Raw genomic sequence first — 115,103 nt, forward strand, 5'->3', positions numbered from 1 at the left:
CATGATGAGACGACGTGTCATGCGCAAAACCCGGACCCCTGGCTCAAAGGTCAAGGTCACAATTGGAGGTCAAAGTTCAGCAGGGCTCTTTTCCTGTCCGGTCCATAACTCTCCCATCCATGAAGGGATTTTAATATTACTTGGCACAAATGTTCCCGATGATAAGATGACGTGTCCTGTGCAAAACCTGGACCCCTAGCTCAAAGGTCAAGGTCACAATTGGAGGTCAAAGGTCAACAGGGCTTTTTTCCTGTCCGGTCCATAACTCTCCCATCCATGAAGGGATTTTAATATTACTTGGCACAAATGTTCCCCATGATAAGACGACATGTCATGTGCAAAACCTAGACCCCTAGCTTAAAAGTCAAGATTACAATTGGAGGTCAAAGGTCAACAGGGCTTTTTTCCTGTCCGGTCCATAACTCTCCCATCCATGAAGGGATTTTAATATTACTTGGCACAAATGTACCTCATAATAAGATGATTTGTTATGCACAACTCTCAGACCCCTAGCTCAAAGGTCAAGGTCACACTTAGCAGTCAAATGTTAACATAGCATGAACAGGGTCTGTTTCGTATCTGGTCCATAACTCTGACATTCATTACGGGATTTTAATACTACTTGGCACAAATGTTCCCCATGATGAGATGACGTGTCATGCGCAAAACCCGGACCCCTAGCTTAAAGGTCAAGGTCACAGTTGGAGGTTAATGGTCAACAGGACTTCTTACGTCCGGTCCGTAACTCTCCCATCCATGAAGGGATTTTAAAATTACTTGGTACAAATGTTCCCCATGATGAGACGACATGTCATTCGCAAAACCTAGATCCCTAGCTTAAAGGTCAAGGTCACAATTGGAGGTCAAAGGTCAACAGGGCTTTTTCCCTGTTCGGTCCATAACTCTGCCGTCCATGAAGTGATTTTAATATTACTTGGCACAAATGTACCTCATAATAAGACGATGTGTCATTTACAACTTTCAGACCCCTAGCTCAAAGGTCAAGGTCACACTTAGCAGTCAAATGTTAACATAGCATGAACAGGGTCTGTTTCGTGTCCGGTCCATAAGTCTGACATTCACTAAGGGATTTTAATATTACTTGGCACAAATGTTCCCCATGATGAGTTGACGTGTCATGCGCAACACCCAGTACCCAAGCTTAAAGGTCAAGGTCACACTTTGAGATCAAAGGTCAGTAGGATTTTTTTCCTGTCAAGTCTATAACTTTGTCATGCAAAACAGGATTTAGATATCATTTGGCACAAATATTCCCCTGGCTGAGACAACATGTTATGCGCAAAACCCAAGCCCAGGGTCTAATGTCAAGGTCACACTTAGAGACCAAAGGTCAGACCCAAGAATGACTTTGTCTGGAGCATTTCTTCTTCATGCATGGAGGGATTTTGATGTAACTTGGCACAAATGTTCACCAACACAAGACGGATTGTCTTGTGCAAGAACCGGGTCCCTAGGTCTAAGGTCAAGGTCATATATAGAGGTCAAAGGTCAAATTCAAGAATGACTTTGTCCGGAGCACTTCTTCTTCATGCATTGAGGGATTTTGATGTAACTTGGACCAAATGTTCACCACCATGAGGTAGCCTTGTTTTTGGAATTATGTCCCTTTATTGTTACTATAAATAGATTTTATTGTAACTTTTTTATTATTGGCCGTAGAGAAAAATCGAGACCACTTTTCTGTGGTACAACATGCATGTTACATCCAATTTTTAGGTGTATTTTGACCTATCTCTACCTGGTAAAGAGTTTCTTGTGGACTTATATTATATAGATTTTTTTTTTTAAGATTAATTTCCTTTTCTTGGTACTATAAATAACTTATATGATAACTTTTTTATAATCGGCAAAAACATTTCAATATGAAAACAACTGGGTTTTTATATATGCACATTTTAATCCAAGTGTGTTGTTATAACATATTGTATATATACCGTAGTACAATATTGTTTATACATCATTGACAAATATCAGTCAAAATCCAGGTCAGTAGGTCTAAAAATAGAAAAACATTGTGACCTCTCTAGAGGCCATGATTTTCAATGGATCTTCATGAAAATTGGTCAGAATGTTCACCTTGATGATATCTAGGTCAGTTTCGAAACTGGGTCACATGCCTTCAAAAACTAGGTCAGTAGGTCAAATAATAAAAAAACCTTGTGACCTCTCTAGAGGCCATATATATCACAAGATCTTCATGAAATTTGGTCAGAACATTCATCTTGATGATATCTAGGTCAAGATCGAAACTGGGTCACGTGCTGTCAAAAACTAGGTCAGTAGGTCAAATAATAGAAAAACCTTGTGACCTCTCTAAAGGCCATATTTTTCATGGGATCTGTATGAAAGTTGGTCTGAATATTCATCTTGATGATATCTAGGCCAAGTTCGAAACTGGGTCACGTGCGGTCAAAAACTAGGTCAGTAGGTCTAAAAATAGAAAAACCTTGTGACCTTTCTAGAGGCCATATATTTCACAAGATCTTCATGAAAATTAGTCAGAATGTTCACCTTGATGATATCTAGGTCAAGTTCGAAACTGGGTCACGTGCCATCAAAAACTAGGTCAGTAGGTCAAATAATAGAAAAACCTTGTGACCTCTCTAAAGGCCATATTTTTCAATGGATCTTCATGAAAATTGATCTGAATGTTCATCTTGATGATATCTAGGTCAGTTTCGAAACTCGGCCATGTGCGGTCAGAAACTAGGCCAGTTGGTATAAAACTAGAAAAATCCTGTGACCTCTCCTGAGGCCATATTTTTCATGAGATCTTCATGAAAATTAGTGAGAATGTTCAACTTGATGATATCTAGGTAAAGTTCAAAACAGGGTCACGTAACTTCGAAAACTAGGCCAATAGGTCAAATAATAGAAAAACTTTGTGACCTCTACAGAGACAATATTTTTCAATGGATCTTCATGAAAATTGGTCAGAATTTTTATCTTGATAATATCTAGGTCAAGTTCAAAACTGGGTCACGTGTGGTCAAAAACTAGGTCAGTAGGTCTAAAAATAGAAAAACCTTGTGACCTTTCTAGAGGCCATATATTTTACAAGATCTTCATGAAAATTAGTCAGAACGTTCACCTTGATGATATCTGGGTCAAGTTTGAAACTGGGTCATGTGCCATCAAAAACTAGGTCAGTAGGTCAAATAATAGAAAAACCTTTGACCTCTCTAAAGGCCATACTTTTCATGGGATCTGTATGAAAGTTGGTCTGAATGTTCATCTTGATGATATCTAGGTCAAGTTCGAAACTGGGTCACGTGCGGTCAAAAACTAGGTCAGTAGGTCTAAAAATAGAAAAACCTTGTGACCTCTCTAGAGGCCATATATTTCATGAAATCTTCATGAAAATTGGTCAAAATGTTCACCTTGATGATATCTAAGTCAAGTTCGATAGTGGATCACGTGCCATCAAAAACTAGGTCAGTAGGTCAAATAATAGAAAAACCTTGTGACCTCTCTAGAGGCCATACTTTTCATGGGATCTGTATGAAAGTTGGTCAGAATGTTCATCTTGATGATATCAAGGTCAAATTTGAAACTGGGTCAACTGTGGTCAAAAAATAGGTCAGTAAGTCTAAAACTAGAAAAATCTTTTGACCTCTCTAGAGGCCATATTTTTCAATGGATCTTCATGAAAATTGATCTGAATGTTCATCTTGATGATATCTAGGTCAAGTTTGAAACTGGGTCATGTGCGGTCAAAAACTAGGCCAGTTGGTATAAAACTAGAAAAATCTTGTGACCTCTCTTGAGGCCATATTTTTCATGAGATCTTCATGAAAATTATTGAGAATGTTCACCTTGATGATATCTAGGTAAAGTTCAAAACAGGGTCACGTAACTTCAAAAACTAGGCCAATAGGTCAAATAATAGAAAAACTTTGTGACCTCTATAGAGACCATATTTTTCAATGGATCTTCATGAAAATTGGTCAGAATTTTTATCTTGATAATATCTAGGTCAAGTTCAAAACTGGGTCACATGAGCTCAAAAACTAGGTCACTATGTCAAATAATAGAAAAAACGACCTCATACTCAAAACTGGGTCATGTGGGAACAGGTGAGTGATTCAGGACCATCATGGTCCTCTTGTTTGAACTGGTCAGATTCCTTTATGGGTTCCAGAGTTATGGCCCCTGATAGGGCCAGAATTAGCTATTTTGACCTTGTCTGCACAATAGCAGCTACATTTATGATTTGATTTTAATCAAACTTGCAAAAAACTTGTGTCACCATAAGATCTTGGTTTCTGACTTGAACCGGCCAGATCCCATGATGGGTTCCAGAGTTATGGCCCCTGAAAGGGCCAAACTTAGCTATTTTGACCTTGTCTGCACAATAGCAGCTTCATTTATGATTTTATTTTAACCAAACTTGCACACAACTTGTATCACCACAAGATCTCAGTTCCTTTCTTGAACTGGCCAGATTCCATCATGGGTTCCAGAGTTATGGCCCCTTAAAGGTCCAAAATTTGCTATTTTGGCTTTTGCAGCCATATATAGACTTCATTTATGGTTTGATTTGAAACAAACTTCCAAAATATCTTCAACAACAATAAATCTTGGATTCCATGATGTATCTGAACATTTTTGGTAGAGGACCACAACACTATGTTACATACAAAATATCAAGGCTCTATGCCTTGAGGTTTTGGACAAGAAGATTTGCAAAGTTTTCCCTATATAAGTCTAAGTAAACCATGTGACCCCCAGGGGGGGCCATATTTGACCCTAGGGAAATAATTTGAACAAGCTTGGTAGCAAGACCACTAGATGATGCTACATACCAAATATAAATGCCCTATCACCCCCAGGGCAGGGCCTCTTTTCATCCAAGGGGCATAAATTGAACTTTTACGGTAGAGGACCACAACACTATGTTACATAAAAAATATCAAGGCTCTATGCCTTGAGGTTTTGGACAAGAAGATTTTTTAAAAAATTTCATTTCGGTTGCCAGGGCAACCAGAGTTCTGCATGGAATTCAATTCTTTGAACAATTTTGAAAAGGGCCACCCAAAGATCATTCTTGTGAAGTTTGATGTAATTCTGCCCAGTGGTTTTCTAGGAGAAGATTTTTGTGGGCCCTCTATTTTCAGAGTTATGGGCCCTGACATAGTCAAAAATGCACATTTTCACCTTGTGACACGCCTAGCTCAAAAAGTATTTGATATAGATTCATGAAACCTTGCATGAGTCTTAATCATGATATTAACTTGCGCACCTCATATTTTACAGTGTTATGGCTCCTGAAATAGTCAAAAATGCACATTTTCACCTTGTGGCACACCTAGCTCAAAAAGTATTGTATATAAATGGTTGAAAACTTGCATAAGACTTTATCATGATACAAACTTGCACACCTCTTACTTTTTGCCTGGCTCTGCCCCCTATTTTTAGCTCACCTGTCACAAAGTGACAAGGTGAGCTTTTGTGATCGCGCGGTGTCCGTCGTCCGTCCGTCAGTGCGTCCGTAATTTTTTGCTTGTGACCACTCTAGAGGTCACATTTTTCATGGGATCTTTATGAAAGTTGCTCAGAATGTTCATCTTGATGATATCTAGGTCAAGTTCGAAACTGGGTCACGTGCCGTCAAAAACTAGGTCAGTAGGTCTAAAAATAGAAAAACCTTTTGACCTCTCTAGAAGCCATATAATTCACAAGATCTTCATGAAAATTAGTCAGAATGTTTACCTTGATGATATCTAGGTCAAGTTTGAAACTGGGTCACGTGCCTTCAAAAACTAGGTCAGTAGGTCTAAAAATAGAAAAACCTTGTGACCTCTCTAGAGGCCATATATTTCAAAAGATCTTCATGAAAATTGGTCAGAACGTTCACCTTGTTGATATCTAGGTCAAGTTTGAAACTGGGTCACGTGCCTTCAAAAACTAGGTCAGTAGGTCAAATAATAGAAAAACCTTGTGACCTCTCTAAAGGCCATATTTTTCATGGGATCTGTATGAAAGTTGGTCTGAGTATTCATCTTGATGATATCTAGATCAAGTTCGAAACTGGGTCACGTGCGGTCAAAAACTAGGTCAGTAGGTCTAACAAGAGGACCATGATGGTCCTGAATCGCTCACCTCTTCCCAAATGATCCAGTTTTGAGTATGACGTCATTTTTTCTATTATTTGACATAGTGACCTAGTTTTTGAGCTCATGTGACCCAGTTTTGAACTTGACCTAGATATTATAAAGATAAAAATTCTGACCAATTTTCATGAAGATCCATTGAAAAATATGGTCTCTAGAGAGGTCACAAGGTTTTTTTATTATTTGACCTATTGACCTAGTTTTTTAAGGCACGTGACCCAGTCTCAAACTTGACCTAGATATCATCAAGGTGAACATTCTGACCAATTTTCATGAAGATCCATTCAAGGGTATGGCCTCTAGAGAGGTCACAAGGTTTTTCTATTTCAAGACCTACTGACCTAGTTTTTGATCGCAGTTGACCCAGTTTCAAACTTGACCTAGATATCATCAAGATAAACATTCAGACCAACTTTCATACAGATCCCATGAAAATTATGGCCTTTAGAGAGGTCACAACGTTTTTTCATTATTTGACCTACTGACCTACTTTTTAAAGGCACGTGACCCACTTTCGAACTTGACTTAGATATCATCAAGGTGAACATTCTGACCAATTTTTATGAATATCCATTCACAAGTATGGCCTCTAGAGAGGTCACAAGGTTTTTCTATTTTTAGACCTACTGACCTAGTTTTTGACCGCACATGACCCTGTTTCGAATTTGACCTAGATATCATCAAGATGAACATTTAGACCAACTTTCATGAAGATCCATTGAAAAATATGGCCTTTAGAGAGGTCACAAGGTTTTTCTATTATTTGACCTACTGACCTAGTTTTTGACGGCACGTGACCCACTTTCAAATTTGACCTAGATATCATCAAGATGAACATTCAGACCAACTTTCATACAGATCCCATAGAAAATATGGCCTCTACTTAGGTCACAAGGTTTCTCTATTATTTGACCTACTGACCTAGTTTTTGAAGGCACGTGACTCACTTTCGAACTTGACTTAGATATCATCAAGGTGAACATTCTGACAAATTTTCATGAAGATTTCATGAAATATATGGCCTCAAAAGAGGTCACAAGGTTTTTCTATTTTTAGACCTACTGACCTAGTTTTTGACCGCACGTGACCCAGTTTCGAACTTGACCTAGATATCATCAAGATGACCATTCAGACCAACTTTCACACAGATCCCATGGAAAATATGGCCTTTAGAGAGGTCACAAGGTTTTTCTATTATTTGACCTACTGACCTAGTTTTTGAAGGCACGTGACCCAGTTTCGAACTTGACCTAGATATCATCAAGTTGAACGTTCTGACCAATTTTCATGAAGATCTTGTGAAATATTTGGCCTCTAGAAAGGTCACAAGGTTTTTCTATTTTTAGACCTACTGACCTAGTTTTTGATGGCACGTGACCCAGTTTCGAACTTGACCTAGAAATCATCAAGATGAACATTCAGACCAACTTTTATACAGATCCCATGAAAAATATGGCCTTTAGAGAGGTCACAAGGTTTTTCTATTATTTGACCTACTGACCTAGTTTTTGAAGGCACGTGACCCAGTTTCGAACTTGACCTAGATATCATCAAGATGAACGTTCTGACCAACTTTCATGAAGATCTTATGAAATATATGGCCTCTAGAGAGGTCACAAGGTTTTTCTATTTTTAGACCTACTGACCTAGTTTTTGACCGCACGTGACCCAGTTTCGAACTTGACCTAGATATCATCAAGATGAACATTCTGACCAATTTTCATGAAGATCCATTGAAAATTATGGCCTCTAGAGAGGTCACAAGGTTTTTCTATTTTTAGACCTTCTGACCTAGTTTTTGAAGGCACGTGACCCAGTTTCGAACTTGACCTAGATATCATCAAGGTAAACATTCTGACCAACTTTCATAAAGATCCCATGAAAAATGTGACCTCTAGAGTGGTCACAAGCAAAAGTTTACGGACGGACGGACGGACGCACGGACGGACGGACGGACGGACGACGGACACCGCGCGATCACAAAAGCTCACCTTGTCACTTTGTGACAGGTGAGCTAAAAATAGAAAAACCTTGTGACCTGTCTAGAGGCCATATATTGCATGAGATCTTCATGAAAATTGGGCAGAATTTTAATCTTGATGATATCTAGGTCAAGTTCGAAAGTGGGTCATGTGCCATCAAAAACTAGGTCAGTAGGTCAAATAATAGAAAAACCTTGTGACCTCTCTGGAGGCCATATTTTTCATGGGATCTGTATGAAAGTTGGTCTGAATGTTCATCTTGATGATATCTAGGTCAGTTACGAAAGTGGGTCACGTGCCTTAAAAAACTAGGTCAGTAGGTCAAATAATAGAAAAACCTTGTGACCTCTCTAAAGGCCATATTTTTCATGGGATCTGTATGAAAATTGGTCTGAATGTTCATCTTGATGATATTAAGGTCACGTTCGAAACTGGGTCAACTGCAGTCAAAAACTAGGTCAGTAGGTCTGAAAATAGAAAAACATTGTGACCTCTCTAGAGGCCATACTTGTGAATGGATCTTCATGAAAATTTTTCAGAATGTTCACCTTGATGATATCTAGGTCAAGTTTGAAACTGGGTCACGTGCCTTAAAAAACTAGGTCAGTAGGTCAAATAATAAAAAAAACCTTGTGACCTCTCTAGAGGCCATACTTTTCATGGCAATCTGACTAAAGTACATATCGTATTACGCTACGCATAGGATCTGAGAACGACCTATTCATTGCCTCGTTCTGACAACCCTTTCACTAGCCAATCAGTGCCTAACTTACAACATCTTGCAAATCTACCTGTAGCCTTGACTTTTGATATTTATAATTCTTATGTCGTAATTTATCAGATAGCCTGTTAGCTCAGTCGGTAGGCCACTTGCTTTGTAAGCGAGGGGTCCCGGGTTCCAGCCCTGGAATGACTGCACATTTTTCTTACTCTTTGACATTCGAACAAGTCGTCTGATTGGGTAAAATAAAAATAGCAATACTGGAAATCCAAAATATACAGAAGAGGAATGTGAATGGGTCGTTCTCAGATCTTTGTTTAGAAGATCAAGTACTTCAGTCAGATTGTTTTCATGGGATCTGTATGAAAGTTGGTCTGAATGTTCATCTTGATGATATCTAGGTCAAGTTTGAAACTGGGTCAACTGCGTTAAAAAACTAGGTCAGTAGGTCTAAAATTGTTAAAATCTTTTGACCTCTCTAGAGGCCATATTTTTCAATGGATCTTCATGAAAATTGATCTGAATGTTCACCTTGATGATATCTAGGTCTGTTTCGAAACCGGGTCACGTGCGGTCAAAAACTAGGCCAGTAGGTATAAAAATAGAAAAACCTTGTGACCTCTCTAGAGGCCATATTTTTCATGAGATCTTCATGAAAATTATTGAGAATGTTCACCTTGATGATATCTAGATAAAGTTCAAAACAGGGTCACGTACCTTCGAAAACTAGGTCAATAGGTCAAATAATAGAAAAACCTTGTTTCCTCTCTAGAGACCATATTTTTCAATGGAGCTTCATGAAAACTGGTCAAAATTTTTATCTTGATAATACCTAGGTCAAGTTCAAAACTAGGTCACTATGTCAAATAATAGAAAAAACGATGTCATACTCAAAACTGGGTCATGTGGGAAGAGGTGAGCGATTCAGGACCATCATGGTCCTCTTGTTAAAGTTATGGCCCCTGAAATAGTAAACAAGAGGGCCATGAAGGCCCTGTATCGCTCACCTGACCTATTAACCTAAAGATCATCAAGATTAACATTCTGACCAAGTTTCATTAAGATATGGTCATAAATATGGCCTCTAAAGTGTTAACTAGCTATTCCTTTGATTTGACCCCGTGACCTAGTTTTTGACATGACCCAGATTCGAACTTGACCTAAAGATCATCAAGTTTAACATTCTGACTAAGCTTCATGAAAATACAGTCATAAATGTGGCCTCTAGAGTGTTAACAAGCTTTTCCTTTGATTTGACCTAGTGACCTAGTTTTTGACCCCACCTGACCCAGATTTAATCTTGACCTAAAGATCATCAATATTAACGTTCTGACCAAGTTTCATTAAGTTATGGTCATAAATGTGGTCTCTACAGTGTAAACTAGCTTTTCCTTTGATTTGACCTGGTGACCTAGTTTTTGATCCTACATGACCCAGATTCAAACTGGACCTTAAGATTATCAGTGTTAACATTCTGACCAAGTTTCATGAAGATACAGTCATAAATGTGGCCTCTACAGTGTTAACAAGCTTTTCCTTTTATTTGACCTGGTGACCTAGTTTTTGACCCCAGATGACCCAATATCAAACTCTTCCAAGACTTTATTAAGGATAACACTCTGATCAAGTTTCATTAAGATTGGGCCAAAATTGTGACCTGTAGAGTGTTAACAAGCTTTTCCTTTGATTTGACCTGGTGACCTAGTTTTTCACCCCAGATGACCCAATATTGAACTCGTCCAAGATTTTATTAAGGGTAACATTCTGACCAAGTTTCATTAAGATTGGGCCAAAAATGTGACCTCTAGAATGTTAACAAGCTTTTCCTTTGATTTGACCTGGTGACCTAGTTTTTGACCCCAGATGACCCAATATCAAACTCCTCCAAGATTTTATTGAGGGTAACATTCTGACCAAGTTTCATTAAGATTGGGTCAAAATTGTGACCTCTAGAGTGTTAACAGTCAAATTGTTGACGACAGACGACGGACACAGGGCGATCACAAAAGCTCACCTTTGAGCACTTTGTGCTCAGGTGAGCTAAAAAAATGCACATTTTCACCTAATTATGTGCCTAGCTAAAAAGTATTTGATGTAAATTCATGAAAACTTGCTTGAGTCTTTATCATGATGTGACCTTGCACACTTGTCATTCTTCTTGAGAATCTTAGTGCTTATTACAGAGTTATGGCCCTTGAAATAGCCTAAATAGTGGATTTTTTTGTTTGTGATGCTCATAGCTCAAAAAGTATAATTATGGCCTAGAATAATGAATCCTTTTCATAAAATGTTTGTTGAGACTTTACCCCATTAGGACTGAAAACATTTGAATTATTGCCCCTTATTTGTGACAAATGTACCAGTGTATACAGACACATTCTAGTATAAGAAAATGTTGACGGACAGACAACGCACAATGGACGATGCATGATGTACATTGAGCGGTCACAAAAGCTCACCATGAGCCTTTGGCTCAGGTGAGCTAAAAATGACCTTACTGATCATAACTATTAGTAAAAATAACTACATGTTTCATTTCCCAACATTGGTCAGTTACATATTTTGTCTACATCACTGCCAAGATAAATCACTGTATATGTGTATTAGTTTTCTGACAAAACTACAACTTAAAATTTCCAAGACAAACACTTTTAACAAAACCTATAAACATTTACTCTAATCTTCTATAAGAAGTGACAAAACACCAAACTAATTGGTAATGTAGTGTTTAAAAAAAGTGACACACACCGACATTTTCACAGCTATGTCACGACAAAATGACATAATTCAAAAAGCCGAAACAACTGAAATGGTTAGTTCCTAAACCAAGATACAAGCCTAAAAAGTCGCCTTGCATACACAGTTACTTAATATTAGGGAGATTTTTAATCAAACTGTTCGCCACCTTCGCCATCATCATCTACTATATCATCATCATCTTCATCATCCATATTTTGTTCAAATTCAGCTTCAAGTTCTTTTTCCTGAAGAGCTGCACGCACTGCTGCTTCCTCTTCCGGAGTAGGGTCGTCTGCTTCTGTTATTTCTGGCCCACTTGGAAACTCAACAAGCGGTATTTCGGGTAATGCAGGCTCAAAAACATCTTCGAGGTTCTTCTGTCCCCATCCGATATACAGATTTTCAAAAAATCTGAAGATGAAAAAATATGAACTCTATACAAGTTTAAACGATATTGTATTACGCTGTTAAAGAGAATTCCTATAGTTTTTTTTCTTTTCATAGATTTTTATGAGCTCACCGGAGCAATGCTCGGGTGAGTTATTGTGATCGCTCGATGTCAGTCGTCCGTTGTCTGTCTGTGTGTCGACATTTAGCTTATGTATGCGATAGAGGCTGTATTTTTCAACTGATCTTCATGTAATTTTGTCAGAATGATCGTTTTGATGAAATCTAGGCCAAGTTCGAAAGTGGGTCATCTGGGGCAAAAACTAGGTCACTAGGTCAAATCAAAGAAAAACTTGTGTATGCAATATAGAGACTGAATTTTTCAATTATCTTCATGAATTTTAGTCAGAATGATAACCTTGATGAAATCTAGGAAAAGTTCGAAAACGGGTCATCTGGGGTCAAAAACTAGGTCACTAGGCCAAATCAAAGAAAAACCTTGTGTATGTGATAGAGGCTGTATTTTTCAATTGATCTTCATGAAATCTGGTCAGAATGATTGCCTTGGTGAAATCTAGGTCAAATTTGAATATGGGTCATCTGGGGTAAAAAACTAGGTAAAATCAAAGAAAAACCTTGTGTATGCAATAGGGGCTGCATTTTACATCGGATCTTCATGAAATTTGATCAGAATGTTTGCCTGGATGAAATCTAGGTCGAATTTATATATGGGTCATCTAGGGTTAAAACTAGGTCACCCGGTCAAATTAAAGAAAAACCTTGTGTACGCAATAGGGGCTGCATTTTACCTAGAATATTCATCAAATTTAGTAAGAATGATTGCCTTGATGAAATCTAGGTCAAGTTAGAATATGGGTCATCTGTGGTCAAAAACTAGGTCAATAGGTCAAATCAAAGAAAAACTTTGTGTATGCAATAGAGACTGTATTTTTAGCTCACCTGTCACATAGTGACAAGGTGAGCTTTTGTGATCACCCTTTGTCCGTCCGTCCGTGCATCCATGCGTCAACAATTTCTTGTCTGCACAATAGCAGCTTCATTTATGATTTTATTTTAACCAAACTTGCACACAACTTGTATCACCATAAGATCTCGGTTCCTATCTTTAACTGGCCAGATCCCATTATGGGTTCCAGAGTTATGGCCCCTAAATGGGCTAAAATTAGCTATTTTGACCTTGTCTGCACAATAGCAGCTTCATTTATGATTTGATTTTTACCAAACTTGCATACAACTTGTATCACCATAAGATCTTGGTTCCTTTTTTGTACTGGCCAGATCCTATTATGGGTTCCAGAGTTATGGCCCCTGAAAGCGCCAGAATTAGCTATTTTGACCTTGTCTGCACAATAGCAGCTTCATTTATGATTTTATTGTAACCAAACTTGCACACAACTTGTATCACCATAAGATCTTGGTTCCTTTCTTGTACTGGCCAGATTCCATTATGGGTTCCAGAGTTATGGCCCCTGAAAGGGCCAGAATTAGCTATTCTGACCTTGTCTGCACAATAGCAACTTCATTTATGATTTGAATTTAAACAAACTTGCACAATACTTGTGTCCCCATAAGATCTCGGTTACTTGTTGAACTGGCCAGATACCATTATGGGTTCCAGAGTTATGGCCCCTGAAAGGGCCAAACTTAGCTATTTTGACCTTGTCTGCACTATAACAGCTTCATTTATGATTTGATTTTAACCAAACTTGCACACAACTTGTATCACCACAAGATCTTGGTTCCTTTCTTGAACTGGCCAGATTCCATCATGGTTCCAGAGTAATGGCCCCTTAAAGGTCCAAAATTTGCTATTTTGGCTTTTGCAGCCATATAGAGATTTCATTTATGGTTTGATTTGATAAAAACTTCCAAAATATCTTCAACAACAATAAATCTTGGATTCTGTCAGATCCAATCGTAGGTTCCAGAGTTATTTTATATCTGATTACCTCCCCTGATTGTAATCAAAATGGATTTATATTAGTAAGTACTTATAGGACTTATTTGAAATTTCATTATTGTCATAAGCTGGACTGAGACAATCAGGGTAGATAACTTTGGACTGATTTTATGTCAAATAACCTCCCTTTATTTCAAATTAAAAGGGGTATATCTCCCTAACTAATGAAAATACTGATCTGAAATTTCATTTATGTCAACAGATGGACTTGGACAATCAGTGAAGATACATACTGACTGAATTTATGACAAATTACCTCCCTTTGTTTTTGATCTAAATGAATACACCTTAGCAGCTTCTAATGAGAATGGTTTGAAACGTTATTTATGTCTTCCATGGTAAGACATAGTTATATTAGATAACTCTTGATTGAACATTTATCGATATGAATACTTTACTAATACATTGTTGTATAGGCTTTTACATAAAATAAAGTGAGTTTTTTTGTCATAAATTCAGTCAAAAGTTATGTACCCTGATTGTCTGAGTCCATCTGATAGCACAAATAACATTTCAAATCAGTATCTGCATTGGTCACTAAGATACACCCATTTTAATTTGAAACAAAGGGAGGTAATTTAACATAAAATTAGTCCATACTATCTACCCTGATTGCCTCAGTCCAACTAAAGACAATAATGAAATTTCAAATGAGTTCTATAAATATTTACCGAGATAAATCCATTTTTAATAAAATCAGGGGAGGTAATCATACACTGGTATATGCATGTAGAAGATACAGAGTAAACGAATATATATCAGCAGCATCTAATGAGATTGGTTTTAAATGTTATTTAAGTCTTCCAGGGTAAGAAATAGTCATGTTAGTACAAAAATGCAGCATTTGAGCCTAGGACTCTGAAACTTGGTATGGAAATTGGCCCTGACTAGGTCAAAAGGGACTGCTACAAGAAAATGTTTATTCTGATGATATTTAATGTGTATGCCTATGTGCTCTATGTCAAAACTTGATCATATCATTTTGAGCAATCAATAGTACACATGTGAGCGATACAGGGCCATCATGGCCCTCTTGTTCAATTGATCTTCATGAAATTTGTTCAGAATAATAGCCTTGATGAAATTAAGCTCAAGTTTGAATATGGGTCGTCTGGGGTAAAAAACTAGGTCACTAGGACAAATTAAAGAAAAACATTTTGTATGCGATAGAGGCTGTATTTTTCAATTAAGGTTCATGAAATTTGATCAGAATGATTGCCTTGATCAAATCTAGGTCAGTTTCGAATGTTGGCTATCTTGGCTAAAAAATTAGGTCACTAGATCAAATCAAAGAAAAACCTTGTGTAAGCAACTGGGACTACATTTTACACCTGATTTTTAGCTCACCTGAGCACAAAGTGAGCACTTTGTGCTTGCTCACCGTCCGGCGTCCGGCCATCCGGCGTCCGTCCACACTTTCCTTTAAACAACGTCTCCTCCTAAACCAACTGGCCAATTTTGATGAAACTTCACAGGGATGTTCCTTGGATGGTCTTCTTTAAAAATTGTTCAAAGAATTGAATTCCATGCAGAACTTTGGTTGCCATGGCAACCAAAAGGAAAAACTTTAAAAATCTTCTTCTCCAAAACCAGAAGCCCTAGAGCTTAGATATTTGGTGTGAAGCATTGCCTAGTGGACCTCTACCAAGTTTGTTCAAATCATGACCCCGGGGTCAAAATTGACCCCGCCCCAGGGGTCACTTGATTTAACATAGGAAAATCTTAAAAAATCTTCTTCTCAAAAACCAGAAGACCTACAGCTTAGATATTTGACATGTAGCATTGCCTAATAAACCTCTACCAAAGTTGTTCAAATCATGACCCCGGGATCAAATTTGACCCCGCCCCAGGGGTCACTTGATTTTACATAGGAAAATCTTCAAAATTTTTCTAAAAACAAACCTGAAGGCCTAGAGCTTAGATATTTCACGTGTAGCATTGCCTAGTGGACCTCTACAAAATTTGTTCAAATCATGGCCCCTGGGATCAAAATTGACCCAGCCCCAGGGGTCACTTGATTTTACATAGGAAAATCTTCAAAAATTTTCTAAAAATAAACCAGAAGGCCTAGGTCTTAGATATTTGACATGTAGCATTGCCTAGTAGACTTCTATAAAATTTATTCAAATCATGACACCTGGGGTCAAATTGACCCCGCCCCATGGGGTTACTTGATTGTACATAGAAAAATCTTCAAAATTTTCTTAAAAAAAAAACCCAGAAGGCCCAGAGCTTAGATATTTGATATGTAGCATTGCCTAGTTGACCTCTACAAAAGTTGTTCAAATCATGACCCCCGGGGTCAAAATTGACCCTGCCCCAGGGGTCACCTGATTCTACATAGGAAAATCTTCAAAAAATTTCTAAAAATAAACCAGAAGGCCTAGAGCTTAGATATTTCACATGTAGCATTGCCTAGTGGACCTCTACAAAATTTGTTCAAATCATGACCCCGGGGTCAAAATTGACCCCACCCCATGGGTCACATGAATTTACATAGGAAAATTTTCATAAATTTTCTAAAAATAAACCAGAAGGCCTAGATCTTAGATATTTGACATGTGGCATTGCCTAGTAGACTTCTACAAAATTTGTTCAAGTCATGACCCCCAGGGTCAAATTGACCCCGCCCCATGGGGTTACTTGATTGTACATAAAAAAATCTTCAAAATTTTCTAAAAAAACCCAGAAGGCCTAGAGCTTAGGTATTTGACATGTAGCACTGCCTAGTGGACCTCTACAAAAGTTGTTCAAATCTTGACCCCCCCAGGGTCAAATTAACCTAGCCCCAGGGGTAACTTGATTGTACATAGGGAAATCTTCATAACTTTGCTAAAAATAAACCAGAAGGCCTAGATCTTAGATATTTGATATGTAACATTGCCTAGTAGACTTCTACAAACTTTGTTCAAATCATGACCCTCGGGGTAAAATTGGCCCCGCCCCAGGGGTTACTTGATTGTACATCGGAAAATCTTTCAAAAAATTTCTAAAAATCATCAGTTTGACATTTGAAACATGTAGCTCATATAACTCTGGTGAGCGATCCAGGGTCATCATGACCCTCTTGTCATGAAATTCGATCAGAATGTTTGTGTAGATGCAATCTAGGTCAAGTCTGAATATGGGTCATCTGGGTCAAAAACTAGGTCACATGGTCAAATCAAAGAAAAACCTTTTATACACAATAGGGGCTGCATTTTACACTGGATATTCATAAAATTTAGTCAGAATGGCTGCCTTCATGAAATCTAGGTCAGGTCTGAATATGGGTATTCTGTGGTAAAAAGCTAGGTCGCAAGGTCAAATCAAAGAAAAACCTTGTGTACGCAATAGGGACTGCATTTTACACTGGATCTTCATGAAATTTGATCACAATGTTTATATTGATGTTTTAAGTCTTGGATGTTTGTTTGCTTGTTTTGTGTTTCACTCCGTTTTTCAACAATATTTCAGTCATGTAACGGCGGGTAGTTAACCTAACCAGTGTTCCTGGATTTTGTACCAGTACAAACCTGATCTCGGCAAGTAACTGCCAACTTCCCCACATGAATTATCAGAGGAGAAGGATGAATGATTTCAGACACAATGTCTTATCAAATCATCACGGAGAACATACGCCCAGCCCGGGGATCAAACTCGCGATCCGCGATCTGTAGACCAATGTTCTCCCTACTGAGCTAAGCGGGTAGGCTAAAGTCTTGGATGATTTCCAGTGTGGGTCATATGGGGCCGAAAACAAGGTCACTAGGTCAAATCAAAGGTAAAGCTTGTATACACTCTAGAGCTCACTTTTTTGCTCAATTCTTCCTGAAACTTTGTCAGAATGTTTGTTTTTATGGAATCTTGGACAAGCAGGAATCTGGGTCATGTGGGGTCAAAACTAGGTCACTAGGTCAAATCAAAGAAAATACTTGTTTACCCTCAAGATTTTTGGTCCAATCTTAATGAAAATTGGTCAGAATATTTGTGTCCATGAAATACTAGGTCAAACATGTTTACACTGTTATGGTGTGTTTCTCAGGTGAGCGACCTAGGGCCATCTTGGCCCTCCTGTTTTCAAATTTACATAATTATATGATAGGGAAATTTGTGCTGAAAACAATGAACAAATAAAAACAATGGGTCACCAGGCTTGTTTTTGTGAAAAATTGTTTTTGTCCATTCTACAGATAGAGGAACAACTCCAATTTAAACATGTCGGCGCAGTTCAGCTTTTCGTACTTTTTGGTATAATCATTATTTTGCTTTCAAAATGAAGGAGGCATGTTTTATACTGTCTAAAATCGCACTGAAATGTCCTCTAGAGATAACTAATTTTCGAAATCAGACATTAAACACATGCACATGAGGTTAAAAATCTGTGTCGGCGATCTTGGGTTAAATTAAATTGCATGGTACTGAAATTTAAATATTGGGACAATTACTAAACTGTTATGGTCAAATGATTAGTTAATGATATATATCTTTAACAAAATATCACCTTTTTCAATATGTGTCAATCATGTGTATATTGATCGCATACCTTTTGTGTCGACAATTTGGACAACAGATACGTTACAGCATCTTCTCACTTCAAATACTCAAATGCGTAATGCATGTTCCGGGACGACTATTGACAGTTTGAATGTTTAATGATATGATTATCAAAATAACATTTATTTATTAACGAAATAAACATATTGCAGAAAATAAAATAAGATGATGTTCAACTGCCACCGTGTTTCAATTTGTTTTTAACAGATACGTTACGAAGTGTTTCATTCAGCATACATTTATATTGCATTTATCTAGAAATGTTACTAGACAGTGTAGTAGAACATGTGTTTAACTTTGTATCAGAGTTAAAAAATATTCATCTTTTAGTCCAGATTTCATATTTTTTCACTTGAGAAAACATATTAAAACAGATACGTTACAAACAACAGGTACGTTATACGTCTGTGCTATAAAAGTGTAAAAATGTTTGAATTGTTTGAATAATTATCACCTTAACTTAAAGTTTTAGAAAATAGTTGATTACAGTTTTATTATTGATATCTAAAGTTAATAAGATATCATAAATATTGAATAAAACAGATACGTTACAATTTCTATTTTTCATGTTAGATGTTCAAATTAAAATTTTTCTATACAAAACATAAACATTTTAAGTTATATTACTTTATTTTCAAATAGAATCATATCAAAATATATGAAATATAAAGCAAATGTAACGCCTATTAAGCAATTCAAAAATGCGACAGATACGTCTGTACGAAATGGGTAGACTATTTTCACCAAAAATACTGTATTTTCAGATATATCTATGAACCAACAATTATATTGTTCATACAGTATGTTTCCCTCATCAATTCTAGTACGTTAATCTACATGACAATATAGATCTTATTTCATAATCCAATATTAAGTGCGTTTTATGACAACTGATATTTGTGTAAATTACGTTAGTTTTTTTCAATACAAATTGATTTATTTTTTCGATCATAATATATAAATAACTTCATTTCTTTTAAAATTAAAAGAGTATTTAGTCTGAACAGGTAAATAACGGACACAAATATTGTTATGTGTTATATTAAAATATCCTTTTGAATGAAAATTCGCACTGTAACGTATCTGTCGCTGATTTACAGCTATCTTTGTAAAATCAATGAAATAACGAAAAATTGTCGATAGTTAACTAAAATATTTAATATATGTACTCCAGAGGCATGAAACAACTAAATAAAACCAAATCTTATTATATTTGGGAACATCAGATGTGGGGACATTTTTGCTGTCCAAGTTGCTCCTCTATCTGTAGAATGGATATCATAGTCATATTTGTAATACTATATCATTATAATAATGGGTACAAATGAAAAAAAAATCTTGTTTCATATTCACTTTTGTGAACTTTTTTCAATGAAAAATACTCATAGTAAAGAATATTTCTTTTAATTTTGAAAAAAACTGTTTCATAGATTTTTTTCCTGTTTTCTTTGTGTATAGATAATTGTATTGTGAACATAAAAATGTCCAAAAATGTATGGGTCACCAGGCTAAATTTTATGTTAAGACAGCTTGAATACAACACCTCTTCGGATGAAAAATGGCAATGCGCCACAAATGGCATTTTGTATGATACATGTCAGGCATGATACATGTCAATATAACATAAACCAGTATCAACATTTGATTATTGATAAAACTTATTAAAAAATGTTATTTTATTCAAGATTCTTCATATTTAAGATTGTCTGTCACATGTTACAACAAATGTTGACCACTTCAAGTGTCGGCTGCGCAGAAAGATGCGCATAAAAAACTATAGGAATTCCCTTTAAATAAACGAAAACCAAACCTACATATTTTGTAATGTAAAACACTGTTGAAAATACCATCAAACTAATGACTTAATTTTTTAGCTCGACTTTTCGAAGAAAAAATAGAGCTATTGCACTCACCCCAGCATCGGCGTCGGCATCACCGTTGGTTAAAGTTTTTGATAAAGTCAAATATCTTTGTTACTATCAAACCTATTGACTTGAAACTTAAAATACTTATTTACTATAAAAGTCTACACCGGGAGAAACAATCCCCATAACTCTGTTTGAATTTTGATGGAGTTATGCCCCTTTTTGACATAGACTTTTTTGTTAAAGTTTTTGATAAAGTCAAATATCTCTGTTACTATCAAAGCTATTGACTTGAAACTTAAAAGTTATTTACTATCAAAGTCTACACCAGGATAAACAATCCCCATAACTCTGATTTGAATTTTGTTAGAGTTACGCCCCTTTTTAACTTTTTTTTTAGCTCACCTGTCACATAGTGACAAGGTAAGCTTTTGTGATCACCCTTCGTCCGTCGTCAGTCTGTCTGTCCGTGCGTCCATGCGTCAACAATTTTTTGTCTGCATGATAGTGGTTTCATTTATGATTTTATTTTAACCAATCTTACACACAACTTGTATCACCATAAGATCTTGGTTCCTTTCTTGAACTGGCCAGATACCATTATGGGTTCCAGAGTTATGGCCCCTTCAAGGTCCAAAATTGGCTATTATGGCTTTTGCAGCCATACAGAGACTTCATTTAAGAAATAATTTATAGCAAAACAGTGCTTCATCACTATTTATGCATGATGGGCAGTTATACGTCGGGCGCAAAAATTTCACAAGGGCACAGCCCAAGTGAAATTATTTTGGACGACGTATAACCGCCAGAGTGTATAAATGGTTATAAAGCACCATTTTGCTATAAATTATTTCGATTCTAATATGTTGTATTGTAAAATTTATATCAAATATGATGGAACTGTTTCTTCGCGCAAGCATGGCGCCAATAGTAGGTATTTGTTAAAACACGCCAAGACCGGAAACAGTAATACGTCTTGCGGCAGAATTCAATTCGGGCAAAAATTATTGCGAATTATTCAGCAAAGCGAATAACTAATTCAGTATGTGCATAATTTAATCAAAACATTTGTGCAATGTGACATTTTGTTTAAAACATGTTATTAAGTAAAATATTTCATGAAATTTGAAAGCGCTATTTCTTGATGCGTACATGGCGCTAAATATCATGTTGACATGACGTCAACATAACATTGTTGTGATGATTAAAGCATTGTTAGCCATATTAGAATTATGGTTTGATTTGATACAAACTTGCAAAATATCTTCAACAACAATAAATCTTGGATTCCATGATGAATCTGTCAGATCGAATCATAGGTTCTGGAGTTATTTTATATCTGATTACCTCCCCTGATTTTAATGATAATGGATTTATATCAGTAAGTACTTATAGGACTCATTTGAAATTTAATTATTGTCCTAAGTTGCACTCAGACAATCAGGGTAAATAACTATGGGCTGATTTTATATCAAATTACCTCCCTTTATTTCAAATTAAAATGGGTATATCTCCATAATTAATGAAGATACTGATCTGAAATTTCATTTATGTCATCAGATGGACTTTGACAATCAGTGAAGATACATATTGAATGAATTTATGACAAATTACCTCCCTTTATTTTTTATGTAAATGAATATACCTAGCAGCTTCTAATGAGATTGGTTTTAAAAGTTATTTATGTCTTCCATGTTAAGAAATTTCTACTTTTACTTACTTTTCTAATATATTGTTGTAAAGGTTGTACTCCGTATCTTCTACATGCATATACCAATGCATGATTACCTGCCCTGATTTTAATAAAAATGGATTAATCTCAGTAAGTATTTATAGGACTCATTTGAAATTTCATTATTGTCATTAGTTGGACTGAGAAAATCTGGGTAGATAACTATGGGCTGATTTTATGTCAAATTACCTCCCTTTGTTTCAAATTAAAATTGGTGTATCTCGGTAACCAATGAAGATACTGATTTGAAATGTCATTTATGCCATTAGATGGAGTCGGATAATCAGGGTAGGTAACTTTTGACTGAATTTATGACAAATTACCTCCCTTTATTTTATGTAATTGAATATACCTTTCTTCATCTAATGAGATTGGTTTTAAATGTTATTTAAGACTTCCAGGGTAAGGAACAGTCATACTTGTACAAAATGCAGCATTGAGTCTAGGACCCTCAGACTTGATATGGAGATTGGCCCTGACTAGTATGTGACCCATAGGTCAAAAGTTACTGTTACAAGAAATACTTATCCTGTTGATATTCAATGTGTATGCCTATGTGATCTATGTCAAAACTTGATCTTATCATTTAGATTACTCAGGTGAGTGATATAGGGCCATCATGGCCCTCTTGTTGTTAAAGTTATTGATAACATCAAATATCTCTGTTACTATCAAAGCTATTGACTTAAAACTTAAAATAGTTATTTACTATCAAAGTTTACACCAGGAGAAACAATAATATTCCCATAATTCTGATTTGAATTTTGATGGAGTTATGCCCCTTTTTGAATTAGAATTTTTGGTTAAAGTTTTTGATAAAGTCAAATATCTCTGTTACAATCAAAGCTTTTGACTTGAAACTCAAAATAGTTATTTACGATCAAAGTCTACACCAGGAGAAACAATCCCCATAACTCTGATTGAATTTTGACAGAGTTATGCCCCTTTTTAACTTAGAATTTTTTGGTTAAAGTTTTATAAAGTTTTTACTTGCAAAGCTTTAATTCAGAGTCAAGCACTGAGAAAAGTCAAGCACACTGTCTTATGGACAGCTCTTGGTTTTTTTTTAATGTGAAAATTTTCTTGTTTTTACCTCACCTGAGCATGAAGTGCTCAAGATGAGGTATTGTGACTGGTCATTGTCCAGCGTCAGGCATCGTGCAGTATGCCTCATGCATCAACATTTGCCTTGTTTACACTCTAGAGGCCACAGTTGTTACCCAGTCTTTATGAAAATTGGTCAGAGTGTTTGTCTTGATGATCGTAGTTTGAAACTGGTTCATCTGGGGTCAAAAACTAGGTCAGTAGGCCAGATCAAGGAAAATCTTGTTAACACTCTAGAGTCCACAGTTTAAGTTTTAAATTCATGGGAATTAGTCAAAATGTTTGTCTTGATGACCTCTAGGTGAAGTTTGAATCTGGGTCATGTGGGGTCAAAAACTAGGTCACCTGGTTGAATCAAGGAAAAGCTTGTTAACACTCTAGAGGCCACATTTATGACCCTATCTTCATGAGACTTAAGGTTTAGCAGTATATCACAAAACAACAGATTTTTTAGCTCACCTGAGCACAAAGTGCTCAAAATGGAGTTTTTGTGATTACCCTGTGTCCGTCGTCTGTCCGTCTGTCGTCGTCAACAGTTTGACTGTTAACACTCTAGAGGTCACAATTTTGGCCCAATCTTAATGAAACTTGGTCAGAATGTTACTCTCAATTAAATCTTGGATGAGTTCGATATTGGGTCATCTGGGGTCAAAAACTAGGTCACCAGGTCAAATCAAAGGAAAAGCTTGTTAACACTCTAGAGGTCACAATTTTGGCCCAATCTTAATGAAACTTGGTCAGAATGTTACTCACAATAAAATCTTGGACGAATTTGATATTGGGTCATCCAGGGTCAAAAACTAGGTCACCAGGTCAAATCAAAGGAAAAGCTTGTTAACATTCAACAGGTCACAATTTTGACCCAATCTTAATGAAACTTATTCAGAATGTTACCCTCAATAAAATCTTGGACGAGTTCGATATTGGGTCATCTGGGGTCAAAAACTAGGTCACCAGGTCAAATCAAAGGAAAAGCTTGTTAACATTCTAGAGGTCACAATTTTGGCCCAATCTTAATGAAACTTGGTCAGAATGTTACCCTCAATAAAATCTTGGGCAAGTTTGATATTGGGTCATCTGGGGTCAAAAACTAGGTCACCAGGTCAAATCAAAGGAAAAGCTTGTTAACACTGTAGAGGCCACATTTATGACTGTACCTTCATGAAACCTGGTCAGAATGTTAATCTTGATGATAAAAGTACTATTACTTTGAGTTTATAACTAATGCCAGTATACATGCAGTATTAAAATGCAGTTAAAAGAGGTCAATTACACCCAGGAAAAAACTGACATCGAAAACAAATAGACATCAGAGAAAAGCAACATGATATTAAATTTACAAAAATTACTATTCAACTGCCTATTTGTCAATCATTTTGAACCCAAAACATGTGAACCCTTACCTCGGTCCTTCATACTCCTACGATTAATACGCGGAACAAAATACATAAGTACATATGTACTGAATAACTTACTTGCCCTTGTCAGCTGCGAACGCCATCGCACCGACCCACACATTGGACTGAAGCAGGGCAATGGCGTACTCTGGTATGAATTTCGAGCTTGTACATGCAATCCAAGCAGGGCTATTTCCAACACCTGTTAAAAGAAATATACGTAGAACATTTTTGTTCATATAAGAATCATTCAAAACATTTGATACTAAGTTTTACACGAAATATTAAATTATTTTTGACGTATGTATTTATTAGTAAATTACCAATCTTAAAACCTTGGCCAAGTGGTTAAAGTTGCCGACTTCAAATCGCCTGTCCCTCACTGATATGGGTTCAAGCCTCATTTGGGACATTGAATTCTTCATGTGAGGAAGCCATCCAGCTGGCTGACGATAGGCTGGTGGTTCTACCCAGGTGCCTGCCCGTGATGAAATAATGCACAGAGGGGCACCTGGGGTCTTCCTCCACCATCAAAGCCAGAATGTCGCCACAACCTAAACTGTGTCGGTGTGACGTTAAACACAACTAAACAAACAATATCTTGAAACAGTTGTATATTTCAAACATATGACTTTGTAAAAAATCAATCACGGCATTTTAATTTTCATGAAAGCTGCACTAAAATTACTAATACACATGAATGCAAAGACACTTGAACATTATGCCTCTTACTGTCATCTTCAGCTAGAGGAGTCAGTAAGGGTGGTCCTACTTCTGGTTCTGGTTCATCTGGTTCATTTCGCTCTTCATCCTCATCTTCTTGGTCCTCTTCGTCCTCGTTGAATTCTTCTTTTGGCTGTACAGGATTCCACCACATCGCTCTTCCCTGTGTTCAGTAAGATTTACAAAGAAAATGTAAATTTGTATATATACCTGTGTGGATATAATCCATGGCGCTACTGATGATTTCTTAAAAAATGTACTATGGATGCAAAACCCCAGAGACATAGATAGGGATCAGATAGTTCTGATTACTTATAACATGTATTACAGTTTAAATATAATGGACTGCTTATCGTCTGATAAAGTATCATTTTTTTATTATTCTTAATCTTTTACATAATCATTGGTATTAAATGTGCTTTAGTTTTTAGCTCATCTGATTTTTTGAAAAAAAAAGATGAGTTATTGTCATCACTTAATCGGCGTTAGTGTTGGCACTGCCTGGTTAAGTTTTATGTTTAGGTCAGCTTTTCTCCTAAACTATCAAAGCTGTTGCTTTAAAACTTGCAACACTTATTCACCATCAATAGTTGACTCTGTACAGCAAGAAACATAAATCCATCCTGCTTTTTGAAAGAATTATGGCCCCTTTTGGACTTAGAAAATCATGGGTAGGACAGTATTTCTATTATACAGAGACAAAAAAAATCAGATGAGCATCTGCACCCGCAAGGCAATGCTCTTGTTCTAAATTTGTACCAAGTATTGTTGCAAAAGTATTGTAACTGTTAGCAATGAGCAATGAAAAAGAATATTTGTAATGTTTTACAATGCAAAATCATGTGATAGCTGAATTACAATTTCATCATAGACGATGCAAGGGACTATAAGAAAGAATGAAATCATGGGTCAAAATGAACCTTAATTACAGGGGTGTAAATACATTATATTACAGTAAACAGGATTCCTAAACATGCTTCGTCCTTAAAGGCACTGACCTCCAGATCGTTCGACAAAAAATGAATTTTTTTTTTTTGATATCTGAAAATTAATATTATATTTCTTAAGAATGCTTTGAAACTTAACTACTGACAGACTATATGTTACAGAAACGCATGAGAAATAGTTGGTTTTACTACTTTTTACGATGAAAATTGAAAAGCATTTGTAACACTTTACTTAAGGTTGTCCCTATTATATTAATATCTATATTTATCGCGCGTTAATAAAAATTATTTTGCCTAAAAATAATTACATTTATTTTCTCCCGAAATTAACGGCTATCTCGTTGCTAGGTGTGTAAACTAGAAACTATCGTTGTTGTCAAGTGATCCGGTTTTATAGTTACCTGTCTAACAGATTAATGATGAACGCCTTTGCATCTGGGAACCACTCGTGCATTATATAAACTTGAGATCACATGCAACATTCTCAACTGAATTTAAGGTGTCCTGGCTAGCATTTCAGATCAATGTTAAACTGAATAGCTATACCACGTGGACAATGCAGAGCGCACCAGGAACGTAGAGGCGAGCCAGCCTGTCTAGAGGATGACCAGGGGAAGGAAACGAAAGGCGGACAAGACGGCGGATTTGCCAGTAAATCCCAGGCATCAGACAAATGCCGGTAGGTCTGTTATTGATTTCGAACTTGCAAATAATTCTGCAGTCTGATAATTACAGTACTTCTGTTGAGAATCTAAAACAAGAGGGCCATGATAGCCCTATATCGTTCACCTGTTATCATTGCACTTGAGGACAAGAAGGCCCTCAGAAAAAATATCTAAGTCCAAAAGACAGGAACAACAATGGGAAGAAATTTCACCAAAAAGAAAAAAAAAAATCTTACAAGGTATAGATATGTTAAAATACACTAAACATTGGAGGTACCATCCATGTTGTACCACAGAAAACTGTCTCTTGTTTTCCCTACGGCCAATAATAAAAAAGTTACTAAAAATAAGCTATTTATAGTAACGTAAAAAGGAAGTAATTAAAAAAAAATATTGTAAGTGGACAAAGAAGGATCTGCCAACTAAATCTGTTGACATAAATGAAATTTCAGATCAGTATCTTCAGTAGTTATGGAGATATAACAATTTTAATTTGAAATAAAGGGAGGTAATCTGACATAAAATCAGCCCATAGTTATCTACCCTGATTGTCTCAGTCCAACTAATAACAATAATGAAATTTCAAATAAGTCCTGTAAGTACTTACTGATATAAATCCATTTTGATTCCAATCAGGGGAGGTAATCAGATATAAAATAACTCTGGAACCTATTATTGGATCTGATTTGTCATGGAATCCAAGATTTATTGTTGTTGAAGATATTTTGGAAGTTTGTATCAAATAAAACCATAAATGAAGTCTCTGTATGGCTGCCAAAGCCAAAATAGCCAATTTTGGACCTTTAAGGGGCCATAACTCTGGAACCCATAATGGTATCTGGCCAGCTGAAGACAGGAAGCAAGATCTTGTGGTGATACAAGTTGTGTGCAAGTTTGGTTAAAATCAAATCATAAATGAAGCTGCTATTGTGCAGACAAGGTCAAAATAGCTAATTTTGGCCCTTTCAGGGGCCATAACTCTGGAACCCATTAAGGGATCTGGCGGGTTCAAGAAAGGAACCAAGATCTTATGGTGACACAAGTTTTATGCAAGTTTGATTAAATTCAAATCATAAATGAAGCTGCTATTGTGCAGACAAGGTCAAAATAGCTAATTCCGGCCCTTTCAGGGGCCATCACTCTGGAACCCATAATGGAATCTCGCCAGTTCAAGAAAAGAACCGAGATCTTATGGTGATACAAGTTGTGTGCAAGTTTGGTTAAAATAAAATCATAAATGAAGCTGCTATTGTGCAGACAAGGTCAAAATAGCTAATACTGGCCCTTTCAGGGGCAATCACTCTGGAACCCATAAAGGAATCTGGCCAGTTTAAGAAAGGAACCAAGATCTCATGGTGATACAAGTTGTGTGCAAGTTTGGTAAAAATCAAATCATAAATAAAGCTGCTATTGTACAGACAAGGTCAAAATAGCTAATTTTGGCCCTTTCAGGGGGCATAAATTTGGGACCCATAGTGGGATCTGGCCAGTTCAAGAAAGGAACCGTGATCTTATGGTGATACAAGTTGTTTGCAAGTTTGGTTAAAATAAAATCATAAATGAAATCACTATCGTGCAGACAAGAAATTGTTGACAGACAGACGGACGGACGGACAGACGGACGTACGGACGGAAGCACTGACTGACGACGGACGAAGGGTGATCACAAAAGCTCACCTTGTCGCTATGTGGCAGGTGAGCTAAAAAGGGGGTGTGGCGACCCTAATTCTAATAATTTTGCAAAATTCGAACCAAAGCAATAGTGTTTATAGTTCATTTATTTAACAACTGTCAAAATTTGTTTTCTTGATACCGGCAGGCAATTGTACTTCTAATACAGGCAACTGTACGTCCAATACACACTTGGCGATATATGACCATTTTGTGTCAATTCGCCGTAAAACCCAACTCACTCACTCAGTCCAATATATGAGATTCACAAATGGCATTTCTGCTTATTATACGCAAGGTGCTCGCAAAGCAAGTAGTAAAGTTGGTGATGTCACATTGCCTATGACGATGACCTTGCTGCACATTTACTTCTTGCAATTAAATAGCAAATTTGCAGAGAGTCGTACGATAATATCGCCTTGATCCTAAAAGGGGCCATTGCATTGTTTAAATATTGCAATGGCACAGTATGTGGGTTACGTTCGGATTAGTTTATCGAAACTAGACAGAATGATTATAAGGAAAAATTAGCGACATTGAAAAGTTGACAAATTTCTTTTATTATTTATATAAGGACGCAGTTGTAAGATGTAAGTAGGTTTTCTCATACATGCACTAACAATCACGGCCCTTACTCTGCGATAAGTTGCACAAGACAGGGAGAATCTGCCAGCATGCAAACGCAGGCACCTGCATAAATAGGTATTTTTCAATTAACAAATTCACTAGTTAAAATTTCAGATTTAGAAGTACTTACAAGTTTTCTCCTGAATGATTTCATTAATGAACACGGGTCCACATGCATCCAGAGATTCAAAAATATAAGATCCACTGTTTTAAATCCAGATTTGATAAAATCCAAAATAAACAAGCAAATTCGATGAATTGGTATTCCCCGCCGAATGGGTTTGTGGTGAGGAATGGCAAAAAAATTTATCCGGCAAAAAGTTAAGGATGTTACTAAGAAGCAAATAATTTTATTTAATTTAGTCAAAATCAATTTAACAGAAAATGAATGTGTTAAGTGTACATAATAAATGTATGTATGTTGATCCTCAGACTAATGAAATTATTTTGAATGGAATATGTTTACTGTAATAAGCTTAGCTTTTAGAATTAAATGGAGTTATTTGAAATGTGAGCTTGAAGTGTAACTAGAAAGAAATATTGTCTTCGAGTAGTTTGGCAAAATCAAATAAGATATCTTGAACATGGCTTGCAGCGGGGTGGGTGCGGATGTTGAAGGTTTGAACATTTTTTGGAAAAAAAAATAATTTATTTTTGTGGGGGTGGGTGGGACCGAGTGAGGGTACTGGTGGGCATGACTGGATGAAAAGCAAGGTAGGGGAACAGTACAACTTTGCATGTTGATAAATATTCATGGAAGTTTTGAAAAAAATTTAAAATAAGGAATGAATTTTTTTGGGGGTCGGGGTGGGGGGTGGGGGTGGGGGGCGGTGTTTGGGAGGGGGATGGTGTGTGACCAAGGCAAGGGAGTGACCAGGTGTTGGTACACAACTTTACGTATTTATAATAAATGTTCATGGAAAAGAATGAAAGAAGTTTTATGAAATTCTACCAATTGGTTGGTTTGTTATGTACAAATATGTGGATTTTTTAACAATTAAAGGGCAATAACTCTGAAGTTAGTAAAGAGATCTGAACGAAAATGTGTTTGCTCAACCACATTATGGTGATCTAAATTCAGTTGAAGTTTCATAGTTCTAGGTCAAATATATCAAAAGTTATGAAGCAGAAATTGCCATATTTATAGTACCCTATTTAGTTAACACACGAAACTTCTAAGGGCCATAACTCTGGTGTTACTTGGGCAATCTGACTGAAACTTGACTGGGCGCATAACCTCATAGTGGTGAACATGTATATGAAGTTTTATTTTAAATATTCCCGACCACTTCCAAGATATGGCTCCGGACGGACGGAGGAGATCAGATATAACTGTTATACAGTTGTTTCCCATTTATATGCTACTATTTGTTTGGTAATAAAAGATTAAGTCATCACAGTTGTAAATTTATAAGATAAACTGGCAATTTTTTTTGGCCAATTTCAATATCACATATCATAATTATTGTTCTTAACATTTTGTTTTGAAAATCATTAAACTCTATTACAACACACTTAGCTGTTAAGGATGACTTTTGGTCTGGTCTGAGTAAGTGAATTGTCAGAACCAAATCCTCTTCGAATAGATCATATAATACATGTCAACGACATAAATTTTTATCACGATAATCAGTATTCAATGTTTGTAAGTCGCAACAAACATCAAAAGAGCAAACCAGTTTTAAGTTTCATTAATAAATGCCAATTATTATTATTATTATTATTATACCAGATTTATATAGCGCCCTTTTCATGATCAATTTCACATTTAAAGGCGCTTTACATAGTTCAAATGCAGCCACACAGGGCGCATAATTCATCCTCTACTAGTACAGACACAGAGCGATCTGACCAGAGGGACAGAGTGAGACAAAGCCCCGGTGACAGAGAGATCAGAAATCAGATACAGGCTTGTCCGGCTAACTTAGCCTAGCTCGTTGCGAATAGACAGCCTGGTTCTTTAATGTGCCCAGTGTATAGCACTGATACATGCAAGGATTGCCTGGGTTCCTGACCAGTACACCTCTAGTTGGATGGGAAACACTGAAAAGGGTTTCTGAAAATTCCGGAGTAGCTGCCGGGGATCGAACCCCCGACCTCAGGATTGGAAGGCCAGTGTGCAAACCACTGAGCTATCCGTCCACCCAATATATCCGCAGTTAGCAAACTTCTGGATTTTTGAGAACTGCGACCTATGTTGAGAACAAGTCTTCTTTGTCACAACATTGTGTAATTTTTTTGACATGGTCACAATAGTCTTAATCCGGAACTGGGTTTTCCTAAATCAGTGTTGGTATACACATTAGTCAAAATAATTCGACGTTCAGACTGTTTTATACTTGTGACAGAGCAATCTAAGCGAGTGGGGATATAGCCCATATGAAAAAATTATCTGAGTCAATATTTCCTAGGATCGCATCAAATTCGTTGGACTTAGGTACACATATACTGGATTTGCTATATAAACTATTAAAGCTTAACCTTTTATACATTAAATATTTCTTTGAATTGACAAACTAAACTGATACTTTTACTGAAGACAGATGTGTTAACGTCATTATGCATTGGACTGAATCTGTGTTTGTGTGCGTGTTGATTATCTTGACATAATTTCAATGCTACATAGTGCAATCTAGAATGGTTTGTTTGTGCTACTTGACCGAGTAAATCTATTACATGTACTATTAAATTTTGTATCATAGTGTACTGTATTGATACCACTAATTTCCGAACTCATTGAAAGGAAAAAATAGGCTGTAAAAACATATTGTCTCCTGGTAACAGGGACAGGGTCTCTCCAGATATTGATGTGAAAACATCTTTTTATCGCCTTGATGGGGTACATGTGCATCTCAACAAGGTTGGGTTCAATTTTTAAATTGATTAATTAGGACATAATTCTTAACGTGTATTCAAAGCAAATAAATTTTACTTTAGCTATTAGTTTTTTTTGTTCAAAGGTTGAACCAAAGAAGTACAGTGTAACTTCCGAAAACCGAACGCCCTCCGGACAAGCCTAAAAGTTCGGTATTTGAAAGTTTCCGGAATTCAGAAGTTTGGAAGTTTAAAGGCAAATTGAACGTGGTGCACTTTAGTTATGTTTTCTTACACGTAGGATGAAGGGGATTATTATCCTTTATAATTGTACAACTTTGTATAGGTAATTTATTAATTGATTAATGAAATGATTAATGAATGAATTAATTACAAACACTAAAGATAATCAAGTAAAATTTCCATTTTTGTATATAAAAAGATAATTATAGCATTTTCTCAAACATTTTCCACTAGCATTTTTTCATCTTTGAAGTCCCGAGTTTGTCAATATGTAATTGATGTTGATAATGCGTAGTTTAGTCGATGTAACTAAATCAATTAAAACACCGATCTTTCTTTCACTCAAACATTTAAAATGTTTTTCACACGTTATTTAATTTATCACGTTTTCATAAATTGAAAACAAATTAAAGTATTCGCCGATTATTTCTTTACTTTTGCATCAAATGATCATTGTGATTAAAAAGTGTGTCAAAATAAACACGCGCCACTAATAGATAAACAAAACTACATGTTGACAACTTTCCACGGGTGTTTTTGGATAAAAAATATGTAAAAGACAGGTGACACTAAAGATCCGGCAAATATTTTGGTGTTCGGTTTTCAGAAGTCAACTTTAGTGTTAAAATATAAATGGTCCTTCAAAAATCGTCCGGTTTTCAGAATTCAGAAGTTCCGTTTTCAGAAGTTAAAAATATATAGAAATAAGAACGAAAAAAGACGGGACTTTGAGTTTCGTGCGATTTTCAAAGGTTTCCGGTTTTTAGAAGGTCCGGTTTTCAGAAGTTCAACTGTACAAATACACCATTATCATGATAAACAAACAATCTGATTAAAAGTTTTTCACAACACAAATGTTTCATACACTGGTTAAACATGATTTCATTCAATACTCATGTGATGTTGGCGAGATTTGCTCTATATGCATGTCTTTCAAGTTGCCGATCTATTCATTTTTATAGTTCTATGGTTGAACTAGGTTCAGTTTATAGAACAAATATAACTGTGGTAAAGGTAATACATTCTATATTTGATTTAAGAAATCTTTGCTCAGAATATTTTGGGGATAAATTTTGGCAAATTTATTGTGGCTAAGAAAAATTCTGTCGACTGCTCATTATAGTATTTGCCTTGCTTAGAATTACAGTATGTTGCCTTGCTCCATTGGTCCGCTAAATATTCCTCATTACTTCGGCAGTCACCGTCAAGTTATGGGGAATGTTTAATTTACTGTTGTGTACTGTAGCCTTGCTCATTATAGTATTTGCCTTGCTTAGAATTACAGTATGTTGCCTTGCTCCATTGGTCCGCTAAATATTCCTCATTACTTCGGCAGTCACCGTCGAGTTATGTGGAATGTTTAATTTACTGTTGTGTACTGTGGTATCCCTTGTGTTCGTGTGGCACTGCTTGTTGCTTCTACAGCCACCGTAGAGTAATGATGTGGTGCTTTATGGGCGCATCTGGTTTCTTCCCGGTCGACTGATTTCCATCATAGGTTTCTTCGGCAGTCACCGTCGAGTTACCACAAACAATGGAGTGGGTAATACTTTGCCAAAATATTGATAATAACTTTTATATATAAGTGAGAATTAAATATGAGGACTTGTTGTTTGCAGTATCATATGCACCTGTAATCAATATATGTGATTGTAATCATATTTGAAATGTACAAATGAACATGTAATAAACTGTGAATATTGCAGATGTTTCTTGTATATAATTTCGGGTAGTAAAATAAATACTAAATCCTCCATTATGCTACTGGTAGCGACAGCTGAAAACTATTCTGTTGTTGCGGTGGTCCGGGTTTGATTCTCGATGCGGTCATCTTATTTTTCTTGATATGGCATTTTAAAAATAGTTTAGAAAAAAAACAACTCATATTCTAATGTTCATAATATGACTTAACTTCAGTTTGAATGAAAGATATTTTTTTAGCCAAAATCTGGAGGTCAGTCCCTTTCATATTTACAGAAAGTGCTTTAATTGTTAAATGAGTTATTGAATTTGGCCCTTAAGATTTTTTTTATACTTGCTGTGTTATAACGTCAAAGTAAAGATATCTGAATTAGATAATAGAGGAGGAGTGAATAAGGTTTATCAGCTTCAAGTTGCTGTCTTTGACTTTTTCCCATATATACCTATACAGTCATGCTTACAACACATAGATGTAATGAGAAATATACCTGTGGTAATATGGCCGGTGAATGATGAACCCAGGCCTGTAGACTTCCATCTGCCAGATCTTTTATGGACATACCTTCAAACTCTGTGTCTATTATTATATCACCTCGAGCTTCACCTTAAGTCAAGAGCAATGATACAGTGTATAAATATAGAAAGCCCGGCAACTAAACAGTATTAATGTATGAATAGGAAGCCTGGCAACTAAACAGAATTAATGCATGGATATAGAAAGCCCAGCAACTAAACAGTATTAATGTAAATAGGAAGCCTGGCAACTAAACAGAATTAATGCATGGATATAGAAAGCCCGGCAACTAAACAGTATTAATGTACGGATATAGAAAACCTGGCAACTAAACAGTGTTAATGTATGAATAAGAAGCCTGGCAACTAAACAGAATTAATGCATGGATATAGAAAGCCCGGCAACTAAACAGTATTAATGTACGGATATAGAAAGCCTGGCAACTAAACAGTATTAATGTATGAATAGGAAGCAACTAAACAGAATTAATGCATGGATATAGAAAGCCCGACAACTAAACAGTATTAATGTACGGATATAGAAAACCTGGCAACTAAACAGTGTTAATGTATGAATAAGAAGCCTGGCAACTAAACAGAATTAATGCATGGATATAGAAAGCCCGGAAACTAAACAGTATTAATGTATGGATATAGAAAGCCCGGCAACTAAACAGTATTAATGTATGAATAGGAATCCTGGCAACTAAACAGTATTAATGTATGCATATAGAAAGCCTGGCAACTAAACTGTATTAATGTATGGATATAGAAAGCCCGGCAACTAAACAGTATTAATGTATGAATAGGAAGCCTGGCAACTAAACAGTATTAATGTATGGATATAGAAATCCCAGCAGCTAAAAAGTATTAATGCATGGATATAGAAAGCCCAGCAACTAAACAGTATTAATGTATGAATAGGAATCCTGGCCAGTAAACAGAATTAATGTAGGGATATAGAAAGCCCGGCCACTAAACAGTATTAATGTATGGATATAGAAAGCCTGGCAACTAAACTGTATTAATGTATGGATATAGAAAGCCCAGTAACTAAACAGTATTAATGTATGGATATAGAAAGCCTGGCAACTAAACAGTATTAATGTATGAATAGGAAGCCTGGCAACTAAACAGTATTAATGTATGGATATAGAAATCTCAGCAACTAAACAGTATTAATGCATTGATATAGGAAGCCTGGCAACTAAACAGTATTAATGTATGGATATAGGAAGCCTGGCAATTAAACAGTATTAATGCATGGATAAAGAAATCCCAGCATCTAAACAGTATTAATGCATGGATATAGAAATCCCAGCAACTAAACAGTATTAATGCATGGATATAGAAAGCCTGGCAACAAAACAGTATTAACGTATGGATATAGAAAGTCTGGTAACTAAACAGTATTAATATATATATATATATATATATATATATATATATATATATATATATATATATATATATATATAGAGAGAGAGAGAGAGAGAGAGAGAGAGAGAGAGAGAGAGAGAGAGAGAGAGAGAGAGAGAGAGAGAGAGAGAGAGAAAGCCTGGCAACTAAACAGTATTAATGTATGGATATAGAAAGCCTGGCAACTAAACAGAAATAATGTATGGATATAGGAAGCCTGGTAACTAAACAGTATTAATGCATGGATATAGAAATCTCAGCAACTAAACAGTATTAATGCATGGATATAGAAAGCCTGGCAACAAAACAGTATTAACATATGGATATAGAAAGTCTGGCAACTAAACAGTATTAATATATATATATATATAGAAAGCCTGGCAACTAAACAGTATTAATGTATGGATATAGAAAGCCCGGCAACTAAACAGTATTAATGTATGAATAGGAATCCTGGCAACTAAACAGTATTAATGTATGCATATAGAAAGCCTGGCAACTAAACTGTATTAATGTACGGATATAGAAAGCCCGGCAACTAAACAGTATTAATGTATGAATAGGAAGCCTGGCAACTAAACAGTATTAATGTATGGATATAGAAATCCCAGCAACTAAAAAGTATTAATGCATGGATATAGAAAGCCCAGCAACTAAACAGTATTAATGTATGAATAGGAATCCTGGCCAGTAAACAGAATTAATGTAGGGATATAGAAAGCCCGGCCACTAAACAGTATTAATGTATGGATATAGAAAGCCTGGCAACTAAACTCTATTAATGTATGGATATAGAAAGCCCAGTAACTAAACAGTATTAATGTATGGATATAGAAAGCCTGGCAACTAAACAGTATTAATGTATGAATAGGAAGCCTGGCAACTAAACAGTATTAATGTATGGATATAGAAATCTCAGCAACTAAACAGTATTAATGCATTGATATAGGAAGCCTGGCAACTAAACAGTATTAATGTATGGATATAGAAAGCCTGGCAATTAAACAGTATTAATGCATGGATAAAGAAATCCCAGCATCTAAACAGTATTAATGCATGGATATAGAAATCCCAGCAACTAAACAGTATTAATGCATGGATATAGAAAGCCTGGCAACAAAACAGTATTAACGTATGGATATAGAAAGTCTGGTAACTAAACAGTATTAATATATATATATATATATATAGAAAGCCTGGCAACTAAACAGTATTAATGTATGGATATAGAAAGCCTGGCAACTAAACAGAAATAATGTATGGATATAGGAAGCCTGGTAACTAAACAGTATTAATGCATGGATATAGAAATCTCAGCAACTAAACAGTATTAATGCATGGATATAGAAAGCCTGGCAACAAAACAGTATTAACATATGGATATAGAAAGTCTGGCAACTAAACAGTATTAATATATATATATATAGAAAGCCTGGCAACTAAACAGTATTAATGTATGGATATAGAAAGCCTGGCAACTAAACAGAAATAATGTATGGATATAGAAAGCCCGGCAACAGAAATAACGTATGGATATAGAAAGCCTGGCAACTAAACAGTATTAATGTATGGATATAGAAAGCCTGGCAACTAAACAGTATTAATGTATCAATATAGGAAGCCCAGCAACTAAACAGTATTAATGTATGAATTGGAAGCCTGGCAACTAAACAGAATTAATGTATGGATATAGAAAGCCCGGCCACTAAACAGTATTAATGTATGGATATAGAAAGCCTGGCAACTAAACAGAAATAATGTATGGATATAGGAAGCCTGGTAACTAAACAGTATTAATGCATGGATATAAAAATCTCAGCAACTAAACAGTATTAATGTATGGATATAGAAAGCCTGGCAACTAAACAGAAATAATGTATGGATAATTATTATAGAAATCCCAGCAACTAAACACTATTAATGTATGGATATAGGAAGCCTGGCAACTAAACAGTATTAATGTATGGATATAGAAAGCCTGGCCACTAAACAGTATTAATGTATGGATATAGAAAGCCCGGCCCCTAAACAGTATTAATGTATGGATATAGGAAGCCCGGACATAGAAAGCGAGCCCACTAAACAGTATTAATGTATGGATATAGGAAGCCTGGCAATTAAACAGTATTAATGTATGGATAGATTGAAGCCAAGCAAATAAACAGTATTAATGTATGGATATAGGAAGCCCGGACATAGAAAGCGTGGCCACTAAACAGTATTAATGTATGGATATAGGAAGCCTGGCAATTAAACAGTATTAATGTACGGATAGATTGAAGCCAAGCAAATAAACAGTATTAATGTATGGATATAGAAAGCCCAGCAACTAAACAGTATTAATGTATGGATATAGAAGCCCGGCAACTAAACAGTATTAATTTATGGATATAGGAAGCCCGGCCACTAAACAGTATTAATGTATGGATAAAGGAAGCCTGGCCACTAAACAGTATTAATGTATGGATATAGAAAGCCTGTCAACTAAACAGTATTTATAAAGTTTTCAAGTTTTATTGATATCACTGTAATAGGTGAACCCTCTATACTGTATGCCATACTCCCAAAATCGTCTCATACTGGAAAAAATGTGTCGCCAACCTTTCAGTGATATTTCTCAAAAACGTTAGAGCACAAAACTGTGCACTTTAGCTTAAGCTGATACCAAAAATGTATGGACAATAACTTAAAACATGTTTTGTTATCTTGTTGCAGACTTAGCATCCACGAGTAGACGTTAAAAACATTGCAAAAACGCCATGTCGCCAAGCTAATTTGCGAACTAAAAAGGACTAATTCGTCATTTTACAGCATCGTTTCTTATTCGTGTTTTGATTTTTTAACAGTACCTGTATTTAACATGATACAATGACACTTGTTTCCCATCAGAAACTGGTATTTTGATAGTAATTTTTCTTTGAATCAATGTCTCCAATACACACCTATGGTACCGTAATGAATTTTAAACATAGCCTAGCATAATATGATTACAATTAAAGAATCATTATGTAAGTGTTTTGAATGTGTAAAAAGTTAAATTCATCAGTAAAATTCCAAGAATAGGCTTGCCAAAACAAATAAACTCTTAGAAGCAGTTCAAAGTCATAAATGAAAATGTCGCATTTCAAGTACTATGCATCCGTAATGATACTATTATAAAAACTGAGCACCCAATTGTGGGATTGGAGTCAGAACGATAAACACTGTACAGAAAATGCTTGGAAACATAATCTATCACAAATTTAAGTTCATCTATCTTTATTATATAAGAAAATAAAGAGTTTCTTATATGCTTCCATTACACCTATTTTCCGTAGCGTTATGTTCCGTAACGAACTAAGAAAGCCGTGTTTAGGCGAATTACAGTCAAAGAAATGTTCTATAAAAATGCTGTTTTATTCGAGATGTTGTATAAAATTGCTGTTTTATTTTTTATTCAAAAACTGACATTTTGGAAAAGAGTTTGATGGTAGAAAAGTATATTTGCAGATGATGTTGATACAAACTGAGATAACGATTCCTAAGGTGGAAAATTATGCGGACTAAGTACATTCTGTTATTACACAAAATCTGCTTATTGCAAAGTTCTGTACGTTATAGTTCTAAAAATATTTAGTATTTCTGACTTTTTTGTATGGCTTTAAAAAGGTTACTTTTATATGTTCCGTAACAAATTTCCGGAAGAGTTGCTCTGCATTTATCGAGTTGTATGAGATAGTTGATGTTCTTAAAACATACTGTTTACTGCCAATTTCAGAAAAGCTCGCCGAATGGGCGTTTACATCAAACATATGTAGTAAATGACGTAGCTATCACTCTAGTGATCGGTGAGAGGGTAATTTGATGACGCTTGTAGTTTGCTCCACCCAAACATATACTTCTATCGGTCGCAGTGGAAAGGGGCATGGGCAGTGTTGCATTTTCCATTACTGCTCATGAACAGACTCAATCAAACCGAGTCTGCAATTTTCACTGTTTGCCTTGTTCTCGGTGCTTCAGAGGGATCTACATTCAGATTTTAATTAGTTACAAAAGTGAAATAATACAGGAGTTTATTTCAGGATAATCCTGCATAATCATTACAATATATGCATACAGGTGCATGTACACATACGCAGCATATACACTTAAAACTATTTACATTATAGATCTGAACTGTCTGAAGATCGACACTGATGTGTATAATTTGTATTTATAGCAACTCTCGACGAAATACAACGCAGCTGGTTTCATGTATTTATTTTGAATTGATGTATCTAGGCTTCATATTATATCCACGGATGTTGGTCATGGATTTTTTTTTCAAACGCGGAAAATACCGCTTATTATCGATGTTGTCTTCCACATTGAACTATAAGATTTGTTTACCCATTTTGCTTTCAATTGTGAGAAAACAAACTCGACAATATTTATATAAAACTGCATGCAGTATCTTGTTTAAATACAACTGGAAGTTTTGTCCCTAGAATCGTGAACGTCTTGTAATACCTAGTACATGTATGTATAATGCCTTTCTTCCATTTTAACCTTTAGCCTGATTGTGGCAAGTGCTTCTGCCTTTTTGACCAGTGCAGACCAAGATCAGCCTGCACGTCCGTCATACAGTCAGTATGGTCAGACAGTTAATGGTACTGTCCAAATTGAAAGATGAACAAGTTCATTATAGAAATTTAGCAGGGTAAGGGTTAAGAGCGCAGTTTGTTGCATTTTGTTCTTGTTACAGAGAATAGAAACCTAAAATCATGCACTAGATTTTGTAATAAAAAACTTTATTGTCCAGTTTACATGTCATGTTGCTATTTTAGCGCGCCAATTATGACCGATGTCACTCTATTGAACATGCTTTCAGGTCACTGTTATATTATAGCACTAAGTCTTGTTCACAACTTCCTTTCTTCTACACATGTGTGTCGGACAATTCTGTAAAGAGCGCAACGCGCGCTGAATGCGACTGAGTAAATCGTGTGCAGTCTTGGCATTTTTTTTTTTATTTTCATTTTTGCTTCAAAAATTACTAAATGGTGCAGATAAACACGCAGCCATTTTTTAAAAAACTAATACGCATTTCCTTTCCTACGATGCGATGTAATCCGATTGTCGGTAAAAAATACAAAGTGATGTGGTCACTATAATTATAACGCCGAGAATTGTCTAAGTCAGACAAGCTTACGATAGGAATATTATAGTTATGATTTTAAACTAACAAAAGCACAATGTGATTCTGATTAAATGCATATCATGGTCAGATAGTAAGATCGTTAAAAACTAGTATTTGTGACAGACAAAGTATAAGCAAGATCGCCTTTTACAAACACTGTTAACATAGAGGTGCAATTTTACTATCACAGTTTTAAATCAAAAAATCTTTTGAGACACTAAGTTCTATAGAATTTATTTTGTTTTTACGACATAATTATCTGTAAAATACTGAAGCAGAGGATCGACATTGATTAGAATTTCATTAGAAAAGTTTTCAATATGAACGTTGTCTTGAAATCACTGTAACCCCTCACTGAATGGGGTGGGGGCACAGGTTCGGGCCTTCCTACCGACCATATTTCTTTATGTGAGAAAGTTGACAGTTTCTTACGGAGACGAGAGTCTAGTACTGGTTCTTCCCAGGAGCAATGTTCAATTAAGTGAACTAACCACCCGACATCAAAGGAGAACTGTTGAAATCTGGCGTTAAACCAAAGAAAATAAATTTCCGTCGTGAGCAAGTTTCTTGGAAAGGAGACTTACTTAGTCATGAATCCCGAATCAAGTTTCAATTTGCTATTAAAGCCAAATGAAGGAGCCCAGCACTTAAGGTTTTTAACTTCATCTACAATGGCTACATGACCGGAAGTTGAATCGTTGATAAGTAGGACCTAAATACATGTTCAATGTACGAAACAAAAAAGATTCCAGTTAATTTAAGCCTGTCTTCAGAATCGCATGTTTGCTGGATTACCAAACACACAGAAATGCTTAGAGTTATTACCTTTATAACTTGAGTAATGTAATGATCGAGAGAATCAAGTTCAGTTTTACAGACATAATGTAATCAGTCCGAGTGCACATAAAACAAATGTTTGTTTTGAAACCGAGTCTGAGATACGGCTAAAAAAAGTAATATCATCCATTTTAAAAACCATAAATACATTTATGAAGACTTTTCAGTTTAACTTGACTCGCGCCTTGGGCGGAGTTTATGTAAATGACGGTTACAAAATTAGCCACTTACGATAAGAAAATCGATATCAGTCAGTGACTAAATGTGTATGATGCAAACACTGAATCGGCACGCTATTCTGAAATTGGCAGTAACTTCAGACTGTTCTTTTATGCATTTTATTTCTGCAAGTTGCATTTCTTTTCTTTTGGAGAATCTGTCAAGGTTGCTGACATTTTGACTTTTTCATGATTTTGTTGATTTTCGCATTTCTTGTCAGTTAAATAAAAGTTTACAAAGTTGTGTCAATTTCACAGTCGGTTTTTATCCTTTAATATATTCATTGGTATGTGAAATGACTTTTTATCAAAATAATTTGAAGGAAGTAGCACATTTTTGCATTTCTATATAATATAACTCAAAGAACCTATTTTCTGTAACAAAATAAGGCACTATCTTCAGGAAGGCATCGTGGTATCTCTACTTCTGCTAGATCGATGAAAAGAAAAACTAACTTCTTTAACCCTCTTTGAAACCTAAAATCAGTAATGTTTCATTTTCTTGTGAGTGTAGCCTTTGCATAAATATTAATGATATATCACATCCGCGTATGAAACTGTTTGGCCAAAATGCTGCTTTGTTTCTTGTACATGTCACAAGAAAAATAATCTGTCTGAAGTAATGTTTGCATCTTATCGCAGTCTGCATCTGTTCCTTTGAACAAATTTACTGCAAAAGCATGTTTGACTGCTAATATAAATCATGTTACTGCAATATAATAAAGCTATGCCCTCACCTATGCTCCATAACGTTGATTTATAGGGCACATAATAAATTGTGGTATCTCTTAGACAAGAGACTTTTTGTGAAAAATTTTTTCTGATAAACCGCAGAGGGTTTGAAGCTTAAAAAATCATATAAACCATTATGTTACTATGAACTTCATATTTCGACTATTAGCATGCTGCAAATGAGTCGTTTAGGGAGAATGGCTGATTAATGTATGGATATAGGAAGCCCGGCCACTAAACAGTATTAATGCATGGATATAGAAAGCCCGGCAACTACACAGTATTAATGTATGGATATAGGAAGCCCAGCCACTAAACAGTATTAATGCATGGATATAGAAAGCCCGGCAACTAAACAGTATTAATGGATGGATATAGAAACCCCGGCAACTAAACAGTATTAATGCATGGATATAGAAAGCCCGGCAACTAAACAGTATTAATGCATGGATATAGAAAGCCCGGCAACTAAACAGTATTAATGGATGGATATAGAAAGCCCGGCAACTAAACATTATTAATGAATGGATGTAGGAAGCCCGGCCACTAAACATTATTAATGAATGGATGTAGGAAGCCCGGCCACTAAACAGTATTAATGCATGGATAAAGGAAGCCCGGCAACTAAACATTATTAATGAATGGATATAGGAAGCCCGGCCACTAAACATTATTAATGAATGGATGTAGGAAGCCCGGCCACTAAACAGTATTAATGCATGGATATAGGAAGCCCGGCAACTAAACATTATTAATGAATGGATGTAGGAAGCCCGGCCACTAAACAGTATTAATGCATGGATATAGAAAGCCCGGCAACTAAACATTATTAATGAATGGATGTAGGAAGCCCGGCCACTAAACAGTATTAATGCATGGATATAGGAAGCCCGGCCACTAAACAGTATTAATGCATGGATATAGGAAGCCCGGCCACTAAACAGTATTAATGCATGGATATAGGAAGCCCGGCCACTAAACAGTATTAATGCATGGATATAGGAAGCCCGGCCACTAAACAGTATTAATGCATGGATATAGGAAGCCCGGCCACTAAACAGTATTAATGCATGGATATAGGAAGCCCGGCCACTAAACAGTATTAATGCATGGATATAGAAAGCCCGGCCACTAAACAGTATTAATGCATGGATATAGAAAGCCCGGCCACTAAACAGTATTAATGCATGGATATAAAAGCCCGGCAACTAAACTATATTAATGCATGGATATAGAAAGCCCGGCAACTACACAGTAGTAATGTATGGATATAAGAAGCCCGGCCACTAAACAGTATTAATGTATGGATATAGAAAGCCCGGCAACTACAAAGTATTAATGTATGGATATAGGAAGCCAGGCCACTAAACAGTATTAATGTATGGATATAGAAAGCCCAGCAACTAAACAGTATTAATGAATGGATATAGAAAGCCCGGCAACTAAACTGTATTAATGTTTGGATATAGAAAGCCCGGCAACTACGCAGTATTAATGTATGGATATAGGAAACCCGGCCACTAAACAGTATTAATGTATGGATATAGAAAGCCCGACAACTACACAGTATTAATGTATGGATATAGGAAGCCAGGCCACTAAACAGTATTAATGTATGGATATAGAAAGCCCGGCAACTACACAGTATTAATGTATGGATATAGGAAGCCCAGCCACTAAACAGTATTAATGTATGGATATAAAAAGCCTGGCCACTAAACAGTATTAATGTATGGATATAGAAAGCCCGGCAACTACACAGTATTAATGTATGGATATAAGAAGCCAGGCCACTAAACAGTATTAATGTACGGATATAGAAAGCCCAGCCACTAAACAGTTTTAATGTATGGATATAGTAAGCCTGGCAACTAAACAGTATTACTGTATGGATATAGGAAGCCCGGCAACTAAACAGTATTAATGTATGGATATAGGAAGCCAGGCCACTAAACAGAATTAATGTATGGATATAGAAAGCCCGGCGACTAAACAGTCTTAATGTATGGATATAGAAAGCCCGGCCACTAAACAGTATTAATGTATGGATATAGAAAGCCTGGCAACTACACAGTATTAATGTATGGATATAGAAAGCCCGGCCCCTAAACAGTATTAATGTATGGCAACTAAACAGTGAGTGACTTAGTTGGGTTTTACGGTGAATAGGCAACTAAACAGTATTAATATATAGATATAGGAAGCCCGGCAACTAAACAGTATTAATATATGGATATAGAAAGCCTGGCAACTACACAGTATTAATGTATGGATATAGAAAGCCCGGCCCCTTAACAGTATTATTGTATGGCAACTAAACAGTGAGTGACTAAGCTGGGTTTTACGGTGAATAGGCAACTAAACAGTATCAATGTATAGATATAGGAAGCCCAGCAACTAAACAGTATTAATGTATGGATATAGAAAGCCTGGCAACTACACAGTATTAATGTTTTGATATAGAAAGCCCGGCCCCTAAACAGTATTAATGTATGGCAACTAAACAGTGAGTGACTAAGTTGGGCTTTACAGTGAATAGGCAACTAAACAGTATTAATATATAGATATAGACAGCCCGGCCACTAAACAGTATTAATGTATAGATATAGGAAGCCCAGCAACTAAACAGTATTAATATATGGGTATAGAGAGCCCGGCCACTAAACAGTATTAATGTATAGATATAGGAAGCCCGGCAACTAAACAGTATTAATGTATGGATATAGAAAACCTGGCAACTAAACAGTATTTATGTTTGGAAATAGAAAGCCTGGCCACTAAACAGTATTAATGTATGGCAACTAAACAGTATTAATATATGGATATAGAAAGCCCGGCCACCAAACAGTATTAATGTATGGATATAGAAAGCCTGGCAACTAAATAGTATTAATGGATATAGAAATCCTGGCAACTAAACAGTATTAATGAATGGATATAGAAAGCCCGGCCACTAAACAGTATTAATGTATGTATACAGAAAGCCTGGCAACTAGACAGTATTAATGTATGCATAAAGAAAGCCGGCAACTAAACAGTATTAATGTATGGATATAGAAAGCCCAGCAAATAAACAGTATTAATGTATGGATATAGAAGGCCGGCCACTAAACAGTATTAATGTATGGATATAGAAAGCCTGGCAACTGAACAGTATTAATGTATGGATATAGAAAGCCTGGCAGCTAAACAGTATTAATGTATGGATATAGAAAGCTGCCAACTAAACAGTATTAATGTATGGATATAGAAAGCCCAGCCACTAAACAGTATTAATGTATGGATATAGAAAGCTGGCAACTAAACAGTATTAATGTATGGATATAGAAAGCCCGGCCACTAAACAGTATTAATGTATGGATATAGAAAGCCTGGCAACAAAACAGTATTAATGTATGCATATAGAAAGCCGGCAACTAAACAGTATTAATGTATGGATACAGAATGCCCGGCAACTAAACAGTATTAATGTATAGATATAAAAAGCCGGCAACTAAACAGTATTAATGTATGGATATAGGAAGCCCAGCAACTAAACAGTATTAATGTATGGATATAGGAAGCCAGGCCACTAAACAGTATTACTATATGGATATAGAGAGCCCGGCCACTAAACAGTATTAATGTATAGGTATAGGAAGCCCAGCAACTAAACAGTATTAATGTATGGATATAGAAAGCCTGGCAACTACACAGTATTAATGTATGGATATAAAAAGCCTGGCCCCTAAACAGTATTAATGTATGGCAACTAAACAGTGTGTGACTAAGTTGGGTTTTACGGTGAATAGGCAACTAAACAGTATTAATATATAGATAAAGACAGCCCGGCCACTAAACAGTATTAATGTATAGATATAGGAAGCCCAGCAACTAAACAGTATTACTATATGGATATAGAGAGCCCGGCCACTAAACAGTAATAATGTATAGGTATAGGAAGCCCAGCAACTAAACAGTATTAATGTATGGATATAGAAAACCTGGCAACTAAACAGTATTAATGTTTGGATATAGAAAGCCTGGCCACTAAACAGTATTAATGTATGGCAACTAAACAGTATTAATATATGGATATAGAAAGCCCGGCCACTAAACAGTATTAATGTATGGATATAGAAAGCCTGGCAACTAAATAGTATTAATGGATATAGAAATCCTGGCAACTAAACAGTATTAATGAATGGATATAGAAAGCCCAGCCACTAAACAGTATTAATGTATGTATACAGAAAGCCTGGCAACTAGACAGTATTAATGTATGCATAAAGAAAGCCGGCAACTAAACAGTATTAATGTATGGATATAGAAAGCCCAGCAACTAAACAGTATTAATTGATGGATATAGAAGGCCGGCTACTAAACAGTATTAATGTATGGATATAGAAAGCCTGGCAGCTGAACAGTATTAATGTATGGATATAGAAAGCCTGGCAGCTAAACAGTATTAATGTATGGATATAGAAAGCTGCCAACTAAACAGTATTAATGTATGGATATAGAAAGCCCGGCCACTAAACAGTATTAATGTATGGATATAGAAAGCTGGCAACTAAACAGTATTAATGTATGGATATAGAAAGCCGAGCCACTAAACAGTATTAATGTATGGATATAGAAAGCCTGGCAACTAAACAGTATTAATGTATGGATATAGAATGCCCTGCAACTAAACAGTATTAATGTATAGATATAGAAAGCCGGCAACTAAACAGTATAAATGTATGGATATAGAAAGCCTGGCTACTAAACAGTATTTATGTATGGATATAGAAAGCCTGGCAACTAAACAGTATTAATGTATGCATATAGAAAGCCGGCAACTAAACAGTATTAATGTATGCATATAGAAAGCCGGCAACTAAACAGTATTAATGTATGGATATAGGAAGCCAGGCCACTAAACAGTATTAATGTATGGATATAGAAAGCCCAGCAACTAAACAGTATTAATGTATGGATATAGAAAGCCCGGCCACTAAACAGTATTAATGTATGGATATAGAAAGCCTGGCAACTACACAGTATTAATGTATGGATATAAAAAGCCTGGCCCCTAAACAGTATTAATGTATGGCAACTAAACAGTGAGTGACTAAGTTGGGTTTTACGGTGAATAGGCAACTAAACAGTACTAATATATAGATACAGGAAGCCCGGCAACTAAACAGTATTAATATATGGATATAGAGAGCCCGGCCACTAAACAGTATTACTATATGGATATAGAGAGCCCGGCCACTAAACAGTATTAATGTATAGGTATAGGAAGCCCAGCAACTAAACAGTATTAATGTATGGATATAGAAAGCCTGGCAACTACACAGTATTAATGTATGGATATAGAAAGATGGCCCCTAAACAGTATTAATGTATGGCAACTAAACAGTGAGTGACTAAGTTGGGTTTTACGGTGAATAGGCAACTAAACAGTATTAATATATAGATATAGACAGCCCGGCCACTAAACAGTATTAATGTATAGATATAGGAAGCCCAGCAACTAAACAGTGTTGATATATGGGTATAGAGAGCCCAGCCACTAAACAGTATTAATGTATAGATATAGGAAGCCCGGCAACTAAACAGTATTAATGTATGGATATAGAAAACCTGGCAACTAAACAGTATTAATGTTTGGATATAGAAAGCCTGGCCACTAAACAGTATTAATGTATGGCAACTAAACAGTATTAATATATGGATATAGAAAGCCCAGCCACTAAACAGTATTAATGTATGGATATAGAAAGCCTGGCAACTAAATAGTATTAATGGATATAGAAATCCTGGCAACTAAACAGTATTAATGAATGGATATAGAAAGCCCAGCCACTAAACAGTATTAATGTATGTATACAGAAAGCCTGGCAACTAGACAGTATTAATGTATGCATAAAGAAAGCCGGCAACTAAACAGTATTAATGTATGGATATAGAAAGCCCAGCAACTAAACAGTATTAATTTATGGATATAGGAGGCCGGCTACTAAACAGTATTAATGTATGGATATAGAAAGCCTGGCAACTGAACAGTATTAATGAATGGATATAGAAAGCCTGGCAGCTAAACAGTATCAATGTATGGATATAGAAAGCTGCCAACTAAACAGTATTAATGTATGGATATAGAAAGCCCGGCCACTAAACAGTATTAATGTATGGATATAGAAAGCTGGCAACTAAACAGTATTAATGTATGGATATAGAAAGCTGGCAACTAAACAGTATTAATGTATGGATATAGAAAGCCTGGCCACTAAACAGTTTTAATGTATGGATATAAACAGTATTAATGTATGGATATAGAAAGCCTGGCCACTAAACAGTATTAATGTATTGATATAGAAAGTCTGGCCACTAAACAGTATTAATGTATGGATATAGGAAGCCCGGATATAGAAAGCGCGGCCACTAAACAGTATTAATGTATGGATATAGGAAGCCTGGCAATTAAACAGTATTAATGTATGGATAGATTGAAGCCTAGCAAATAAACAGTATTAATGTATGGATACAGAAAGCCCGGCAACTAAACAGTATTAATTTATGGATATAGGAAGCCCGGCCACTAAACAGTATTAATGTATGGATATAGGAAGCCTGGCCGCTAAACAGTATTAATGTATGGATATAGGAAGCCCGGATATAGAAAGCGCGGCCACTAAACAGTATTAATGTATGGATATAGGAAGCCTGGCAATTAAACAGTATTAATGTATGGATAGATTGAAGCCCAGCAACTAAACAGTATTAATGTATGGATATAGAAAGCCCGGCAACTAAACAGTATTAATTTATGGATATAGGAAGCCCGGCCACTAAACAGTATTAATGTATGGATATAGGAAGCCTGGCCACTAAACAGTATTAATGTACGGATATAGAAAGCCTGTCAACTAAACAATATTTATAAAGTTTTCAAGTTTTATTGATATCACTGTAATAGGTGAACCCTTTATACTGTATGCAACATGAACTATTTACTGTACAACTCATACCAGACTTGTGTATACATTGCTCCCGTTTATTGATAAAATTATCTCCCTTGTTAACAACTTTCATACTGTGACTCGCTTGCAAAACAAGCATTGGATCATATAGGGAAATTGTTTTTAAACGTTTAAAACACCAACAATTATTCATTTGTCATAATTTTATAACCACTATTCCCAATATTACATTGCTTTATCTTTCAATTTCATGTAAAAAAAAATATGAAAATATTTAAAGAGGATATTGCTGAAATTCCTTTTAACTTTCAGTTTCCTCACTATTCCTCATATAGAATATATAAGGATAGAAAATAGAACTGCGACTTTGTCCAAGTTTAATTAAGGGTTATTTCTACATTAAGTAATAGAATGTCAAATTTTTTCAGTTTTTCAGACTTAGAAAATCTGTGGCCATTTTGGTGAATTGAAACCATAGTGATTATAGCTTGAAGAATGTATTGTACTTATTTATCTGAAATACTTATAGAGCTGTAGGTTTTAACAATATAATAATCATATATGTATTATCAATCTGGCACAAAAATACAGCTCTTCAGGCATGACAACGTATAAACTTCCCCAAAAACCTTTAAGTACAAAATGCAGCTGAGTACGAGATTTAATCCATTGAGAAGTAGATTTTATATTTTGAAGCCTGCCATCATATTGTGTTCCAATTTCAAGTGTTCTCAGTTCAATCAGTTTGGGCCAATAAACATATAGACTGGGGCCAATAAACATACAGACTGGGGCCATTAAACATATAGACTGGGGCCAATAAACATATAGACTGGGGCCAATAAACATATAGACTGGGGCCAATAAACATATAGACTGGAGCCAATAAACATATAGACTGGGGTCAATAAACATATAGACTGGGGCCATTATGCATTGAAAAGTTTAAATGTTACTGATATCAGATATATTTGCTCACTAAATTATTACTATCATAATTAATATTTATTAAGAATTTACTATTTATCGAATCTAGTTCAGATGTTTAATACATTAGTAAGCAGTACTGTACAGTTTTTGCAAACACGTTGATACATGAAGGGCTTACCTTGGAGCTATATAACACATATGGATCTATAACAATTGAGGCCAAAAGAAGTTTATACTTTTTTGGAAACAATATTTCATATCCTCCATGAAAACCCATTTCTTAAGTGTCAAAGTGCTTATCTATAATTTATTCACTTATGTTTGTGATAGGTGAGGTAAAACTCTCTTGTAAGAGTTAGGGTAAAGTTTACATCTACCAGTTTTTTTCACTCTTTGATTACAGTAACTATTTGATTGTCAGTAAATGTATATATATGTCATGTATTGTCAGCAATAAGAAATTTGTCAAACAGGAATGAAGGTCAAACTTGATATTCTAGGTCAAAGGTCAAATTTATGTAAAAATCACAAACATTGGCATATTAGAAATTTATTTTTATTCTTCAGAAATAGTTTGTTATCATAAGACATTCGTCTTTATTGATGTAATGTGTATATATCAGCCAAAGTCAGAAATGCAAATCTTATCACAAAAAGTCAAGGTCAACCCTGATAATTGAAGGTCAAAGTTCATTTTCATGCAAAAATGTGAAAAATATTATGTTTACTTCTAATCTGTTTAGTATGTCTTAAAATTATAAAATATTAGTCACTCAAGTAAATTCGTTTTAATGTTTGTATGTCAGTCAAAGTCAGCAGTGCAGATGTAACCCCAAAACTGTCAAGGGTAAAGCTAATATCAAAGGTCAAATTTGTGTGACATAAATAGCTTCATTTTTACAATATAAATTTATTGTTTCAAGATGTTTTTCATCATTATTAGTAACTGCTCATGGTTTGTTTTAATGTAAACATGTCCCACAAAATGATAAAGAGATCTTCAAGGTCGAATGTGATATTTAGGATCAAAGGTCATTTTCACGTAAAGTTATGAAAAAATAGCTCTTTAACTTTGTGTCTTTGCTAATAATATATTGTCGATACTACTTAAATGCAATATTTGTATTTTTGACTGAATTATGCCCCTTTTATATTTAGATTTTTTACAAACTTCGTTTTCTGGACATAAGTTTGGTACTATATAAGATAATGACTTGAAACTTAAAATATATCTTTATCATCATCATCATCATCTGCATGTGTTGTAACAATCCTAATAACTCAAATTTGTGTATTTGATGGAATTATGCCCCTTGGTGTATCTTCCTTTTAAAATAGAGGTCTCTTATTCAGACATATATTCATTTTACTGTCAAATCCCCTAATAGTGGAGTGCGCTGTCTTACGGACAGCTCTTGTTATTTTGCCGGTTGAACACATGTTTATGTAACGACATCGCATGCATTTATCTAGAACATCACAGTTTACTTTTAAAATAAGGTCTGACTTTGACAAATTTTTTATGATTATTTTTGAACCGTTAAACACTCATAATTTTGACAGTTTTTATCCGATTTAGCCGGTAAAACGTTCATTTTATTATACAGACATTCTGTTTTATCATTGTATCTATTTTTGAATGAACTTTAATAAATAGAAATGATTATTCTGTGCAACCGGCCACAAAACCTATTCTGATGTCGGAAAATTTTGCCTTGTTCATCAGATAGAATAGCAAACAAGAGGACCATGATGGTCCTGAATTGCTCACCTGTCCCCACATGACCCAGTTTTGAACTGAGTATGACATCTTTTTTCTATTATTTGACATAATGACCTAGTTTTTGAACTCATGTTACCCAGTTTTGAACTTGACCTAGATATCATCAAGATAAAAATTCTGACCAATTTTCATGAAGATCCATTGAAAAATATGGCCTCTAGAGAGGTCAGAAGGTTTTTCTATTATTTGACCTAGATTTTGAAGGCACGTGACCCAGTTTTGAACCTAACCTAGATATCATCAAGATGAACATTCTCACCAATTTTCATGAAGATCTCATGAAAAATATGGCCACTAGAGAGGTCACAAGGTTTTTCTATTTTTAGACATACTGACCTAGTTTTTGAACATAGTTGACCCAGTTTCAAACCTGATCTAGATATCATCAAGATGAACATTCAGACCAACTTTCATACAGATCTCATGAAAAATATGGCCTCTAGAGAGGTCACAAGGTTTTTATATTATATGACCTACTGACCTAGTTACTGATTGCACGTGACCCAGTTTCAAACTTGACCTAGATATCATCAAGGTAAACATTCTGATTAATTTTTATGAAGATCCATTGAAAAGTATGGCCTCTAGAGAGGTCACAAGGTTTTTCTATTTTTAGACCTACTGACCTAGTTTTGGACCGCACATGACCCAGTTTCAAACTTGACCTAGATATCATCAAGATGAACATTCTGACCAACTTTAATAAAGATCCCATGAAAAATGTGACCTCTAGAGTGGTCACAAGCAAAAGTTTACGGACGGACGGACGCACACACGGAAGTTCTAACGGAACGGTATTTATGTGACACCCCCATTGTTCTCTCTATTGTTCTAACAGTCACATAAAAAGAAAAAGGTCACATAAACAGAACGGAATGAATGACATCAAAGAGAAAGTACCGTTATGCAGTCACTTAACCATCATTTCGCGGGCACGGACGGACCGACGGACGGACGCTGCGCGATCACAAAAGCTCACCTTGTCACTTTGTGACATGTGAGCTAAAAACGCAAGATTTTAAACAGTGAATTTTTTTCATATTTCCTCATTTTGTGCAACGTGCATAATCAAAATGATAAACCCCCCAAAAAATTGGGGGTCAGTGCATAAGATTTTTCGCTATTACATTTCCCAACAAAACTTACCATCGTAATTTTACAACAATTTAACGTCAAAACTGAGACAGATGAGTCTAATTTACGTTCTTTGTTTAATCATTTATAAATATCATTTTATTATTAATGTAAACAAGTGGCTTTAGTAAAACAAAAATAATAAGAGTTGAATAGTTTTTATTCATAACTAATAATTTTGTAACTTTCAAACCATATTTTGTAACATTGAGGTTATATCCCATAGGGTGCCCCAAACCTTGTTCCATTCCATTCCGTTCCACAAAACAATTTAACGTCAAAACTGAGGCAGATGAGTCTAATTTACGTTCTTTATGTTTAGTCATTGACAGTCAACAAATGCTGTTGAAAATATAGGCCAAATAATAGCAAGAAAAGCTCCAAAATCAATGCATTTTCACAGGTTGTGAATGTTTCTGCATCAGCCTTGCAAAAGAATGAAGGAAATATGTATATATGCAAGGTACGTTATATAACCTCAGAATCGCATATAATAAATCTGTTGAGATGAGTCTAGAGAAAAAGGCTTTCCTTAGAAATTATCAGTGTCATTATGAAGAAAGAAATAAACTTTATTACAGATAACTTGATCTCAACAGACTTTGTCAGTCTAGGTATAGGTCAACCACGTTTTTTTGAGCTGCGACTAATTTATGCAGGACAGTTGATTCACCAAAAAAGAGTAGGAACATAATTATATGTAATACACAGTAAAGCTGTATAAGTTATCGATGAATATGAATGAAAATGCATGGCCCAAAGGATATGGCGTTAGCTTAACAAACTTACTTTTCAAGGTTCGAGCCTTGGTAAGTTCACATTTTTATTTTTTTTGGTGATTTAATGAGCCATTCGCAGTTTTGCCGTGTAAAGGCGTGTACTTAGACATGCATGGCTTAATCTTGAGACAAGCATATGACTTCTGGCAGGATCAACCAGGTAGCTACTTCGAGACGCCACTCGTGCTCTCGCCAGCTGCCGCTTGTTCAGGTCGCTCCTGTTGCAAAAGCCACCGAGATGGCCCGCTGCTGGGTTTCGTCCCTACTACGGCTGTGGCAAAGCAAGCGAGCATGGCTGCTTCTCTTTCTGCATTTGTTTTATGTTTTTTCACAATATAGGTGAAAGAGGAACACAAATTAACGTAAGGAAAAGTAGCTGCTGTCCGATTCAGTAATCTTGATCAAAAATTTGAGCGGCTAAGGCTTAAAATTTTCGCCAGGCATCTCATGATTTCAAATAGTGCAGACTGGACTGGGAGAAAAAATACAGCAGGTGCTCCATGAAAACTTAGAAGGCATTTCGTACAAAACTGGAAATCAGACAGAAGCAATCTTAAGCGCCCAGAAAAAATGTCAGCTTCTTAGAAATTCAACAATCCTTTCAATATAGAGACAACTTGATTCGTATCAACAGATAATGTAAATTCACAAATCAACACAGTCTTATCAAAATGTAACATTATTGCTGCGTTAATAAGCTTCTCCAGATATGTATCATAGTATTTCAATTACTACCTCACAGTTTTCTCAAACACTTGTACTGCTAGTTCATACAGATACATGGGGTTTTTGTATAATCTTTAAACTATTGAACTCTTCCATTTAAATGTCTCATATTTATATATATCCTTATTTATCCTAAAAAGTATAGCGACAGAATAAAAATAATTAAAAATAATATTTTATTATTACCTCCCTTTATTAAATTCAAATCTGGGAGTTATGTTTGATAAATTCGGGCATATAATTATCATCTTTATCATGGCATTATGATCAAGTAATAAGCCTTTATTTATTTATTTCTTTTTTTAGAAGAATCTGTGATATTATTAAAAACTTTATATTTGAATTATCAATAATACAGATTTTATGATTTATGTGCATTTAAAATATTATAATACCAATAAAATGTAGGAATTTATACATTTATATTTTCCTACTTTTTAAAGCTGACGTATTCATTTATAGTAAACAAAAATTTATGTTTTGATTGCTTGAGCAGTCAAGAGGTAAGAATGTTTTTCTATGTTCCCGATTCATTCTTATTTATTTAAAATGACAACTGTAAGTTCTTTGGTTTTAGAAAGTGAACATAGGTCATTATATTTTCTTCTAAAATTAGTCAGGAACCATATAACTACTTTTTTTTTCATGTGTGAACAATTATACAAAAATTAGATAAAATTTTAATTCATAATATTGTTTTCAGAAGTTGATGCAAATATCATTCACATAGCTGCTATGGATACCAGATCTGGGAAGACTTTTGATACTTACATCTACCCGCTAAATGGTGTGATTCTACAAGCAATAACAAAAAAAAAACAATATTGAAATCCATGGAAAATATATTCCATAACTACGAATGTGTGTTATCAACGGATACCCGATCAGCTTTAATTAACATTTTAACTTTTTTTTTAGAACCATTCGGAAAATTAATTATAGTTGCACATGACGTAAAATTCAGTTCAAAATACCTATGAATTCTTGTAAAAACTAACTGTGGAAGGATTTGGGGACAAACTTACTTTATTTCAACAAGAGCATCCCGACACAAAAAAAATTAAGGCTGGATACAAATGGGTGAATCTTGTAAAAGATATCTTAGGGCCTGTGTACAATGCGCACAGCACAGACAGCACTTTTGTAAACTTCTGAAAATTTTGAAGAAAAATAATGAAAATATATTCCATTAAAGAAATCAAAACAAGATTGTAAATGAGAAGAAGTATGCGAAATCTTGCGAAAAATTTATTGCTAATAAAATCTGTAAAAAAGATTCTTTCGAAGCATAGAATGCAAATCGGGATGTGAAGCCCTACATGTTTTATTTTGGAAGTTATTGTCTGCTTAAAAGAACAGCAAAAAATGATGTTAAGTATATTGAAGAGGTTCAGGGCAGACACTAGGATACAGTATTACAGGAAAATCAATCTATGTGAAAAAAATGGTAATAAAATACATTTAGCTAGTTAGGGCTATTGGTATTTTGTGGAACGGAATGGAATGGAACAAGGTTTGGGGCACCCTATGGGATATAACCTCAATGTTACAAAATATGGTTTGAAAGTTACAAAATTATTAGTTATGAATAAAAACTATTAAACTCTTATTATTTTTGTTTTACTAAAGCCACTTGTTTACATTAATAATAAAATGATATTTATAAATGATTAAACAAAGAACGTAAATTAGACTCATCTGTCTCAGTTTTGACGTTAAATTGTTGTAAAATTACGATAGTAAGTTTTGTTGGGAAATGTAATAGCGAAAAATCTTATGCACTGACCCCCAATTTTTTTTTCCTTTATCATTATATTTTTGTCTATAAAGGTTGCACAAAATGCGGAAATATAAAAAAAATTCAAAGTTTAAAAACTTGCGTTTTTTGCCATTCTATCTGACGAACGAGGCAAAAATTTCCAACATCAAAAGAGGTTTTGCGGCCGGTTGCACCTAATAATCATTTCAATTTATTAAAGTTCATTCAAAAATAGATACAATGATATAATAGAATGTCTGTAGAATAAAATAAATGTTTTACCGGCAAAATCGGAAAAAAAATTGTCAAAATTATGAGCGTTTAACGCTAAAAAGATGTAAATCTATTGTTGCTGCTAGGGGGCACTTCGACGTCAAAACTATATAATATATTTATTTAAATAATGCACCATTTGAAAGGGGATGCATTTCCGTTCATATATACTGAAAATCATCACAATCTGAGATTGTGCCGAAATTCGTGAGGAAAGTAGCAAGCCACGTTAATAAGATAATTTTTAACGATGAAAAACGTAAATATACTGTATCTCTACAAGAAAATGACCTTTGACCTATAATGTCTGGTTTGACCTTGATTCATTTTTCATTATTATTTCATCAGTGATATATACTTTAAAATGAATTATGATCAGTTACTAGCTTTGACAAAAATACCCTAAAACAGTAAAGAAAATTATTGCAAAAATGCTGTTTTTGCGAATTTTCACACAAATCTAACCTTTGATAATAGGTTTGCTGATTTGGATAAAACCTATAGATTGCTGACATTGCTTGACATGTACACATTAAAATGTATTACTAACAGTGCATAGATACGACAAGATATTTTTGGACAAAGAAATAAGTAAGTATGCTACATTTTGATTTTTTTTTACACAAAAATGATCTTCAGTATCAGGTTTGACCTTAACCTTAATTGATAATCTCTTCAATGACATCGTCTGACATATATACAGTAAAATGAACAACAATATGTTACTACAATGACAAAAAATACTTTTAAACAATAAAAATTATTACAAAAAGGTGATATTATTGCAACATTTCACGCACTTTTGTTTTACCTATGGTCGACTGTTTTGCATACCAGACATAATCAAATAAATTATAGATAGGCATGGCTTTGACACTTAAGAAATAGGTTTTCATGGAGGATATGAAATACTATTTCCAAACAAGAGGGGCATGATGATCCTTTATCGCTCACCTGTTAAACTTGGCCTTGGAATCATTAAGATAAACATTCTGACCAAGTTTCATGAAGATAGGGTCATAAATATGGCCTCTACAGTGTTAAGCTTTTCCTTTGATTTGAGCAGGTGACCTAGTTTTTGCTCCCACATGACCCAGTTTCAAAGGTGGCCTAGGAATCGTCAAGATAAACATTCTGACCAAGTTTCACAAAGATAGGGTCATATATATGGCCTCAAGAGTGTTAAGAAGCTTTTCCTTTGATTTCAGTGGTGACTTAGTTTTACCCCACACGACCCAGTTTCAAACTGGGCCTAGAAATCATCAAGATAAACATTCTTACCAAGTTTCATGAAGATAGGACCATAAATGTGGCCTCTAGGGTGATAACAAGCTTTTCCTTTGATTAGATCTTGTGACCTAGTTTTTGACCCCACATAACCCAGTTTCGAACTTGGCCTAGAGATCATCAAGATAAACATTCTGTGTTAGTTTGTATCAAATCAAAGCATAAATGAAACCTCATTATGACTGAAAGGGCCAAACTAGAAACTTTTGCACCTTTCAGGGGCAGTAACTCTAGAACCCATGATGGAATCTAGCCGGTTTTCGAAAGGAACTGAGATCTTATCATGACTCAGGTTGTATGTAAGTGTGCTTAAATCCAAATGTAAAATGTCACTTCTATCGTGTTAACAAAATGAAAAAAATTTCAGTTCAGAAGCTAAATACAACATGGCTTGAAAAGTACAAAAATTCTCAAATTCAGCATAATATTGTTTAATGTTTACCTGTCTCCTCTGCAGCTTCCTCTTCTTCGGTCTCGTCATCAAACCGGAAATAACCAAGAGGTGATATTTGTGTGCTTGCACTTATCCGAGCAATTTGCGCACGCAGGTAATTTCTTTCAATGCCTGGAAATGGCGGATATGAAACAACCTGAAATTGAATTCTTTCAGCTTTTAGCCTTTCAATATGCTAAGTGTCACTGCAATTACATACAGAGTAAGATAATGGTATTCTATTAAATAAAACAGTATGCTTAAATGTGTTTTATTTCGGTTTATATGGAATATTACTTACACTTTTGTTTTTAATTCCACTAATATATTGGGAAAAAAACCAACAACAAAAACAAAGCAATAATTAGATATCTGCGAAGAAGCAAAGAGATTTTTCAACCTGAGCGTCAAGATTTCCTGTGAAGAACTTTCTGATTTTTCTGGCAACCTGGATCTGGGCTGGTGTTACATGCGGAAGTCGAACCCACGGCAGTCCCGCTTAAATCAAAACAGTGTAATGAAATCAAAAATAAATAATTACATAAGCAAAACTTCAAGTTATGAAAATATCAGGTACATGTTTTGTGCATGTTTATGATGCATCTGTATGCTATGAGTTAGCCAACTTTATCATTTTCATCATACATAGTAACAGCTGTTTCCGAATGGTACAATTGTGAAGCTGCTGCTTTGATTTACATAGATTGTTTGTTACAAAAGAAATGAAAAAATGTTTCTCACGCTCTGATGTTACAAAATAGACTTTCTTGTTTAATCCGCTTCCAGCTGGCTCACAGGGAATTTTTGGTGGGGGCTTGTACATGGGCTTGAGATCATCTGGTAACATCATATCTAAAATATAGAAAATAATAACTAGCCATGCTAGGTCTTTTGAAACCATATGTTAAGACTATGCTAATAAATAAATAGTATTCCTTTTAAATAAATACAGTTGCAGCCAATTTCGAACTACCGAAATCTGCCTATCTCTGACCACAAACACTTTATGCGTTTTCTTACTATACAGTTCATTCTGCACCATATACTATGTAAGACATAGAAAAGGTAATGAGCTGTCTTGTTAACTTACGCTATGTAGACTCAGCATGGTCTGTTCTGTTGACCTATATATGATGTGCAGACTCGTATATGAGCTGTGCTCAGTTTGGAGACTGGTGCACATGCTGTCTTGTTACCTTACTTTGTGTAGATCCGTATATGGGCTGTCTAAGTAACTTACGTTGTGCACACTTGAGCTGTATTGTAAACTTATATTATGTAGACACGTACATGTGTTGTCTTGTTAACTAACATTTTGTATCCATGAACTGTTTTATTAACTTATGTTGTGTAGACTCGTACATGGATAGTCTGGTTGTACTTACCATCGAATAGGCTGCTTTCTTCCTCCTGAAACAAAAAAACATCCATGTAAGAGTCGTTCAGAAAAAAAGCTTTTTTCATCTTAAACAAAAACACCACAAGCTATCTAAAGGCACGCCGAACTACTGTGAGTTATTTTCGGGGTTTTTATGATAGAAATTGATCACATGCAAACTTGGGGGCATGAGGGGTGTTGCACATTATATTACCTCTCATGAACAGACTCGGTCAAACCGAGTCTGCTGTTATGTTGCTTGGATGCATTCCGAAGGATCTATTCACAGATTTTAATATAAATTCATGTATTTTCTTATATTTGATTAAAAGTGTATGACGGCAACGCTCACTCGAAGTTCACTTGGCAGTTCATCATTGTCATGTTCGGCTTCCTTCGTTACACTCGTGTCATCTTCGTACTCCTCTTCTCCAAATTCTGTCTCTGCTATGTAGTAATTCCGTGAGATGCCGAGAATTTTACCCCAAAAACGTATGCTCTGTAACAAAAGCTATAATGTTATAATGTAAAACAGGTGAAATATTATTATACCGTATCAGTGTTTGAAATAAAAAACGAACAAACAAAAGGATTATTGAAAACATATTGATATTCAAATACAAGTTTATTTGTGGAGTTTATACATTGTACTTTGAGAGCAAGAGATGAATTTTTTTTTGCTAAAACTTTACAGAAATGCAATTACATGTATGCTATTATTTATTTAATATCCTCCACAATGTTAAGATTGCATATAGAATAAGAATACGAACAAGACAAAGAAACAGTACAAACTTCAAATCATATCAACACATATAAACAAATGCATTATTATACGATCATTCTGAAAACAAATGTAGATATAATTATACATAATATAAAAACAGTCCGTATAAGAGAATAAAAGATGACTTATACTGACATAAACCTAAACATACATTAACATATATGCGAATTAAAATGCGAGTATGACAATAAAAGTAGGCTAGAAGCCAGCAGAATACATTCAAATATGACACTTTACCATTCTTATGTCTAAACTCCATTGTTAAAGGTAATAAGACATACAATCATATACACCCAAAAATATATGAAGAGAACTATTGTTCCTTTATAACCTTACGACACATTCATATGTAACTTAATTGAGAAGCATACTTTTACTTAATTGAAAACATTCATAGTATTATCTTTTCATTTAAAGTTTAATTATTGAAGTATCTAAGTAAAAATGATCCTGAGTTACTTTCAATTCGACAGTTCTCTTTATTTAAAGTATCTAAGTAAAAATGATCCAGAGTTACTTTCAATTCGACAGTTCTCTTCATTTAAAGTATTTAAGTAACAAGAGCACCGCCTTGCGGGTGCTGACGCTCATCTGAGTAATAGAAATATTGTCCTACCCATGATTTTCTAAGTCTAAAAAGGGGCATCATTCTTGCAAAAAGCAGGATAGAGTTATGTTTCTTGATGTTCAGTGTCCACATATGATGGTGAAAAACTGTTGCAAGTTTTAAAGCAATAGCTTTGATAGTTTATGAGAAAAGTGGACTTAAACATAATACTCAAGCAAGAAAATGATTTTCTAAGTCCAAAAGGGGCAATTATTATTGCAAAAAGCAGGATGGAGTTATGTTGCTTGCTGTACAGGGTCAGCTTATGATGGTGAACAAGTGTTGCAAGTTTCAAAGCAATAGCTTTGATAGTTTAAGAGAAAAAGTTGACCTAAACATAAAACTTAACCAAGAAATCTGATATTTTCTAAGTCCAAAAGGGGCCATAAATCTTGCAAAAAGCAGGATGGAGTTATGTTTCTTGCTGTACAGGGTCAACTTATGATGGTGAACAAGTGTTGCAAGTTTTAAAGCAATAGCTTTGACAGTTTAGGAGAAAAGCTGACCTAAACATAAAACTTAACCAAGAAATCTGATTTTCTAAGTCCAAAAGGGGCAATAATTCTTGCAAAAAGCAAGATGGAATTATGTTTCTTGATGTACAGGGTCTGCTTATGATGGTGAACAAGTGTTGCAAGTTTCAAAGCAATAGCTTTGATAGTTTAAGAGAAAAAGTTGACCTAAACATAAAACTTAACCAAGAAATCTGATATTTTCTAAGTACAAAAGGGGCCATAAATCTTGCAAAAATCAAGATGGAGTTATGTTTCTTGCTATACAGGGTCAGCTTATGATGGTGAACAAGTATTCCAAGTTTCAAAGCAATAGCTTTGATAGTTTAGGAGAAAAGCTGACCTAAACATAAAACTTAACCAGGCAACGCCGACGCAGACACAGACGCCGACGCCGACGCCGACGCCGACAACCGCTCAAGTGATGACAATAACTCATCATTTTTTTTCAAAAAATCAGATGAGCTAAAAATGATCCCGAGTTACTTTCAATTCGACAGTTCTCTTCATTTAAAGTATCTAAGTAAAAATGATCCTGAGTTACTTTCAATTCGACAGCTGTCGTGTGTAGACACAATTTATAACACGTCCTAAAAACAATATCCATTGGAACACTTTAACTTCTCGATCATGTGTGCGAAATAAGACAAAAATATTTACAGTGCTGATGAAAGAGTAAACCGTCACCAGCTTTTCCAATGTTTACGAATAAAAAAAAACAAAAATAAAAACAAAACTTTTCCACGGAAAGGACCAAATCCAACAAAATTTAATACATCTTAAATACAGATAGTTACTCTTTAACTTTAAGGGTAATCTTTGTAATATACCTTTATGAAAGGATAATCCATCATTAACTCTGTCAATGCTAATGACATTCTTATGATCTCTTCTCGGGGAAGACCAATTCCCGCCATTTCAAAGAACGCTGCGTGGCGGACAATATCTGGAACACCTATAAATCCATCGCTTTCTTCGAAATGGTTATCAATGTCATTCTGACCAACTTGTGGCATTTTCTTAAATACAGAAAAATTACCCTTTCATTCATAAATGTGTATTTGCTTGTTTTTTATACAGGAAGATGATAGATGCATTTTATAAACTGTAACATTTTCTTAAAATTGTCTTCATATCTATAACTATATAGTTACACTCTTTGTAGGGGCTCTAAAGTGTTATTATACTAAGCAGAAAATGATATTCAAAATTCGTCATTTTTGCAGTTTTAGAAATCATGGACGCCATTGTTTTTATTATGTTTGGAACTGGTTCCTTCAAAATATTTAAAATGCATATAAAATTATAATGATTTATATAGCACTTTTTCTCAACAAAATAAAAAGTAATTTTGCATTATCTGCAAATTTCGGTTAATTGGACAAGAGTGTCCTTTGTAAGGTTTAGCAGTATACCACAAAACCACAGAAATTTTTAGTAAACAAACAACATCTTTATATAAACTACCCATCTGTCCAATACATCTTACCGTTCCGTCCTGTAGAATTGGATACTTAAAATATTCTAAAAGAGTTGTCCCCCTTTAAAAAAGAATGCCATTTGTAAAGAAATAAAAGTAAACAATTGTCAAAAACGATGTTCAACCTTAGTTATGTAAAGTTTTAAAGCACTCGTACATTGTTGCAAATGCATCAAAACGAAGACATAACAGCTTTTTAAAAATGGTGAGTTTTTAAAGGCGTTGAACTGTCCAGAAGTGTGGCCCCTTCATGCAGTCCCTTTTCGAAATTCAATATATATATGAGTAAATTGACAATTGTTTTGTAGAATAATATAAATGTTTTATATGCTGTTTTATTTTCATGTAAAACAATTCTTTCTTTCTATGATTTGGTGATGTTCGAACTTCCTTCTCCAAAACATGGACCTAACTCTTAACAAATACATTTTCATTGTTAAACTACCTTGAACAAATTCCACTGGGCTTTTGCAAGGTTCTCTGTGTGTGACTTTCCCGGGTCATCTCTCAGAGGGGCAGAAGGGACCTCAATACGTTCCCTCTTTATTGTCTCACTGATTTCCTCAAGCTGGCTCAAACCAAGGTTAGTCTCGCCATCCAGGAGGGTTGCAATTAGACTGGAAAGGTGGTCATACCTGAAAGGACAGGATTTTGTTTGTAACTAAATAAGGATTTTGTTCCCAAGAAATGCCCTCAAATGCTTTTCCCAAACTATTGACTAATATGTGTGGCGATACACACACTTTAAATAAGTTACATTTTGTACAGGTTGCAATCACAAAAACCAAAATCATACTGCCAACATTTTCATTCAGCTGTATCTTTTATTCTTTTACATTTTTGAACAAGAAAACATAAAATATGTACATTCTTAAACAGAATATATTACGTCTTTTAAGAACATTCAAATATATGACATTTGATAAACAAGAGGGCCATGATGGCCCTATTTCGCTCACCTGAGTAGAGTTGCTTGCTTGAACAAATTTCTTAGCTAAAGCTTTAAAAACAAGAAAATTAGGAGAGTGGGTCAAGGTAAAGATTATGCAAGATTACTTTTGAAATCTGTAAAGAAAAAAAATTACAGGTGGTCCGAATCCTTTTGCTGTAGCTTAGAAAACAAGAAAGTAGGTCAGTAGGTCACATTGATGGTCACTGAAAGTCTGTTTAAAGATCGGCATGCAAAACTATACATGACATCAAAATTTCAAAGCTGTATCTTAAAAAAATAAGAAAGTAGGTCAATAGGTCACATTCAAGGTCACTGAAGATCAGTTTTAAGATCAGTGTGCAAAACTGTACATGTCGTCCAAATTTCAAGGCTGTATCTTAAAAAACAAGAAAGTAGGTCAGTAAGTCAAGGTTACAGTCAAATGACCCCTAATTACTTGGGGTAATACGGTAATTATAATTTAACAGTGTAGAAAATATGATCAGATAACTTTTTAAGTGTTTTTTCCTATATAACTCATATAAAAACTATATGACCCTCGGGGCGGGCCTCTTTTCACCACAGGGGCATAATTTAAACAATCTGGTAAGAGAGCCACTAGGCAATGTTACATACTGAATATAGGTGGGGGGCCAGTAAGGTCTATCATGCATCCCCCACTAGACTTTTTTTCATAGGTACCAAATTATTTGGCAGGACCAACTCTTTCAAAATAGAAAATGTTCCCATGAAAAAACTCTTTTGAACTATATATGATTTCACTGTTTCCATGGCAACCATTCATTTTTGGAAAGGACAACCATATAGATGGTAATCAGTCATATCTTGGTCAGTTTTGGTGATAAAACAATAAAAATGGTACCAAAATGGAGCTAAGGCATTGGCCTTAACATTGCAGTATTTTTATGTTAATTAACTAATTTGCATATTCATGAATATTAATGAGAATGTTACAAAATGACAAAATTTTATTAGAAAATAATATTTTCTAATTTTTAAATCGATTTAAATGTACCAAACAGTTTTGATCTGTTCTGAAAGTCTATCTGTGTTTTCTTGAATAGTATTTTGTAACACTGACGGTAATTGTTTTACTCCAAAATAGGTATGTTTAGCTAATCTGCAAAAAAATAAACCACTACCACAACCAACATCTCAGGAAACAACATACCAGAAAAATCTCATAAAATGATATAATTAATTGTTATCAATAAAATAAAAATTGTGTGGTCTATATTGTTTGGAAATGTAGTTTAAACACCCTTTTGAAGGAGGAATCAGTAAGTAACATACTTAATACATGTTATGTTACCATTTCAATAACCTTGCTTTATTACATCAATTATTTAGAAAATATAGATCAGACAGTTTTGATCTGGTCTTAATGTCTCTCAGTGTTTTCTAGAATAGTATTTTATTACTCTGAAGGTAAATAATGTTTTCTACATTAGGTATTTTAGCTAATTTGCATAAATTAATCTATGCTAAAACAGACATCACTGGAAGCAAGATATAATTAAAACTGAACAACATGATAAAATAAACTGTAATCAATATCTTTGTGTTATTTGAGCTATATCATATGAAAATATAGTGTAAATACTTATTTGAAGGAGGAATCTGTTTGTTACATACTTTACACATGTTACGTTACCATTCCAGTAATCTTGTTTTATTGTATCATTATTTTCTCAGAAAATAGTGGAGGAATATTTAGTTATCAAGTTATTAAATACTCTTACAAAATAGTATAGTTCCATACTTCTCAAGCAATTAGATTTTTTCCATGACTGCGCTTTAAAATATGTTACCACTGTATTTTGCTGTATTTACATATATGTAGGAAGAAATTTGAATCATTGTTATGGATATTATGATATCATTGATTTGTTAAAACTTTAAAGTATTAATTCTAACATTCTTTCTTTACTTTTGTCAACCAAGACATCATCTGAAACATTCATTACACATTCAATGTTCCATTTTCATTTTGAATTAATGCATCTATCAGTTTAATTATACTAACATCAGTTTCTTAATTATGATGTTCTTTTATTTGATGGTTTCAATATTGTTGTCAATAATTATTACATTTTACATTGATTATGTATTTTTATGTATATATTCTGTATATATTAATTATGTATAAATCCCTGCTAACATCCATACACTGATAATAGGGTTACAATTTGGGGCTGCCTTTCATGGAAGATGTTTTTATAATGGAATATTAATCTTGTTTTGTGTGATTGTGAAGTGTATCTATGCAGTTATTTACGTTAGAAATAAAGCATTTTGTTTCTGAGTTTGAGAAAAACATGCATTGTATTGAGATATTTATGTGCTTATCAATAAATTATTCACTGCTGAAAAGCAGCACTGAACCAAAACTAAAAACCAAAATGAAATATTCAGGTACTTTAAGCAAAGAAGTATTTATTTTTATAGCTCTTTGCTTTAAGGTAGAACGCGACACTTTGAGCACTTTTGAGTATCGTCTTGAAATTTTGCATGTGTAAAGTTGACCATATTTCAAACAAGGTGCAGTTTATTTTATACTAATAGAGCCAACCAGTTTTTGTACACGAGACATCAAAGTTGACCACCAAAGCCCGTTTTTGAAACTGACGTCGCCGCGTATCCTTGACAACTGTTACGGGAACTGCAACGGCACCAACCAACAAATTTTCTTTAATTATACATTATTCGACGAGAATTTTTTTGTCCTTTATGGCAATATAAAAATCATTGTTTTACACCAACAAATATTTGAAAAATGGAAAGAAAATCGCCGTTTTTGACTGTAAATTGACGTTCAGTTTAGCAGCATTTTTCGGCTTTAAATCAGCATATTACAAAATCCCTGAATTAAATTTTTGATTTTTTTCAATAAACGGTGTTTAAAATGTATACCGAGTCCAAATGACAAATAAAACTTGGGGGTCACTGACTTAGATTTTTCGGTACATGTGATTTTATTTCCCCCACCCCAATGCGTAAATTTTGTACCGTAATTCGACGTCTGCAGATATGTTTGAGACATCATAATTCGGCCATAGTGTTTAGCTTATCAGCTGCACCATTTACTGTTTTACTGGTCCTCAAAGACCTTTATACAAAACAAGAACAAACATTTCATCAACTGCATTCCCTTAATGGGGCCCCATAGAGTATAGGTGCAGCAAGTGATCTAGGCTTATCAGAATGAAGCTGTGGCTTGGGTGAATCAGTCAAGAATAGAGAGAAAGATGATATTATAAGATTTATACAGTTAAATTGGTGCATAAAAAAGGAATACATAATTTTAAATAAGGATATTTCATACAATACTGAATTGGCAGACTTGTGAGGTAAGTTTTGAGATTTACATAATAAAAAACTATATTTCCAGCAAAGGAATTTTATTGATTGTTTTATTTCATAGATAGTATGGCTCTGATTTGCTCATAATTATGCCACTGTCAAACATATCAAGGACAGGCAAATTTTAAGTGCAGTTACAGTTAATTTCGATTGCAAAACACACCCATGACGGCTAACTTTCAGCCGAGGTGTTCGTTATTTCATGAAATGATCCCAGTTAACTGACAGCTGAGGATCAAGATATCAAAAAATGATCGCAGCTAACTTTCAGCTGAGGTAATACTTATGTAATTCCTACATGATTTCAGCTAATTTTAGCTGTAATTTTCAACTGCAAAACACCCATGACAGCTAATTTTCAGTTGAGGTATTATTTAATTCATTAATGCTCCCAGCTAACTTTCAGCTGAGGAGTTATCATAAATGATCCCAGCTTACTTTCAGCTGAGAAGTTATTATAAATGATACCTGCTAGCTTTCAACTGTTATTTTTGACTGCAAAACACTCCATGACAGCTAATTTTCAGCCGAGGTGTTATTTAATTCATAAATGATCCCAGCTAACCTTCAGCTTAGGAGTTATCATAAATGATCCCAGCTGATTTTCAGCTGGGGCAGTATGTAATTTGTAAATTATGCCAAGCTTACTTTCAGCTGAGGTGTTTTAACTGAAAATTGAAAATTTTTGTTTGAAACAGTCAAGATTATTTTGGAATTTGTTTCATTTTTCTTAAGCAGTGAAGAAAATGCTAGTGTTTCCCACGATACACTAACCAAGCAATTTCAGCATGAAATGTATACATATTAAATCCTGGACAGTCCTGGAGAGTGTTTATTTATCTGACATAAACATTAAACATGATAAGCACTTGGGTAAACATTTCATTTGCCCTGTTTATCTTGAGCCAATTAGGCACTGTATGTGGTAAACATCTCCACTTGTATATCCCATTCAATTTTACAGATAAATAATATCAAGTGCTATGGACACTGCAAGCTCCCAGGACCAAAATGGACCAGATGTCCAGATGCAAAAAGGCACCAGTGGAAGCATATAGATAAGATAATGGAAACTATGAAACGGCAAATGGAAGCATTTGAACAATCGAACAAAATATTAAAACTTTGGCTGAGGCAGTGTCAGTTATGAGAAAGGACATTTGTGAGTTGAAGAAAAGAAAAACCGAAGATGAACAGCCCTCACAATCGAAAAAGTCACGAACAGAGGAGAAAGACAATATGTCAGAAAATGAGTTATGTAGTCAGGGTGACAATTCTGATGATGAAGTCGATTTTGAAAGCTATTTGACAGAGCAGACGCAGCAGGAGGGGGATGACACCTCATTTATACCAGAACTTGAGGAGTTTTTTGCAGAACAAACCAACACTGGGGAAGGAGTGGATGAGCAGCTAGCCGACTAAGTGAATAAGGGCCTTAGAGGAAAAGAAAAGAAGGATGCTGAAAAACTGAAAGAATTTAGAGATAAGCATAAGCCGCCACAAAATGTTGAAAATCTTCAAATCCCTGCCATTGAGGAGGCGATTTGGAGGCAGTTAAAACCGCACATAAAGACAACAGACTTTCTCCTACAGAAAGTTCAAAGCAATTACGCGCTAGCTCTGACCCCACTAATGAGAGCTCTAGAAGTAATAAAGAAGAAACAAACATATGAAGATGTTTCAAAACAGGTACTGGATGCGTTCAAGATTGTGTGTCTGTTGTTCCGCACTACCAGCAATGCCAGGACTGAACGCATCAGAAAAGAGTTGAACCCCCAGTATAGAGGAATTTGCGATAATGAGGCCTCCACCACAAAGCTGTTTGGAGATAACATACAGGATGTTACTAAAAAAGCTGACAGCCAGAAAGTAACCTTTGTGCAATCAAAACCAATGCCTTCTTTTTATCGAAAAGGGGGGGCACACAACAACAGCGACCACGTCACATTGTTGGGAGCTCATACAGAACAAACAATGTTCAGCAGAAGTCTGCCCCCCAGAACAATTTTCGGTTCTTCAAACAACAACAACAAGGGCAAGGGAAACCCAAGAAAAGCACAAAGATGTACAGGAAGTAGCAACAGTAAGTGAATTAATAAACATAGAAAGACAACTGAGTCTTATTAACACACCAAATAACTTTATTGCTGGAAAGACAACGCAATTTAGGGACAACTGGCTTGATATCACTAATGACAAATGGATAATTGAGACAATTAGTGGATATAAGGTTGAACTTATTTGTGAACCTAAAACAGCAGTTTATACCTAAGCCAATTTTATTTTCAAGTTCAGAGCAAGAAAAGATTCATTTAGAGATACAGAGATTTCTATCGTGTAAGATTATAGAACCTGTTGAAGGGTTAAATGAGGCCGATGAGTATGTTTCAAACATCTTTATGAGGCCTAAAAAAGATGACAGAGTTAGAATTATTCTTAACCTGAAATCCTTCAATGATAAGTACATGCCATTTATTCATTTTAAGATGGAAACTTTACAAAATGCTATCAATAACATGAGACAAAACTGTTTCTTTGGCTCCGTTGACATATCTGAGGCATTTTACTCTATTCCTATAGATAAAGCAGACAGGAAATACTTCCGCTTCTGGCACAATGGCACAAAATATCAGTTTAAGTCCTTGGTTATGGGTTTAACTACAGCGGGTATTTACTAAAGTCTTGAAACCAGTCTTTGCGAAACTAAGATCCCTTGGGCATGTAAGCACTGCCTATATAGATGACTCTTGCCTTCAAGGTCAAACGTTTGAGTCATGTTTACGCAATATAACAGACACAGTTCATCTTATGGATTCACTAGGTCTCACTGTTAATACCAAAAAATATGTTCTGATCCCATGTCAGAAAATAGTTTTTCTAGGGTTTGTATTGTGCTCAATAACTATGATAGTTAGGCTAACTCCGGAAAGAGCCCATGAGATCATTGGATTATGTACAACTATTTTAAGTAAAAAAAGAACAGAAATTTGAAAATTTGCTAGGCTAATAGGTAAACTTGTAGCTGCAGAGCCTGGAGTAGAATATGCTCCACTTTATTACAAGCCTCTGGAAAAGGTCAAAGAGTGTGAGCTTAGGAAGCACAAGGGCAATTACAATAGCTTTATGTATATCCCTTTTGCAATACGTCCAGTGTTGCAGTGGTGGATTCAAAATCTAGAGGGGGCCTACAAATCAATATCCCATGGACCTCCAGCTGTAAGCATATATTCAGATGCATCTAACTCAGGCTTGGGGTCATACAATAAAACAAACAGGGCACGAACAGGAGGAGTCTGGTCCACAAAAGAGCAAAGTCTTCATATAAATGTAGTAGAATTGAAAGCCTGCCAGTTGGCCCTAATGTCCTTTTGCAAGGATGCAAGAAACTTACATGTCAGAATCTATATGGACAACACAACTAGTTGTGCGTATATTAATAAGCTTGGGGGCAAAAAACCAGATCTAGATGAGCTGGCTCGGGAAATTTGGTTCTGGAGTATAAATAGAAACTTACATCTGTCTGCGGCACATATTCCTGGCTTAGATAACAAGGAAGCCGATGAGGAATCACGGTCATTCAATGAAGATACTGAGTGGTCATTATGCCCTAAGTTATTTGAAACTATCAGACAGTTGTATGAGGGCATGTCAACAGATCTGTTCGCTTCAAGGCTTAATAACAAATTAAAACAATTTGTCTCTCGCAGACCTGAACCTGAGGCTTTTGCTGTAGATGCCTTTTCATAAACTTGGTCAAATGAATTTTACTATATTTTTCCACCTTTCAGCCTTCTAGCAAGAGTACTACAGAAAGTCGAGGAGGATCACACAGAGGCTGTGTTAATTGCGCCACTTTGGCCAACACAAAGCTGGTGGCCAAGCCTACTTCAGCTGATTTGCGGAAATTGTTATCTCATCCCGGACCCCCAGAAAATTCTATATCTTCCTCATCGTCCAGAAAGAAGGCATCCACTAAAAAAGATGTCTCTAGGGCTTTTTCGTATATCCGGACAGCCCTTGAGCAAAAAGGTGTCCCTGAGGGAGCTCAAGACCTTATACTCCACTCATGGCGAGACGGAACTAAAAAGCAATACAATGTTTACATTGAAAAGTGGCTCAGATTCTGTGGGAGTAAATTTAACCCCATTAACCCTTCTTTGAATCTAGTTCTTGCATTTCTGTGGAAATTATTCAATGATGGCCTCCAGTATAGATCTCTGGGTGTTGCCAGATCAGGTCTGAATTCCTTTTTATCAATCTGTGGAGGCACAGAAATTTCACAGTCAGCTGAAGTTATTCGCCTAATGAAAGGGGCATTTAATAAACGGCCACCTTTCCCAAGATACACACATGTGTGGGATGTTGAAACTGTATTAAAATATTTAAAGACGCTGTCAAACTCAAATACAACGCTGTTACTTTTGTCAGCCAAATTATGCATGCTATTTTTGCTATTATCTGCACAGAGGTGCCAAACAATACATTTATTAGATATTGATGACATTCAATTCTGTAATGGAAGTGTAAAAATTTCACCAAGAAAACTGTTGAAACAATCACGTCCTGGATTTCAACCACAATTAATAACATTAAAAGAATACTCTCAGGATTGCAATGTTTGTATTGTCAAAACACTGCAGACATATTTAGATAGAACTAAACCTCTTCGGACAAGTCAGAGGCTCCTGATAAGTACTATCAGTCCCCATAATCCTGTTTCAAAAAGCACTGTCTCCAGATGGGTCAAACTTGTGCTTGTTAAAGCTGGGATAGGAGGCAATTTTGGTGCTCACAGTACTAGAGCAGCCTCAACTTCAAAAGCTAAGATGACTGGTATTCCATTAGATGTCATTATAAAAACTGCTGGTTGGTCAAATGCTAAAACATTTGCTCAGTTTTACAATAAGCCAATCAAAACAGACACTCCAGGCATACAGGATGCAGTCCTTGGAGAATTATGCTGAAAATACAGGAAATAATGTACTAGATTGTCATTGCATTTAGCATAGATTTTAGTTTTATATGTACTGTAAATAATTAGCTTACTTATGAGACATAAAAATTATTCTGGAATAAATGTTGTTTTTTCATTTAGTTTAGAACAAATGAATTCCCATTATAAAGATATCAGAAAATCTCTAAAATCTCTATGGGGCCCCATTAAGGGAATGCTGTTGATGAAATGAATAAATTGAACGAGACTTACCTTAGTAAGGTGAAGTTTAGTTGTTATTTCATCAACTGCATTCTCCTTAAGGGGTCACATACCCTCCCTCCCATCCCAAAATTTCTGATTCTTCATAACAAGGTCACCATGCACATCCTCTATAATTTGGATGACAGCATGGTGACCTCATCTCTAAAGACTGATAAGCCTAGACCACTTGCTGCACCTATACTCTATGTGACCCCTTAAGGAGAATGCAGTTGATGAAATAACAACTAAACTTCACCTTACTAAGGTAAGTCTCGTTCAATTTATTCATTTTGTTCCATGGCAAGAATGATGAAATGCATATTAATAAGTGAAATCTTAGAACATTTTAATATTTTATATAACGTGCCACTGGCACAAAAAGTCCGAAGCGTTTGGTATCTTTAAATGTGTCTTGAGCAGACAAAATCTGCAATAATTAAGGTGGAATGCGCCTAAATTCAGAAGTTATTGGGTTCCGTTTCGACATTTTCTTTAATACAAAATCCAGCATATTCCTCATATAATGCGTATTTTACATTTTTTGATATTTCTGTAACTTTTTCTCCACAAACCTTAGACGTCCATTTTTGATGAACCATGATTTCACATCCGTCGGACTGTTTTCGTAAATCGTTCTGTTCAGTCAACAAGTATCTGCATTTAAAATGGTATATAATTTGTGGTGATCACTTAACCTTGGAGTCTATATCTACGTTAAAAAGTCAGAGCGACAAATATGACGTTGTGTTTTGAATTAAAAAAAATGCCTTAATATGCTGTCTAATGTAAAATCCAAACAATATAATTTGACTAAAAGCTAGTAAAAAGTAATATGATGATGTAAATTTTATTTTAGCGCAAATGAGTAATTTTTCCTGTAAATCGTCTTTTTATGATAAACTCTACTTTTTCATTTTTCTTGGTATATTTAGATCGTGGGTGAAATTATTACACTGAATTACATTACTGTAACCCTACCCCAGATAAAAAAATATACGTAATTTAACGGGTTCTCGTATGTCTTGTGATCAATTTTTAACCTATTTTAAGAAGAATTTAGTCAAAAAAGACCTTTACAACTTTGCAAGGATTTCTTGAATTAAAGTAAAAAAGAAAGCAAATTGTTTGTTTGTTTTAGGTTTAGCGCTGTTTTCTGTTACGATAGGGGGTTAACCTAACCAGTGTTCCTCAACAAGTAACTTCCAACTTCACCAAAATCAGAGGTGTAGGGCGAATGATTTCGGACAGATACCTTCTACTAAATTGTCACTCCCTACCCAGGGATCAAAAAGGCGATTCATAGAACTGAGCTAAGCGGGTGGGGTAAAAGAAAGAAAGACAGAAAACAGTGGTTGGTTACTAAAACTTGCTGTAACTCAACAGCGGTTGAATGTGGTTAAACATGTATAATTCTATGTTGCAATTATCTATATGAGCAACTCAAGATTAGTAACTTTGTACGTAGAACCGACAGCTCAAACTTGCTAATCCTGGTTTGGTATTTACGAGATACCAGGATTTGTACGAGTACATGTATATGCGTATGATGTCATTTTTTTTATTTTAATAAGCGTCTGAGATGTCGACATTCAGAAACTAACAATTTTCAAACAATTTAGCAGTTCACTCATCAGAATTTTATAAAGCTACGCTTAAGCGTTTATTAACTTTGGGATAGTATTCAAAGCGAAACCTCTTATATCATGATTGCCATGGAACTCATATCTCAAATAGTGCCTTTTGCTATAGAATTTTAAAATGAGCCACGCCATGGGAAAACCAACATAGTGGCTTTGCGACCAGCATGGATCCAGACCAGCCTGCGCATCCGTGCAGTCAGGTCAGGATCCATGCTGTTCGCTTTCATAGTCTATTGTAATTAGAGAAACCGTTAGCAAACAGCATGGATCCTGACAAGACTGCGCGGATGCGCAGGCTGATCTGGATCCATGCTGGTCACAAAGCCACTATGTTGGTTTTCTCATGTCGCGGCTCAAAAAATGAAAAAACTAACTCTGACTTGTAAAACCAAATCCCGCCGTCAAAATATGTGAGCGGATAATTAACCGGACAAGCCCATGGAAACTAATCTTATTGTCATATTATGTTACTAGGCTGGAGAAGTAAGAAACGAAATAGTAAAAATGTATGACATTGATTGTGCGTGCATACGCGTGCTTACGAAAGACTAGGGATTATATCAAGAAAAACAAGAAACAATCGTGCTTTACTCTCGTGGAGGGCAAACTTGAAAATAAACGAAACTGTTGTATAATACTGATCTATGATATTTTACAATAATGATGCCTTATTTTTTTGTTTCAGATGTGAAATCTCCGAACTATGTACACAATTGCATATGTATGAATTCTTCATTTTAGCATTGTATAAACGGAAAACTTGTTAATTGGTACTTTGAATAAGAAAAAGATGAACAAATAATCATTATCAAATATAAAATATATTTAAAGCGATTTTCAAAATGGCCGAATTATGATGTCTCGAACGTATCTGCAGACATCGAATTATGGTACAAAATTTACGCATGGGGGTGGGGGAAATAAAATCACATGTAACGAAAAAACTAAGTCGGTGACCCCCAAGTTTTATTTGTCATTTGGATTCGGTAAACATTTTAAACACCGTTTATTTAAAAAGATCAAAAATTTAATTCAGGGATTTTTTAATATGCTGATTTAAGGTTTAGGAGTATATCACCAAAACACAGAAATATTTTATGAACGAATAACATCGTTACCAATATTTTACTTAACCATTACATGTTCTGCCGTACTGTCCCGTACTGAAAATATTCTGAAAAAGTTGTCCCCCTTTGAAAGTGAATGTCATTTGTAAAGAAATAAAAATAAACAATTGCTGAAAACTGTGTTCCACTTAATTATGTAAACTTTCAACACTCGCATGCGATTGCAAATGAATCAAAACTAACATGTGTAACAGTTCTTTGAAAATGGTGAGTTTTTGAAGGCGTTTGACTGCCCGGAAGTGGGTCCAATTTAGGAAGTCTTTTTTTCGGAATTCAATGTTTATTTTAGTATACTGACACTTGTTGTGTTGTTTTTGTAATGATAGCGTATATATTACTTATATTACTCTACAAAACAAGTGTCAGTATACTGATATAAGCATTGAATTCCGAAAAAAGAACTGTTTAAACAGGCCCCACTTCCAGACAGTCAAGCGCTTTTAAAAACTCACCATTTTCAAGGAACTGTTACACATGTTTGTTTTGATGCATTTGTAATAGCGTGCGAGTGTTGAAATTTCACATAACTAGGTGGAACACAGTTTTCAGCGATTGTTTATTTTTATTTCTTTACAAATGGCATTCATTTTCAAAGGGGGACAACTTTTTCAGAATATTTTCAGTACGGGACAGTACGGCAGAACATGTAATGGTCAGGTAAAATATTGGTAACGATGTTGTTCGTTTATAAAATATTTCTGTGTTTTGGTGGTATACTCCTAAACCTTAAAGCCGAAAAATGCTGCAAAACTGAACATCAATTTTTAGTCAAAAACGGCGATTTTCTTTCCATTTTTCAAATATTTGTCGGTGTAAAACAATGATTTTTATATTACCTTAAAGGAAAAAATAATTCGCGTCGAACAGTGTATAATTAAAGAAAATTTGCTGGTTGGTGCCATTGCAGTACCCGTAACAGTTGCCAAGGATACGCAGCGACGTCAGTTTCAAAAACGGGCTTTGGTGGTCAACTTTGACGTCTCGTGTACAAAAACTGGTTGGCTCTATTAGTATAAAATAAACTTCACCTTGTTTGAAATATGGTCAACTTTACATATGCAAAATTTCAAGACGCTACTCGAAAGTTTGCAAAGTGTCGCGTTCTACCTTAAGTAATCTTTAGATTTAAACATATGAAATTGCAAAAAGCTGTCAAGAATGTGAACAATATTAAGTGTTTGAAAACCAAAATTGTTAAGAAAACAATTTCATAATGCTATTCAAAACTTCTAGGAAGATACTGAGTGCCTTCTGAACGACACTTCAGAGTTGCTGAAAACATGTTGCAATTGCCTTTAAGAAGATCCTTTAGAAGCAAAGAACGTAACCAAGCAAATACTAGTAAATAGCAAACTCAGTTGGATAAAGTCTGTTTATGAGAGGTAATGTTGTGTGAAATACACATTACCCCCCCCCCCCCCCCCCCCCCCCCCCCCCAGTACTGTTTTAGTAAACATGGACCAAAGGGCCAGAAAATCTAACAACACTGAAAACGAGTACGAGGAGACTTTTTATAAACATCACATGGCACTTAAAGACTTTTTTGTGATAGCAGATATTTCTTAAGATGATCCTTTGGAAGCATAACAACCCCCCCTCCCCAAGCATTGGCTTAAGAGGAATTCTGTTTTAGTAAACATGGACCAAAAGGGCCAGAAAATCTAACAACACTGAAAACGAGTACAAGGATACTTTTTATAAACATCACATGGCACTTAAAGACTTTTTTGTGATAGCAGATATTTCTTAAGATGATCCTTTGGAAGCATAACCAAGCAAAAAAACAGCTGATTTGATTGTGTCTGTTTGTTACATGTAGTGAATTGTGAAATGTGAACAGAGTTCTGTAATAGTAAAATTGTATGGATTAGTTAAAATTTGAATCTAAAATTAGATGAAATGTCTGAAAAATATGAACTGCACACAATTTGAGGCAGCAGTGTTACAAGAAAATCACATTCTGCACGTCTTGATTAAAATGTGACTTAGATACTTTCACTTTAATGTTACCTAATATAGCATATTTGCTTTCTTGTTGGTTAGCTGTTATGAATAATTTGTTGCTTTATAACATATTATTTATAAAATAGAAAGTAACTGACAAAAGAAGATCACAGGCTCTCAAAAATAACTTTATTTTGATGAATGACATTTGATTACACTTTGATTCAGAAGCAATTTGTATCATGCTCTGGAGTTTCTTGCTACAATTTGAACTTTTGACAAAGACAGGTCATGCCTTTGTCATAACCTTTGGTAGGTAACTTAATTGATAATCAAACTTTATTTGTTACGATTAATGCATAGCTTCTCTTAGTAGGGTTTCTCTTAATGTTCGGGTATATCCAGGAATATTCCATCACATAATACAATTTAGTCCTTGTCTGTACAATTTAAAATATTAAAAAAATATTTTGTACATTCTGTCATTCTTGTGAATGTTTCAAAATGACAACAATAGTTTTCTTTATTTTGTATCAATAAAGTTTTATATATTTCTTATATCTTGATTTAGTATCACTAAAACAGTTTTGTCAACCTGGTAAAAGTTTTAAATCTGAAGTGTTTACTTAAATACCTGCATATTTTCTTTTGTTTGCTAGTTTTGGTTTGCAACAGAATGTCATGTAATGTTGAGCAGTTAACCTAACAAGTGTCCCTAGATTCTGTACCGGAACTACTTAGTTCTCTACAAGTGTCCCTGGATTCTGTACTGGAACTACTCAGTTCTCTACAAGTGTCCCTGGATTCTGTACCGGAACTACTCAGTTCTCTACAAGTGTCCCTAGATTCTGTACTGGAACTACTCAGTTCTCTACACGCAAGTCCCTGGATTCTGTACCGGAACTACTCAGTTCTCTACAAGTGTCCCTGGATTCTGTACCGGAACTATTCAGTTCTCTACAAGTGTCCCTGGATTCTGTACCAGAACTACTCAGTTCTCTACAAGTGTCCCTGGATTCTGTACCGGAACTACTCAGTTCTCTACACGCAAGTGCATGGATTCTGTACCGGAACTACTCAGTTCTCTACAAGTGTCCCTGGATTCTGTACCGGAACTACTCAGTTCTCTACAAGTGTCCCTGGATTCTGTACCAGAACTACTCAGTTCTCTACAAGTGTTCCTGGATTCTGTACCGGAACTACTCAGTTCTCTACAAGTGTCCCTGGATTCTGTACCAGAACTACTCAGTTCTCTACAAGTGTCCCTGGATTCTGTACCGGAACTACTCAGTTCTCTACATGCAAGTCCCTGGATTCTGTACCGGAACTACTCAGTTCTCTACAAGTGTCCCTGGATTCTGTACCAGAACTACTCAGTTCTCTACAAGTGTCCCTGGATTTTGTACCGGAACTACTCAGTTCTCTACAAGTGTCCCTGGATTCTGTACCAGAACAACTCAGTTCTCTACACGCAAGTGCTAAATTCTCCGTATTATACAGATGTAAGTCTATTGACTTCAGACACAATATATTTATTGAATCGTCATGGAGAGCAAATGCCTCATCCAGATATCTGACTCAAGACTGTATGATTCATCCTATCGAGCTAGTGTTCGTTTTGTATATGTTCTTGTAATGCTTCTATTTCTAAAATTCAAAAAAAAAAAAAAATATATATATACTTTTTATAAAACTTGCTTTTTACTCACAGGACGACTGCACATATCAGCTGTATGATCATAATATAATGAACGCACAGATGGATGTTATTTTATATTTTATTGAAATTCCATCTAAAATTATAGTTACATGGATGTTGCAATATATATTTTAGGCAATTTCTGAAATAACATAAGAATACCTTCTTAAAACTTACCACTAACAGTTTAAATAAATCAGTATGTGACAATTCGGACTTCAATTTCTTCTTAAATATCTTTTTAAAAAGCAAAGGTAGTGGTAACGTATTTTAAAGTGTGTTATGGAAAAAAAATCACACTGTCTGACAAATAAAGAAGCATATTGTATTATTATAGTACAAAATAAGTAATATTAATTATGTTTCTGGAGTATTTTCTAAATAATTGATGCAATACAAGATTGTTGAAATGGTAACCTAACATGTGTAACGTATGTTACATTTTTATTCTCCATTTAATAAAGTTTTAACGCGATGCCTGCGAACATTATAGACCACATAAAAATTGTAATTTCATTGATAACAACTGATTATATCATTTTATTCAGTTTTAGTGGTCTCAGAATTTTATTTGTTGTTTGTGACACTGGTTCATTTTATGCAAATTAGCTGAGCACATCCAGTTTTGAGTAAAACAAAATACCATAAGAGTAACAAAATGATATATTAAAACACACTGAGAGACTTTAAGACCAGACCAAAGCTGTTTGGTACATTTAAATTGATTTGAAACTTAGAAACTGTTATTTTTTAATAAAATTTTCTCATTTTGTAACATTCTCATTAATATTAATGAATATGCAAATTAGTTAATTAACATAAAAATGCTGCTATTTAAAGGCCAATGTCTTAGCTCCATTTTGACACCATTTTTATTGTTTTATCACCTAAACTGACCAAGATATGACTGTTTATCATCTATATGGTTGTCCTTTTTTAAAATGAACGGTTGCCATAGAAACAGTGAAATCATATATAGTTCAAAAGAGTTTTTTCATGGGAACATTTTTATTTTGAAAGAGTTGGCCCTGCCGAACAATTTGGTACCTATGAAAAAAAGTCTACAGGGGGATGCATGGTAGACCTTATTGGCCCCCGTACTAATATCAAAAGCGTAGGCCTTGAACTTTCAGTCAAGAAGATTTTTAAAAACTTTCTATGTAAGTCTATGTAAAACTTGGGACCCCCAGGGCAGGGCCTCTTTTTACCCCAGAGGCATAATTTGAACAATCTTGGTAAAGAACCACTAGGCAATGCAACATACCAAAAATCAAAAGCCTAGGCCTTGCAGTTTCAGACAAGAAGATTTTTAAATTTTTTCCTATATAAGTCTATGTAAAACTTGGGACCCCCGGGGCGGGGCCTCTTTTTACCCCAGGGGCATAATTTGAACAATCTTGGTAGAGAACCACAAGGCAATGCTACATACCAAACATCAAAGGCCTAGGTCTTGTGGTTTCAGACAAGAAGATTTTTACATTTTTTTCCTATTTAAGTCTGTGTAAAACTTGAGACCCCTGGGGCGGGGCCTCTTTTCACCCCAGGGGCATAATTTGAAAAATTTTGGTAGGGAACCAAAAGGCAATGCTACATACCAAATATCAAAGGCCTAGGTCTTTTGGTTTCAGACAAGAAGATTTTTTAAAGTTTTTTCCTATATAAGTCTATGTAAAACTTGGGACCCCCGGGACGGGGCCTCTTTTCATCCCAGGGGCATAATTTGAACAATCTTTATAGAGGACCATTAGATTATGTGGACGGTGATCGATCACAATAGCTCACCCTGAGCCAAAGGCTCAGGTGAGCTAAAAACACTTTTTTAAAGAGAGATGACAGCTGTTCTAGAATTTAAAAATGTACTCACAGGCTTGGCATATCATGTTGTCTTTGCTTCATAAGGAACATTTTTGCATGCAGACATTCCCTGTCTTCTGGGGTCATACTTGGGAGCGATCCATCATCCGAACCCGACGAACTCCCCGCACCCCTCGTCGGTAAGTCCCGACGGCCACGAATGCACTGTTTTTCTCCAATCATTATATATTTTTTCAGACACTTTAAAAAAATTATTTCTCAAAGAAAAATGATACCCTTTTTACACAGAACTTTATGGACTCCTGGGACTAAAGGCAGAATTTTAAATCTGTTTTTCAAAAACAATATTACATCCGAATTCGTACAGAAACAAACAAAAAAGAATGAAATCACTCACTCTGGCAACGCAATCAATTAACAATGTATTTAAGATATCAAATAATGCCATGTTCAATTCTAAAATGATTTATCTCCTGTTTACCAGTTCTGAAGTTATATTGATTTTGCTGTATCTAACATTTCCAGCATGTATAATGTGAGCTGATAAATTAAACATTAATGAAAGTAATCATTAAACAAACTGTACAGCTTTACTACTGTGTTTGAAAGAATTTATCAGCCCATATTTCTACATTCTATAGATACATTTGGGATATCTTAAGTATGTCTGATATGTGTTCTAGTCTTCAGACTCTCTAATAATATTAGTGTATATAGGTGGTGGTTGTTGTTGTTAGATACCTAGCACACAATACTGTTTATGCAAATAAACATGTTAATATTTTATGTTTACATAGATACTATGAAGTTCTTTTTCTTCATGTTTTTAAATTTGAATTTGGGTCTAATATATCTTTATAAAAAAAGTTTGTATTGTCAACAAATTTAATCTTTGCAACCAGTTATTCACAACTATTTTAATGCTACAAATAGCATTTGACTACAACTTGAAAGCTACTCATTCAAAGTGAGGGGGAGTTTTTTTTTAATAAGAGGGTCATGATGACCCTATACCGCTCACCTGTTGAACTTGGCCTTGGAATCATTAAGATAAACATTTTGACCAAGTTTAATGTAAATGAGGCCTCTATACAGTGTTAACAAGCTTTTCCTTTGACATGAGTGGTGTTCTAGTTTTTGACCCCACATGACTCAGTTTTGAACTTGGCCTAGGAATCATCAAGATAAACATTCTTGCAAAGTTTCTTGAAGATAGGGTCATAAGTATGGCCTCTAGAATGTTAACAAGCTCTTTCTTTGATTTGAGCCGATGACCTAGATTTTGACCCACATTACCCTGTTTCGAACTTGGCCTAGGAATCATCAAGATAAACATTCTGACCAAGTTTCATAAAGATAGGCTCATAAATGTGGCCTCAAGAATGTTAACAAGCTTTTCCTGTGATTTGACCAGTTGACTTAGTTTTTGACTCCATATGACCCAGTTTTGAACTAGATAAACATTCTGGCCAAGTTTCAAAAAGATAGGGTCATAAATGTGGCCTGTAGGGTTTTAACAAGCTTTTCCTTTGATTTGACCTGGTGACCTAGTTTTTGACCCCATATGACCCAGTTTCGAACTTTGCCTAGAAATCATCAAGGTAAACATTCTGTGCAAGTTCCTGTTTACCAGTTCTGATGTTATATTGATTTTGCTGTATCTAACATTTCCAGCATGTATAATGTGAGCTGATAAATTAAACATTAATGAAAGTAATCATTAAACAAACTGTACAGTTTTACTACTGTGTTTGAAAGAATTTATCAGCCCATATTTCTACATTCTATAGATACATTTGGGATATCTTAAGTATGTCTGATATGTGTTCTAGTCTTCAGACTCTCTAATAATATTAGTGTATATAGGTGGTGGTTGTTGTTGTTAGATACCTAGCATACAATACTGTTTATGCAAATAAACATGTTAATATTTTATGTTTACATAGATACTATGAAGTTCTTTTTCTTCATGTTTTTAAATTTGAATTTGGGTCTAATATATCTTTATAAAAAAAAGTTTGTATTGTCAACAAATTTAATCTTTGCAACCAGTTATTCACAACTATTTTAATGCTACAAATAGCATTTGACTACAACTTGAAAGCTACTCATTCAAAGTGAGGGGGAGTTTTTTTTTAATAAGAGGGTCATGATGACCCTATACCGCTCACCTGTTGAACTTGGCCTTGGAATCATTAAGATAAACATTTTGACCAAGTTTAATGTAAATGAGGCCTCTATACAGTGTTAACAAGCTTTTTCTTTGATATGAGTGGTGTTCTAGTTTTTGACCCCACATGACTCAGTTTTGAACTTGGCCTAGGAATCATCAAGATAAACATTCTTGCAAAGTTTCTTGAAGATAGGGTCATAAGTATGGCCTCTAGAATGTTAACAAGCTCTTTCTTTGATTTGAGCCGATGACCTAGATTTTGACCCACATGACCCTGTTTCGAACTTGGCCTAGGAATCATCAAGATAAACATTCTGACCAAGTTTCATAAAGATAGGCTCATAAATGTGGCCTCAAGAATGTTAACAAGCTTTTCCTGTGATTTGACTAGTTGACTTAGTTTTTGACTCCATATGACCCAGTTTTGAACTAGATAAACATTCTGGCCAAGTTTCAAAAAGATAGGGTCATAAATGTGGCCTGTAGGGTTTTAACAAGCTTTTCCTTTGATTTGACCTGGTGACCTAGTTTTTGACCCAATATGACCCAGTTTCGAACTTTGCCTAGAAATCATCAAGGTAAACATTCTGTGCAAGTTTGTATCAAATCAAAGCATTAATGAAACCTCTATATGTGGCTGAAAGGGCCAGAATAGACAAGATGGCCAAGATGGCCCAAGGGTGCTCACCTGAGTAACATACCATAACAGTGTAAAAATGTTTAACCTAGTGACCCAGTTTTTGATGCCACATGAACTGGGTTTTCAAGGAGACAAACATTCTGACCAAGTTTCATGAAGATTGGAGCAACAATGTAGCATCTAGAGTGTAAACAAGATTTTTTCTTCGATTTGGACTTGTGATCTAGTTTTGACCAAATTTCCCAATTATAACCTGTATGAGATTTCATAGAAACAACTGACCAATTTTCATTGAAACTGGACCAAAAGTGTGGCCTCTTGATTGTAATCAAGCAATTTCTTTGATTTGACCTAGTGACCTAGTTTTTGAACCAACATGACCCCAATATGAAATCATACATTTGTGATACAAAAACATTCTGACCAAGATTTATGAAGACTGAATAAAAAATGTGGCCCCGAGAGTGTAAACAAGCTTTTTTTTATATTTGACCTGGTGACCTAGTTTTTGACCCCATGTGACCCAAATAAAAACTCATCTGAGATTTCATGGAGAATAACATTCTGAAAAAGATTCATGCACATTAAATGAAAAATGCAGCCTCTATTGGACACACCAAGGTTTTCTTTGATTGACCTGGTGACCTAGTTTTTGATCCCAGATGACCTATATTCAAACTTGACTTAGATTTGATCAGACAATCTGTTCAAATTCCACGAATATCCAGTGAAAAATGCAGCCACTATTGCATACACACAGTTTTTCTTTGATTTGATTTGGTGACCTAGTTTTTGACCCCAGATTACCCATATTAGAACTTGACTTAGATTTTATCAAGACAAACATTCTGATCAAATTCCACGAATATTCAGTGAAAACTGCAGGTCCTACTGCATACATAAGATTTGATTTGACCAGGTGACTTAGTTTTTTTGAGCCTAGATAAGTCTTAGAGCTTATCAAGATGAACAATCTGATCTCATTTCATGAAGATTCAGTGTAAAATGCAGCCCCTATTGCATACACAAGGTTTTTCTTTGATTTTTTGATCAGGTGACCTAGTTTTTAACCCCACATGACCCAGATTCTAACAAGACCTAGAGGTCATCAAGACAAACATTTTGACTAAATCTAATGAGTTTCAAACTTAAACTGTGGTCTCTATATTATTAGTAAGATTTTCTTTTGATCTACCCTAGTGACAAAGTTTTAGATCTGGCCTAAATATTATCAAGATAAACATTCTGACCAAGTTTAATGAAGATAGGGTCATGAATGTGGCCTCTAGGGTGTTAACAAGTTTTTCTTTTGATTTGACCTAGTGACCTAGTTTTTGATCCCACATGACCCAGATTCCAATCTGACCTAGTGGTCATCAAGGCAAACATTCTGACCAATTCTCATGAGTTTCAAACTTAAACTTTGGACTTTGAGTGTAAACAAGATTTTCTTTTGATCTAGCCTAGTGACCTGGTTATTGACTCCACATGACCCAGTTTCAAACCTGGCCTAAATTTATCAAGATAAACAATCTGACCAAGTTTAATGAAGATAGGGTTATAAATGTGGCCTCTAGGGTGTTAACAAGCTTTTCTTTTGATTTGATCTAGTGACCTAGTTTTTGAAACCACATGACCCAGTTTCGAACCTGACCTAGAGATCATCAAGACAAACATTCTGACCAAGTTTCATAAAGATTGGGTCAAAACTGTGGCCACTTCGTGCTCAGGTGAGCTAAAAAATTTGCCCATTTCAAGGGCTGTAACTCGAAAGAAACCAAGATCTTACTGTGACTTAAGTTGTGTGTAAGTGTGGTTAAAACTGAATGTAACGTGTTCACAAGGTAAAAATTAACAAATTTTGGCTCTTTCAGGGGTCAATCAGGGGCCGTAACTCAGGAACCCTGTGATTGGATCTGACGAATTCATCGTGGAATCCAAGATCTATTGTTGCTAAAGATATTTTGCAAGTTTATATCAAATCAAACCATAAATGAAGTCTGTATATGGCTGCAAATGCCAAAACAAGAGCACCGCCTTGCGGGTGCTGACGCTCATCTGATTTTTTTTGTGTAATAGAAATATTGTCCTACCCATGATTTTCTAAGTCTAAAAAGGGCTATCATTCTTGCAAAAAGCAGGATAGAGTTATGTTTCTTGATGTACAGTGTCCACTTATGATGGTGAAAAACTGTTGCAAGTTTTAAAGCAATAGCTTTGATAGTTTATGAGAAAAGTTGACTTAAACATAATACTCAACCAAGAAAATGATTTTCTAAGTCCAAAAGGGGCAATAATTATTGCAAAAATCAGGATGGAGTTACGCTGCTTGCTGTACAGGGTCAGCTTATGATGGTGAACAAGTGTTGCAAGTTTCAAAGCAATAGCTTTGATAGTTTAAGAGAAAAAGTTGACCTAAACATAAAACTTAACCAAGAAATCTGATATTTTCTAAGTCCAAAAGGGGCCATAAATCTTGCAAAAAGCAGGATGGAGTTATGTTTCTTGCTGTACAGGGTCAACTTATGATGGTGAACAAGTGTTGCAAGTTTTAAAGCAATAGCTTTGATAGTTTAGGATAAAAGCTGACCTTAACATAAAACTTAACCAAGAAAACTGATTTTCTAAGTCCAAAAGGGGCAATAAATCTTGCAAAAAGCAAGATGGAGTTATTTTTCTTGCTGTACAGGGTCAGCTTATGATGGTGAACAAGTATTCCAAGTTTCAAAGCAATAGCTTTGACAGTTTGGGAGAAAAGTTGACCTAAACATAAAACTTAACCAAGAAATCTGACATTTTCTAAGTACAAAAGGGGCCATAAATCTTGCAAAAAGCAAGATGGAGTTATGTTTCTTGCTATACAGGGTCAGCTTATGATGGTGAACAAGTATTCCAAGTTTCAAAGCAATAGCTTTGATAGTTTAGGAGAAAAGCTGACCTAAACATAAAACTTAACCAGGCAACGCCGACGCAGACGCCGACGCCGACGCCGACAACCGCTCAAGTGATGACAATAACTCATCATTTTTTTTCAAAAAATCAGATGAGCTAATAACAAATTTTGGACCGATAAGGGGCCATAACTCTGGAAACCATGATGGGATCTGGCCAGTTTTTGAAAGGAAATGAGATATCATGCCAAGTTGTGTGCAAGTTTGATTGAAATCAACTGCAAAATGTGGTCTCTATCGTGTTCACAAGAAATTGTGGATGGACGATGTAGACAGACGACAGACACTATGTGACAGGTGAGCTAAAAATAAAACAAGAGTATTTCTGTATTTCCTGTATTTCTCACCTGATAGCAATAGTCAAGGTATCAGTAATGGCTCAAACATGCATTCAAAACTGTATACACAAATTTCATTGCTTTAGTTTAACAAGAGGGCCATGAAGGCCATAAATGGCTTACCTGAGGACAGGAAATAAGATTCTAAAATTGATTCAGAAATGTAATTTGTAACACAGTTCCAACAAAAAAATCTATAAAGTCAGCCATCTTAATCAGTAAGTAAAACTGTAAATGTGATCCAAAATATCACTGCTGTATCTTTCGAAACAAGAAAGTAGGTCAGTAGGTCAAGGTAAATGTCATCGAGGTCACCCATCTCAATCAGTATGCAAAACTGTATATATAGTCCAAAAATCACTCAGTATCTTCAAAAAACAAGAAAGTAGGTCAGTAGGTCAAGCTGAAATCTACTGACCCAAAAATAAATAGAGGTCAAGTACTAATCAAGACAAATGAGCCTATGAAGTTTGAAGATACCATATTTAATGTATCTTAAGCTTTGGAGTAAATGTTTTCATATTTAAGTCACCTGTGACCTTGACCTTTGACCCCAAAATGTATAGGGTCATCTACTCATTATGACCAATAAGAGAATAGTCTTTGAAAACCCTTGGATAAATGGTACTTAAGTTACTGAGCAACAGCTGTTTCTAAGTTTCAGGTCCCTGTGACCTTGACCTTTGATCCAGTGACCTCAAAATCAAAAGTGGTCATCTACACATCAAGATCAATAAACTATAAAGTTTCAATGTCCTAGATGAAACCCTTCTCTAGTTATTGAGAGAAAAGCATTTTCAGTGTTTAGGTCCATGTGACCTTGACCTTTGATCTAGTGACCCCAAAATCAATAGAGGTCATCTACACATCAAGACCAATAAACCTGTGAAGTTTCAAGGTCCAAGGTAAAACCCTTCTTCAGTTATTGAGAGAAAACCATTTTAAATGTTCAGGTCCCTGTGACCTTGACCTTTGACCTAAGGACTCCAAAACCAATACAAATCACTTACACATCAAGACAATAAACCTGTGAAGTTTCAAGGTTCTAGGTAAAACCCTTCCCAAGTTATTGAGCAAAACCATTTTCAATGTTCAGGTCCCTATGAGCTTGACCTTTGACAAGTAACCCCAAAATCAAAAGAGGTCATCTACACATCAAGGCCAATAAACCTGTGAAGTTTCAAGGTCCTAGGTGAAACCCTTTGCCAGTTATTGAGCTAAAACCATTTTCAATGTACAGGTCCCTGTGAGCTTGACCTTTGACCCAGTAATGCAAACATCTACACAGGGGGTCGAACGTGTTTTGGTTTGTTAAAATCTTAAGCGAGAGCAAAAGGATTGCGAAACATAAAATGACTGACATCTATATGTAAACAAGATAGGTCAGTATTTTTTAAAGAAATGTTATTTCAACATTATTGTGGTTATTTAAACTGTGCATCGAGTGGACACGTTTTGGCTGTGTAATGCCATTTATACAAGGAATAACTGTGTCGTATATAAAAAGTTATTGAGTGTAAACTGATAACTTTCGCTTTCTCGTCAACGAAATGTTCATGGTCAGGCAAACTTTGCTTTTTATATTTTACATCATGTTATACTTTACTGGAGGCATGTGACCTTATTTTGATATTCATAAATGCATTAAGAAGCTGCATTGCCAAAAAAATGTGTGTACGAATGCACATAAGTTTGATAAACTTAATTTACGCTCAAAATGGTTGGTTTTAGATTAATTGTGTACATACATTTTGCACCATCAGGGTTATTTTTATATAATTATCCAGAATATATATTTGCTTTCAAAAAATATATTGGAAGTTGAATGATAGCACAGTCAATTTATTTTGTGTCAGCTTCAATCATATACCTTTGTGACAGGCCTTCCATTCTGTTTAATAAGTTTTGCCTTTTGCTTTATTTGTCAAGTTGTTTTTTTTCAGTTGGAATATGCCACGTTACAAGAAAAAGTCTAGACTAATGCTATACCTGAAATAATAAACATATCATTAGGCAGTTAAATTTGAAATATTATAAAGACCACAATAAAATATGGGAAACGTGATAAATAGATAGTGTGGCAAACTTCACATGAACATTCATGACAATGCTGTGAAATGCATCTTATGAATATCCCTATGCACATTCAGAAAAATCCTGTACCTCACTTTTGCATGAAGCATAAGTTAATAAGTAAAATTTCAATAATTAAATCACATGTAATAACAGTATAGAATCAATGGATGAATACTAGAAACTGCAAAAAGAAAAATTTACTAGATCTACTCACTAGTCATATATGAAAATGGTGATATTAAGTAAAGGTGATATAAGTAAAGGTGACATAAGTTAAGGTGACATAAGTTAAGGTGACATAAGTAAAGGTGAAGGTGATATAAGTAAAGGTGACATAAGTAAAGGTGAAGGTGATATAAGTAAAGGTGACATAAGTAAAGGTGAAGGTGATATAAGTAAAGGTGATATAAGTAAAGGTGAAGGTGATATAAGTAAAGGTGACATAAGTAAAGGTGAAGGTGATATAAGTAAAGGTGACATAAGTAAAGGTGAAGGTGATATAAGTAAAGGTGATATAAGTAAAGGTGATATAAGTTAAGGTGACATAAGTAAAGGTGATATAAGTTAAGGTGACATAAGTAAAGGTGACATAAGTAAAGGTGACGGTGATATAAGTAAAGGTGACATAAGTAAAGGTGAAGGTGATATAAGTAAAGGTGACATAAGTAAAGGTGAAGGTGATATAAGTAAAGGTGATATAAGTAAAGGTGACATAAGTAAAGGTGATATAAGTAAAGGTGATATAAGTAAAAGTGATATAAGTAAAGGTGGTATCAGTAAAGGTGACATAAGTAAAGGTGAAGGTGATGTAAGTAAAGGTGACATAAGTAAAGGTGAAGGTGATATAAGTAAAGGTGACATAAGTAAAGGTGAAGGTGATATAAGTAAAGGTGACATAAGTAAAGGTGAAGGTGATATAAGTAAAGGTGACATAAGTAAAGGTGAAGGTGATATAAGTAAAGGTGACGGTGATATAAGTAAAGGTGACATAAGTAAAGGTGAAGGTGATATAAGTAAAGGTGACGTAAGTAAAGGTGACATAAGTAAAGGTGATATAAGTAAAATTCATAAATTTCACCAAAAGTTCAACAATATCAATGGTCGCCTTCTATTTCCACATTATACGCTGGGCATAATAATTTCATGAGGGCACAGCCCAATTGAAAGTATTTCGAACTACGTATAACCGCACCAGTGTACATTTTTCGATGCATGCAATATGACACTAAGTATCACATCGACGTGACATCAACATAAAATTGCTGTGATTATTTAAGCATTACTAATCATATTAGAATTATAGGTCTATTGTTTAAAAAGCTGTAACTTTTTATTGAGAGTGTACACTTAACTTGTGTTTTGCTATATAGGTTTAATAGTGTCCACTTTTTTAAACCTAATTCATAACACCATTAATACATTTGTACATATAAACTACATAGATATTATGTAGTAATTTCCATATTTTCAAATATGTAATTAACTTGTGTTTTGCTGAATAGGTTTAATAGTGTCCGCTTTTTTAAACTTAATTCATAACACCGTTAATACATTTGTACATATAAACTACATAAATATTAATATGTAATAATTTTCCATATTTTCAAATATGTAATTTCAGTCTTGCATACCTTTGAATGTAGATAATAAAATTTCCAAAGTCAACTGTACTTTTAGGAAAAATTTGAACCCAAATACGAATGACAAAAAGATTAAAGGTCTTAATATTACATACAAATTGATAACATTAAATTAAGCAAAAATGTATTATCAATTAGTAATTATATACACTGAAATTCTAAAATGCCACAAAAAAACCCAAAACAAAACAACATTTTAGTTTTAAAAGCCCGCCAAGTGTGCAGACATAATAAATGATTGTAGTCTGATTAGTATATATATGCAACAGTTTGGCGGCTTGATAATCTAACCAGTCTTCCTGGATTCTGTACTACCTGTTTTCCGCATGTAACTGTCAACATTTCCACATGAATTAGAGGTGGAAGATGAATGAGTTGAGACACAATGTCTTTTTTATCAAATAGTGGTGGTGATTTAGTTCGTATTAATTAATTCTCTCTACTATATAATAATTTATAATGCGAACTTGTATCCTAGCGGATCTCACGTATGGGAAAGTCAACTGTTCTGAATATAATTATATCCCTTAACGCAAATTATCTATATATATTCAATGTATCCTCGAGATCCAGTTAACTTTCAGAGAGAGAAAATATAGCTTCTCTGGTCCCAATCAGTTATAAAGACTAAAAAAGTCAGTACTGATTTGTGAGACATGGAAACAGAGATTTGAGTATATATATGCAAATGTTGAACCAGTACGAATGTGTAGTACAATTCGGGCTCGTATATAAAGCAGTATCGAAACTAATCTTATATGGGTTAGTGGACTTGCTGTGGCATGTGCGTGTTCGTTTGTACTGCTAGGCGCTTTGCCGTAATTGGTCTGGTATATTGTGGTGGTGATTTAGTTCGTATTAATTAATTCTCTCTACTATATATATATATTTATACACATGTGTGTGTATATATATCAAACTAAGCTTTTTCTCAGAAGTCAAGCTCTACAGAAGTACGGGATCTAAATATAAAATTTAGTCTTTATAAATTCTACATTAGAAACTGTATAACCAGATATGTGTTGAAATATAAATTAATTGCTAATGTTATTCGTACAGCTTTGTTCACAATTTATCTGCCTAAACAAACCATATTTTAGGGGTAAAGTTATCTGTTACTGAACCAATAAACATACATGTACTTACATTTTGTGAATGCGTTTTCTGAATATAATGCACAAGCGAGTGTCATCTTTTTGTAATTCATTTTTTCATATAGCTTGTTTGCAGCATTTCTTCAATAAATCAGAATCCCTGAGTGTCATTTAAATGTAATATTTCATTATTTCAGATGGCGTGTCTGCGTGTTGTTTACAAATACAACAACTTATGCATTCAATAACTTTTTTAATACATCTCATCGCACGTTGTTAAAACTTGTAATATACTCACTAATGTAGTCATCATACGATGTACGGACAACTTTATTTAATGTGTATTTACCTACTTTCACTTTCACTGATATCTGCCATTTTAGTTTAACTAACGTTTTGCTCTCGCTTAAAATTTTAACTAGCTCAAATATGTTCGACCCCCTGCTACACATCAGTAGAGTTTCTGTCTGAGTCCAGTTGATCAGTCATGTAAGTAGTTATCAAACTAAATTCATTTAAATCTAAGAGAAAGAGAGGTAATTTGACAAAATCAAAGGCCTGAAGGGCCTGAGTTGGCTAATGATTGATGTACTGACAGTATAGTCTACCAGTTTCAGTTTGTTTTTAGTTTTTTTCTTAAAATTTCATAACACAGCTCGATATTTACCCAAAATATTATATCCGGATACGATTACACTTTTCTCCAGTTTCAACAATATATTTTACAAATTGTGATGATACGAAGACATTTAGCAGCAATTGGCAGTATCTGACATTGAAGTTTACGGTTAAATTACATCTTATTTAAATCTTTTCATAAAAAAGTTGTTTCGTTTCGTGAAAGCAGCCAATTATAGACAATCTACTTTTGATTTCAAAAACTACAAAAAAAAACAATTTAATGTTTCGCCGATTTGTTTATTTCTCGAAAAATAAGAATTAAAATCATTTTTAATATCAGTAGTAACTAAACAAACCAGTAAGAGCTTCTTCTTCCGATAATTTATCCGTTTACTGACTGCAAAATTCAACCCACGCAAAGTTTATAGAAATCATACGATGCGTGTTTACGTTCAATGTGGGAGAATTAAGGCTGATCGGCTGTGTTACCTAACGCATCCAGACGATTCAGATTTTGTTTTTAAAAAAGCATTGTGTGCGTTTCTGTAATTTTATATACGTTTTTATACGCTTAGAAATTATTAGACATGCGTATTTGCATTATTTCTATACGTAATTTACGCTAATACGCATGCATCTTATCTGGAGCCCTGTGGAACTATTTTTTGTTTTTCGCTGGATGTTACCCAAGCTTTGTAATCCTGCGCAATTCTTAAAATGCACATTTATGCTTAATGAGTTACATTCGAGTATTGCACAATTACAAGTCATAAATATGACAGATTACATCGTATATTGGTCATAGCAAAGGGAATTGACACAACTTAACTTCATTCATGCAGTGAACTGTTTGAAGTTTGAGAAATCTAATGGAACTACATCTCTTCACGTGTTATTCGGTCCATTTAGAGAATCGCTGAACAGCAAGGACTCGTCAAAAGGCTTTCAGCCTTTAGCCGACTCAAAAATCAATCCAGAGTAATCTACTCTGACCATATGAGACCATCTGAAAGACAGAATGAATTTAATCCCATAAATATTATGAGGACTGGTGAAGAAATGGAGATGAGTGTAAACAATTTAGAATAAAGCAAATTTTGAAATTCAAGGGCCCATAACTCTGGTGATACTTGTCCAATCCAGCCCATAACCAAACTTGACCGAGATCTTCGTTATACACATTCTGTATAAATATTATTAGAACTTATGAAAAAAATGAAGATGATAAGAGGGTAGACAATGTGAAATAAAGCAAGTTTTGTTAATCAAGGGCACATAACTCTGGTCCTACTAGTCTGATTCATTTCATAACCAAACTTATCCAAGATCTTATAGACATTGTGTGTAAATATGATCTGAACTGGAGAAGAAATGAAAGGGCTAGAGTGTAAACATGGCAAAATACAGTAATTTTTGTAAAATCAAGAGTGCTTAACTCTGGTCCTACGACTCCGATTTGCTAGAGTGTAAACAAAGTGAAATATAGCAATTTTTCTAATTCAAGGGCTCATAGCTCTAGACATGCTGATTCAGCCATGCCCATAATTGAACTCACCTGAGATCATGTGGCCACATACACTGTGACAAAGTTTGATTAAGATTGCTTTGGATTTATGGAGTGTAAACAAGGCAAAATGCAGCAATTTTTGTAAAATCAAGGGCACTTAACTCTGGTCCTACTATTCCGATTTTGCTCAAAATTGACCTCATACGACATATTTAAGTCATAAATATTCTGTATAAATATGATTAGGATTGGTAAGAAATGAAGGTGCTAGAGTGTAAAGTAAAATATAGCAAATTTTGTCAATCAAGGGCACATAACTCTGGACATACTGATCTGATCTAACTCAAAATCAAACTCATCTTTTGTTTGATTAAGATTGCTTCAAAATTGTGGATGCTAGAGTGTAAACAAACTAAATGTGGACGGATGACGGATGGACGGACTTACGGACATTCGTTGATCTTAATAGCTCACCATGACCACTTTGTGGTCAGGTGAGCTTATTAATCATATAGCCATTATTGAAAAAAAAAAGAGTCATTGACACTAAAGCGCTCACCTGTGTAAAACACTTCAAGTGTGTTTGTATAACGTAATGGTACAAGTACTGAGTTAGATTTATATAAATATCAAAGCTCTAGCTATTATGGATTCAGAGAAGAAGATATTCAAAGTTTCTTTTATATCAGCCTATATAATGTACATGTCACACACATGGGCATGGCCATTTTTGAACCTAGGACAATAATTTATGTTATGGAAGACAGTCAAACCCTGATATCATACACAAAATATCAAAGCTCTAGCTAGTATTAATAATAGCTTAACAGAAGATTTTCAAAGTTTCTTATATATAAGCATATTCAGTCAGTAATTTTGTGGTAAGCATCCCTTTTAACAGTTAATGGTACAGTCCAAATTGAAAGATGGAAAAGTTCATTATAGAAAATTATCAGTGTAAGGGTTAAACAATTGTTATAGAGAGTCAAACCCTGATATCACAAACGAAATATCAAGTCTCCAGCTGTTGTCGCTTCAGAAAAGATTTTTAAAGACCTATTTTGAACCAAAGTGACCACAGTAACCAATATGTTCAATGAACCGGAACCATTTGAACAACTTTGAAAGAAGGCCACCCAGAGATCATTTGTGTAAAGTTTCATCAAAATCCATTTTGTAATTTTGGAGATGTCATTTAAAGGTGGTCAATCACACTTAAACAACATTTAATGACATTTTTTACTTTTTGTATATTCTGGTATAGAATTATTTAAGGAACAAAAAGACCGATTACATAGAGTTAGATTCCTATTTGAAATGTATATTTTATTATTTTTATAAAATTTTTTAATTACTCCCCTTTAATATGAAAGTATATAAAAAGCTGGGTATTTCTTTTTATTTCGATACAATGTCTAGTTTTACATTTGCATTTGATAGACATATCAACTATAGAACAATCTGAACCAAAATGCAAGTTTAAAAGCTGTGTGTAGCTTTTGAATTTATTTATTTCCAATCTATCTTGGTTGCGCAACCAAGATAGGCAAAGGGAGGTAATAATAATTTTTCAAACTTGCGTTTCTAATGAATTCCATCTAAATACATAATTTTTAATGCAAATATTTAACAAATATATTACAATATGTCTAATATTTATACATTTCCTTAGCCAAAGTATGTTTATCAAATTTATACTTATGATAAAATAACTCTATCTTGGTTGGGCAACCAGGATAGGAAAATGAAATTTTAAAAATACCTCCAGTGAAAATCTAATTTGTATTAAGTGTTAAGTGAACATAAATGAGTGTAAGTGATCAGATGCTAAAGTTTCGAACAAATCCGTTACATGGCCAAAATCTGATTATCCACCTTTAAAGAAATTGTTTAGGACGGACATACACAAGCACGCACGATGGATGGCAGACACAGCAGGATCACAAAAGCTCATGATGCGCACTTCTTGCTCAGGTGAGCTAAAAATCGGGCCAGCACTTTCATACAAGAATTTTTTAAGTTCCTACTTTTTACATGTTTTTGACGAATCAGAATAATTTGAACAATCTTTGTAGGTCACACAAGGACAATTTGTGTGAAATTATTTTAAGATTGAGCCAGAAGTTTTTTTTTTAATTTCTACCATATACTTAAAGGGAAAAGTGACCGTGCCCTCTGGAGTCCATGTTTTTAGATGAATAAAAATGATTTGAAAAATCTTGGTAGAAAGTCACATTAAAACCATTTGTATGAAATTACTTTAAAATCAGGCCAGCAGTTTCACTCAGGATTTTTTTTAAGTTTTCACTACAAACATATAGGGAAAGTGACCACTCCCTCTGGCGGTCATGTTTTTTTTTGAAAAATAATAGGTCACATAAGGACTAATTGTGTGAAATTATTTAAAAATCAGACCAGCGGTTTAGGAGAAGATATTTCTGTTTTTAGCTCTTGCGGCCCCTATGTGCATCCAAGCGGAAACGTTTAAAAAACTTTGTTAGAGGACCACCAAGGGAACATCCAGGCTAAGTTTCATCAAAATCCATTAAATGGTTTTGGAGGTTATGTCATATAAAGAAATTGTTGACAACATGAAAACTGGTATTTTAATATTGGTAAAATAAGAGCTCCGCCAAGCGGGGCAATATACGCCCGAAGGGTTACATCAGAGGATGGGAGCAAAATTTAATGAACTTGACTGTTGAAGCCAAAAGGACAGGAACAACAAAGGGAAGAAATTCAAAAAAAAAATTCTAAGTCCACAAAAAAATCCATACCAGGTACAGGTATGTCAAAATACACCTAAAAATTGAAGGTACCAGCCATGTTGTACCACAGAAAAAGTAGTCTCAGTTTTTCCCTACGGCCAATAATAAAAAAGTTTCAAAATAAGCTATTTATAGTAACAAAAGGGAAATAATTCAATTTTTTTTTTATTGTAAGTGATCAAAAAAGGGATCTGCCAAATAAAAACAAGAGCACTGCAATGCAGAGCAATATATACAAAGCAGTCATATATGACCTTTGACTCCTAAGTGTGACCTTGACCTTGAAGCGAGTCATCCGAAACATATGCTATGCAAGTCATCTTGGTGTGGTGAACATTTGTGCCCAGTTTCTTTGAAATCCTTCAAGCAGTTCAAGAGTTACAGAGCGGACACGAAACAAACTGATATGACCTTTGACCCCTAAGTGAGACCTTGACCTTGAAGCGAGACATCCAAAACATGTGCTCTGCATGTCGTCTCGGTGTGGTGAACATTTGTGTCAAGTTTTTTTGAAATCCTTCAAAGGGTTCAAGAGTTACAGAGCGGACACGAAATTGCTAACGGATGGACGGACAGACGGACACCGGGTGTATAACATAATACGTCCCTTCGGGCTTATAAAAAGAACATGGTTTTAATTCACCAGTTCAAAGTCTTCTCCTGCGCTACTACTGCTTTTGAAACATTTTTTCTACACTTTCTGGAGGTACTTTTCAAAAATGCAGTAAACAATTGAACAAGATAAAGTTTAAGATCCTCATTATGTGAAAACATTGTTTTATACTTCCAAAAGAAAAGAGCTGTGTTTGTCATTGCTACTATTCCCATTGAGCTGTGTTCTGTAATACACATGCGCATTTTTCCACAGACAGTTGGGGTGTGGATTTTTTCATCACCATTGTATGTTCCAATGCAGACACTTATACTTGTCCAGGCTAGTTTTTGAAATAAGTCATCTTTCAATGGCATATATAATTTAAGCCATTGAGAGACTTGCCTAGATAAGTTTTACCTCTGTCGTGTAGTGTGTGCGTTGGAATATACAATGATCATGAAACAAGAGGGCCATGATGGCCCTATATCGCTCACCTGAATTTAGTTGCATGCTTAAACAAATTTCTTTCCTTATGCTTCACTAACAAAAACTAGGCGAGGAGGTCATGGTAAAGATTATTCAAGGTAAATCTGCTTAAAAATTAAACTAGTTGTCCAAATTTTTTTGCTGTAGCTTCAAAAACAAGAAAGTCTACAGGTCAGCAGTTCAGGGTTAAGAATATTAAAGATTAGTATTGAAATCAATATCAAAAGTTATAAACGTGGTCCAAATTTCTATGCTGTACCTTCAAAAACAAGAAAGTAGGTCAGTAGGTCATGATTACGACAATTCTAGATGAACATTGAAATCTGTATCAAACATTATGCTTGTGGTCTAAATTTCTTTGCCACTGCTTCAAAAACTGTGAAGTAAGTCTATGTAAAACAAGGGACCACCTTGGCATGGCCTATATTGACCCCAGGGTCATGATTTAAATAATCCTGGTACAGAACCACTAGAGCAAAACACATACTAAATATCTAAGCCCTGGGCCCTACAGGTATGGTTTAAGACAATTTTTTTAAAAAGGTTTTCCCTGTACAAGTCTATTTAAACCACGTGACACCCGGGGCGGGCTAAATTTGACCCATGGAGGTAATATAGAGATGGAGTGTGGACGAGATAATTGGTGATAATTATTTATTATACCACATGTTGTTCCTTGCTGAGCTCCTTTCAGAATCCTATGAGATATATCACCACAGTCACTTAATTATCACCATTTCACATGTAATTAATATAATCCTTTGAACACACTGTGCGGCACCTCGGTTTTATCGTAAATCAGCAGATGCATCAAAATTTCAACAAAACGGAAGTTGTGGGTGACATATGCGCACGTGTCATATTTTGAAACTAATTAATACAAACAATGCGCACTGTGGGGGATTCATTGGTAGAATAAATGTACTTCTTCTTAAAGCATGCGTTTCTGTGATATTGTAACTCTTCAGATAACAGTGACTCATTAAAGTAAGCGTTTACAGTTTTCTGTGTAGTCATTTTAAACTAAATTCTTTTAGACTTCCTAAAATATGTAGACATGCTAAATTAAAGTTAAGGTATCAAATTTTCATTTACTGGGTATTAAAAATGTGAGCAGCTGTGAGCATTTTAAATAATGACCATGTTTTAGACTGCATATTTTACATAATTGGTCTTGATTACAAGTTCATGTAAGTCGTTCATATAACTTTAAATTTTATTTATTTAGTAGTTATTCAGTTACCAAACGCCTTCTTCGTGTATTTATCTACATATCTATCTATTTATTTGATTATTTAATAAAAGCTGGTGTAAATCTCACTGTTAAAATGGAAAATTTTCTACAATTTTGTCGCACGATCTGGAGGTCAGTGCCTGTAAAGATGCACATAATTTTTTTATTTTTATTTTTTGAAAAATATGTGCCTTGCATTTCACTTATTCGCCTAGAAGTACAAGCATATTGACAAGACATGTTTTAATATCCATATACGCTCTGTACAGCTAAAATTGGATTTGTAGGTCAGTAATATTATGTTATAATCTCATTTATTATAAAGTGAAATTTCGTATTCATATCTTCCTTGTCTTTACATTCCGGACGTATCCAGGGACCCTCAGGTATAGTTTCAGCTTTCAAATTGGCACCCGAATAGTGCCACCATTCAAATTCGCATTTTACATGTTCGCAATTAATCATTTGTCTATCCTTTGGGTGTTCACGTGGACAATATTGCCAGTCATTGTCAGAATCACTCCACATCCCTGTTACTTGAACTAATTCATTGGAAAAGAAAATCCCTTCAAAATCTTACTTTTCGTAATCATTATTTGCCATAAGTAACACTTACAATAAAGTCTTTCCAAAAAGAACAAATACGATGTAAATCAATTATAATTGCAAGTCAAGTCAAGTCAAACAGTTTATTTACATCTCTTCATACGCACAGCATGATAAAACATTACAATATTACAATATTTAAAAAATATGTATGCCTTTCTATACAGAATTATAAGAGACAATTTGATCTATACACATTTACATATTCTAAAATCTAATATCTATTAAGATGACTAAGTCACCAATATAAAACTATTAAAATCTTTATATGTAGGTATACCTTCAAAAGGTTTCTTACATAAAATTTAAAAAGTAAAAAACTGAAAAGCATGAGGAAACTGCGAAACTATCTGTGGCTAGGTGCAGCTAATTGCTGTAGGGAAATTTTGTGTGACCGTGAATGACGTGAAAGTGCGTATATTTCGTCAACTTTAATTGCTAAAGATGTCAATATTTCGAAACGACGTCAGAATGTGTACTTGAAGTGTCAGGTAGTTACTAAATGGAAAATATCGGAACATCCCGATCCCATTATCAGACTATTCCGGCTGTTCATCGGGTCTCACTCGATAAACTCCGTAAGGAACAACATGATATGCGATTAACACCTAGTTACTACTGATTGACAGGTACTCATCAGAGGATAACAAAGCCGCGGTGCCGCACAGTGTACCTTTGAAGTGCCTTCGTCCGCACTCCATCTCTATATTACCTCCATGATTTGACCCCAGGGAGATAATTTGAACAATCTTGGTAATAGACCACTAGATGATGCTACCTACCAAATATCAAAGCCCTAAGCCCTGTGGTTTTGGACAAGAAGATTTTCAGTTTTTCCCTATATAAGTCTATATAAACCATGTGACCCCTTGGGCGGGGCCATATTTGATCCCAGGGGATAATTTGAACAATCTTTGTAGAGGACCACTAGATGATGCTACATACCAAATATCAAAGCTCTAGGACCTGTGGTTATGGACAAGAAGATTTTCAGAGTTTTTCCCTATTTAAGTCTATATCAAATCATGTGATCCCCGGGGCAGGGCCATATTTGACCCTAGGGGGATACTTTGTACAAACTTGGTAGAGGACCATTACATGATGCTACATACCAAATATCAAGGCCCTAGGCCATGTGGTTTTGGACAAGAAGATTTTCAAAATTTTTCCCTATATAAGTCTATATAAACCATGTGACCCCGGGGCAGGGCCATGTTTGACCCTAGGGGTATAATTTGAACAATCTTGGTAGAGGACCACTAGATGGTGCTACATACCAAATATCAAAGCCCTAGGACCTGTGGTTTTGGTGAAGAAGATTTTCAAAGTTTTCCCTATATAAGTCTATGTAAACCATGTGACCCCCCGGGGCGGGGCCATATTTGACCCCAGGGAAATAATTTGAAAAATCTTGGTAGAGCACCACTAGATGATGATACATATTAAATATCAAAGCCATAGTAGTGGACCTGTAGTTTTGGCCAAGAAGATTTTTAAAGTTTTTCCTTTCAGTTGCCATTGCAACCAGAGTTCTGTATGGAATTCAATTCTTTGAATAATTTTTAAAGAAGACTATCCAAGAAACATCCCTGTGAAATTTCATCAAAATTGGCCTAGTGGTTAAGGAGGAGACGTTGTTTAAAGGAAAGTGTGGACAGACGCCGGACGGTGAGCAATCAAAATAGCTCACCCTGAGCACTTTGTGCTCAGATGAGCTAACAAGAGATCACAGAGTGATCTTGGCGCCCACCAATGTGCCATTTTTGAGTGTTCCAAATTTCAAGACTTACTGACTAGCTCAAGGTCAAATTTCATTTCCGTACACAACACTTTGCATGTGGTCCAAATTCGAAAGCTGTAGCTTGAGAAATGTGAAAGTAGGTCACTAGATCAATTTCAAGGACGAAATGTGAAAGTAGGTCACTAGGTCAAAATCAAGGTCAAATTACACTTCAGAACACAAATTTATGCATGTGGTCCAAATTTAAAGCCTGTACCTTCAAAAATGTGGAAGTAGGTCACTAGGTCAATGTCAAGGTCAAAGTTTGTTTCGGTACACAATCCTATGCATGTGGTCTAAATTTGAAGCCTGTAGCTACAGAAATGTGAAAGTAGGTCACTAGGTCAATCTTAAGGTCAAAGTTCATTTCGGTACACAAAACTATGCATGTGGTCCAAATTTGAAGGCTGTAGCTCGAGAAATGTGAAAGTAGGTCACTAGGTCAAAATCAAGGTCAAATTTTATTTCGGAACACAGAACTATGCATGTGTTCCAAATTTGAAGCCTGTACCTTCAAAAATGTGAAAGTAGGTCACTAGGTCAATGTAAAGGTCAAAGTTTGTTTCGGTACAAAAAACTATGCATATGGTCCAAATTTGAAGGCTGTAGCTTGAGAAATGTGAAAGCAGGTCAGTAGGTCAAAATCAAGGTCAAATTCCAATTCGGAACACAAAACTATGCATGTGGTCCAAATTTGAAGCCTGTACCTTCAAAAATGTGAAAGTAGGTCACTAGGTCAAAGTCAAGGTCAAAGTTTTTTCAGTGCACAAAACTATGCAAGTGGTCCAAATTTGAAGGCTGTAGCTACAGAAATGTGAAAGTAGGTCACTAGGTCAAAATCAAGGTCAACTCATGTCAAGGTTCATCTTGCCACTCAAAACCATACATGTGGTCCAAATTTGAATGTTGTAGGTTATTGACAAGAAGATTTTAAAAGCTTTTCCCTATATAAGTCTATATGAACCATGTGACCCCCAAGGGCGGGGCCGTATTTGACCCTAGGGGGATAATTTGAACAAACTTGGTAGAGAACCACTAGATGATGCTACATTACAAATGCCAAAGCCCTAGTCTTTGTGGTTTGGACAAGAACATTTTCAACGTTTTTCCCTATGTAAGTCTGTGTAAACCATGTGACCCCCAGGGCGGAGCCATATTTGACCCTAGGGGGATAATTTGAACAATCTTAGTAGAAGACCACTAGATGATGTCATATACAAAATATCAAAGCCCTAGGCCCTGTGGTTTTGAACAAGAGGTTTTTCAAAGTTTTTCCCTATATAAGTCTATATAAACCATGTGACCCCCAGGGCGGGGTCATATTAGACCCCAAGGAAATATTTTGAATCATCTTGGTAGAGGACCACTAGATGATGCTTCATACCAAATATCAAAGCCCTAGGCTCTGTGGTTTTGGACAAGAAGATTTTCAAAGTTTTTCCCTATATAAATCTATGTAAATTATAGAAATAAACAAAGGGCCATAACTTACTAAAAAAATGTTGAACCAGTCTGATTTTCAGGGGGACACAACTAGGGTACCAATACATCATTCTGACAAAGTTTGGTCAAAATCCCCCATGTAGTTTCTGAGGAGATGCGATAACGAGAAATTGTTAACGGACGGAAGGACGGACGGACTGACGGACGGACGGACGGAAGGACGATGGACCACGGACGCAGAGTGATTTGAATAGCCCACCATCTGATGATGGTGGGCTAAAAATGTGACACAGCAGGTAGTTGTTGAGAGGGGGGAGGGAGCCATGTTTCCACCCCATTATTTATGCATTTTTTTGTCATAAATCATCAACCCCATCACAGATTCATTTAGTAGCAAAACATTTGGGGTGCATGTCCATATATAGAGAACACCACAAATGAAAAATGCAGTTTAAAATACTGTCACGCAAAGTATTTAACCATTACATCTTTTGGGACTATCCTGTCCAGTATTTCCACATGGAAGCCCTGCCCTCATATGTTAAAGACTCTACTGACTTCATTAAAAAGCTAGGGTCTATGCCTAATATCTCCCCTAATGCATTTTTGGTTACTATGGATGTTTCATCCTTATACACTAATATTCCGCATGATGACGGGATAGAGGCTTGCCGTGAATATTTGGACAAAGCTCATTCATACTTGTCACATCAGTCAGTCAATGATATTTGCCAGCTTATTGAACTAGTCTTGACTAAAAACCATTTTCAGTTCAATAATGAAAATTATGTTCAAATTTTAGGTACTGCTATGGGTACAAGTATGGCTCCTACTTATGCTTCATTTTTATGGGTAAACTGGAAAGCGATTTCCTAGCTAATACTACTGTTAAGCCATCGCTTTGGTTACGTTTCCTCGATGACATTTTTTTTATATGGGAACACAGTAAAGCAGACCTACTTCAATTTATTGACAGTTTAAACAATGTCCATCCCAATATAAAATTCACCCACAGTTATTCAAGAGATACAGCTACATTTCTTGATGTTAATATTGGTAGAACAGGAGATGGTAATTTTGATTTTTCTGTTCATGAAAAAGCAACCAATACACATCAATACATTGAATTTTCATCCTGTCACCCTCTTTCATGCAAGAAAGGGATCCTGTATAGCCAAGCTAAGCGATACAGGCGTCTCACTTCTAATGATGATTTGTTCACAAATGAATTGGAGAAATTGCGAACGTATTTCCAAAATCGTAATTATCCAAGTCATATCCTTGATGATGCTTTAGCTAAAGCATCAGCATTGTCAACCGAAGAAGCCATGACCAATCACAGGCAGAACACAGATGATATTATCCCCTTTGTTTGCGTATACAACCCATCCCTACCAAACATTGGTCAGATCCTTAATAAATATTGGGGGCTTTTTGAACTATCTGAGAAAAGCAGTGTACGCAACCTGGTTAAATGCAAACCAATTATTGCTTACAAGCGACCTACAAATCTTAGTGATATCTTGGTTCACAGTAGCCTGATGTCTTCGGATGTAAATGGTGGTGTTCTTAAATGTAATAGAACACGGTGTTCTCATTGCGCTAATATCACTGAATCTGTACAGTTTACAAGTTCTCAAACTTTAAAAACTTACGATGTTAAACAAAATCTGAACTGCATGTCTGAAAATGTTATCTATTTAATCACATGCAAAAAGTGTAAGTTACAATATGTGGGACAAACACATCAGAAATGTTCTCAAAGAATGAACAGCCATAAATTTGATATCAGACATTTTCCTGATACTCCTACAAATGTATCTGAACATTTCAATTCTGAAAATCACTCTGTTAGTGATTTTTCTTTCATGCCAATCGACTTGGTAAAAAATGACTGGTTTAGGCTCTTGAAAGAGACTCGTTGGATTCATACATTGAATACAGCCTGGCCTCATGGCATGAATGCTAAAATATTATTTTAGTCTTTCATTTTTTCACACAGATTCTTCCTAATGTATTTTTGCATATAAGTTAGTTTTCCTTGCCTGTATTAATATTATTTTTGCTTTGCAATTTTTGCAGGGAATAAGTATCTATTTTTGATCCTATACTATATGTGAATATTACGCCAAAATGGGTAACGTCTTTTGACGTCGTACTTTCCTGTGACGTCATACTATTTTGTTATTATACTCTAATGAAGTCCAATGGACGAAACATGTTAGTTTTGAAGTAAAAAGTATATTTCTGGAGTTAGTTCTTCGCTTTATCTATTTCTTTCCACCAAAAAGAATGGAATTCGTATTATCTTCTCTCATTTTTAATTCGATCAGAAGTATGACATTTATCTTTAAAGCAGCAAGCTCACAGATTTCATTTAGATAGCAATAATATTAGAGCGAATAGTTCGTAAAATAAACAGTAGATTTTACTTTCAAAATTGTATTTTTAGAAGATACCTTTTGTATAATCATGACCACTAAATGTTCCAATGTCCTGAAATGCTCTTGGAATTTTTCAGATCATCCCAGAATGTCCCATTCAGAATATTCCGCTATAACAGCTCACAGAATGTTCCTTCGAAAATGTTCCTCTTCTGCAAGGCATTCAGGAAAGTTCCCCTTTTCAAATCTTCTTGAAAGGTTTCCCATGTTTTAAGTCCTCCAGAAATGTTCCGAATCCTCCCAGGTATAGGCAAACAAAGAAACATGAACGAGAGGTGTAAAACAAATATTTCCCTACTTGTACCTACAATGGCCTGTAGAATTTTTCGTCTCGAGCATGCTGGAAAATTGACCTTTGGCTTAATAACAATATCTACTGACCATAGACAAAGAAGCTATTACGTTTTTTGTGGGCTCAGTTATTCTCCTATTGATAAATAACCATTAAAAATCGACTAACCACAAGCAATTATTCTATGTAGACTTAAGCTTTTTCAGTTTCGAGATGTGACCATAACCTTTGACCTACTGACCACAAGCAGTCATCCTATGAAGTTTGAGGAATGTAGGCCAAAACATTCTTAACTTGTTTTCATTATCGAAGTCACTTGATCTACTGAACCCCAAAACGAAAGTGATCATCTATTTACCACAGGTAATAATCCTATGAAGTTTGACCACTGTAAGCTAAAGTAAAAGCATTCTTTCATTATTAAGCAGAAACCATTTTCTGTCTCAGGTAAATGACCATGACCTTTGATCTACTGACCCCAAAACAATACAGGTCATCTACTCACCACAGGAAATAATCTTATGATGTTTAACGACTGTTGGTCAAAGGTATGTTTTTACCTTGACCTTTGATCTACTGACAACAGGGTTCATCTCCTGACCAATCGTCCTGACGTTTGACGATTGTATGCCAAAGCGATTTATAGTTATTGAGCAGACATTTTTTCAGTTTCAAGGTCACTGTGACCCCAAAAACATTGTTGATCACCTTCTGGCCACAGGCAATCATCTTATAAAGTTTGACTATAGCAAGATGTGAAACAAGAGCACTGTCTACGGGTGCCACCGCTCATCTATAAGTGATGAATAATATTATGTAAGAAAAGAGTTGTAGTTCAGATTTTCTAAGTATAAAAAAGGCCATAATTCTGACAAAATCCAAATTAGAGTTATGGTTCTTGACCTACATTGTGTCCTAATGAGGATAAACAAGTGTGCAAAGTTTCAAAGCTGTAGCTCATAGTTTTTTGAGAAAAGGTGGACCTAAACAAAAATTTTAACCAATAAACTCAAATGTTCTAAGTAGAAATAAGGGCCATAATTCTGACAAAATGCATATCAGAGATAAGTCTTGGCCTACATTGTCCCCAAATGATGATAAACAAGTGTGCAAAGTTTCAAAGCTGTAGCTTTTATAGTGTTTGAGAAAAGGTGGACCTAAACAAAAATTTTAACCAAGAAACACAAATTTTCCAAGTACACAATGGGGCATAATTCTGACAAAATGCAAGTCAGAGTTATGGGTCTTAGCATAAATAATCCCCTAATGATGATAGACAAGAAAGTGTGCAAAGTTTCAAAGCTGTAGCTCTTATAATTTTATGAGAAAAGTTGGACCTGAACAAAAATTTTAACCAATAAACTTAAATGTTCTAAGTAGAAAAAAGGGCCATAATTCTGACAAAGTGCATATCAGAGTTATGGGTCTTGGCCTACATAGTCCCCTAATGATGTTAAACAAGTTTGCAAAGTTTCAAAGCTGTAGCTCTTATAATTTCTGAGACAAGAGGGCCCTGAAGGCCCTGCATCGCTGACCTAAAGATCAGATCATGAAGATTACCATTCTGACCAAGTTTCATTAAGATATGGTCATAATTGTGGCCTCTAAAGTGTTAAATAGCTTTTCTTTTGATTTGACCTAGTGGCCTAATTTTTGACCCCTCATGGCCCAGATTCGAACTTGGCCTAAAGATCAAAAGGCGAACCTAAACAAAAAATTTAACCAATAAACTCAAATTTCCTAAGTACAAAAAGGGCCATAATTCTGACAAAATGTAAACAGAATTATGGGTCGTAGCCTAAACAGTCCCCTAATGATGATAAACAAGTGTGCAAAGTTTCAAAGCTGTAGCTCTTATAGTTTTATGAGGAAAGGTGGACCTAAACAAAAATTTTAACGAAGGAACGCAAATTTTCTAAGTTCAAAAAGGGCCATAATTCTAACAAAATGCATATCAGAGTTATGGTTCTTGGCCTACATAGTCCCCTAATGATGGTAAACAAGTGTGCAAAGTTTCAAAGCTGTAGCTCTTAGTGTCTGAGAAAAGATGGACCTAAACAAAAATTTTAACCAACGCCGATGCCGACAAACAAATGACGACAATACCTCCTAGATTTTTTTCAACAAGAGGGTCATGATGACCCTGAATCGCTCATCTGAGTAATATGAGCCCCATGTTTAAAATGGCAAACTGATGCTAAAATATTAGAAAGTAGGTCAGTAGGTCACATTCATGGTCAATGAAAGTCAGTTTTAAGATTGGTGTACAAAACTGTATAATTATGTCATCTAAATTTCAAGGATGTATCTTTAATAACAAGGCAGTAGGTCAGTAGGTCAAGGTTACAGTCAAATGACCCCTAATCACTTAGGGTCATCAGGTAATTATAAGTAAACAGTCTAGGAAATATGATCTGATAATTTTTGAAGTATTTATTCCTATATAACTCATATAAAAAGTGACCCCCAGGGCGGGGCCTCTTTTCACCCCAGGGGCATAATTTGAACAATCTTATTAGAGATTCACTAGGCAATGCTTCATATCAAATATCAAAGGCCTAGGCATTGAACTTTTAGACAAGAAGATTTTTATTTTTTCCCCTATATAAGTCTATGTTAAATTTGGGACCGCCAGGGCAAGGAGCATAGTTTGAACAATTTTGGTAGAGGACCACACGGCAATGCAACATACCAAATATCAAAAGCCTAAGCCTTGCAGTTTTAGGCAAGAAGATTTTTAAAGTTTTTTCCTGTATAAGTCTATGTAAAACTTGAGACCCCCCGGAGCAGGGCCTCCTTTCACCCTAGGGTTATAATTTGAACAATTTTGGTAGAGGACCACAAGGCAAAGCTACATACCAAATATCAAAGAACTAGGTCTTGTGGTTTTAGACAAGAAGAATTTTAAAGTTTTTTCCTATAATAAGTCTATGGTGGTTTTCAAGAAGATTTTTTTAGAAAATGCTGATGGACATTGAGTGGTCACAAAAGCTCATCATGAGCCTTTGGCTCAGGTGAGCTAAAAATCAGACAAGCAAACAAAGCATTCTCTAGTTATTGATCCAAAACAAAACGGTCTACTGTAAGCAAAACAATATACCCGTCTTCTTTGAAAGCTGGTGATAGGGGTGAGGATGGGACATAAAATATCATCTTTAGCTTAATATCAATGAACATTGTAAAAGTCTAGATGAAAGAACAACAATGCAACAGTGGTATAAGTTCATTATTTTATTGATTGCAACACTCTTCAAAGCATATAAAGGCGATCAAATATCTGTATTATTTCTGTCACATATACATCTGTAGAGCATTAAATAATGAATAATAATTGACAACAAGAGGGTCATGATGACCCTGGATCGCTCACCTGAGTAAAAGGAGCTACATGTTTCAAATCTCAAACTGATGATTTTTAGAAATTTTTTGGAAGATTTCCTATGTACAATCAAGTAACTCCTGGGGTGGGGCCAATTTTTACCCCGGGGCTCATGATTTGAACAAAGTTTGTAAAAGTCTACTAGGCAATGTTACATATCAAATATCTAAGATCTAGGCCTTCTGGTTTATTTTTAGCATTTTTATGAAGATTTCTCTATGTCAATCAAGTAACCCCTGGGGCTGGGTCAATTTGACCCTGGGGGGGGGGGGGGGGGGGGGGGGGGGTCAAGATTTGAACAAATTTTGTAGAGGTCCACTAGGCAATGCTACATGTCTAATATCTAAGCTCTAGGCCTTCTGGTTTATTTTTAGAAAATTTTGAAGATTTTTCAATGTACAATCAAGTAACCCCATGGGGTGTGGTCAATTTGACCCCGGTGGTCATGATTTGAATAAATTTTGTAGAAGTCTACTAGGCAATGCTACATGTCAAATATCTAAGATCTAGGCCTTCTGGTTTATTTTTAGAATTTTTTTTAAGATTTTCCTATGTAAAATCAAGTGACCCCTGGGGCGGGGCCAATTTTGACCCCGGGGGACATGATTTGAACAAATTTTGTAGAGGTCCACTAGGCAATGCTACAAGTGAAATATCTAAGCTCTAGGCCTTCTGGTTTATTTTTAGAATCTTTTTCCTATGTACAATCAAGTAACTCCTGGGGTGGGGCCAATTTTTACCCCCGGGCTCATGATTTGAACAAAGTTTGTACAATCAAGTAACCCCATGGGGTGTGGTCAATTTGACCCCGGGGGTCATGATTTGAATAAATTTTGTAGAAGTCTACTAGGCAATGCCACATGTCAAATATCTAAGATCTAGGCCTTCTGGTTTATTTTTAGAATTTTTTTTAAGATTTTCCTATGTAAAATCAAGTGACCCCTAGGGCGGGGTCAATTTCAACCCCCGGTTCATGATTTGAACAACTTTAGTAGAGGTCCACTAGGCAATGCTACATGTCAAATATCTAAGCTCTAGGGCTTCTGGTTTTTGAGAAGAAGATCTTTTAATATTTTCCTATACAAAATGAAGTTACCCCTGCCCAGTGGTTTTCAAGAAGAAGATTTTTTTACAAATTGTTGACGGACGATGGACGATGCACGACGGACATCAAGCGGTCACAATAGCTCACCTTGTCACTTCATGACAGGTGAACTAAAAATCTTGTACTACAGGATTTCATTAATTGGCTATTGACTAGACCATTTTTTCTTTATTTCATTGTTTATTATATTTTACCATCTTGACCAAACCACTTTCAAAACTTTATTGTCTTATATGTTTGTATAAGGGTCATAATTAAAGCTACACGCCCACTGTTAGGTTGAACGTATATTTCCAACAATTTTGGCATAGAATGTATATATGACAATGAAAAATGATCAAGTGAGTAAAAATATGAGTAGATACTGGAGAAAATGCAAGAAGAATGATAGTAATTTTATTTTCATTATTTCAAAAGTGCTGCAAAGGTTTACAACATTCTGCACAACATTTTAGGTTGTTTATTAAAATACCTGGCTAAAATCATATGTCAATCAGTTTAAAGCACTAGTCACTTTTACATTTCTAGCATTTTATGGATTTTTGAGAGAGAAACTTTTCACCTAAAATGTTCTGGAAAGTCACTTTAAATAGGCTGAGACGTGTATCTCCCATGTTCAAAAACAAATAGTCTGAATACAGACCATACAGAAAAGCTAACAAAATTAACAGCTGTCTATCCATAGGTCACTTGTGCCCCCATTTCCTGCTGCTGTATGCATATTTTTGTCTAAGTCAAGGGTCATAACTCTGGTCTTGCTGCGTAAATTCCCAATTAAAACACCAGGTGCACAACTTCACATGCTGAATAACAAACCTGTGAGATTTGATGACTATCAAATACATTTGACAAATGCACAACCCAAACTAGGATTAACAGACATACATACATTCAAGGGCAAATCTAAGTGCCCCCGCCCCTGGTGACACAGCAATTTATGCATCAATAGATACTCATACTGTGTGCAAACATTTATTTTTGTTGATAAAGGTTGTCTCATGCTATATTACACATTTAACCTGAAACAGAGTCTTCTTGAGTATATTTTCTAGTATTACCTATTTAGCTGCCTGAAAGCCTCGCACAAATCATAGCTTGTATCTTACATATAAATACATAAAAGTCCATATTAACAATAAAGTTTCAACCTCATACAAGTCTTTAAAAATCAAATTTAACAACATTATAGAAGTCCATCATGATTATCATGGCTAACCCTTTAAAAGGCATTCCTCCAGACAATCGATCTTTGTTTACACCGCGTACCTTTACATTGAAGAGAATTCAAGGGGAGTAACTAGCTATGACTCGGGCATTGTTAACAGCCGGTATCAGGACCCGGCATCTCAAATTAGTTTTGTATAAAATGTTAAATTAAGAGCTCATGTAAAACCTTTAGATAAATAAATGCTGTTTTTCATTAAAATATATTTTACAACGCATTTCTGTAACTCATCATTAAGTTTTTAACAAAACCTGTGTAAAACTTTCCCAACGTGTTTTCAGACATTTTGCAATAAAATACTTGAAACTCCATATCAAGTAGCCCGGAAATCAATACTCTAGTTTTGAAACATAATTTTGATAGTTGTCTATAATCCCCTTGTTCATCGAGAAATTCACACCCGAGGCATTAATTATCATACCATCTACTGTCACAATCTGCAAACAATAAACGTTAAATCATAACCGGAGGCAATTGTAAACATGTGCATGCGAGATTTTAGACTGATCCAATAACATAATAGTTGCTGATCCGTAGTGTTCAAAACAATATGCAAACCAGTCTTAAAATTATGTCATTTTACCGCCACCTGCCAAAGTGTACTTTCGTTTTCGCTGGCCTCAATATTTATGGAGCCATCAGAGGATGCGGTTATTTAGTGCTTACACCGAGATTATACTTTTCAATTTAAATACTTGCACAACATGCAAAAAAATCAACCATGATTTAGCAAAAATCAGCGAGTTCATGTCAGAAACTAAAGAGAATTTCTGACAAACATTAATTCGGAAAAGTGAATTTTATGGGATAAATTGCAATTCATACTACCCTAAAGATTTTGTAAGTTTATAAAAATTGATTGACATTCCTTTTGTGATATTGAAATTAATTAACACCACAAGAATTCCCAGTTTAAATACATGTAGTTTTAATCTAAATATGGACAATCCAGAGCAAGAGATTCCACTTTTTCTGCTACCAATACATGGGTATAAGCATTTTTCCAGAAATCCGTTGATTTTTTTTCACTATGTCTTATACACGAGTGCGACCTATCTTTTTTTTTTTTTTTTTGGATTTAACGTCGCACCGGCACATGATAGGTCATATGGCGACTACGGGTGCGAACTATACTCGTACGATTATGGTATATATTATATAACTCATGAAGACATAATGAAGTTTGAAAATGTCTGGCAATCTATAATTGGTGAATGCTCTCAAATGCTAATATCTGCTTTTTAAATATTTAATGTGATTTTATTTTTACATTGGTAATGAAAAATATAATGAAATATTTTATCATATTAAAGGGAGGTAATATATCAACATAATGTATTGCAACCATAGTAATGCTGCATTTACCTATATATACCATTAAGTTATAACTTGTGCCTGGGTTTGCATTCTACAATTGTTAATAGCTTTTTATATCTATCAATACCAATTATCTTACTTAAAAACATATTTTTCAATTTAAATTAGTGCAAAAACTGATATAAAAACACATGTATTGTACTTTTTTATATAAAAGGGAGGTAATTTTCATGTACAAACAAAACAAGGTTAACTTGGGTGCCTGTGACCTTGACCTTTTTGCACATGACACAATGTCTTATAATGGCGAATATTTATGCCAAGTTTTTTGAATATACACCAATGCATAAAAAAGTTACAGTCCAGACAAAAAAAAACAACAAGAGGGTCATTGACCCTAAAGCGCTCACCTGTGTACAAGGCTTCAAGTGTGTTTTTATAAGTACAGAGTCAGGTTTCTTCTATGTTAGCCTATATTATATACATGTCACACACACTTTTGAACCTAGGGCAATAACTTGAACAGCAGCCCCTATGTGCAACCAAGTGGAACCGTTTGAAAAAATTTGGTAGAGGACCACCCAAGGAACATCATGGCCCAATTTCATCAAATTCCATTCATCGGTTTTGGAGGAGATGTTGTTTAAATACAAAATTAATGTCTATGACGGACGGACGACTTGACGCACGCATGATGGACACAGCGTGATCACAATGAGCACTTAATGCACGAAGGACACAGCATGATCACAATAGCTCACCATGAGCACTTTGTGCTCAGGTGAGCTAAAAATGACCTTAACCTTGTAGCCAGGGGTCTGGGTCTTGCACATGATACATCAACTCATTATGGGGAACATTTGTGCCAAGTCATTTTTAAATCCCTTGTTGTAAGATTTGACTTCTCGGTGTGATCTTGACCTTGGAGCTAGGGGTCTGGTTCTTGCATACATCACATCAACTCATTACAGGGAACATTTAAGCCAAGTAATTTTAAAATCCCTTGATGAATGGCAGAATTATGGACCGGACAAGAAACAGACCATGTTAACCTTTGACCTCTAAGTGTGACCTTGACTGTAGAGCTATAGCTGTCTGGGTCTTGTGCATGACACGTCTCATTATGGGGAACATTTGTGCAAAATAAAAGCGCATGTCCCCCACAACTGCCTAATCATTTAAATAGTAAGTCAGTCTTTATATACTGTTTACTCACTACAAATATATCTTTGAAGAGTAACAAGAGGGCCATAATGGCCCTATATCGCTCACCTGAATACCACCGGGCCGGCGGTCAATACTGTGAATGTGTTTTATCACTACGTTACCTAATACAATTCAAAAATAATGAAATAATTTGAAAACTTCACCTCGGAGGGTTGTTCTTTAGTTTTTCCCATGATGCGGAAATATCAAATACATGTGAAATAACGGTCAGTTGATAAATTTTCTTAGCCAATACACTGATCGGTGTATTGTTGAATACACCAATTGGTGCATGATACACCGATCGGTGGTCTTAATGACAAGATCAAGTTTTAACATAGATCACATAGGCATACACTTTAAATATCATCAGGATAAATATTTTCTTGTAACACTCCCTTTTGACCTAGTCAGGGCCAATTTCCATATCAAGTTTGAGGGTCCCTAGGCTCAAATGCTGCATTTTTGTACTAACATGACTATTCCTTACCCTGGAAGACTTAAATAACATTTAAAACCAATCTCATTAGATGCTGCTGAGGTATATTCATTTACATAAATAAAGGGAGGTAATTTGTCATAAATTCAGTCAAAAGTTATCTTCCCTGATTGTCCAAGTCCATCTGATGGCATAAATGACATTTCAAATCAGTATCTTAATTGGTTACTGAGATACACCAATTTTAATTTGAAACAAAAGGAGGTAATTTGACATAAAATCAGCCCATAGTTATCTACCCTGATTGTCTCAGTCCAACTAATGACAATAATGAAATTTC

At 35.2% G+C, this 115,103-nt stretch overlaps 1 protein-coding gene across 1 annotated transcript; it reads right to left on the bottom strand.

Moving 5' to 3' along the window:
• Positions 1-11,162: 11,162 nt before the first annotated feature.
• On the bottom strand, positions 11,163-82,052 carry LOC123554300 (radial spoke head protein 6 homolog A-like). Its single transcript, XM_045344356.2, has 12 exons — positions 81,454-82,052; positions 64,113-64,302; positions 63,018-63,206; positions 60,634-60,780; positions 60,289-60,313; positions 59,645-59,755; positions 59,304-59,401; positions 58,913-59,060; positions 34,458-34,573; positions 25,311-25,464; positions 24,657-24,780; positions 11,163-11,987 (listed from the first exon to the last, which is right to left on the bottom strand). Exons 1-12 carry the CDS (start codon positions 81,624-81,626, stop codon positions 11,723-11,725), a joined length of 1,740 nt encoding a protein of 579 aa, XP_045200291.2. The 5' UTR covers positions 81,627-82,052; the 3' UTR covers positions 11,163-11,722.
• Positions 82,053-115,103: the final 33,051 nt, after the last annotated feature.

The sequence above is a fragment of the Mercenaria mercenaria genome, chromosome 15 (assembly GCF_021730395.1).
Source record: "Mercenaria mercenaria strain notata chromosome 15, MADL_Memer_1, whole genome shotgun sequence".
Lineage (NCBI taxonomy): Eukaryota > Metazoa > Mollusca > Bivalvia > Venerida > Veneridae > Mercenaria > Mercenaria mercenaria.

Bases quoted from the DNA above. Each gene is read 5' to 3' on its own strand.
- LOC123554300 (XM_045344356.2), bottom strand. From the start codon at position 81,626: ATGATTGGAGAAAAACAGTGCATTCGTGGCCGTCGGGACTTACCGACG. The intron at 63,207-64,112 runs GTAGTTTAACAA...TCTGTATTTAAG, and splicing joins CCCAGTGGAATTTGTTCAAG to AAAATGCCACAAGTTGGTCA. The intron at 59,756-60,288 runs GTAAGTACAACC...TCTATATTTTAG, and splicing joins AGAAAGCAGCCTATTCGATG to ATATGATGTTACCAGATGAT.